Here is a 144179-nt window from a genome sequence, read left to right on the forward strand (position 1 = left end):
GAATTGCTTTACATTTCCCCACAATTCAACCTCCAAGACATTTCCATTTCCAATAAATGTTTAAGTCTCATCCTGTCCAACAGACACAATGAAAGACTGTCCATACCTTCTCACAGGACTAGGTAGGGACACCTTGATCACAGATTAATTATGGTTAGGAGAAAGTTATCAGTAAGGAAAGAGACATCACTTCCAGCCCTTGGTGTCAAACAACAATCCACCACTTTGTATGGTTTGTAGGGCTTGTTTGATTTTGGACAGTCAGCTTTGAGGATAACATGGGTATCATTTTAAATAGTGTACGCTTACAGCTATAATGTGGCTACTATAGAGCAACTACTTTTCAGAATGAGGTTAAAACAAATCAAAATATATACATTTTATCCACCAGTACACCTCACAATATTACACCTCTCCAACATCACATTCTGATTCGACTCAGGTGGATGTATTTATTTATTTTATCCTGCCAGTTCCGACTGTGGTCACATCATGAACCCTTGCAATGTTATCACCTTCATCTACAGTGTGACTTCAGTAATCTTCACAACTCCTTTCTTATCCCCTCTTTCGCTCATCTCTTTCTTCTCTTCACTCTTTAACTCCTTTTTTGTTGTTTTCTTCAGTGCTTCCTCCTCCTCTTCCTCCTCCCCTTCTTCTTCTTCATCAAATTGGAGGCTCCCAGAAGAAAATCTCATCCTGGCCAGTCCAGTGGATCGTACCACCTTACCCAGCTGGGGGGGCGGGCAATAATATGGAAAGAAAACCTCCGGGTCTGAGTCACTGTAGCTTCCAGTGGTGCTGCCGATCATGCATAGTGAAGTGGGGCGTTCTGGTAGAGGGGAGGAGTTTAGTGGGAGGTAGGTGGGTCTAGAGGGACGTGTCAAATGGGGGTAGTAACCAAGGGGACGAAACTCAGAGGCAGGGTTAAAGTCAGGGTTCAAACTCCTTGAGAGGTGGAACTTGACATCTGGTTGGCTGGCCACACGGCGAGGCAGCCCTGGGAGGAAGTTGGAGTCATCACTGTAATGCCCCGGCTCTGTATGTCCAATGCCCAGGAACCTTGCCCCATTGCTTCCTGGCTGGTAGACCCTACCCGATCCTAGGCCACCTGAACCCGAGAGGCGAAGGTTGCGTCTGATTGGTGAAAGAGAATGTGAATCGTGACTCAGTGAGTGGCTCGGTCGGGATATGCCATCCGTGGTCACATAATCTGGCCTTCTTGGATGTGGAAAACGCTCTAGTGAGGAAACTGCAACGTAGTCCGTCAAGTATAGGTGTCGATTGAGTGGGGACGAACCAGCTAATGGGAATGATGGAAGGACAGGGCGATACTGGTAGGCAGGGCTGTTTGGGTAGAGAAGAACCAATTGCTGTGCAGCATCTGGATGCAGCTTGGGGTTGGGGCGACGTCGTGACCGGTTTCCGTACACCCCAGCTAACCTTTGGGCTTGCCGCTGCACCCCAATCCGCCCCCACCTCATGTCATCCATCAAAGAGGTTGAAGCAGATCTTAACTTTGGTGAGGTGGTTGATTGGTTTGGTAATGGAGAAAAGGGAGTGACTTGAGAGAGGGGGCAGGACCTATGGTTGATCTCAACAGATGATTGGCTGCGTTTAGTACCTCTGTCACTGACTTCTATGTCGTTCGCCCCTCGGTGATGTGGGTTCAACTCGTCCTGACTGTGGACCCCCAGAGCACGACTTGACTGAGGGAACATGTGGGAGTGTTCATACTGCTGAGGAGGTAAGACACACACAGTTATCCTAATTTAGAAGTTAATCATAATTAAGATGCCAGTTACTCTTCCCAGTGAAAAATGCAAAAATTGTAAAATGTTTTGAAATCCAAAAATATTCAGTTTTTCTTTTTTGAAAGCTAACCAAAAGATTAGCAAAGAAGTTGCTGATTCATTTTCAGTCAATAGACTAATCCACGTCTTTTGAATATACACTGTATTTGCAGCAATGGTTCTGAATTCTGAGTTGTAGTTTTCATTACTTGTTTAGAAACGTCACCGAGGAGATCAGGAGAAGATCGACACTGCCTGGGGTCATAGTCCGACTGACAATAAGTCCTGGATATACAGACAGAGGAATAAAAGAACAGATGATGCAGACAGTCTATAATAAAAAAAAAGACAAAATGTTCTGTCCTAAGTGTCATGACCTTGTGTCTTTATATTTTCAACATTTCTTTGATGAATGATAATTTGATCAAATATCATATTTGACTTATTCATACAAGGTTGCTAAATAAAGTGTTGAACTCCATTGTACTTTAGATTGCTGTAAAATAAAAAATTCTGTAAAACTGGATAGTAATTCTTGAAAAAATTAGACATTTAGCATGGTATTGGTCAATACTACGTTTATACTCATCATGGCTTTATATATTTTTTTTCATTTTCAATGGAAACGTCTTCCGTTTTGAGAGAAATATTATTCAGTATCTGTTTTTGTTCACTGTGTCATCTAAAATAACTGAATGTGTAATTTGTTTTGACCTCTCAAAGTGTGAATGCTTCCTCTCCCCTGATTCCATGCACTCTAGGAGTTGTTTCTGGGTACGCCCACTGTCACATGAGAAATGAACAACAGTCAGTAGCCATAATCATCATGTATGTATGTAGATATAATACAGTACAACATGGGAAACATTGGAATTCAATGAGAAAGAGTCACGAGGTTAGTGATCAGAAGACCACAGGGTAAAGGTGTAAACTCTGTAATCGTTTTAAAGCTTAACTTTACATATATCAAAAACCTTACCCCTCAAAAGATGAAAACAACTAGAGACAACAAAATTGTCCAAATGCAGCATGTGTTTTACCTGTATCTAAATCTGGAGCCTTTACAGGACATCAGCGTTTTGTGTATAGCCTTTGGCTCCTCAGCCAGCCTGAAGAAAGCGTGGTATTCCACACACGTCTTCCAGAATGATTTACACACATCACGACTGGCCATAGCGAACTCTAGTGTGTCCTTACATGATGGCTGGACAGACATCAGAAGACATTTTAAATAATACATAATAAACCTCATGAACCAAAACACGATCATCTCTTATTGATGTCCTGTTCTTTGAATATCAAGAACACAGCTTAATTTATCTAAGGTATGGATTCAATGAGATGCCTGAATTTGCCCCCTGGCGCTTTGAGCCTTTAACTGAGCTCCTGTGTACAAGACTTGGTGTAGCATATCGCACAACACCCTGTTGCTGGGTCAAGAAACAACCGTGCACATTCCATCTAATATATGCCAAACCTTCACTTGTGCTCTTGTTACAAACAATCAGTGTTATTCTGTAAGTGGCCATATTGTTTTGGCACAGAGTTGATTTCAAGATTACTGTCAAATACTGTGTGGTCCTTTAAACTGGGTCAGGTTCTCACCCCAACTTTATCGTGTAGTTTGATGAGAAAATGCTTGCGCTTGAAGCTTATCTTACGAATCTTCGCCCAGCTAAATGTGTTGATTTTAGTGTTTCCCTGGAAAATAGAACAATAAATTAATAATTATGTCCTTCAGTGCATAGCAACAGTCTATTACGATATAACATGCAGGTGTTTAATTGTGTTTTAGCTTATTCTTAGTATTTCATGTATCATAAGTTTTCCTACATGAATTTGGTCAATGGTTTTAGATGTATGTATGTGGACATTTAGAACTATTGGTGGCACCATATAAACAAATCATGGGATCACCAAACTCGAACCTTCGTATTCATCTCTTGGATACTTTCAAATCCACATTTAAACCAATCCTTTCAATATTTGTTGAGATATATTGCATATTTACAATCCAGCTTCTGCAACTGGTGACTTTTCCGAGATTTATGGAAGGATAATTACAGTTCACGTGAGAATGTCTAGTGTGCATGTATGTGTTAAACCAGTAAATCCATACCTGAAAGACCAGTACTCCAGAATGTGTGACAGCCAGGTTGATCCTCATTCCCTCTCCATCATGGGCGGGATGAGGCCTAATGCCATACATGTCCAGCTTCCTCGCTACCTCCAGTAGGTGGATGTCGGATTCTACTGGAGAGACACCTCTACAAGAAGAGAGAAAGAATCGCAGACAAATTATCCCAAATTCCTGGCTGTATTTAAAAGACCCAGATACGACATGTTGCTTGTTTGTCCTGGTGGTCAGTAGTGGTATTGCAACAATAAATCTCCTTCCTACAACCATCACAAAAGAATTACAGCATCTAAACCATCAACTTGTCTTTGAGATCCCATCCCAACTAAATTGCTCAAGGAGGTTTTCCATTAATGAACACCTCCATATTAAACCAGATAAATTTATCTTTATTTTTTGAGGTTTAAGTAGGAAACTTCTGCTGAAACTTGCTTGTTTGTGTAAACAATCAGAAACTGGTGCAGCTAATTTACATAAACGGTTAGGTACTTACCTGTCGTTAGGGGGGAGGGCTGTTTGTCCCTGTCCTCTTTCCCTATGAATCATGCTCTAATGACCCTTGTCTGTCAGAGGCTCCAGTCCAGGTGTGAAAGGGGTTGAAACTTCATGGGGACAGAAGTTAAAACTGCATTGTAAATAGATGGCAGATTCAATCTCACTCCACCTCCTCTGTTTAGAGAAGTTTTTTCCAGTCTGACATCCTTTACTCTAAGATTTGGACACTGTTATCTTCAAAGGAGTGTCATTTGTCCCTCAGGTGTAGGTGGACCACTGAATCATTTCCTGATGAGCTGGCTCTCCTGCGTTGGTGCATGTGTTTGTGGATGGGCTGTTTGGTTTCCCCAGTGCACAAATCTGTATACTCCTCACTGCACTGAACAGCGTAAACCCACATTACTCTGTTTCTCCCTGGGTGTTTTGTCTTTCGGGTAGACCTGTTTTTGTTGTATTCCTTCTCTCTGTCCTTTTTGGGATATCTTTTTGAGCCTTTGACAAAGGCCCAGTTGGGATATCTACATATGTTGAGTGTTTGTTTGATGCGTTTCTGCTCCTTCTCCTTGCTATCCATTCTTGTGGGTACAGTCTTCTCGGTGCTGAAGAGTTCTGATGACCAGTGGTTTGTGTTTCAGGGGGTGGTGTGAATCAAATAATAAATGCTGATCAGTCTGAGTTGATTTCCTATACACTCCAATGTTGAGGCTTTGGTCTTCTTCCATGTGCACCAGACAGTCCAGGAAGGCTAAACTATCTCCACTGATGTCCTCCCAAGTGAACTTGATGTTGATGTTGCATGTCAACTTTTCTACTTATACAAAAGTAAGTTATGGAGTTTCTCAAGGTTCTGTGCTACACTGTAAACCTTTGATGTAAATTTACAGTGAAATCTTAACAGTATTTTACTGTATTACTGTCATACAGTATCATACTGTAAACTGCAATGCAATCTGGGAGAAAAAAAGTGATTACAGCAAATTACAGCACATTAAGAGAATGACATTTTTTACAGGATTATACTGTAAACTTTACTGTAAACAGCTGAGCATCATGGGAAGGTGAAAGGAAAGTGCGGGAACTAAAATTTGAACATCTACCGACATAGCAAGACATTTTTATTAAATGGCAAAAGTTTGTTTTTGCTGCTTGCATTTTATTTTTGTTGATTTTAACTTTGGTGCCAGCCAGTCTCTGTCACCACAAAGGCAGTCACAGGACAACGTGCTTAGCCTTTTGTCACAGATGTCCGGAGCCATCTGATGTCCTCCACTGAGTAAGTTAACATTAATTCACCAGTCGTGTGTACATGCTCTTGAATACGACCCATGGGAGCGTTTCATAAAATAGCGCTCCTACCGGTAACAGGAGAGTATTGCGGATTGCGGGGATTAATCCACTACATCGGTGTCATAGTTGGACGAATTAAGGTAAGTACAGCATGTGTTTAATTGACATTTGAGAACAATATAACATGTCAGCTCGTTTTAATGTTGTTTCGCTGTCTAGTACACTATCTAGAATTACTACGGGGGATAAAATTACCGTTATAAGAGCTAACGTTGCATTAAAACAACGCTTGCCAAACGTTAGCTAGCTATCATTATAACAGCTATGTAGAAAATACTCTCACTTGCACAGGCCCAGGTGGGCGGAACTTATACTCATCAACCAAACAGACTTCACCTGAGGTGTTAAGTAACCTCAGCCAGGCTCTGCTCGGCCCTTCCTTTCCTTTGTCTGCCAGAGCATGCTGCCTGGCTATGGAGCTGTATCCTTCCAGTTGATTGTTAACTTTGGATGCATTATCTGAGTGAGTTCATGTTGGTTCTTCATGCATTGAAATAATTTACATTCTAATAGATTTATTCCTGTACCTTTGGTAATTTCATATCATTGTCATTTATTCTTAGCAAATGAATCATCTGTACAACGATCAACTCTGGCAAGAGAATAAAAGGTTGAATGGCTCTCATCTGGTCCTCATATTTTGACTGATATGCCAATGTAGAAGCTATATATATATAATCCAGTCACCAGCAGAACAAGTTCTTACATGGTCCTTCGAGCCGGATAGCTTAGGCATTGGACATGGATCAGAGAGAGCAGCATGGTGGGGAAAGACTCGGGAGGGGAGAGCGACAGAGGACCGCACCTTCATATCTCCAAGATTATGATTATCAAGCTTCTCTTCCTCCCCCATCAAGTCATGCACTTCCTCATGTTGCTGAACCTAAGAATGAAGGTCAGTCTACCCCAGTCCCCATACATGACCAAGTTAAGCAGATAAGAGATATGGTCATGCAACTTCTCAGCAGGCAGGATGCATTAGAGAGACAGCAAGACTCATGCAGGTCTTCTCCCTCAAGCTATGGTGAGGGTGAATCTGAGATAGACCAAGAAGCTTATGAGCCAAACTCGCCAACAAGTAAGCACACTCAAACCCGTGCTCATAGTGCATGTCTATTACCAGCACACCAACATGATGATTACATGCCTGACCCCCCCGCAAGAGCAAGCTCTGAGTCTGCACTCCCAGTGCCTCCTCATCATTGGTGCCCCCAGCACCTTCCTTCCACCCAGTCCATCCTCCATCACTGGTGCCCCCAGCACCTCCCTCCCACCTAGTGCCCCCTCTATCGCTGGTGCCCCCAGCACCTCCCTCCCACCTAGTGCCCCCTCCATCGCTGGTGCCCCCAGCACCTTCCCTCCACCCAGTGCCTCCTCCATCGCTGGTGCCCCCAGCACCTCCGCCCCCCCAAGTGCCCCCTCCATCTCTGGTGCCCCCAGCGCCTCCCCCCCACCAAGTGCCTCATCCAGTGCTGGTAACCCCAGGGCCTCCCCCACATCAAGCACCTCTTCATCAGTGGCCCCCAGTGCCACCATATCATCAGTGGCCCCCAGTGTTTCCCCCTATTCCGTGGGCTCTGGCACCTAATACCCAGCAGCTGCTTCCAGCACCTCAAGACTCCTTAGTAACCCACCCTCCTCAGGTGCCTTTTGCTCCTTCAGGAAGGCCAACCCCTGATATGCAGCCCCAGTACCCCAACCAAGCATATCAATATTACAGTAATCTTCCCCACTCATTATGGCCCCCGGCCCCAGTACATAGCCCACAACTGTATGCACCGGGGTACAGGTCACGTGTCGAGGGACCCACTTTTCCCAGTTTTGATAAAGAAGATCCTCATGAATACACAATGCTTAAGATGGCCCTTAGAAATCTCTTACCCCCATGGGAGACAGAAATTTATAAGTATCATGTTTTGCTAGACCATCTCAAGCTACCCTCAGCACGGCATATTGCATTAGCCTACGCCCATGACCCACAGCCTTATACCAAGTCTTTAGCCGCTTTAGATCAGCAGTATGGGCAACCCCACCATTTAGCACTCAAAGAAATAACCACGATAATACATCTTCCAAAAGTCCAACCTGGTGACGCTAAAGCATTCCATAATTTTGCAGTCAGAGTCCAGTCTCTAGTGGGGATGTTACAGGCTATGGGGCAGAATGAGGGAGCAGCAGAGCTAGCATGTTCCTCACATGTGCAACATCTCCTCAGTAAGCTGCCGTCTGATTCAGTTGCTAACTTTATACGCTATATCCGTTCAGCCCGACCAGGAGTTTCCTACACCCTAGTAGATTTTGCTACGTGGCTCCAGAGTGAAGCAGAGTGTCAGTCCGTAGCTGCCCAAGTCAGACATCTAACCACAGAAAACCCTATGCAAATGAGGAGGCCTATGCTAAAGTCTGCTCCTACAGCTGCTACCATATTACATGGCACCAACTCCAACCCCCATTTCCCGTCTCCTACAGAAAAGCTGGGAACTAGAACACGAACATGCCAATACTGCAACTCAACTAATCATTCAATAATAAGATGTAAAGGACTGAAGGATCAGAGGACGGAGGACATAATCACCTGGATTAAGAAGGAAAGGAGATGTTGGAGGTGTGCCGGCCCACATATGGCAATGAACTGTAATCTAAAAAAGCCATGTCCCCTTTGCAATAGGAAACATCTGGGCATTCTCCATCGAGTGAACCAAATGGAGACAGACTCGAAAGTCCTGTACCTAAATCCTCAGTCTGGCTCCCCTAAAGTCCTTTTGAAAGTGGTCAAAGTAATCCTACGGCATAAACGCCGCACCTTAGACACCTATGCCATCCTGGATGACGGCTCCCAGCGTACAATGCTCCTCCCAGCAGCCTGTAAACAGCTAGGACTTGAAGGGCCCATGGAACGCCTCGTTGTGCGTACCATTAGACAAAGAACAGAAGGTTTAGACGGTGCCTCAGTCAGTTTCCAGATATCCCCGGCATTGAATCCACAAAAAACATTTAACATTAAAGACGCATTCACATCTGATAAGCTGTCACTGGTAGACCAGAGTTATCCAGTAGAGAAGCTCCAAAAGCGCTACCGCCACCTACAGGGCCTTCCCCTTCACTCTTTCTCGAAAGTCCAGCCTCTTCTCCTGATAGGAGCAGATAACTCTCATCTGATAACTCCAACCAAGAGAGTCTGCTCCGGTCCACCAGGGACACCAGCAGCTGTCCACACCCAGCTAGGTTGGACACTGCAGGGACCGACCTTCCTGCATGAACAATCAGATGCCACCCAAGCCCTCTTCACCACCTCATCTGTTACCCCTTATGCAGATCTCATTCGTCATGTGGAGAAATTATGGCAGGTAGATGTACTCCCCTTTAAAAATGAGAAACTAATCACAAGATCAAAACAAGATCAAGAGGCTATGAAACTGCTGGAGGCCAAAACAGTCAAGGTCAAGATGGATGGCATCAAACGCTATGCAACGCCACTACTTCGTACCCATAATGCTCCCACCCTACAAGCATCCAAGGAGTCTGTTATGCCCCTCCTGCGCCATACTGAACGCCACTTAGTAAAAAACCCAGAACTGGCCCAAATCTACAGTAAAGAGATTGACAAGTTAGTGCAGGAAGGTTATGTATCCAAACTAACTTCTGATCAAATATCCAAATCACTAGAGTCTTGGTATATCCCTCACCACATAGTAGAGCACAATGGAAAACCCCGTATAGTTTTTAATTGCTCATTCTCCTACCAAGGCCAAGTTTTGAATAACCAACTTCTCCCAGGACCAATACTAGGTCCATCACTGCTAGGTGTGCTGCTTCGCTTCCGACAGCACAGAGTGGCAATCAGTGGAGATATTAAATCAATGTTCCACCAAATCAGACTCCTCCCAGAAGACAGACCACTGTTAAGATTCCTGTGGCGTGACCTTAAAAAAGAAGACCCTCCTGATGTTTACGAGTGGCAAGTACTTCCGTTTGGCACCACCTGCAGCCCCTGCTGTGCCATCTATGCAGTTCAAAAACATGCACAGGAATATCAAGAGCACAACCCCAATGTTACAGCCATAGTACTCCAGTCCTTTTACGTCGACAACTGTCTGCATTCCCTTTCTTGCCCTCACGAGGCAGAGAAACTGGTGATTGAGTTAAGAAATGTGTTGAGCACTGGAGGCTTCGACATCAGGCAGTGGGCCAGCAACATTCGGTCTGTTGTACACCAGTTACCCCCCGAGGCCAAGTCTGACAGCACAGAACACTGGCTGAGCCATGACAAAATCGAACCAACAGAGGGCACTTTGGGGTTAAGCTGGCACTTTGCATCTGACACTCTCGGTTACAAGCATAGGCCAGTAGTGTATAATGAGTTAACCATGAGGAACATATACAAAGTACTTGCCACTCAGTATGATCCCCTTGGATATATAATACCCTACACCACTAGAGCTAAAGTTCTCCTCCAACAATTCTGGATGAAAAAAAGAGAATGGGATGACCCCATACCTTATGGCGAACTTCAACAAGCATGGATGGAGTGGGAAAAGGAGCTCCCTGACCTAGCCAAAATCCAGTACCCAAGATGGTATGAATTTAGTGTACCTTATCCGGTAAGGCAAAGACAACTACATATTTTTTGTGATGCCTCTGAAAGAGCCTATGGCTCTGTAGCTTATCTGAGGGTGGAGGATGAGCAGGGAGGCACTCATGTTTCATTTATCATGGCTAGATCAAGGGTAGCTCCCAAAAAACAGCTTACCATCCCGCGCCTTGAGCTGTCAGCTGCACTGACAGGAGCTCAACTGGCTCAGTTGTTTAAGAGTGAGTTAACCATCCCTGTCGACCAAACAGTGCTTTGGTCAGATTCCACTGTAGTCTTGACCTGGCTACAGTCTGAGTCATGTAGATATAAAGTGTTCGTTGCAAACCGCATCACAGAAATTCTAGATCTAACCTCCCCTGATCAGTGGCGTTATGTCGATACATGCAGAAACCCTGCTGATGATATTACTAGAGGCAAAACCTTGATGGAGTTGACAGAACCGTGTAGATGGAACAGAGGCCCAGCATTCCTTGCTATGCCTTCCGATCAATGGCCCGTTCGGCCACCACACATTCAGGATCCAATCCCAGATCTAATGAAACCTTTGTTTTGTGGCCTCACTCAGCTTAATCAGAACTCAGATCTACCTGACCCCAGTCACTTTGCTACCTGGCAAGATCTTGTTGAGGCAACCCATCAAAGCCTTCACGATACTGCCAAATACAACCCCACTGGAACCCCATCTTTCACCCGAGCTGAGGTGGAGACACTTCTTCTCTCAAAAGCTCAATCAGACAGCTTCCCAGACGATGTCCAAGCCCTTAAGTCTAGTAGAGAACTCCCCACAAATAGTCGCCTCTCTTCCCTTTCTCCGCAGTTCGACCACAATCTAAATCTAATTAGAGTAGGAGGTAGACTACGATTAGCAGCTGAACTTGAACCAGGAGCAATGTACCCCATTGTCCTAGACCCCAACCATCCAATAACCAGCCTAATAATAAAGGACTACGACATCCGCCTTCTCCATCCTGGTCCTGAGAGGGTTTTTGGAGAGATCAGACGTTCCTACTGGATTCTCAGAGGCCGACAAGCCATTAAGCGACATCAATGGACCTGTACAGACTGCAGGAAATGGAGAGCTAAACCCATTATCCCGAAAATGGCAGACCTGCCCCCTTCCCGAGTCCGTTTAACCCAGCCTCCGTTCTGGTCCACAGGTATGGACTGTTTTGGTCCATTGGTCATAAAGGTGGGGCGAAAAACAGAGAAAAGATGGGGCCTCCTGTTCAAATGCCTTACAACCCACTGCCTCCATGTAGAAATTCTAACAGGCCTGGACACCGACAGCTTTCTTATGGCCTTACGACGTTTCACAGCACGCCGAGGTCAACCCTTTGAACTCTTGTCAGACTGTGGGACAAACTTTAAAGGGGGAGCAAAGGAACTCAGCAATGCTTTTGAGGCCTTGAACCCAGAATTAAAGGAGGAGTTGGGTAAAAGGAAAATCCAGTTCAAGTTTAACCCTCCAAATGCTCCCCATTTTGGAGGAACGTGGGAGAGGGAGGTAAGATCTATCAAAACAGCCTTACGAGTGACACTGGGAGCACAAACTGTTACGGAGGAGGTACTCAACACAGTTTTGATAGAAATCGAAGGTATCCTCAACTCAAAACCACTGGGGTACGTGTCATCAGACCTGGCTGATCCTGACCCCGTGACCCCAAATTTGCTTCTTATGGGGCGGCGGGATGCCTCCCTTCCCCAGGCAGTGTATGGTGACTTAGACCTCATCGGCAGAAGAAGGTGGAGACACAGCCAAATCCTAGCGGACCACTTTTGGAAACGCTTTATTAAAGACTATTTACCCAGCCTTCAAACCCGCCAGAAGTGGCAAAGGGACAAAATCAACCTAACGGTGTCAGACGTAGTAATGGTGATGGACCCACAGCTGCCTAGAGGATTCTGGCCTATTGGGAAGGTAACCCGCCTTTTTCCCAGTGATGACGGGCGTATTCGGAAAGTGGAGGTAAACATCAGTGGGAAATCATACATCAGACCTGTTGCAAGGCTAATAACCCTCCCTTCAATAGTGGATCCTGAGCCCACAGAGTCTGGTAAAATTTAGCGTAATTATCAAATATGTCGCCATATTTGAGGGGCGGCTGTAGAAAATACTCTCACTTGCACAGGCCCAGGTGGGCGGAACTTATACTCATCAACCAAACAGACTTCACCTGAGGTGTTAAGTAACCTCAGCCAGGCTCTGCTCGGCCCTTCCTTTCCTTTGTCTGCCAGAGCATGCTGCCTGGCTATGGAGCTGTATCCTTCCAGTTGATTGTTAACTTTGGATGCATTATCTGAGTGAGTTCATGTTGGTTCTTCATGCATTGAAATAATTTACATTCTAATAGATTTATTCCTGTACCTTTGGTAATTTCATATCATTGTCATTTATTCTTAGCAAATGAATCATCTGTACAACGATCAACTCTGGCAAGAGAATAAAAGGTTGAATGGCTCTCATCTGGTCCTCATATTTTGACTGATATGCCAATGTAGAAGCTATATATATATAATCCAGTCACCAGCAGAACAAGTTCTTACAAGCTATGTAAATATGACTTCCAGAAGACGTCAGGACATGCACAGGTGAAAGCCTGGAATGGAAAAGGACAGACAGATAAGACAGGTGTCCATTGGTGTCTGTAAGCCGACTTTAAATGCTATTATCATACTTTACATACTTAATTTACCAATCACAGTATCTATTGTTCTGAAGCGAAAGCGTGTATTGAAATAGTTAAGTAATATATTAATTTATAACTGCTCTATGTCTGAAATCAGGCATGGTCCCTGAGAACCTGAGGCCCTCTTGACAGGTCAGAGTGATCACTGGATCATTTAAAAGTGTGTCATCAGTAATTTTATTTTCACTATATGAATACCTGTCAAACTGTTTCAGTGAGAACAGTCTCATTCTAGCCTTCTCTTAACCTATAGCCTGCATCATTGTTTGATTGGCCATGATTTCTACAAAGGAACATAACATGCATATAATAGTAAGATATTCACTGGAAAATAAGGGGTAAACATGAAGTTAAACAGACAGGTAGCTCCTTGATTAGACAGTTTTGCTGTTGTCATCCAGCATCAAAAGGACTTAAAGTCAAATCTAATTTTATTTATATAGCCCGAAATCAAATCAATTCAGTTTGTCCCAGGGGGTTTACAATCTATACAGTATGTGACATCCTCTGTCCTTAGACCCTCAATTTCACTAAGGAACAACTACTATGATTTGTGTTGGGAAACCAAATTCTGACATAAGTTTCTGCAGTACATTATATTTCTGATGTTAGAAGCATTATGAGTAATGTTATACTGCAAATTAAGAACATGACATGTTTGTATCTTGTACGTGCCTGACTACATAGTATGTACGTTGTGTACTACATGCATACTGTGTTACATAATGCACTTTTTTATCTAACTTGGCTACACTAATTTATCGCGTTATCTTCAAATATAGGCTGTTGCATACATATACAGAATGTGGATCATTTTACCAGGTATTCTGATTACAAAATGCCTGCATAACTGAGGAATCAATGTGTCATTGGAAATTGTACATTTGTCCAATAATTTCCAAACAATTTAACAGTAATACTTAATGCTGTCTATCTATCTGTCTTGCAGTGGGACATAGTGGAAAAACTCCTGGGAGCCAAAAGACAACATTCAAAGCTAACATCCTGAAATAGACTGTTACTGTGTCATATTGATTTTGTTGTTGTTGCTGTGTTGTATTGTTTGTTATTTTTGCTGTGTTGTATTGTTTGTTATTGTTGTTGTGTTGTATGGCAGTTATGGAGACTGACAGGGGATTATGCCATACTGTGGTAATCAAAAATGTTCAAGTATAGACATGTTTCTTTTTTAATAATTAATTTTTAATGTTTGATTCAGACTGGTATTTAATTGATGACAAGAGTGAAAATCAGTTATTATATTCTTTGATATAAATGCTTTATGATCCGTTTTGCTTGATCTTTGAGGAGGCAGGCTACATGAATGATAAATGTTAATGTCTGGTAATGTTTTAAAATAAAATACCTGCCACCTGTCTCTGTCTGTGTTCATTTCCATTCAATTCAGTTTCATGATCGTTTACAGTTTTTAAATTAGCAGCCTGAATAGGTTTGTTTTCACTAAAAAAGGGTGAGGGGTTAACAGACAACTTCATCCAATCACACCCATTACAGTAGCTTAGCCAGCATAAAAGATGAGCCCATGTCATCGAGAAGTACACTCTTACCCATCAGCTGAATTTTTGTGCTTATATTGCTTGTTAATTACTCAGAATTGATTTAGTTTTGATTAACATTTATTGTTAAAGGCATAAGCCATGAATCTGTGGTTACACTATAGATGAGGATAGAAGTTACAATATTCTGAAATCAAGGAATGCCTCTGTCGCATATCCTCATTAGTGTTTTGTTGAGATGCTGTTTTTTCATTGAAACACACAGATGTCAGAAAGTACCTATTGGACATCATAACAACGGTATGTGTAACTGATTTACTCAAAGTCCCTTGACAAATAGCTGTTGTGATGTTAGTTTTCACATGGGTTCAAGATGTCTGGTGGAATTAATTTGGCAAAAACTGGCAAAAACAAATGAGCAGATACAATATAAATTACTAATTCAGTTGTAAATCTGTCAGATATGATTACCTTACATGGTTTCTCTCATTGTTATTTATTTTTATTTTTTTTAAAATCCTTATTTCATGGGCTGAGCCCTCAAAAGGCTCTCTGAATCTAAGCCTGTGCACAGCTGTGTCCATGAAATGTGAAAATCCATACTTTGTTGTAGGACTATAATAAAGATATCATTGGAAAGGTCTCAACCTGGGGAATAACATATGTCAGTTAGGAGATTGTAAATGGCTCCTTCTTTGAACTATTGACCTTTGAACCCTGACTTCTGAGAAGTTCTGAAGGGCTCTAATTCTGCATCAAAAGGGGCTATAGACATGGGACAAAGTGTTCTAGAAAGCTTATGAACTCAGCTGTGTGACTATACCTAGTGAATATTGACAGAAAGTGGGGGTGCTGTTCAAAATGGTAAACATATCTTTTCACCCACTTTACAATTATATACTTAAATTCTGGTCACAGAAATGTGTTTCCCACACCCTTAAACCCCCGGCTATGTATTCATTTTATTATTTATAACCTCCTATTCTAGGAAATCACTAATCATTGTAGAAACTACAAATCCCTTGAGCTGCGACATGTTGCTTGATACCAAGTCACGTGATATTTGTAGTTTTTCGGTTTACAAACACGTATGTTAAAATAGGGTTGTAAAAAAGATATATATACTGATTACATTGAATATCTAGTATTGCCGAACTAGTGATGACATTACTTTAAGTTGATATATGTTAAGAAAAAGTAAAGATAGTTTATTTAAGATGTGTTTAGAACCGCCCAATATAGATTTACGCCAAAAAGCAATGCAGTTTGGTTCTCCGGCTTTATAGAACAGTAGATAGGGTTAGGATTGGTTTATCTGCTTAACACATGAAATATTTACTACAGCCGAACTTGTAATGGCAGTGATTATAGTTGCTTTCAGTTAAGAAATGACACACAACACTGCATTTGAGTCGTTTATTTGAAAATATTATGAAGCTTTGCTGTAGCTTGGTTGAGCGGCAGAAACCGAACACAGCCAATCCACGGCGGACAGCTCTAGACAGGAATCGAATGAGTCCAACTACGTCACTACGGTTTCTGCCGATCTCATAAGCCTTCTTTTAATAATACAGTTCAAAATGTACCAGGTTTAACGAATGCATTGAGTAACACGGCATTAGTAGCATTCACTTTGAGGGTGTGGGTAGTATTTTCACACTAATCGGCTCGTTTTCTACCCCGGGATGACGACGGAGGTTGACCGGCCATCACCTCAGGAGGCCTCTGAGATGACCCGCTGCTACTGCTCGGCTGGTTCCACAGGTGGCGCTTCACTTCTCCGAAAACGTCCGAGCAGACTTCCAAACAGGCGTTATTTGAATAAACTGATCACATATTCGGGATCTACACGGTTTCTCGCATGAAAAAATATTAAAACTTAATTAAGTGACGTATTAACAGCTCTAGAGCTACTCACCCTCAAACATAACAGTGAGTCGTAATTTGGGTGCATGCAAAACGACAACTGTGACCGGAGTGTCGATATTTACTCGACCGTTAGGGGTCGCTTAACTTTGAGACGTAACATGAGGTCGTAATTCGCGGTTGTACACACGACTCATGTGGTCGTTTTTTCGAGGAGGACAGTCTGGGATTTGAGGATTTCTCCAGTTGAATTTTCTGCCATTTAGAACAGTGTTAGAACAAAGCTGTTGAAAAGTTTTGTTTTTGCAAGCTAGCTAAAATTAGAACATGTCAGCATTTTGTCTTGATTTATATCAACATTAAAACAAGACTGTTGCTTTTGCTGGAAGATAACGTAGTAACGTAGCGAGTTTAACCTATAGTGCTTTTTGTGCTTGTTTCCACATGGATGAAAAGAGCCATGAAAAGTTTCTATTTGCAGTGTTCTAGCTAAAATTTGCAAATTTCAGCATTGTGTATCGGTTTACATTAACAACAACAAACACTGATGCTTTTGCTGGTAGATATTTTAACTACTAATTTAGAAAGGTAGTAAGTCCAACTTAGTCCTTCGTGTTTTATTTACAGTTCTGACTGTTATATCCTATCTTATAGTACAACTGTTGTATTGTCCTGGTCAAACATCAGAAGAGATTGATTCCATTATTTTGTGATTTCTGTTAACTGTTTCTAACTTGTAATCTTTTTCTTAGGTCCAATGACACAGACAAACCAACGCTGGATGTTAAGCAGAGGAGGAACGTCCTTTGTGCTTGAGCTTGCTGTAGTCTTCTCCTCCTACAACAACTTCAACCGTCGGTACCAACATGAAGCAGCGTGCATGCTGGAATTAATTCAGAGGTAGCTTCTTTTTCACATACATTGTACCACATAGCTTGACTTGATTAACTTTTCTTCACAAAACACCATTGTCCAATAACCTGTAGTGATAGCCGATGGTGCCTCTGACACAAGAACAGCAACTACAAACATAACTACTGCCTCTAGTAATATTGTTAAGGCCGATACTCCTTTTTAACGTGGTTCAACGTTCTGCATCACTACATTGTACTGAACATGCTCTTATTTGATATGTCACATTCATAGACCAATATCACCTGAAAGAAAAATATTTTTGTCTTTCTATATTGTTTTTCAGAAGCTGCATTGACATCAGTCCTGAAAGGGGCACAAAAGCAAGCCGTGAGAAGGTATAAGGCAAGAAGAGCGGCAAGATGGTCCAAAAGAAGCCAACATCAGTGAATCAGTCAGCACAGTTAGTTTTACTTGTGTTGCATTGTTTTCATTTTGATAAATATTTGAAAAGGAACATAATGAATATTGTCCTACTGTCATGTCTTTATCATTATTATTATTATTATTATTAGTAGTAGTTGTAGTAGTAGTAGTAGTATTACAGTAACATTCTATAATTATCATTAAATACAGGATACATACCGTGGATTCAAATACAGTTCAAATACTGTAAATATAGGCTACAGTAATTTACTGAAAAAATATCATCAGTATCATATTGTAAATTTACAACAGTGAACTGTAGATTTATTTCCAGTCATATACTGTAATTCTAAAATACAGGGAGATACTGTAAAAAATACAGTAGTTTGCTGGCGAAGCTGCTACCAGTAAATTACTGTAAATTTGTGATGAAAAGTTTAACAGTGTAGGACCAATACTCTTCACATTATACATGTTTCCCTTCGGCAATATTATTAGAAAACACGGCATAAACTCCCAATGCAGATGACACCCAGCTATATTTATCCATGAAACCAGAGGAAACACAGCAGCTGGTTAAACTCCAAGCGTGCCTTGAAATCATAAAGGCTTGGATGACCTGCAATTTACTACTCTTAAACTCAGACAAAACAGACAACATTGTATTTGGCCCTAAACATCCCAGACATTCATTATCTAATCACTTTGTTTCTTTGGATGGCATTATCTTGGCCTCCAGTACTACTGTGAAAAGTAGTAGTTGTCAAGTCCACCTTTATGCTGATGACACTATTTTGTATTGTATTGCTGACTCTGTTCAACTTGCCATTGATAATCTTCAGGTTTCATTTAATGTTCTTCAAGAAGCTCTCATTAATCTTAAATTAGTACTAAATGAAAAGAAAACTAAATATATGCTATTTACTAGAGCAAGGAATATTGAGGTTAATGATGTGCAAATAACCACTGTAACTGGTTCCAGCATTGATAGAGTTTCTGAGTACAAATATCTTGGTATATGGCTGGATGACAAACTCACATTTAATTACCATATAGCCATCCTAGTAAAAAAACTGAGACAAAAAATTGGTTTCTTCTACAGAAACAAAGCCAATATAAATATTTTATTACTTTACTATTAATATTTTCCGTATCTTTATTTTTCCCTTCCTTCCTCCTTTATAATGTTATGTAGGTTATCTTATTATTTGTTTTATTTTGTTTTATTTTCCACAATTATTATACTATATCTATTGTTATCCCATTGTTACTGTGTAATCTCGGCTTCACTGAAAATGAGGACTACCCTCAATGAACCTCCGAAAATAAATAAAGATTGAATGAATATTCCATGAAGATATGTCCTTTAATTCGCACATAAAGTAAGTAACGCAGCCTTCTTTCAACTGTGTAATATTGTCAAAATTAGGAACATCCTGTGTGTGCTGCTGAAAAACTATTTCATGCATTTGTGTCATCCAGGCTGGATTACTGTAATTCATTACTGTTTGGCTGTCCAAATAGTTCTTTAAAAAGCACTTTGTCCCGTACTACCGTGAGAATCAAAAGTAGTGTGTTAAATGTCAATGGAATTAATGAATAACAGGGCGCTTTATATGAACATTTACGGTAAACTTATTCCCAGGCCGTCTCCTGCTCTGTGACCCATCAGCTGACAGCGGGAACCCCGCTCATCTCATTGGTCGAGGTACTGTGCCAGAGAAGAAGATACCAGAAGACAACAAAGCAAACAACTTGTCCTCAAACTTTCTGTTTGCACTTTTCTTATTGCATTATTACAAGAGGAATGTTCTGCTTTCTGTTGTTTTATATTAATTTATACAGTTTTAAGTTAAGCAGGACAGGTTTCTGTTTAAGAAAGATATTTATTTTATTCTGTTAATTTTAATATTTTTTTAATACAGGGTTTATTTTATCTCTGAAAGGTGTACATGTTTCAATTCTTCCAGAGCAGTACTCTCCCTCACCCAGACCACAGCAGGACCCTCACACTGACATATAACATACTGCACAGCTCATGAACAACAAGATTTTTGTCCTTTTCATGTTAAGTGGGCCAAATCACTCATATTAAAAGGAAATTACTGCTATAATGTGATTCTTTTAATAACATTGAATACATGGTGTCAATAGCAGTGGTGGAGAGTAACGAAGTAAATTTACTTGAGTACTGTACTTAAGTACAGTTTTTGAGTATCTGTACTTTACTTGAGTATTATTTTTGGGGGATACTTTTACTTTCACTCCACTACATTTGAAGGACAAATATTGTACTTTTTACTCCACTACATTTCTGTTGATGCTCTCGTTACTCGCTACTTTTGAGCTTACGTCAGCTGATTATTTTTTTAAATTTTATTTACAAAATTCTGTTCGGTCTACAGGGCCACTCCACTGGCACAAACTGCAACAGCAACAAACATTCAACCACTGCACTCAAACCCTGCCACCTCTTCAACCTGGTCAGCAGGTGTGGATCAGACCCACACACGCTACTGGGACAGTTGTTGGTTCTGCAACAACACCACGCTCACACTAAGTGGAGACCCAGGAAGGGGGGCAGGACCTCAGGGTAGTACCAGTGCCCCCAACCACATGTCCTGTTCACTCATAATATGACAATTACTAGGTCAGGGAGACTGTCTAAGGCTCCAGATAAACTGGACCTACGAATAAATATTGGACACACGCAGTTCATACCACGGAGAATAAGCAAAATGTTACAAGAGAGTTAAAAAAAGGAGGACAATTGAAAAATGATGATTGTCTGTTTAAAAGTAAAATGTTCTAGTGAAGTGTTACACTCTTGTTTAGTGAACAGAGTAAAAGCTACAAAAGGGCTACAGTGAAGTAAAATGTCTTCTGTTAGTTTCTGTGATTATTCTTTAATTTTGAAAAGGATCTCAGGAAATCCATTAAGTTATGTTATGGATATATGAGCAGAAGTAGCCATACTGTTGAATGCAATTCATTTTCATAAAGGTTGTGCTAAACAGTTAAACTTTCATCTAAAAGGGGGAGATGTAATGGCCGGCTCGGGCCACAGGTGGCGCACTGTATAAAATAAGGAGGGTTATCTAAAAGAAGAATAATAATAAAAGTTGTCTTGCAGAATTCTGATCGTTGTGTCCATTAATACGGAGAGTATAGAGGAACAATACAGGAACCAAATTCCAGTTTGGGTTCGGGAGGCAGACACCTCCTTTTTGATCAATAGATAGATAGTTTCTTTATTAATCCCAAACTGGGAAATTTCTCAAGGTCATAGGAGGAAAAGGGGGGGAAAAAAACACGAGGAGAGGGGAGGAGAAAAAAAGCAGCTCCCAGACTACACTCCTCTGGGGGAGTACAGTGTGGGACCAGGAAAAAAACCTCAGCAACATAAGCACATATGAGCACACTTTACAACATAAGAACTCAAAACAACTTGCACCGAGGGAGGGGGGGAAAAGGGGGTGGAGGTGTTCCAGCGCAGACGGGCAGTCAGCCGCTGCACACATAAAGTCTGCCAAAACTATTCAGTTGCCCCCTGCAGATTTTGGAAAATCAGTTCCCAAATAGATAGGACCCTGGCCGACTTTCAGGCCAAGACAACACTAAAGCAGGGAGATGCCCACCACAAAGGCAAACCTGAAAGTTAGACAACTTTATTGTTTTATGGACTAGGGAACCCAGAGCAATTTTCATTCAAGTGATTTGGCACCATCTTTGAGTCAGTGCTCCTTAATACATCCATGACACATCCTTGAACACAACTGCTACATGGAGGCATTCTTTAAGGATTTTCCATTAATGTTTTCCATTAGTTTTGCAAACTTCAAGAAGCGTGTGGTGGGTATTTTAGGGTTGAAAAATGATACATATACTGTGGAAGCTTTTAGTGTTTCAGAAAAAGCAGTATTCTACCTGTGCTTCTTATGAAACTTGATGATCTTGTGGTCCAGATATTCCTGGTTGGGGACGTAGTGCTTAATTTCCAAATGCTGACAGTCCAGCTCCTCGTCATAGTCCCCTAGCTCTGCTATAACACACATACACACAAAGAGTACATACCAATTTATATATAATTTAATTTTTCACCTTTACCCTAAATCTGTGGCGTCAAACTCAATCAGACAGGGGACCAAAATTAAGAACTGACTCCAAATAAATATGCTGTTGTTATTTGGCTGACTATAAAAAACTATTTCTGTCAGGATCTATGTTTCTGTGTGGATTTGTTCTGCCTGTCTCTCTCTGGAGGCTGGTCTGGAGCTGGGCGGAGCTGGAGCGACCTGCTAACACACCTGCAAGCAATGGAGCCTCATCAGCCACCTACTCACCTCGTCAATATAATCCTGGTTCAGTCCTCCACTCGTCGCCAGATCGTCTGCTTACCATAGTGGTACAGTGCCTTGGTTTTTGCTCTAGTAATCCCGTCTAGCGTTGTGTACTCATTTCTTGTCTCTTTGTCTTCAGCTCCCGGACCAATCCACTCATCAGTTCTTTTGTCGTCTCCTTGGGATCTTCACCAGCTCCACCAGTCTGCCAGCCTTCCTTCCTGCACCTCCTCCCCTGTTCTCCCCGGAAAACCTCACAACCTGCTTCTGACCAGCCTGCTTTTTGTTTCCTCAATAAACCGTTTTTTTACAACTACAACTGGCTGTGGGTTTGTGTTTGAGACTTGTGTCCGAATTATATCGGCAGTCGCGACAATTTCATAACACAAGGGATTGTAACATCTAATCCTGTATATTAATGAATACATGGATTTATCACTTTATAACAACTATGTACATGTTTATATACATATTTTCATGCTTACACTGCAGTATGTGAGACACCAAAAGGGCAGCGCTATGGTCATTGCAGGTCAGACTGCCGTTAGACAAATCCTGCTTTATCTGTAAGGCAAAAAGATACCTGCACATACACAAAACAAAACCGTACAGTTACCTAAATATGTATATACAGGATTAATATGAAAGCTTGTGAGATATAGTGAAACTGACAAAGACTGTGGTCTTTACCTGGTGAGGCGTCTCTTAAGTTGGCCAGGATCTGGTGGGAAGAATTTGACTATAAACCTGAAGAATAAATCATTTGTGTCTGATGGAAAAAAACAGGAAAAAACATTATACAAATATACAGTAAACCAGTCGATGGCAATGCTGAGAGATGCTCCGTAAGAAAAGCGCAAATCCTGAATACTGATATTAACAAACTATAACATCTAGCTTGAGAGGTTAAGCAAGTTAATAAGTATATGTGCATGACTAAATTACCTCTAAATTTAACATGTTAGCTTGTTTATATTTACAAGTAAACATGCTAAACTTTTGACTTGTGTTTTGCTCAAGGACACTTCAGCAAGCAGTGGGGACTGAACCACTAACCCATCCGGTTTGTGTCAACAACCTGCTCTACCTACTGAGCCACAGCTGTTAAGATGTGAATTAAGATCAGACATAAAATGTTAGTGAGTTAGTTAGTTTGTCAGTTACTTTGCTAATTTACAGAAATAAACTTGTTCGATTAAGATACTAACTTCCAGAAGAAATAAACTGTTAAGATAGATAGATAGATAGATAGATAGATAGATGACTTTATTAATCACTTTGGAAGGTTCCCGCAGGGAAATTGACATATCCATCACACACAGCACTGTTGGACATATACAAAATATAAACAAGAATACCCCAAGTACCCAACACCCAAATAAAGAGTAAAGATAACATGCTAACTCTCAACAGAAATAAACTTGTTTATTTAGAGTGCTAACTTACAGGAGAAATTAATGTGTTAAGTCATTGTGCTGACTGTAGAATTAAAGTTGTTCCGTTAACAGGCTAACTCATAGCAGAATTAAAGTTGTTCAGCTAATTTACAAGAAAAATAAGAAGTTTAATGTCAGCATACTGTAATTTACAGCAGAAAAAAAAGTTTTGTTAGGGTGGTAACTTAATGTTAAATATTTAGTTTGTAAAATTAAGCAAATTCATCATTAATTTACATGAACATGTAAGAATCATTACATTAGCATGTCTGCATACTGATATCTAGTCATGTTATCATTTGAGAAATTTTACTACGTTATCATGAGCATGATAAACTTTTAGCCTGTAACATTTGAACATGTGAAAACAACATATTTACACACCTCTTTTCAGTAATTGTTTTTAAATAGCTGAGTTAATAAAATTTGAAGAGAAATTTTGCTCACATTTGATCTGTTTGATTAGCGGCTTCAGTAGTTCCAACCAAACCTGCAACAGAAAACTTGTCAAGACATTTAAATATTGAATAAATAAAAATTCTGTGTGTGATTTTTCTTACATAATTTCCACTGTGGTGCCTGAACTCCAGCCCAAAGTACTCCTTTTCTAGCAGTTTCAGATGGCCACACACTTTGTTGAAGAATTCTCCGCCTAAAACCTTTTGCTGGAAGAAGGAGAGAGGGAATTAATGTTGGGGTTAATGAGAGGGATAATTGGAGTTTTTAAATCAGATGTTCTTAAAACCTTGGTGAGGGGATACTTACTGGGCCTCTGCAACAGCTCAGTGACTTTTCTCATCAGAACTTTGAATAATACGTCAATCATGAGTTTATTGGTAATAGGTTATTTAACTGGATGTACATTGTTTATGTTTAAGATGAAAACTGTTAAGTGCTAAAATAGGGCAAATGTTTTTAAGGTTTTAAGAAACAAAAAGAAATCATACTGAAAAAATAGCATGAGCAGTTTGTTTGGTATTTGTTGTAAGACAAAACAGACACATTTTGGCAGAAAGTTTATCTGAAGTCTCACTGTTGGGAACTGATTTTACTCCACCAGAGATCTGCCAGGTCAATCAAATCGATTGGGCAGGCTTTAGGTGGTAATGGACAAAAGAGTAACAGCAACATAGTCGTACATGTCCCCTGACTGTGGAATTTAATATACTGCACGCCTTATACTGTCGCCATGTTTAAGTCCAACGTAAACATGACATAATGTTCCTTCCTTTCTCCTCCTTTCTTCTCCCTTTTTCTCCATGCCTCTTCCTCTGTCATTTAATTACCAAGATGTTGTTTGTGCATTGTTCACTTACTACAGTAAGTTTTTTATGTTTGCTGTCAGTGTTTAGCACTCTGGATGAGGTCACCGGACATCCCTTATTAACTTGTCATGAGGGACAGGGAGGGAGGAAGAGGAGCGACCAAGCAGCTGTAAGTGATTATATAAAGAACCCAAGCCTAACTCATAATTACTGGAAACAAATGGCCACCCCCAGAACGACAGCTTCAGCAGTACAACTGAGTAGAATGCAGCTTTACATGCGGATGGAAATCCTTCTCTGAAGTGGGTTTAAAAACAACAAGTTTTGAACAGAAATAAATTCATATATTTGTGCCTATATGATTCTAAGCTATGTAGCGTATGCATGCAAGCCACACTTAGATACAGGTCTGAAAAGAGAAGGAAGCCACATCTGCATCACTGCTGTTACCTTGCAAATACCTGAAAACAAGGGAACAATTGCATATCAAAGTGGATTTCAACCTATCATGTTTTCAATCTGGTTATTACAGCTGTTCAAATAAATAAATAAATTTAGCACCTGCATAACAACAGTGCCAAAATGTTTCTTCTCAAATGCTAAATCAAACTCGAAAAGAAGGGACAGAGAAAGAAATGTAAATGTAATATACTGCACAGTTACAGTCTTATTCCGGTGCCATTTAGTTCAATAAATTATTACGAGTTAACATAGCATAAACATGACTAGAGATATAACGATATGAAAATTTGATATCACGGTTATTGTGACCAAAATTATCACGGTTATCAATATTATCACGGTATTGTTAGATGTCTTCAAAAAGTACTGAACACACACTGAAATCTTTTAACCAAGTTTTATTTTAAAAAAAGAATACTTTTCTTTACATTCACTGCTCAAGACTAGATCTAGTCTTACAGATTCAAGAATTGGTACAGAAAAGAAAACTCACTGTTTTATGTAGTTGAAATCAAATATGCATATGAAAGCAACACTACCATTTTAAACAAAGTAATGTGAGGGTAGCTATTGGCTGTCCTAAAAGTCGCTAGACGTCATCGGCTAATTTGCATAATTTGTCATTTGGATGTAATTGTGATGGATGCTGTAGGAGAGAGGAATAACGTGAATAACAAAGAGTAAAAAAAACCTAAATATGTTTAGAACTAATGAACATTCGTCTGTTGATTCTTGGTTGTTTTTTTGTTTTTGTTTTTTTATTTTGCCATTGAAATAGGCCATCACCTCTCAAAATAATTTCATGACTAATGCTTTGCCAAGCCACACAAAATTAATTTTGTCCTGTATTATTAACGCTCCTCCTTTTTCCGCGCTTGGTATTGGCAAAGTGACTCTAAAGAGACACTCTGGCAGAGTTACTTAAGTTTTTTTTTTTATTTTGTTTTTAGTTTCCTTAAGTTTGGTTTAGTTTCTAACCTTATGCTCCACTTAGGAGCCTACAACAAGTCACAGTAAAACATGAGCATTTTTTTTTTGCCATAGCTAGAACATTTTTAACATTTTTTGTATAAACGGTTTTAACTTGAGAAAATTAACAATCTAAATGGATTATTATTTTATTATTTATTTTAGTGTGACAGTGAAGAAACATTTACATCCCGCTCTGTAAACGAGGGCGCGATCAGCGGCAGCTTTGCGCATGCGCCATTCGTTCGCAGTGCCGTGGGTCTCCTCTCAGCTCTGACTGCTGCTGCGCGGGGCTACTGTGAGACTGACCGCCTGTGAGTGCTTTGGCACGGGGGAGGGGCTCACCCGCTGCTTGTTGATGACAGTAACTGAACCGATATGTGCTTTCACATCAGAGTCTCCAACAGGGGCGGACTGGGGGAGGGAAGTGGCCCGGGAGTCATTGACAGACCGGCCAACTTCATGCGCAGCGTGGTGAGCCAGCCAGCCAGCCGGCAACTCAAGTTTCATGTACCTTGATGAAAAAAACTGCATTTGATGTTGTTTTGGACCATAATCATATAGTAATCATTAACCTGAACCCTTAAGTAGCCTACACTAAAATAATTACAGCAGTAGCCTATAGTGATTTTACAGCATGTAGTGATTTTAATGCAAACAGGTCATTGATACAATCAAATTTGACCAAGCAATTTGCCATGCTGTTAGAACTGAATGACACTGACTGTCTACCGGGGTGGGCAATTATTTTTCTCAAGGGGCCACATGAGAAACCGTAAATATCTTGGAGGGCCATGCCAATAGGCTGAACTCAATTCTGTGCCCGCAGCATTGGTATGTTTTATTTTGTGCTAGTGTTTTTAGTAAAGGGATGATCAAGAAAGCAATTAGTCATACTTGAAGCTTGAAATGCTTTATTAACAATGAACACATTCTCTTATAAAGTGCAGTTAATTAAATCTTAAATGAAATCTGCATCAATGAACTTTTAAAACATAAACAAGTTTATTTATTTATTAACTGTTAATCTGTTAGTATGATTTGTTTTTTTAAATGACCATATATCATATTAATATTGGCTAATACTTATTGTATATTTAATAAATGATCATTCATAAACCACACATGTCAAACTCAAGGCCCATAACTGTATCAGGCGAGATAATATTTTATATCTATCACTACTGACCCGCAGGTGTTTTGCGTGCATCAGGCAGGTATGTCAATTAGCTCCTCCACCCAACTTTATTGACAAACTTGTCAGTCTCACTGTTGCCTTGGCAACCGCTCAGCATATTGTTACAGCAGCGCGGCGCCCTGAAGTTCATACGGTTGACCAATAAAAGCTCAAGACACAAGTATTAGAGCATTAAATACTAAAATATGTTAACGGAGACTCTGACACACAGACGTAACTGTACCAGTTAGCAGCGTTACTACGTCTTTGTAACCAGTTAGCAGACCAGTTAACAGACAACGGGCTAAATCTGTTAGCCTACTGTTCCACGGTAGCACACACGGCTAGTAAGTTTTGTGTTGATCACCTGTACCTGTACAGAGTGTTGTCATTTATATATAAATGACAACACTGCAGCTAAACATCAGTCTGTTAGCATACATGCTAACATACAGACACACTGAAAGTGACCGTTAGCCAAATAACAGCAGCACGTTTAACACGGCATTAGCATGCTAACTTAGGACAGTGGGACACCACGCAAAAACAAAACAAAAATTCTGTCCCCCCCCCAGCGGACCACAACGCTGTTGGCTGTTGCGATAGACTTTTTTCCCCCTTTATTTTTCTTTTTCTCATGGCCCGGCCCACCGGCCCACAGGCCCACCGGGGAAATCCCCGGTGTCCCCGTACGCCAGTCCGCCCTTGGTCTCCAAGAACCAGAAAAGTCTCCAATAACACCAGAAAAAGTCGCAAGATTTGTCGCTAGTCGCTTTTGAAAAAAAAAATAAAATAAAATAAGTCGCCAAGAGGATTTGAAAGTCGCTGGATTTAGCAAGAAAGTCGCCGTTGGCAACGCTGCAGACAGTGCAAACTGCGCATGCGCGCCTGCTTCTGAGAGAGTGCCGTTCAGGTGCTGCTGCTTCAGGAAATGAGCAGTATCACTGAGTTTTTCGGTAATCAGTTGCGGTAATCAATCACGGTTTTAACGATAATTAAAATTTGAAACGGTAGTACTAACCGTCGGGAATTTTACCTCGGTTTATCGTCATACCGGTAATCGTTACATCCCTAAACATGACTTAAGTTTCCTTTCAGTGCCAAAACATCATGTGTTCCAGCTTCTCAAACGTCAATGATTTGATGGCTTTTCTTTTTCGTTATGTGACTCAGAATGAAATATTTATCATAGATAAAGGTTAAAATTTCAACACATCATTGTGGGTTTTAGAAAACTGCCATGGGTGTTTTGTGTTCTCATGAGTGACGCAGGGTTAGTACTCGGAACCTGGTTTATTAACCAACATGATGAGGATGCAATAAGGCAACATACAGGTAGCTGGCATCCAACACTATAACAACCCTGGCCCCCACCCGGTAACCTGTATAACTGAGTGTTCTTCAGTATGGTGTCTGCAGTGGCTCAATAAACATAGAAATAACACAGTGACTGATCTACATTCCCCTTTCTTAGCTCTTGCGCATACATAACAAAACTACACTGCCTGGCAAAAAAAAAAAAAAAGTCACCACTTGGATTTAACTAAGCGAATAGGTACGAGCCTCCTATTGGATAATTACTGCATGGGTGATTTTTCAGCTGGCAACAAGTTTTTTAACACCAACTGATGTAATGAGTAGCTTCTCATTTCTTAAACAACCATGTCAAAAGACACATCCCGTGGTCATGCCACAGAGGTGGACAGAGTACACACCTTCACTACTTGAGTAAAAGTACAGATACTCCTTGTCAAATATTACTCCAATACAAGTAAAAGTAGCTTAGTCAAAATATTACTTAAGTAAAGTACTATTTGCTTAAAAAAATAGGTAATAATAAAATAATACATTTTATTTAAAAAAGCGCTTTTCAAGATACTCAAAGACACTTTACATAAAAAGAACATCAAATCAGTAAAACAATGTGAAATAGAACACTAAAAACCAGAGGTGGGACCAAGTCACTGTTTGGCAAGTCCCAAGTAAGTCCCAAGTCTTAGCAGTCAAGTCCAAGTCGAGTCCCAAGTAAAGACAGAGAAGGGCAAGTCGAGTCCAAGTCCAAGTAACACCAAAGCCAAGTCGAGTCCAAGTCCAAGTCCCAAGCTTCTTCGAGTCCTGAACAAGTCATCATGTACTCTTCACTTAATAATGCCATTATTAGACTACCCACATAGCAAAACTGGTGTGGCCCACCTCTGGGCCACACCTCCCACTTACACTCGGCCCACATGCCTGATAGAATTCCGGCCCTTATGTGGGCCACATCCGGCATCCAACATGTGTGCCAGATAAGGCCCACATCTCAGCCACACTTCAACCAGAGCTGGCCCTAATGTGGCCCTAAGGTGGGCCAAACCATTTTCAGAAGTGGTTCCTGATGTCAGCCTTAACTCAGCCACTATATTTATGTGCCATATTTATTTATATATATATATATATATATATATATATATAAAAACAAGTACAGTATTATAAGCAAATGTTTATTTTTTTTAGTCATGTCAACACAGTACATTTAACAAACATTTAACAAATTTAAAAACTGTACATTTATGATTCTAGACATGTCCATAAAGGTTTAAGATTGTATTTGTCACATACACAGTTATATATAGTACAATGCACAGTGAAATGTATTCTTGTACCTGCAGCCAGTAGTAAAAAAAAATGAGTACTACAGTAAAACAGTAGTAATTGTAAATTCCTTAACACACAAGGTCAACAATACAAGTGTAAATGTTCACCGATAAAAATAGAATAAAATATAGACTGTAATACAGAATAAAATATAGACTGTAATACAGAATAAAATATAGATGGTAAAACTCAAGTGTAAACTTAGAGGGGGGGGTAGTTTGTATATATACACACACATTTACGGTATTGAGCAGCTATGTGAGTAAAGTGCAGTGGTATAAGTGGTTAAGGTTCAGAGTTGAGCAGGCGGATGGCATGTGGATAAAAACTGTTCTTCAGCCTTTCAGTCTTTGTCCTCAGGCATCGGAAACACCGACCTGATGGCAGTAGAGAGAAAACTGGATTCTCCCCACTCTCAGCACGAGTTTTAGATATGGTGCTGTCCATTTCCTGCTTTCTCTTCATCCTCTTCAGTCTGCCACCATCTCTACCTGGAGAGAGATGTAAACATCTTTTGATGGTCCAGTCTATTTCCTGGTCTGTGGCCCCAGATGTTAGTCAGTTACGCCAACAGCAGCTGAAACATACACACAAAGCACAAATGATTGGAAATTAACATTTATGTATCATTAGGTAATATGGCTACAGTAATTATATTAAAACTGATCCTGATGACAATATTCAGATAAGTGTTTTCCCGACATCTACTTGGTTTAATTTATGTACAAAACAGGGACTTACAGTTTACACAAACTGTGAGTAGTCAGTATCAGTATGTAATCAATAAAAATAACTCTAAGATTCTTGAAAATAGAGTCTGTAGGTTTGTAAACACAACATTCAAACCGACCCGTTTTATGGTTGTTTACAAACAATAGTTTTAGTATAAGTTCCTAAACCTCAAACTTCCCACCAGTCCCCTAGAACTGAAGAAGCTACTCGGATGAGTTGTGAAGCGTCTTCTCAAAAAAATAAAATAAAAACACATAACACATACATAAATAAAACTCTACAAGTCCACAGTTGACTTTTTAAACGCTATTTTTGTATTGAAGCACGATATATCTGCAATTGCCAGCGGAAAAAACACGCCAACGGTCAGCTAGCAGAAGCTATGGTAGTAGCACTAATGTTTAACTAGCCGGAAAAAACGTGAAAAAAAAAAAGAAAACGACCCCTTCGGCAAAACATCTGCTGTTTTAAGTTCGTCTATATAATTTATTCAAAACGAATATGATAGTTTAACAGCAAAACAGTGCAGTCCATCCTTTCCTGAGCCGCATTTTAGGCTAACGGTAATCGTTAGCTAACGCTAACCACGCGTTAGACACATAGCTAAACGTTAGCGCCCCTTGTTAACATTCAGGCTAGACTCTAGACATTGTCTTTGTATACCAACGGCTAGCGCATTGTCTCAAAAACAAATGTTATCGTAAACATAAAACTGATGTATTTCACTCACCACGTCTTTGTTGTCCGTCTCACCGGAGTGCACGAGCAGCCATCAGCTCCGGTCACAGTGACGTCGGTCGCGTCAGTCACCTGGACGGTTACGTCACTTCCGTTGAGTGGCTGATGAATTTAAAAAGTGGATAGCTGGCTGACCGTTGAAAGGCCGCTGTTGCAAACTTTAAATTTTCAGATCAACTGAGACATCTGTCCTGTTTCGACAAGAACGATATTATGATAGTTGACATTGATTGACATCGACAATATATCATAATAATATTTAATTTACTTATTTATTTTTATTAAATCTGTGATGTTAAACAACAACTCACTCAAAAATATCGAAAAATAACTTTAAGGGTGGCATGAGTCCGGCCTCACATATGTGGCCCAGAGGTCTAATCTGATATGTGGGCCGAATTCGGCACTCCACAAGTGGCCCACATCTGTCTGCCGGAGTCAAGACAGTGCCGCCTTTGCCGCATCTGGGCCATGTCCGGCTCACATGCCGTATGCCAGTGCCGAGTGAACGCCACCTGTGCCGGCTTCAAGACAGATCTGGCCCACATGTCTCTGCTATGTGGGTAACTATCATAATTTCAACATATCAACCTAATCTACAGTATTTTATTTTTATTATAAACACAAATTAAAATATGCATATATTTTATTTATCTGTATATACACATGCGCCCAAAGACCTTCAAAGTATTGTGTGTGAATGGTGGGTTGGAAATGTATTAGCACGGAAGGCCCCACTGTCATCCTAAAGTTGGTAAAGCGCCTTGACTAGTGAGGCATGAACTGTGTGGATGCATGTAACTGGCATCTACTGGATGCTTCAGTGGATGCCAGTTATAGTAGGTCAACATTTTCCTTAAATCACAATGAAACTTAATATTTCAATAAAACAATGTTTAATCTGCATAACAAAAACAGCAGACTTGAGAGAGAGAGCGAGAGAGAGAGAGAGAGAGAGAGAGAGAGAGAGAGAGAGAGAAATAGTAAAAATAAGCTGCAACCAAAGGCACTGGTTATCAATGAAAATAAATAAAACCATAAAGCCCTAAAACAATTAAGGTCTAAATTGTTTGTACATTGTACATTTAGATAATTTACTATGTTGACTGTGTAGCCTACGTGTATTTTTTACCCGTGACTGAAAAACGATCATTGATCCGTGATCCGTTCGGATCAATGTCTTCGGTTCGGAACACACGTGATCCGCGGATTGATTTATAAAATAAATAAATAAATAAATAAAATTGTGCGCACGTTCAGTCCACACACAGCGTAGTCATGGCGAGCGGAGGAACGCTCGCCACGGGATACAATAATGAACTTGTTGTAGAGGCTGGCGCAAGTGATGAGGAGATTACAGGGAGAGATGAAGAGGAGGAGGAAACTGAGGAGGACGAGGATTAAATTGAATTGGAGGATTTTTTTTATTTATTTTTTTGCTTCAAACCAAACGAGACAGGGATGGTTAAACTTTGGAGTGGTAAGGTGTCTGTTGCTTTCTGTTACGATAACCTACCGGTAATTATCACCGTGTATGGTTAAGTGTTTACAATGCACTACCGGTATGTTTGCTACGTTTTTGTTACCATATTTCTACACTGGAATTTAGCCTGAATTACCGGTATTTGTTGTTAATGTTCTGTAAGCATACCATGTTATGGTAACTGTACGTTTTCAATAAATGAACCTGGTGTTTTATAGGTTCAAATAGACACAAAATCTTGTTTTTATTCATTCTACTGGTAGTTCGTTTTGCTCAAATAGAAATAGAGGCCTGCCTCTAATTCTGGCCTCCTTCCAATAAAGGCCGGGGCCGCGATGCGCTTGAGTCAAATAAAGGCCCGGGCCTCTATTAGAGGATTTACGGTATTTTGTTTGTCATGCAGACCGGACGCTCGGCTGCATGTCTCTGTATCGGCCAGCAGGCTCTGCCCGTTCGTCTCGCATGTTTTTGTTTTTTTTTTCCTCGCGGAAGTGTGAATGAGTGTCTGGGGTGTCTTGGTCCACGATCAGGAAATGTAGTTTTTGACTCGAGACATGTCAAGTCATTACAAGTCAAAGAGGCCAAGTCCGATTCAAGTCTCGAGTGAATAGCATTCAAGTCCAAGTCGAGTCGCAAGTTATGGCGAATTTTATCAAGTCCAGTCTGAAGTCATTAAAATCATGACTCGAGTCTGACTCGAGTCCAAGCCATGTGACTCGAGTCCACATGTCTGCTAAAAACACAATAGACTGAGCTAAACATTAAAAGCAATTTTAAAAAGGTGTGTTTTTGTCAGAGATTTGAAGGTAGGAAGGTCGGTACAGTCGCGGATGTATTTGGGGAGAGAGTTGCAGAGAAGGCTCTGTCGCCCCAGGTTCGGTGCTTGGTCCTGAGTGGTGGAGTAAGGAGGTTTGCGTCAGATGAACGGAGGCTGCGGGATGAATTGTGGCGATGGAGCAGGTCAGTGAGATGGGAAGGGGCCTGGTTATGGACGGCTTTGTGTGTGAGGAGGAGGATTTTGAACTGAATACGCTGTGGAACTGGGAGCCAGTGGAGTTTCTGGAGGACAGGAGTGATGTGATCACGGATGCGGGTGTGGGTGAGCAGACGTGCAGCAGAATTTTGGATGTAGGCTACTGTAGTTTATTTGAAGTTTTGGATGGTGTGCCAAAGAGGATGCTGTTGCAGTAGTCAATTCTCTTAAGTAAAAGTATTTAAAAAGTATCTCAGGAAATACAGGAAAGGAAAGTAGCTTTATTGTCATTATACAATCCACTGATGCGATTCTAACGCACGCGCACATCCACCCACACTCCCAGACTCTCTCTCTTTCTCTCTCTCTCTCTCTCACACTCTCTCTACCGCGACGTCCTTTCTCAGGTTGGAAGACGAGTTCTTGTAGGCCGTGATATAATTTGTTCGCGGTAAGCACAACAAACATTTAAACTGAAACGAATCAGTTTTTGTGGCAAAAATCCAGGCCACGGGTGCTCGGTGGGAGTTTCTCCAGGTGTTTCTCCAGTTTCGTCCTCCATTGTATGGATTGTATGGCATACGTATACGACTAAGACAAACCATATGCGAATCAGGAGACAGTTTTTGTCAGAATTTTGAAAAAATAAAAAAATAATCAGCTGACGTAGCTCAAAAGTAGCGAGTAACGAGAGCATCAACAGAACTGTAGTGGAGTAAAAAGTACAATATTTGTCCTTCAAATGTATTGGAGTGAAAGTAAAAGTATCCCCCAAAAATAATACTCAAGTAAAGTACAGATACTCAAAAACTGTACTTAAGTACAGTACTCAAGTAAATTTACTTCGTTACTGTCCACCACTGGTCATGGACAAGATGTTTGAGAAGGGTCAGATCATTGGTATGCCTCAAGCAGAGAAAACATCTAAGGAGATTGTAGAAACTACTAAAATTGGGTTAAGAACTGTCCAACGCATTATTAAAAACTGGAAGGATAGTGGGGAACCATCGCATCAGGAGAGAGAAGAAGAGAGGCCAGTGCCCCCGTAACACTGAGTCTGGACCCCCCCGAACGAAGATTATATAGTTTATTTAAAATTGTGATATTGCGCCGACGCAAAAAGAGGAACTAATGCGCGTGGCTCAACATTGTAGTCGGATCCTTTAGTGCGTTACACCGAGGAAAACGGCGGCCAGTTTTGATACCATCAGGCCGACGAGAAACGATTACAATTTTGTATTGTTATATGGTAAGACTTCTGGTCAAGAAATGTTGCTGGCTAACTTTATGAATTATAATAGCAGCGTGCCAGACCAGGCGTTAATGTCAGCTTGAGTTGATTGCATGCTTATAGGTAACGTTAGTTAAACCTTACCGCAACAAAAAAACAAGCCCGCAACCAAGGACGAAATTTTGATTTCAGAAGTCGGGGGGACACAAGTATTTTTAATAAAACTCTAATCTCTTAGTTCACTGTGTTTTCTAGTAGTTCTTCTAGTTTTCTATTGCTACTTTTAGATAGATAGCTATTTTTTTAATTAATCCCAAACTGGGAAATTTCTCTGTTGCAGCAGCAATGTACAGGCATTCAACACCATACATAAATATAACAAAAAGCTAAAAATCAACAATAAAAAATAGAGAACTAAAAAAACAAAAATCTATACACAATATTTACAAAAAAATAAGTTTAATGTTCCCTTTTTTGGTTTGAGTGGTTGTAAAGCATGTAGCAAAACATTATCACCCAATTCTGTCTTTCACCTTGTTAGTTAACCTCACTCCAACTCAGTAGCCTACCACCAATTTTACACTTATTTATGGGATTTATGGTAAACAGAGCTCATTTACAAAGCACCACCCAGTGGTGGGCAGGTCAAACTGACATCACAGGTGGAGAGAAATTGAATAAAATGTCAGCACGCACATTCGCACATGGACACCGATTCAAACGTTAATGCAAATGAAACCTCTGATATTACAATCCTTCAGCTGACGTGACCCAGGCAGGACAAACGCCCAACTTACAGTAGCAGGTTAACAAGGACTCCTGACCGCAGACTAGTAGACCTGCGTGCAAGCAAGGTGGAGTGACAGCGGGGACGGCCAATCACACAAGAAACGGCAGAGCCAATGGAGGAGCTTGTGGGCGGGTCTAAACTAAGGGAAATAGGCTTCAGTTTGAGCGGCCGTTTTCCGCTTGGTCCTAGTGCTTGACGTTTCTCTGTTTACTAAAACGCAGCGGTTCCCAAACTTTTTTGGCCGCACACCCCCTTCTATGTCCCAACTGGGTTGACGCACCCCCAATCTCCCACACCTATATCACCTTCGCAGTGATATAGAGCTGCCGGCGACGAAGATAGGTAGCCGGAGGTGAACGGAAGTAGACAGGAACAGCCAGGCCAGGAGACTGGACTGGAGGAAGGACGGAGTAGGAAGTAATGGAGGTTGAGGGCGCGAGTGTGTATGTGAGGAGGAGGAGGGGGAAAACATTTCACAGCCCTGGACAGTGGGTAGTCTTATGGGTCGGCTTGGGGTGGGAGGTAAGGGTCTCTCAGCTGAACAAATGGATGCTGCAAAGCAGTTACTGCTTAGAAATCTTCCCGTCTTTAGCCAAGGTGAGAGTGACTTAGGTAGGACCTATTTGACGATGCATGAAATTGATACAAGTGATGCTAGGCCCATTAAATTACCTCCACGAAGAGTCCCCCTCCACTTGCAACAGGAGGTAGCAGATAACCTGAAACAAATGTTAGACAGTGGCATCATTAGGCCCTCATACAGTCCATGGGCGGCCCCCGTAGTCTTGGTGCGTAAAAAAGGGGGTGGGCTGCGTTTTTGTGTTGATTATCAGAAAATGAATGATGTCACTTGTCAGGATAGACGATGCTCTCGACAGCTTGAGCCATGCCTGCTGGTTCTCCACTCTTGACTTAGCTAGTGGGTACTTGCAGGTGGAGGTTGATCCTAAGGATCGCCATAAAACTGCCTTCATAACACGCCAGGGGCTGTTTGAATTCAATGTTTTGAGCTTTGGTCTCTGTAATGCACCTAGCACATTTCAAAGACTCATGGATTTAATCCTAGCAGACTTACAGTGGACAACTTCTCTGGTATATTTGGACGACATCATTGTATTTGGGCGGACATTTCCGGAACATTTAGCTCGTCTTGATGAGGTGCTTGTAAGACTTCAGGAGGCTAATTTGAAAATTAAACCTTCCAAATGCAATCTGTTCTCTACTCAGGTCCACTACTTGGGGCATATCATTTCTGCTGAGGGGGTGATGGCGGACCCTTCCAAGGTGGTTGCAGTAAGAGAGTGGCCTGTCCCAAGAAATCAGACTGAGGTTCAGAGTTTTGTAGGTTTGGCCTCCTATTATAGGCGTTTTGTGAGAGGCTTTGCAGATATAGCCCGCCCGTTGCATCGGCTCGCGGAACAATTTAAGCATTTTCAGTGGACTGAAGATTGTCAGCGAGCATTTGAACAACTTAAAGCCTGTCTTATTACTGCCCCTGTGTTGGCCTATCCAGATCCCAGCAAAACATTTATTTTAGACACCGACGCCAGTGATGTGGGGATTGGGGCTGTCCTGTCACAAGAAGACGAGGGTCATGAACGAGTTGTTGCATATGCCAGTAGGGCGCTTACCAAACCAGAGCGCCAATACGCTACCACTAAGAAGGAGCTTTTGAGCATGGTCACTTTTACGAAACATTTCAAACATTACCTGCTAGGTAAAGAGTTCGTTCTTCGTACTGATCATAATTCTTTACAGTGGTTGCATAATTTCCAAGGGCTGGAGGGGCAGTTGGCTCGCTGGGTTGAGCAGTTTGCCAACTTCCAGTACAAAATTGTACATCGGCCAGGCAAGCTCCATGGAAATGCTGACGCTGAGTCAGGAGGTCCCAGACAGTAAGGGTGTTTCAAGGGTGTGTGCTGTGCAGGAAACTCCTAAGGTCCCCCCTAGTGAAATCTGGGACATTGATGAGCTAGGTCAGGCCCAAAGAGATGACGATGACTTGCGGCAGATTATTGCCTGTAAAAAACAGGGAGATTGTCATATGCCAGAGGACCCCAAATTACGGAAGTACGCCCTTGTGTGGGATCAGTTGTACATACGAGACTCTAGGCTAGTGAGGATTCCCCCTTCATATACTGATGCTGCATCCCAGGTACAGGTGGTTCTCCCTCGCGCTTTGGTATCAAAGGTGTTGGCACAGCTACACGGGGGTACCACTGGGGGCAACTTAGGAGTGCAGAAATTGCAGGGGAAGGTAAAAGACCGTTTTTACTGGCCAGGATGGTTTGGGGATGTGAAGCAGAGGGTAAAGGAGTGTGTAGATTGCTCCTCTCGTAAGACCCAGGGTAAACCCCTGTGTGCCCCTTTGCAGCCGTCAATCACAACCAGCTCCCAGTTTGGGTTCGGGAGGCAGACACTCTCTCTATTTTTAAGGTCAGGCTTAAGACTTTCCTTTTTGATCAAGCTTATAGTTAGGGCTGGACTAAACCATCCCTTAGTTATGCTGCTTTAGGCCTAGGCTGCTGGGGGACGATGCACCAAACACATGTCCTCCTTCTTTCTTCTCTCTCCTCTCTCGCATCCTCCACTTTCTTTTCTCTGGCACAGAGCTCTTGCACTCTAATTTCCTATCTACTACTAGTCATGCAATTCTGTGCTATTACTATGTAGAATGTTTACTGCTGTGTGTGTCCCCCCCCCCCCCCCCCCCCCTTCCCCCCTCTTCTTGTGAGTATCTCTGGCCTGGAGTTGTGCGTTTCCTGTAGAGCTCCATACTACATCTGTTGTCGTGGTCTCATCAGCCTGCCCAGTCTTCATGGAATCCTGCAGTTATCCACTCCTACCTGAATGAACAATTCTCCAACCTGCCTATGATTCCTCTTACATTTTCAAACTGTCATGTAACATCATCAGTTTGTATCATAAGATTCCACATGTACGCTTTAGTCAGATATGTGTATCTATGACAGATGTATGTTTATCTTGCTGTTCTCTTCTCTCTTTGCTGTTCTCTTCTCTCTTTCTTCTGTCTGTACCCGGCTGGCCTTAGGCAGATGGGTCCCTCCATATGAGCTGGGTTCTGCTCGAGGTTTCTTCCTGTTAAAAGGGAGTTTTTCCTTGCCACCGTTGCCTTCAGGCTTGCTCTGGGGGTTTCAGGCCGGGTTTTTGTAAAGCGTCTTGAGACGATTTGTATTGTTATTGACGCTATATAAATAAAATTGAATTGAATTGAATTGAAGCCAGACCCTTCGAGCGGGTGGCGTTAGACATATTGGGCCCCCTCCCAGAAACCCCTAGAAAAATTAGGTATGTCCTAGTGGTGGGGGATTATTTTTCCAAATGGACTGAGGCTTTTCCCCTTCCTAATCAGGAAGCGAGCAGTATTGTTAAGGTGCAGACAGAAGAATGGGTTTGTCGTTTTGGGGTTCCTCGGAGCATCTATTCCGACCAAGGTTGGAACTTTGAGTCCACATTATTTAGTGAATTGTGCAGGCTCCTACAAATTCACAAAAACCCGTACATCTCCCTATCATGCTCAGTCTGATGGTCTGATAGAGCGTTTTAACCGCACGCTGTTATCTATGCTGTCACTGTTTGTGGAGGATAATCAGTTAAACTGGGACACTTTGTTGCCTTATGTGATGCTGGCATACAGGAGTAGTGTTCATGCTAGCACGACATTTACCCCCTACAAAGTTTTGTTTGGGCGGGAAATTGTATTGCCTATCGACATGATGCTAAACTTGGACTCTCAGGAACAGTTTTCCTCAGTTAATGATTATGTGTCCAGGCTTTCTGACAGATTATCTACAGTTGTGGCAGCAGTCAGAAGACACCAGGCCAGGGCCTCAGAGAGACAGAAAAACTCCTATGATTTCAGGGCCAACTTTCAGTATTATTCAGAAGGGGAGTTAGTCTGGGTGCAGAATAAGGCTAGGAAGCGAGGACTGTGCCCCAAATTACAGAGAAAGTATAAGGGCCCTTTTCGGGTGATCGAAAGGGTGACAGATGTACTCTATAGGCTAGTGCTAGTGGGGGGAGGTCCTGAGTGCGTGGTGCATTTCAACAGACTTAAGCCCTGTGTTTCTCCGTTGACAGAGACGAGTGCTCCAGAGTCCCGGAGGGCTGGCCGATCCGACTTTCAGCCGGCCGTACCTTTGAGACGAAGGCGCCCAGAAGTCCAACTTGGTGCTAGTTGGGTCCCTCATCGCCATCCCAGTCAGAACGTCCCAACTGGAGTGAGGGGATCAGTAGGAGGACAGGAAGCCTTGAATCCCGCCTCAAAGGATGTTGGGAGCACACAGAGGGGGTCAGCAGGGGTCCCATTGGCGTCTGGATTAGATTCTCCCTCCAGTGTGACTGTGTCCTGTCCAGGGATGCAGGAACAACTATTTCCAGGAGGCGTGTCATCAGGTGGAGGGGGACGCCCAGCACGCCAGCGGAGACCACCTGTTTGGTCCAGTGATTATCAGATGTCACCATAGGGACTCAGGGATGAGTCCTTTTTGCCAAGAGGGGGGAAAGTGTGGTGACATTAGGAGAGACCCGGTGGGTCCTTAATTACTGATGTGGTGCAGCTGTGAGGGATGATGTGGGGAGAGACAGGCTGATAAGTGCGGGAGATGTGGCGTGGGTGGAGAGGAGCAACACATTCGGCGACACGGTACTCTACTAGCGGGGGGGGGTGTCGTTCACAGTGATATAGAGCTGCCGGCGACGAAGATAGGTAGCCAGGGGGAGTTCGTGATCCACATGTTAGGAGGGGAGGCTGGTTGCCTCCTGTAGCTAGATCAGGGCCCTTTGTAGAGAGTGCCGTGTGATCATCGCTCCCTGTGCGGCCGCCACAGCGTCTTCCTGGCCGCCAGCCAGTTCCTGTCTCGCCGTCCAGTGAAGCCGTTGCCCCGGGGAGTTGGACGGTGGTACAAGCTCAGACCCCGGGGGAGGGTCTCGCTGAGCGGGCGAGCTAAGTACAATCCTTTGCTTAACTTTGTATGTACTTGTTATTTAGTGTGTGTGTGTGTGTGTGTGTGTGTGTGTGTGTGTGTGTGTGTGTGTGTGTATAGGCCGGCCTATTTTTATATTTTATATGAAGTGGTGGGTTTGCCGGGGCAGGAGTGACGGGCTTGCGGGTGGGCGGTCTAGGGGAGCCATATACTGCAGGTTAGCCGTGTGTGGGGTGTTGCATGGACTCTGTGTGCTGTGTTAAAGCGTGCCTTAAAAGCTAGTGATACTAGCCTGATGTGCAGTGGGTTCTCATTCCGCATGCTGTGTTAAAGCGTGCCTTAGAAGCTAGGAAGCTAGCCGATATGTAGTGGATTGTCACTGATTGGTATTAGAGGCGAGCCTGTCGTTGTTGTGACCCTCCAGAAGGAAGCCTGCACCCCTGACCGGCATCTCCCTGTCAGATCGGAGCCCCCACGTGTTTTATGAACTCTTGCCATTTATTAATAAAGTTTGTTCCCTATTATACACCATCCTTGTCTGTGTGTTTGTTCAGAGGTTCTGACATCCTTAGCTTTTATAGCTAAAAGTGAAAACCCGCAATTATTACAGAAACAAAGTTACGCACGCTTCCACTTTTAAGAGCAAAGAGGATGGATGACAGGATCAGAAGCAGAGAGCAGATAAGTTGAGGGACATGTTTTAATATTTTCAGCCGCGTTAAACAAAAATTGCTTTAAATGACCGTGGAGCTAACACGACCCCGTTATCTTAACACAGCGGTTAAGGAAATAAAATGACAATGCCAGTAATTTGAATTAAATTGCAATAAAGTTACACACGACCCACAACATCGATAACAAACAGCATCTAAGCTCAGGAACAGATACAAAAAAGAGGATCCATCTGAGGATTTTAAAGAGCAGCGCAGATGGCTCATCTCGGTGATTTTTGAATTAAATTGCAATAAAGTTACACACGACCCACAACATCAATAACAAACAGCATCTAAGCTCAGGAACAGATACAAAAAAGAGGATCCATCTGAGGATTTTAAAGAGCAGCGCAGATGGCTCATCTCGGTGCGCACCAGTGACGTGCGGTGAGGTTCGTGGCACAGATTTACAATTATGAACTCAATGGAATAGCTTAAATTCGCCATTCAATTGGCTGCTTTCACATTAACTGGTTACGTTTCATTTCTCAAATGAGTATTCTTTACACAGGTCTAAGTGTTTGGCCAAAGGACCAATGTCAGAGAGAGAATAAGAAAGAGAGCGCGTTTGCCGTCGCAATTCCACAGTTCATTCTTACTCATTCAACATGAGAGTAGCCAGTGAGGAAAAAATACACAAATGGAAATATGGATTGGAATTTAAAACCAAATCGTCACCTTAATCAAATTATAATATTTAGTTGTTAAATCTTCTGATGATCTGATCCATTTTAATACAGACTGTAAAACAAAATATCACATTTACCACTTCCTGTTTTGACTGAAGGTTTAGAAATTTTCGATTTTTGGCTTTCACACAGAGGAAAAAACCCAATAAACTGACCGCGACAGTACAGTTCACTCAGCGTAGAAGAACAACAGCATGAACCAGTGGCTCACTAGCGCCCTCTTCCATGAAGCAGAAGTACTGTCTGCCCCATCTCGTTGTTTTTCAATGCGGTTTAAAGGGGAACTCTGGCGCAAAATGAACCTGGGGTTAATAACACATGTGTACCGAGTTCGACCGTTCTCTGGTATTTGTTTTCATGCATTTGTTTTGTTAGTCAAATGTGACCAATTTTCTTGCAAACCGCTATTTAGCGTATAACGCTAGCCTTCGGGGCACACCTACACATAAAAAGAAATCGCTATTTGTATACCACTAACAAGGCTCACAATATCACCACACTTACACGGTAGCATAACTAGGGTCTCTACATGTAAACCGAAGCATTGAGAACTTTGCAAGTATACAGGCAGTTTATTAAAAAAGGAATACAGTACCGTTCGCGTCCGGCTCGCATATCCAGGCGGGCGCCATCTTGGGGAAACTGAACTGTCTGTTGCCGGAAGAAAGCACTGAGAGCACTGAACGAAGAGAGTTCAGTTTCCCCAAGATGGCGCCCGCCTGGATATGCGAGCCGGACGCGAACGGTACTGTGGTGATATCGTGAGCCTTGTTAGTGGTATAGAAATAGCGATTCTTTTTATGTGTAGGTGTGCCCCGAAGGCTAGCGTTATACGCTAAATAGCGGTTTGCAAGAAAACTGGTCACATTTGACTAACAAAACAAATGCATGGAAACAAATAGAAGAGAAAGGTCGAACTCGGTACACATGTGTTATTAACCCCAGGTTCATTGTGCGCCGGAGTTCCCCTTTAATGTCAGATAAACAAGACTGAATATGTTACACTCATACATGAAATACAGGCTATGGAAGATTAGGACACATGATAAAAATGTGCAAAACAAATATACTGATGGCATACAGAGAGTTAGCCACAGGCACGCGCCAAGGACACGAGCCCAGTTTGTGCGAGACTGCGCAACCCGAGGTGAGGCTCGGCTGGCTGCTGCCTCAACTCGCGTCGCTCCATATATGGTTGCTCCCTGTATTCACACGGAATACGTAAATTCAGCGATTCTGACAATAAAAATGATCGAAATGACTGGAATCATACAGAAATTGCATTTATATCACAGACCAATGGAAAAATTGTATAAGTTATTTTACTGTCATTAATTTTCATGATGCTAGAATTTAACTTCTCCGCCATTATGGTTGTCATCTTGCGCACCCCCTAGAGGCAGCTTGCGCACCACACTTTGGGAATCCCTGCTATAGCGTAACATTGTTTTTGGACGGTAAAAAAAAATGCAGGGGACCAAAACGGCCTTTTGAAAAAGTGCAGGGGACATGTCCCCTGTGTGCCCCCCCCCCCCCCATTAACTTGTCATGAGGGACAGGGAGGGAGGAAGAGGAGAGACCAAGCAGCTGTAAGTGATTAGCTATATGTAGAACCCAAGCCTAACTCATAATTACTGGAAGCAAATGGCCACCCCCAGAACGGCAGCTTCAGCAGTACAACTGAGTAGAATGCAGCTTTACATGCGGATGGAAATCCTTCTCTGAAGTGGGTTTAAAAACAACAAGTTTTGAACAGAAATAAATTCATATATTTGTGCCTATATGATGCTAAGCTATGTAGCGTATGCATGCAAGCCACACTTAGACACAGGTCTGAAAAGAGAAGGAAGCCACATCTGCATCACTGCTGTTACCTTGCAAATACTTGAAAACAAGGGAACAATTGCATATCAAAGTGGATTTCAGCCAATCATGTTTTCAATCTGGTTATTACAGCTGTTCAAATAAATAAATAAATTTAGCACCTGCATACCAACAGTGCCAAAAGGTTTCTTCTCAAACGCTAAATCAAACTCGAAAAGAAGGGACAGAGAAAGAAATGTAAATGTAATATACTGCACAGTTACAGTCTTATTCCGGTGCCATTTAGTTCAATAAATTATTACGAGTTAACATAGCATAAACATGACTTAAGTTTCCTTTCAGTGCCAAAACATCATGTGTTCCAGCTTCTCAAACGTCAATGATTTGATGGCTTTTCTTTTTCGTTATGTGACTCAGAATGAAATATCTATCATAGATAAAGGTTAAAATTTCAACACATCATTGTGGGTTTTAGAAAACTGCCATGGGTGTTTTGTGTTTTCATGAGTGACGCAGGGTTAGTACTCGGAACCTGGTTTATTAACCAACATGATGAGGATGCAATAAGGCAACATACAGGTAGCTGGCATCCAACACTATAACAACCCTGACCCCCACCCGGTAACCTGTATAACTGAGTGTTCTTCAGTATGGTGTCTGCAGTGGCTCAATAAATATAGAAATAACACAGTGACTGATCTACATTCCCCTTTCTTAGCTCTGGCATGAGCAAGAGACTTTTTTTTTTTTTTTTTTTGCCAGGCAGTGTAGTTTAACATAACAAAACTACACTGCCTGGCAAAAAAAAGAAAAAAAAGTCACCACTTGGACTTAACTAAGCGAATAGGTACGAGCCTCCTATTGGATAATTACTGCATGGGTGATTTTTCAGCTGGCAACAAGTTTTTTAACACCAACTGATGTAATGAGTAGCTTCTCATTTCTTAAACAACCATGTCAAAAGACACATCCCATGGTCATGGACAAGATGTTTGAGAAGGGTCAGATCATTGGTATGCCTCAAGCAGAGAAAACATCTAAGGAGATTGTAGAAACTACTAAAATTGGGTTAAGAACTGTCCAACGCATTATTAAAAACTGGAAGGATAGTGGGGAACCATCGCATCAGGAGAGAGAAGAAGAGAGGCCAGTGCTCCCGTAACACTGAGTCTGGACCCCCCTGAATATTTTTAGCCCTTATTTATGTGTGTGAGACGATTTTTATTTTATTTTTTTAACTATTTGACTCAAACCTGAATTGAATTAATCATGAAAAACAAACTCAACAGTTTATTTTTAATACAAAATAACAAAATTAACAGAATAAAATAAACATCTATAACCTGTCCTGCTTAACTTAAAACTGTATAAATTAATATAAAACAATAGAAAGCAGAACATTCTTCTTGTAATAGTGCAATAAGAAAAGTGCAAACAGAAAGTGTGGGGAAAAGTTGTTTGTCTTCAGGTATCTTCTTCGCAAGCGACAGTACCGAGTATTCCCGCTGTCAGCTCATTGGAGATGGACTGGGAATACGTTAACCCTAAATGTTAATATAAAGCGCCCTGTTATTTATTACTTCCACTGACATTTTACTCACTATTTTTGATTCTCACGGTAATGCGGGACAAAGTGTGTCCCGTTTCAGCTCAATACTGGACGCGTGCTTTTGTTTCTAAATACGGAACGATTCCGTTTTTTCAAGGGACGGTTGGCAACCCTAGTTGTGTATTTCTCTCCATTGCTTTTTGTCTATAGTTTTTTTTATGTATATATAATTGATAATTGCATATAATTGATTATAATTAACTGAGAAACTGAACCAAGAACCAAGGCTGCACCTAACAGTTATTTTCATTATCAATTCATCTGCTGATTATTTTCTCCAGTCAGTCAATACATTCTATGAAATGTTTTTTTTATCATTTTTTAATATAATTGTGTCTCAAATGTTATGTTTTGAATTATTCTATTGGAACTATTGGTTACAATGGTTTATCACTAGTTTTATAAAAATCAAATAAGATTTCGAATCTTTGTCCTTTTTTGCCCGGGTTGAATGTGCCCCTCTGACAAAACCCTTGGCCCCAGCCAGGCCCCCTCAGTGAAACTGGTCTAGACCCGCCACTGCTTAAACCGCCTATAACTACGCGACGCGGCGACACAGAGCGCAAGAGATTGGTCCGCTTGGTAGTAGGCTACCGCATTTCCGCTTTAGTATTTCCGGCTGCTTCTCCACCGTGGACTAAAAAAAAAATGAGACTGTCCACCTCGAAAAAACGACCACATGAGTCGTGTGTACAACTGCGAATTACGACCTCATGTTACGTCTCAAAGTTAAGCGACCCCTAGCGGTCGAGTAAATATCGACACTCCGGTCACAGTTGTCGTTTTGCATGCACCCAAATTACGACTCACTGTTACGTTTGAGGGTGAGTAGCTCTAGAGCTGTTAATACGTCACTTAATTAAGTTTTAATATTTTTTCATGCGAGAAAGTAACGGTGTAGATCCCGAATATGTGATCAGTTTATTCAAATAACGCCTGTTTGGAAGTCTGCTCGGACATTTTCGGAGAAGTGAAGCGCCACCTGTGGAACCAGCCGAGCGGGAGCAGCGGGTCATCTCAGAGACGAGCCGCCGGCCTCCTGAGGTGATGGCCGGTCAACCTCCGTCGTCATCCCGGGGTAGAAAACGAGCCGATTAGTGTGAAAATACTACCCACACCTTCAAAGTGAATGCTACTAATGCCGTGTTACTCAATGCATTCGTTAAACCTGGTACATTTTGAACTGTATTATTAAAAGAAGGCTTATGAGATCGGCAGAAACCGTAGTGACGTAGTTGGACTCATTCGATTCCTGTCTAGAGCTGTCCGCCGTGGATTGGCTGCGTTCGGTTTCTGCCACTCAACCAAGCTACAGCAAAGCTTCATAATATTTTCAAATAAACGACTCAAATGCAGTGTTGTGTGTCATTTCTTAACTTAAAGCAACTATAATCACTGTCATTACAAGTTCGGCTGTAGTAAATATTTCATGTGTTAAGCAGATAAACCAATCCTAACCCTATCTACTGTTCTATAAAGCCGGAGAACCAAACTGCATTGCTTTTTGGCGTAAATCTATATTGGGTGGTTCTAAACACATCTTAAATAAACTATCTTTACTTTTTCTTAACATATATCAACTTAAAGTAATGTCATCACTAGTTCGGCAATACTAGATATTCAATGTAATCAGTATATATATATTTTTTACAACCCTATTTTAACATACGTGTTTGAAAACCGAAAAACTACAAATATCACATGACTTAGTATCAAGCAACATGTCGCAGCTCAAGGGATTTGTAGTTTCTACAACGATTAGTGATTTCCTAGAATAGGAGGTTATAAATAATAAAATTAATACATAGCCGGGGGTTTAAGGGTGTGGGAAACACATTTCTGTGACCAGAATTTAAGTATATAATTGTAAAGTGGGTGAAAAGATATGTTTACCATTTTGAACAGCGCCCCCACTTTCTGTCTATATTCACTAGGTATAGTCACACAGCTGAGTTCATAAGCTTTCTAGAACACTTTGTCCCATGTCTATAGCCCCTTTTGATGCAGAATTACAGCCCTTCAGAACTTCTCAGAAGTCAGGGTTCAAAGGTCAATAGTTCAAAGAAGGAGCCATTTACAATCTCCTAACTGACATATGTTATTCCCCAGGTCGAGACCTTTCCAATGATATCTTTATTATAGTCCTACAACAAAGTATGGATTTTCACATTTCATGGACACAGCTGTGCACAGGCTTAGATTCAGAGAGCCTTTTGAGGGCTCAGCCCATGAAATAAGGATTTAAAAAAAAATAAAAATAAATAACAATGAGAGAAACCATGTAAGGTTATCATATCTGACAGATTTACAACTGAATTAGTATTTTATATTGTATCTGCTCATTTGTTTTTGCCAATTTTTGCCAAATTAATTCCACCAGACACCTTGAACCCGTGTGAAAACTAACATCACAACAGCTATTTGTCAAGGGACTTTGAGTAAATCAGTTACACATACCGTTGTTATGATGTCCAATAGGTACTTTCTGACATCTGTGTGTTTCAATGAAAAAACAGCATCTCAACAAAACACTAATGAGGATATGCGACAGAGGCATTCCTTGATTTCAGAATATTGTAACTTCTATCCTCATCTATAGTGTAACTACAGATTCACGACTTATGCCTGTTAATCAAAACTAAATCAATTCTGAGTAATTAACAAGTAAGATAAGCACAAAAATTCAGCTGATGGGTAAGAGTGTACTTCTCGATGACATGGGCTCGTCTTTTATGCTGGCTAAGCTACTGTAATGGGTGTGATTGGATGAAGTTGTCTGTTAACCCCTCACCCTTTTTTAGTGAAAACAAACCTATTCAGGCTGCTAATTTATAAACTGTAAACAATCATGAAACTGAATTGAATGGAAATGAACACAGACAGAGACAGGTGGCAGGTATTTTATTTTAAAACATTACCAGACATTAACATTTATCATTCATGTAGCCTGCCTCCTCAAAGATCAAGCAAAACAGATCATAAAGCAGTTATATCAAAGAATATAATAACTGATTTTCACTCTTGTCATCAATTAAACACCAGTCTGAACAGTCAAACATTAAAAATTAATTATTAAAAAAGAAACATGTCTATACTTGACTCCATAACTGCCATACAACACAACAACAGTAACAAACAATACAACACAGCAACAACAACAAAATCAATATGACACAGTAACAGTCTATTTCAGGATGTTAGCTTTGAATGTTGTCTTTTGGCTCCCAGGAGTTTTTCCACTTTGTCCCACTGCAAGACAGATAGATAGACAGCATTAAGTATTACTGTTAAATTGTTTGGAAATTATTGGACAAATGTACAATTTCCAATGACACATTGATTCCTCAGTTATGCAGGCATTTTGTAATCAGAATACCTGGTAAAATGATCCACATTCTGTATATGTATGCAACAGCCTATATTTGAAGATGACGCGATAAATTAGTGTAGCCAAGTTAGATAAAAAAGTGCATTATGTAACACAGTATGCATGTAGTACACAACGTACATACTATGTAGTCAGGCACGTACAAGATACAAACATGTCATGTTCTTAATTTGCAGTATAACATTATTCATAATGCTTCTAACATCAGAAATATAATGTACTGCAGAAACTTATGTCAGAATTTGGTTTCCCAACACAAATCATAGTAGTTGTTCCTCAGCGACATTGAGGGTCTAAGGACAGAGGATGTCACATACTGTATAGATTGTAAACCCCCTGGGACAAATTTAATTGATTTGATTTCGGGCTATATAAATAAAATTAGATTTGACTTTAAGTCCTTTTGATGCTGGATGACATCAGCAAAACTGTCTAATCAATGAGCTATCTGTCTGTTTAACTTCATGTTTACCCCTTATTTTCCAGTCAGTATCTTACTATTATATGCATGTTATGTACTTTGTAGAAATCATGGCCAATCAAACAGTGATGCAGGCTATGGGTTAAGAGAAGGCTAGAATGAGACTGTTCTCACTGAAACAGTTTGACAGGTATTCGTATAGTGATAATAAAATTAGTGATGACACACTTTTAAATGATCCAGTGATCACTCTGACCTGTCAAGAGGGCCCTAGGTTCTCAGTGACCATGCCTGATTTCAGACATAGAGCAGTTATAAATTAATATATTACTTAACGACTTCAATACACGCTTTCGCTTCAGAGCAATAGATACTGTGATTGGTAAATTAAGTATGTAAAGTATGATAATAGCATTTAAAGTCGGCTGCAGACACCAGTGGACACCTGTCTTATCTGTCTGTCCTTTTCCATTCCAGGCTTTCACCTGTGCATGTCCTGACGTCTTCTGGAAGTCATATTTACATAGCTGTTATAATGCTAGCTAGCGTTTGGCAAGCGTTGTTTTAATGCAACGTTAGCTCTTATAACGGTAATTTTTTCCCCCGTAGTAATTCTAGATAGTATAAGCTCAGACATTATCACACACGCCCCTGCACTAAGAAATGCTGAATTAAATAAATATTTTCATTTGTGCGAATTTATGTGTCATTTATCAGATCTAAGCCCCGTCCCCACCCCAACCAAACTCCTGCCGTCGCCGCCAAAATCTCACTCTGAACTCGGTTCAAAACTTGAGAGCCCTGGTATACTAGACAGCGAAACAACATTAAAACGAGCTGACAACATGTTATATTGTTCTCAAATGTCAATTAAACACATGCTGTACTTACCTTAATTCGTCCAACTATGACACCGATGTAGTAGATTAATCCCCGCAATCCGCAATACTCTCGGTAGGAGCGCTATTTTAAGAAACGCTCCCATGGGTCGTATTCAAGAGCATGTACACACGACCTATATGGTCGTATAAGTTGGAGGACTTGTTGGAAAAAATAGTGTAGTAATGGCACTAGTTTTATTCTAAATTCTTTATTATAGCCTGGACTTGGAAAAGGTTAAATTCGTATTTCTATATGAATGATTTCTGGTGATACATCTGAAAAAAAACTACTATCTACTATCCGGGTCAGAAAAAAAAAAAAAAAAAAAAAAATGTGTTTTCAACATGGTGGCATCCCCTGTTAGCCTGGCTCCGCCTGCCTACGTACTTCCGCTCATTTGCATTCCCTACAGTACTCCGTCTGGAATAGCTTGATCCGCTAACGTTTACTCCGGCCAACTGGTTGGCGGACCAATCAGCGAACAGAGGGCGGGTCTGAGAGCGATTACGTTTCAGTTGCGCACCGAGTTTGAAATGTTTACACGAACGGAGACGGATATACTCGAAGCCATTCGCTCCGTTGTGGATATGCTTCCTGGCATTACAGCACTTTTATTCCAATTTCGCGTCCTTAATTGCAATGGGGGATGGTAGAGTAGCGATTTGTTTACTTGTTGCGTTCTTGAAAGCGGAAGTACGAGGCAGCAGAGCCTGAAGGCTCCGGCGCATAACATACGTCATTACCAAACGTTAGTGATTGGTTAAAGGAACTCCGATGATTTTAAACCTCAAACCGTGCCCTCCCACCAGGAAATAAACGTTTGCCAATGGAGCTAGGCCAGACTCTCTGCGAAGTCAGAGAGTCTGGCACTGAGAAGAAACTGAGCATGCGTTCATGGCTGTTGGCACCATAGATATATATAGAATGACTAGATGTGTTACGTCGGAGTCTAGAGCGTCCGCACAGGTCGGCCATCTTACCACAGGCTGGCTTTCTGGGGGGATCAGTCGAACCTGAGGTAAAAAATCCATCAAATGTCTCTAACACCTCTGTCCAAACATTGATTTTAATAAATCTTCAAAAATCTTTGAAAAGTGCCTTTATAATGTCTAAACAAACTGGTTTACTACCATTTTATGTGTGAAAACATTTTTATTACAAATTTGGAAATATGGACTTTGGTTCTTCGTGCTGTGTTATTGTCATCTCTGTACAGGGTGGGGATTTCAACATGAAGCGTTTTTTGATGTATATTTGTTAAGGGAAATCTTGTAGGCCTAGTACCTATTCTAGAAAATTATGCTATTTTTTAGATCATAAGATAATTATTCAAAAGTATCCAGTGTTGTAACTACATCTTTGACGTTTATAATAAACCAAATTGTTTGAAAATCGGTTGAAAATTGAGCAAGTTATGGCTATTTAAAAATGACATGTTTTACTATCAACACAATGTTTTGGGTGAGCGAGCTGCCTGTGGCAAGATGGCCGCCGTATGCGGACGTTTGACTCCGTTGGCCAGCAACGCGGACGAGACATCTAGTCATTAAATATACTAGTGCAGTGCCCGTCGGAAGTATGTATTCCTATAGTGGGAGCCTACAGGTGCTGTGTATGAGGATTAGTGGAAATATTAGAGCGGAGAAAACCTATTTTACCGATATATTTTACATTTCTTATCCAAACAACTTCAAACTTAGCAATGCACATCTCCGTGCCCGTAGCGAGACACCTGCCCAGTTTCAAATCAATCGGGCCAACGGTTCGCGAGATATGCGTGCCACAGACAGACAGACAGACACACAGACGCTTCTTGATTTATAGATAGATATCTATGGTTGGCACTGTAGCAAAGTAGCTCCATTTTCTAGGCCATGGTTTCTACACTGTCGCTTTCCCAGCATCCTCCGGGATACGAATAGCATCTTTTCACAAGAGGAGGTGAGAGAGGGAACACACCGTGAGGAAAAAGAAAGAAAGAAAATGCTGGAGGCAAAAATAAACTGATTAAATATAGACTATCTGCTGAGGGGTAATCAGTTACAGACCATATATAAAGTTCAGATTTAAATGATGGTTAATCTAATTTGAGGACAATTTAGGCATCAATGCCTTTGATAAAATACCCTTTATTTTATAATTTTCTGTCATGTACTTAAGAAAACCATGTAATAAACCATCAAATAATTTGATTCGTCCAGCTCAAGCATCAAAGGTACACTTTTTATTAGATGGTTTATTTGTTGTGGGCTATGTTTAGTGCAACCCTGTTCCAAATACTCAGGAATCTGAAAAAGAATATAATTAAATCCTTCACGGGCGGCACAGTAGCTAGGTGGTTAGCACTGATGCCTCACAGCGAGAAGGTCCCGGGTTCGCCCTGTGATAGACTGGCGACCTGTCCAGGGTGTACCCCGCCTCTCACCCGATAACAGCTGGGATAGGCTCCAGCAGACCCCGCGACCCTTAACAGGGACAAGGGGTTACAGAAGATGAATGAATGAATGAATAAATCCTTCACTATTAAGTAAAGAAAGTTACATTCACATTGAATAATCATTTAATTTCAGATAAAACTTGACTTAGGGACGGCACAGTGGCAAGGTGTTTAGCACTGATGCCTCACAGCGAGAAGCTCCTGGGTTTGAATTCATGGACCGACTGGGCCTTTCTGTGTGGTGTTTGCATGTTCTCCCTGTGTCTGCGTGGACATGCTCGTTAGGTTAAGTGGTCATTCTAAATTGGCCGTAGGTGTGAGTGTGAATGGTTGTCTGTCTCTCTGTGTTAGCCCTGCGATAGACTGGTGACCTGTCCAGGGTGTACCCCGCCTCTCGCCCGATGACAGCTGGGATGGGCTCCAGCCCCCCGCAACCCTTAACAGGAACAAGCGGTTACAGAAGATGAATGAATGAATGAACTTGACTTACATTAATTTAAGCAACTTTTAGATTACCCAACTTTTCACTATTCATGTTTTTTTTTTTTAAATTTATTTCAGTATTGATTTTCAAATATTTGCTCAAAATCATTATGCATCAAATCATTCAAACCACTAAAAGGTCGAGAGGTCAAATACTCATAAGTTTATAAATCATTTAGATTATTTTTTGTAATTACAGTAACAGTTGCGCTGAGTAACAGGGTTGAACTCCGGACTCAATGGGGAATAGCACTAGCGTATCATAACAAAATATTGGTGAAATGAATGAGTTTTGTGGCAGATAATGCTTTATTTAGAGGCTGCGTTTCGGTGCCCCAGTCACTCCCGCTATATGGATAAAGGCGCCACTCCACTGGAGCTAAAAATCTTCCGAAGGACTCCAAATAACACCAAAGTTATATGGGTGAGTAGACTATGGTATTTTATGCAAGAAATAAGCTCCAGGTTGTAAAAAACGGTGGTTCCCCTTTAAGAACTGACTCCAAAACAACGGCCAACCAGAATGGATATTTATTTATAATGAGACACAATTTGTCTTTTCATATGTATCATCATCTTGAAGATGGCTGTGTCAACAATATTGTCCGCCAAAGGGTACAGCGTTATTATGTCTTTGTGTAAGAATATCCGTTAATATATTGTATTTTAGTATTTAGTGCAAAAATGCTTGTGGCCTGAGATTTTATGGGTCCACCGTATGGACTGATGTAGCATTCTGAGTGGTGCGCTGCCGTCCTCTACCAATATGCTGGATGGTTTCCGAGGCAACCATGAGACTGATGAGTTTTGGGTCCTCTGACGAAACTCGAAACAGTGCATCCGCCGACTTCTCCCGGAGCTGAAATGGGCTTTCAAAGGGGCCCTGGCTGTGACAAACTTGTTATCCGATAAGGTGAGCGTGGCGAAGATTCGCTGTCCCTCCTGCCCGAGACAATGGCGTAGGAGCGCGCACTTCCTCACCTCTGCCAGGTCCGTGTGTCCCAAAGCCAGCAAATAATCCTCAAACGAAGTCAGCCAGCGATCCCAGGGAACAGCAGGATCGCCGGGAGCAGGTAAGAAAGGTGGTGGTAGTGGTAATACGAGTTCAGACATCCTCGTTCGCCAAATATTATGTTTGCGTAGGACTCAATAACCACACCGTGTCGGTCTGTTCAAGTTGCCTTTACTCAACCTTACACTTTACTCAACCTTACAACCTTACACTAACCTTACACTTTTCAACCTTACCGTAAATCACTGCTGTAAACCTTAAAGACACAGTAACCTGTCACTTACAGTGCATAACATAACAGAATCCAACTGGACACAATAAGAACACAAAACTAAACGTTATTCAGACATAACACTTCCTTTAACCTGGCACCTCATAAAACTCTTATCACATTCCACATATACACTAGCCAGCACATGGTCTGAGGCCACGTCCACGAAAACGTTCTTTTCCCTCTTCGTTTTCGAGGGCATTGTTTCAAGAAATATCCGCGTCCACACAGGTCCGTTTCAGCACGACCGAAAACGCTACTTCATATTCCAGGCCTATAGGTGGCGCTGTTTCAGTTTAAGAAATTCACCAAAAACGGAGAGGAAGAGGCGGAGCATGCGCACAAATCTTGAGCGCTGTTTACAAATCGCCTTTTTTGCTCAGCGTGGTGGCACAGGAGCATGATATTTTGCCCTAGTAACCCTAATAGGCTCAATATCTTCTCCAGCAGGAAAACTAGCATGTAGTCCGCCATTGTTGTTGATGTTGTTATGAGACGTCTTGCGGGAGGTAGAAGGCTGCTCGGGGGTGTGGCGATGACATCATCGTTTTCGCCGTTTTCGCCGTCCACACAGAAACGCAAGAGTTGTGTTTGCGAATTTCTCCACCCTGGGACCCGTTTTCAGAAAAGTGCGTTTTAGGGCTATGCGTTTACAGGATACGTGTGGACGATCGGCCAAAACGATGCAAAACTTCTGCGTTTCTGCATTTTTGCGGTTCCGTGTCGACGCCCCCTAAGTGTCCCCACTCAGCAGCCATCTTGTTTTCTCTTTGTTCAAAGCCTCAAGGCCCCAGCGGCCATTTTGACACATCCACACACACCACTGTATAAATTACACTGTAGATCGTATGTTTTTACTGTTATTCTTGTTAATAAATGTCTTTTAAACATACCGGTTGTCTGTTTAATATTGCACAAGAGTGAAAATTGCCAACCTCTACACTGTCAAGAACTCCAAATTCCTTCACCTTAACTAGTTGTTAATGTGGTAATTTTGGTTATAGTTATTAAGTTAATTATTAATCAGAAATCCAAATTGGGGGTCAGGTGACTATGGCTGGATGAGGATGTGTTTTCGCTGAGCTCCCGCTCCAACGCAATATTAACTATATTATTTGCAATTTAATGCACCCTTTTCAGCTAAGCTACTGGCAAGAAAACAGTGATCTTTACTGGTGATAAACAAAAAACAGACGAAGATTCAGTCGTGGAAACTGACAGCTGCTTCAGCTGCTAACGCTAGCTTAGTACTGACTCTCCATCGCAGAGTGACAAGCCTCCACCAACTATGGACACCACAGCTTTGATTGGCGAGGTGACTCAAAGTTTTAGCGACGCCATGGATGAAAAGCTCTCTTAAATTTCAGAGACTTTGGAAAAGATCTCCTCAACTTTAGAAAGCCAGACCAAACGCATCACCGCAGCGGAGCAGCGGATATCGGAGGACATAGTGACGAGTCTGGAGGTGAGACTCACCGAAGCAGTGAAGAAAATTGAGGCAATGTCTGATAGCATGGATGATATGGAGAACCGGAGCAGACGGGACAATATCCGTATCCTCAGTCTGGAAGAGGGCACGGAGGGGAAACGTCCTATTCAGTTCTTCTTGGCTACCGACTGTACTCGGCTTAGAGGTAAGCCCCGGTACTAAAAGCCGCAGCAAAATCGACCGGGTACACCGCAGCCTGGGTACGCGGGGAGCGCGCCCTCGACCTGTGATCAGGGCCGATTTTTGCTATGGGAAATGTGGGCAACCACCCAGGGCGCAATCTATGTGAGGGCGCCCTCAAAAAAAAAAAAAAAAAAAAAAAAAAACTCAAAACAAAACTCTCCAGATCTGTTTCGACCTCACTCTGACCGTCACTACGGTCTAAAAAGGAATGATCACCTTCGTTCTGCCTATCACCGAGACCATATGTCAAAATAGTCATGTCCATGACCTCCGGAAGCGGAACGGCTTGCGCTATAAATAGCAGAGAATGCTTCCGGTTCAGCCTCTTTTCCCTTCTCGCCTCAGAGACCTGTTGGTAAGAGCCGGCTCAAGGTAAGAGCTTGTTGATTCGATCCAGCTTCCACTTAACGTAATTCGTTACCTGCGTGGTACGGGTGCATTTTTGCCCCCGAGGATTGGAGTGGATAGCGTGTGTCATAAGCTAAGCTAACTTTTGTTTGCAGCTTAGGTCTATTCTAGTTATATTTGCGCTAGATTCAAATTGTTTTGTGATTGATTATACAGTGCCTTTACGGCTGTTCGCAGCCGTGGGCTTCGTGCGAGCCCACTAGGTGCGTTCGCGCGCTGGTGTGGGCCGCCGTGCTGTCTTCTGTGTGTTACTGTTGCAGCCGAAGTTTTTTTCGTAAGTCTGCCGGCTATCTTTGTGTTTACTGCATTGTGCAGCGGGAAATTTTGTTAGCCTGTCAGTCTGTTGCTGCAGGCCATCTAGCGCTGGTGGTGTAGTGGTTAGGATCCGGCGCTCTCACCGCCGCAGCCCGGGTTCGATTCCCGGTCCGGAATTACTTTCTAAAAAAAAAAAAAAAAAAATATTATTTCCGTTGCTGAAATCTGTTGTGTTCCTCTAACCTGCTTGTGGCAGTGACTGATTTATTGTTTGTTATATTGTTACACGGTAAGTACTTCCGTTACTGACATTTTTTGTGTTTCTCTAGCCTGGTTGTGCGGTGAGGGATTTATTGTTTGTTGTATTATTGCACGGTAAGTAATTCCATTACTGTAATCTTTTGTGTTTCTCTAGCCTGCTGTGGCAGTGAGAGGTTTATTGTTTGGTTGTTACTTAGCTTCATTTCTGAAGTGCATTTGTGCTGTTGTAGGCGCTGCGGTGCTCCTCTGTGTCGCCTCTCCCGCCACGCCCTATACCCCTGTCCGCAGCTGGTGGGGCTAGTGTGCGCCTGCTAGGTGCATTAATGCGCTGGTGCGGGCCACCTCCGTGGATCTGTGGCACCCTAGACCGCTGTTCGCAGTCGGTGGGGCTAGTGTGCGCCTGTTAGGTGCATTCGTGCGCTGGTGCGGGCCACCGTAATACCTTAGTGGACAAGTCGAGGAGGGCTCCAGGCCTCAACGCCACCTAGGCTTCTTGGGCCTGTGATGGCTTCCCACTACTGCAGGATCTGCAGCGCCTCCATGAGTGCCAGTGATGGGCACAGAGAGTGCCCCATGTGTCTTGGGGCTGCACACGTCCTGGAGGACGTCGACAACCCCTGCAGCGCTGCCTGTGACCTCTCCAGGGGTGAAAGACAACGCCGGGCCGCCCTGATACGCGGCCACGTACATGAGGGCCGGAGAGAGAGGCGACATTCCCCTGTCCAGCCACCCCCCTCCTGTGGGCATGGCCGTAAGCGGAGTCACAAGCGGGGCCGGCAACGTGAGTCCCCCCACAGGCCGTCCCATGGAGCGGCAAACAGTCCGGCTAAGCGTCCGGCTGAGCGTCTGGTGGCACCTGCTGTGACCGAGGAGGGTAGCGCGGAGTCACTCCAGATCCTCTCGGTTCTCCAGGCTCTGGCACAGAAGATGGACAGACTGGTAGATCACCAGGGCTCTTCTACAGACACCCTGCCACCTGGCCAGGAGGGTGCCCCCTCATCCAGGCCTGAGAGCCATGGTGAGGAGGAGGAAAGGGGCGATGCGGATGTGCTATCCCTCTACGCTTCCCAATCAGAGGCAGACCACACAGGAGGCGGGGACGACCTCATGGGAGATCTGCAGACAGGCTCTGCAGTGCCAGCTGACGGCTCCATGGGGGCTGAAGAGGTCCCCGTCAGCTCCCTGATGTCACGGGTGCTGAGCGCTGCCAACATCCTGGGCCTTGAGGCACCTACACCTGCTCCGGCTCCCATGGGGGGTATCTGGGAGGGCATCCCGTGTGCTGCCCCACCACCCCCTGTGCCGGTACCGCCTGACTACACGGCAATGCTGAGGTCATCTTGGGGTAAGATGACGCAGCGCCCACAGTTCAATGCAGGCTGCCGCCAGCTAGCAACAGCTACTTACCCCGTGGAGACTGGACTCGGAGACATGCCACCGGTCGAGCCATCAATGGCCGCACTGACGTCTCTGGGCCTTACCGGTGTGTCACCCAACCCACGCTGCCCCCGTAAGGAGTGCGCTAAGACAGACCGCCTGGCCACTCGTGCTTTTAATGCAGCAGCACGAGCAGCCCGGATGGGGAACGCTCTGGCCATTACTCTGGCGTCGCTTCGCAGGACGCTGAGTCGGGACGACCAGGACGCCAGGGCCCTGCTGGATGCAGCTCTGTCATCCCACGCCCAGCTGACACGAGATGTAGGAGACGCTATGGGTTCCGCGGTGTTGTGCCGCAGACAGGTTTGGCTGGCACAGACCTCCTTGCCAGAAAACATCAAGCAGGAGCTGCTGAATCTACCGGTAGCCCCGGGGCATGTTTTCCACCCCGGATCCCAGGATGTGCTCGACCGCGCTGAGCGTGCTGCAGTGTCGAGGGACGCTGTCCAGCGGGTCTGCCGTCAGCCTGCCTCCACGGCCAGCAGGACGCCTGTAGGCAGATATAGGCAGCGGCTGCCGACCCGGCCTCCGCCGAGGGGGAACATCCCACAGGCCTCTGGTGACCGGTGATTTCGTCCGCCCGACCAGAGATCAGCCCCACTCTCCCGCTCCAGGGGTAGAGGGGGTCGACAGCGGGGCACAGGCAGGGGTGCGGGCCGCGGTAGCGGTCACGCATAGCGATCTGGGGGCGCCCGTCGATTGTCCTTCCCAGCTGTCACGGACCTCCTGGGAAGGGATTGTCCCAGACCCTTGGGTCGTGGCCACGGTGGCTCGTGGCTACCGCTTGCAATTTCGACGGCGGCCCCCTCCATTTTCAGGGGTCAACGTAACGTCTGTACAAGACCCGGTTTTAATGTCCGTACTTGCAAAAGAGGTTCAAGAGTTGCTTCTGAAAGGGGCCATCTCAGAAGTACCGCCCAGCGCACAGCTCGCTGGGTTCTACAGCAAGTATTTTATAGTTCCCAAGAAGGACGGCGGTCTTCGGCCCATTCTCGACCTCAGGCCCTTGAATCGGTTTATCAAGGTGCTGCCCTTCAAGATGGTCCACACAGGGGTGGTGATGCAGTCCATCCGGCAGGGGGAGTGGTTCACATCTTTGGATGTTAAAGGACGCCTATTTCCACGTCCCGATTTGCCCAGAACACAGGCCCTTCCTTCGCTTTGCCTTCCAGGGCAGGGCGTTCCAGTTCCAGGTCCTCCCTTTCGGCCTTTCACTCTCCCCCAGGGTTTTTACTCGCGTGGTGTCAGCCGCTTTGTCCCCCCTCCAGGCTCGCGGTCTGAAGATACTACCGTATTTGGACGACTGGCTCATTTGCGCCCCCTCCCGACAGCAGGTTGTACGCGACACGGACACAGTTCTGGCTCACATTCAATTCTTGGGCTTTACGGTCAACCACCAGAAGAGCAACCTACAACCCCGCCAACAGGCGGAATTCCTCGGTGTCCTCCTCGACTCAGTCGGCATGACCGCGTCGCTCACTCCACGGAGAGCGGACAGCTTGCTCGGCATGCTGGGTCATTTCCGCATGGGCGGTCTCTTGACCGCTCACAGAGTCCAGAAGCTGCTGGGTTTGATGTCTGCAGCGGCAGCGGTAGTTCCTCTTGGCCTGCTGAGGGCACGCCCCCTGCAGTGCTGGTTCAACGCCTTCTGTCTTCACCCGAAGAGCGACAGGCTGGTGAGGCTGCGTGTGTCCCGGGCTTGCATCCGAGCCCTGCGCCCTTGGAGGGACCGGGAGTTCCTGCTCCGAGGTGTCCCACTGGGGGGCCTTCCCCACAGGAGACGGGTCATTTCGATGGACGCGTCCCTGACAGGCTGGGGAGCTGTCTGGGAAGGACGGACCGCGAGGGGCATGTGGCAACCCCCGTGGACGTTGGAGCACATAAACGTCCTCGAACTGAAGGCCATCCACCTTGCCTTGCGGAGATTCCTGCCGATGTTGCAACACCAACACGTTCTCGTGAGGACGGACAGTACTGTGGCAATGTACTATGTCAATCACCAAGGGGGAACAAGGTCCCAGCGGTGCCTCCAGGTGGCGGAGGGGTTACTGACTTGGGCTTGGCCGCGGCTGTCTTCGCTGAGGGCGGTGCACATCCCGAGCGAGGAGAACAGTGCAGCCGACATTCTCTCCAGGACGGGGCCACTCCCGGGAGAATGGAGATTGAGCGTGGAGGTCGTCAGCCAGATCTGGATGCGGTACGGGGTCGCACAAGTAGACCTCTTTGCGTCGGCAGAGACGACGCACTGCCCGGAGTGGTACTCTCTCACAGGGCAGGGGGGCAGTTTGGGCCTGGATGCTCTGTCACAAGAATGGCCGACAGGCTTGTTGTATGCTTTTCCTCCACTCCCGCTCATAGCGCAGGTTCTCCGGAGGATCCAGGAGAGCCACCACTCAGTCCTGCTGGTGGCTCCACATTGGCCAGCGAGGCCTTGGTTCCCGGACCTGCTCCAGCTGCTGCAGGGTCATCCATGGCAGTTGCCGGGCAGAGCAGATCTTCTGTCACAGGCAGACGGACGGATCTGGCATCCGAACCCAGGGGCCCTCCGTTTGTGGGTCTAGCCCCTGCAGGGCCCGTTGCTGAGCAGTTAGACGTGTCTGTTCGGGACACGCTGGATAACGCCAGGGCTCCATCCACTAGAGCTTGCTACGCACTCCGGTGGAGGATCTTTTCAGTTTGGTGTGCCAACATAGGCCTCGAGCCAGCAGCTTGCCCTGTGCCACACGTGTTGCGTTTCTTGCAGTCCGAATTGGATCAAGGCAAGGCGGCCAGTACCGTGAAGGTCTATGCTTCAGCCATTTCAGCTTTTCACCAGGGTGTGGACAATCGTCCCCTTGGTAGGCACCCCTTGGTTTGCCAGTTCTTGAAGGGAGCCCACCGGTTGCGTCCAGGTCGCACCTTGCGGGCACCGGGCTGGGATCTGCCCACAGTTTTAACGTCACTCACTGAAGGCCCGTATGAGCCTATTTTAGGCGCAGATTTGCGTTCCTTGTCGCTTAAGACTGCTTTTCTCTTGGCACTCTGTTCTGCGAAACGTGTCAGTGAGCTGTGTGCTCTCTCCGTTAGCGAGGACTGCCTTAGGTGGCAGGCAGGAGGTGCTAGCGTGTCACTTTGGCCAAATCCAGCTTTCCTGCCAAAGGTTCTTCATCCGCAGTCCCTTAACCAGGTTCTGGAGGTGACTCAATTCCAGCCTTCTTCCACCTTAAAGGCGGAGCAAGACAAGTTGCTGACCCTGTGCCCGGTCAGGGCCTTGAGGGCCTATCTGGCCCGTACACAGTCTTTGAGGAAAGCACACTCTCAGCTTTTCATCTGTTATGGGGCAGCAAGGCAGGGGCTTCCGCTCTCCAAGCAGAGACTCTCGCAGTGGCTAGTGGAGGTCATTTCCCATGCTTACAGGGCGCAGGGAATACCGGCTCCTTCAGGTACGAGGGCTCACTCTACTAGAAGTGTAGCTACGTCTTGGGCTGCCCTTAGGGGTGTAGCAGCAGACGACATCTGTGCAGCGGCTTCATGGTCGACGCCATGCACTTTTACCCGTTTTTACAGGGTGGATGTAACTCGCCCACCTCCAGTCGGTGACGCCGCCCTCATGTCCGTGACCGAGCGAGGTTTTATCAGTTGATTCTGGGTTCCTCGCGACCCTTTTGGTATGTGTCATCCCTTTTTAGACCATAGTGACGGTCAGAGTGAGGTCGAAACAGATCGTAGGTTACGAATGTAACCATGGATCTGTGAGACCGAGGGATGACCGTCACTATCCTTGTCGCTCGGACCTTCCTGAGGCGTTCAGGGATAGGAGGCTGAACCGGAAGCATTCTCTGCTATTTATAGCGCAAGCCGTTCCGCTTCCGGAGGTCATGGACATGACTATTTTGACATATGGTCTCGGTGATAGGCAGAACGAAGGTGATCATTCCTTTTTAGACCGTAGTGACGGTCATCCCTCGGTCTCACAGATCCATGGTTACATTCGTAACCTACGTTTTCTAGACTACTGCTCATTTCCATGTCAAGTTAGTGGCGTGTCATTGTCTCATTGTCACGTCAACTTGCTGCTGAGAGTCATACAGGTTGTGTGTGTGTGTCAGAAGAGGCAAGGGGGGGCCGAGGGATAGACTGATCCCAGGCCACACAACACAAACTGCTTCCAAATAAATTGTATTTCATTCCTAAAATTAACATAGACCCATATAGCTACATGTAATTAATTGGGTTATGTGAAAAATGAAAAAAATAAAAAAAATCTGTTCAGTCATCTACGTGACTCACGTAACTCCGGTTGATTGACAGGCGAACGGACGGTGTTGGCAAAAGGTAATGCAAAAGTTAATGATGTCGAGTCTTCATCTTCATCATGGATCAAAGTAAAAGACCAAAGAAGCCATCAGGTGCCCAGTTCAGAAAAAGAAGAAAAGAAGAAGAGGAGAAACAGGCAAAAGATGCAGATTTCTGTGAGTGACGTGAGTGACAGTAGGCTATAGGCTATCACAGGAGCGTCTCTCTGGACTTGCCATCATCAGCATCGATTATACAGTTGCACAATAGATTTCGTATGATGATGTAATTGATGATTTTGCATCAAAGAAGGCTAGAAAAGTCAAGTTTTAGATTTCACTTCACACCTGTTGTTAATGTTAATGCCAGTTGTAAACAGGGTGAAAAACCCAGGTTGAAAAATCTGCTAGTCTGAGCACTGAATTCAGATTATGTTAATTATCTGCTGTTTCTCTAAGTACAAAACTGGTATGTTATCATAACTGGAACTGTTCAGATGGTATTAGGATGATGCAAAACAAAACTCGTATGTAAAATACGAAATAGTTTACTGCAGGAATCTTTTTTTTATATAGTTTTTTATTATTTTTATTTTTAGCTTTCTTCAGGGATTTTTCAAGCATTATTAGATCCTGTGATGAAGGATTTGTTCAATTTACATTGGTGTTTATATACTGTATTTCATTTATTTACCTTGTTTTTTTCTCTGTTCTTGTTACCTTTTTGTATTTAAGATTATATATAATAAAATAATACAAATATTATAATATATTGTTGTGTTGGTGGTGGGGTTTGGGCCTCTGCCTGTGATTATTAAACTCCACAACTCCAGGAAAAAAACAACGATAATGGCAGCGATGAGGGCGAGGCCTAACATGGAATACGAAGGCAAGCGGGTCGTTATTCATCAGGACCTGTCTGCTGCAGTTCGAGAGAGGCGTCGCACCTTCAACGCGTGTCGCGCCCTGATTGACAAAGGTATTGATTGACAACATGCGCTTCCGCCATACTCACCGTGAACCATAACAGTAAGGAGCACAAGTTTGAAACACGGGGAGGTGCAGAAAAAACTTTCTCAACACGCTGGAAGAGAGTCAGAAGATGACTCCAATCTGTGACTTTCATCTATTGATCGGTAATATGGCCATGGATAAACTAAGGACTGAGTAAGTTTCATTATATATATGCTGAAGCTACTCAGCAAGTTCAAACAGTTTGCATAAGACTTTAAATGGACTCAGTGCTGAGTTGGCTTATTTGTGTTTTGTCTCTTTTAAGATATGAGGGACTTGTTATTATTGATAATATTTTAGCTACAGGAGCTTTATGTTGATCGGGCAGATCAGAATAGTAACATGTTTGTTAACTTTATGTTGTGGGGGTGGGAGTGTGATATGGAAACTGTTTTGTTTTCCAGAAGCGATTATTTCTTTCAGCAGCACGTGCTCCTGCAACACTGCCCATTGGGTAGCCTTTTGTTTTTGTTTTACTTGGTTTTCTCTGAGTTTTTATGCTCTGTTATTTTTAGTTTTGTGTTGTATTTAGGGCATGAAAAGGTCCTTGTTGTTCCCCCATCTGTTGGAGATGGGCATGTTTATCCCAGCACAGTTTATTTGCCAAGTAATTGTGAATTGCACAACGTTTTTGTTTTTTCTTCTGTTGGGCTATCTCTGCTTGAAATGGATCATTTTCACTTGCTACCTGATAAGTAGTCTACATCATGAGTAACAAAAATGATTACACTGAATGTCAAAGGTATCAATCACGTGGTGAAGAGGCGGAAAATACTCTCCATGCTTAAAAAGGATAAGGTGCAAGTGGCATTGTTACAAGAGACCCATCTCACTGATCTGGAACACTTAAAATTAAAGCGTGATTGGGTCGGCCAAATTTATTATTCTTCATTTAATTCAAAAAGTAGGGGGGTAGCAATACTTATCCATAAACATCTTACATTTACACTTGATAAGATCATACAAGATACTGAAGGAAGGTATGTTGTTATTACTGGGTGTCTGTATGGGGAACGTGTTCTCATAGCTTATGCCCCCAATGCATTTGATAGCTCATTATACTAAATTATTGGCTGATATCTCTTCAATTTGCCCTTCATATGTAATACTTGGTGGGGATTTTAATTGTTCTTTGGTCCCAGGAATGGATCACAGCCCACTAAAAATCTACCTCCCACCAAAAAGGCTCAAGCCACTAAGCATGGAGGGTAATCAATCCACGGGATAAGGACTTTACATTTTTTTCTCTCCCTCATCACTCTTTTTCTTATATTTTTGTTTCAAGGTTAACTCTAGACAAGATTACAGCCTGTTCCATTAACCCATGTGCCCTTTCAGACCATTCATTGGTCTCTATTGAACTCCTTACTATGACCCCCTATCTAGACACTGGCGTTTAAATCCTTCTTTTCTTAGTGATCCTACATTTTTAACATATTTAGAAACACAATGGGAAATTTTTATTTCTACAAATAATATGCCTGAGGTCTCTGCGTCTACTTTATGGGAAACAGGCAAAGCCTTTCTGAGGGGAGCCATAAGCTCCTATATAGCTGCAAAGAGAAAAAGTACGCTAGCAAAACAACTAGAACTTGAGCAACAAATTGTAATTCTTGATAGGGACTTTAAGGCCACCTCCTCAGTATCTGTGTTAAAAATTAGAAGCAGCCCGATCTGCCCTAGACCAACTGTTAACACAAAAAGCAGAATCAGCAATATTTTTTGCCAAGCATAGATTATTCGAATCAGGTAATAAACCTGGTAGGCTTCTTGCTCGACTGGCCAAGGGCCGGACAGGGCCCCATGTAATACCATCGCTCAGGGATAACGCAGGCAAAGAACATTTTGAAACTAAAACTATATGCAAAATATTGAAGGACCTTTATCAAGAACTATACTCATCAGAGTGTCAAAACACTATAGAGCAGAGAAAAAGTTTTTTTGATGGAATACGCCTTCCTACCCTGTCTGAAGAATGTAGAAATGATTTGTGTAGACCAGTTACAGCACAGGAAGTTATAGAGACCATTAAATCACTACAGAGTGGGAAGGTTCCTGGCCCTGATGGGTCAGGCCTGAATTTTATAAAACAATGACGAAGCTGGTGGTTGGACTTCTAACTAACATGTTTACTGAGTCTTTTGAAATGGGCACGCTTCCACCAACTTTAAATCTGACCCACATCTCTGTGATTTTAAAAAAAGATAAGCCTTCTGATTGCTGTGCATTTTATAGACCAATAAGTTTGCTTGGTGTTGATTGCAAGATATTATCAAAACTCCTTGCTAGAAGAGGGTTAGGGTTAGGAGGTGCTGCATTTAGATGGTCAATTACTGGCTTCATTTACCTGGGCATCAGAGTATCTGCGAATGTTAAAGAGTTGTATAAATTAAATTTTACGCCAGCTTTGAAAGCAGTTAAACGTGATCTTAACAGGTGGTCTGATCTCCCTCTGTCATGGCTGGGCAGGATCAGCCTGATAAAGATGAACGTGCTCGCTAGAATATTATATCTAATGCAAATGCTACCAATTAGGATCAATAGAAGGGCTATTTTAGATATTGAAAGATCTATTTCAAATTTTATATGGAATGGAAAGAGACCTAGATTGAAGATGAAGACTCTACAATTACCTATTGACAGGGGAGGTCAAGCCCTTCCCAACTTTCTGTATTATAATTGGGCTTGTCATGCACGGCTAATATCGGGCTGGCTCAAACATTTTCTTCATCAAGGGGAAACCCCTGTAGATGATTGGTGTTGTGCCCCTTCTCCCCTATCAGCCTCATCTCAACTGACAAAGGTGAAATCCCGGCTGAGGTTAGAAATAATCCCATCATGCTTAGCACACTTAAGATATGGCGTGATATTACTAAACATATTGGCCGGAGAGTTTTTCATTAGCACTACAACCTATAATTCAAAATAAAGCATTTCCTCCTGGTATGGGAAAAAATATTTTCAATGACTGGTACTCAAGGGAACTAAGATTTGTAGCTGATTTATTTGAAAATAGTAATTTTATGTCATTTACACAACTTCAGACTAAATATCAAATACCACACAACCACTTTTTTGGTTTTCTTCAGGTCAGACATTTTGTAGAATCCAATCGTATATCTCCAACAGACCAAGCAATAGACAGTCCAATTGATAGCTTCCTCCTTAACTTTAATTTAACTGCTTTTAACAACAGAAAATTTGTTTCACTTTTTATGAAAAACTCTATTCTTTCAATTGTGCTAGTGTCAATAGAAATAGGGAATCATGGGAAAAGGATTTGGAGGTTGAACTTGATGCCAATATGTGGTCAGATGCATTTGAATCTGCTAAGAAAATGTTTACATGTAATAGACTCAGAGAGAGTCAGTACAGAATATTACACAGATTGCAGCACACTCCTTATTTTCTAAACAAAATTAACCCCCAAATCTCTCTCCTCTGTGGGAAGTGTAAAAAAGAAGTAGGGACCTACTACCATTGTATTTGGCAATGTCTCTTAATATCCAGGTATTGGAGGAATATTTCTCAGGAGCTTAGTTCAATTTTTCATAAAATGATAAAGTCAGAACCAGTCTTGTTCCTTCTGAATTTATCTCTGGGGCAGATCTCTTTATCTGCAAGACAGCTGATGTTAATGGGTAAACTTTTACTTTGAGCAAGGCGATGTGTTCTGTTCCAGCGGACTGAAGAAAAACCTCCTTCGGTTACACAGTGGTACAGAGAAATATTCAAGGTTTTTCCTTTGGAACAGCTCAGTGCTACATTAAAGGGCAATACCAATTTGTTTTATAATATCTGGCAACCTTTTCTTGACTACCTGTGATCTTGCTGGCCTGTTGCAGAAAGGGCGACCACACTTTGTTTTCACTAATAAGTCATAATACTTTTTATTTTATTTGTTCATTTACTTCTCTTTTTTGGACATGCCACTAATGTAAACATATGTAGGCTACGGGATGCAACTCATGTATGTGCAATTTGTGTGTGGATTAGTTTACTTATGCTTTATATGTTGGCAATATCTGTGCTTGTTGGTTTGTTTTTTGTAAAATGAATAAAATATATTACAAAAAAAAGAAAAAAAAAGAAATCCAAATTGACAATTTAGTAAATATTATGAGACTGATTTGATGAATTGGCTATCTTTTCCCTTCTCAGAAGGGTGGTGCCCCAAGGTGATCTAGTAATTCAGATCCAGTTATTTAATAATAAATAATTATTTTTGATAATTATTAATTATTTATGATAGCCAAACCCCAATCTATGTGAATATTATCGCCTGATCTCTATACTAAACGTAGATTATAAAATATTCACATCCATAATTTCTAGAAGGCTGGAACATCTGTCACGGGGCAGAAGTGTGGGTTTTAGCATGATTTGAATTGTTTGTCTTACTGAATTTTAACATTGCATGCTTTTACTTGTGTTGGTTTAACCATTTTATTTATTATGTTTTTAATGCATGCGTGTGGTTTTTTACTTACTTCTGCCTGTGAACACACCGCTGTGCACCTGGGAGGCTCCGCCCTCTCCCCTTACCACTGAACCAATCGGCAGCGGGGGAGAGTGGCGGAGGGATATAAAGAAAGGTACGACCGGAAAAGACAAGGGAGCAAGATGGGAAAGAGACGCGAGAGAAATGGTAACATGTAGGAACAAAAGGGAACCACGGATGGAGTGAGGACTGATCAAGGACTGATCAAGGACTAAGAACCAGAGTCATCATGTGAGAGGCCGTCAGTAACGCTCTTGTGTGTGGTTGTGCGGCGGCACCGGAACCCGTGCGTTGTGTGGGCACCCGTACTGGCCGTGTCTTTTTATCTTCCAGGTGTCAGCCGGGCAGCCCGCTGTCAAGAGAGAAGAAGAGGCGCCTGCGGCACCTGGAGCGGTGGATGGCCTCCGTCATCTTCCCCTCTGAGCCGCCTCGTCCCCGGTCTGGCAACCATGATGGACTCTTTTTAATTTTATTTTAGTAACGGACAGTTTTTAATGTTTATTTGCATCTTTTTAACTTTTGGTTTTAAAACCTTTTAAGGTTTTACTGTTTTAAGTTCTTTTAATAAACCTTTTGTTTTTAGTACACCGGCTGTTGGTCTTCCGCCTCTCTCTCCTCTGGTCGCTGTCAGCGTGCTCTCCCCCGATAAAATCACCAGTACCTGTGCTTCCCCCTTCCCCTATAATAACAATAACTTTTTCATTCATCATTATTTCATCTCCACTTCTCATCTCCCCTTCCCTCCCCTCGGTTACACATCTCCTTCCTGACTTAATAAATGAAGACCAAACTAGGTTCATAAAGGGCAGACAAGTGCAGGACAATATCAGACGCACACTACATATTATAGAGCAAATTAATAAAAGACAACTCAGCGGAGCCTTGATTAGCCTTAATGCCGAGAAGGCATTTGATAGAGTTAGATGGCCTTTTTCTTTATAAAGTAATGGAGAGATTTGGCTTTATTAATCAATGTATTAATTGCACAAAAGCTAATTACTGTAACCCTACTACCAGGATGAGGACAGGCAACTTTAACTTTAATAGAGGAACAAGGCAGGGATTGTTGCCTCAGCCCCTCCCTCTTTGCGTTATTTATTGAGCCTTTAGCTCAGGATATCAGACAGAATAATGGACTGGAAGGGATTTACATAGCATAAATGATAAATTATCTAGGAGTACAAAGGAGTTAAAAATGAATGTACTGCCCAGGCTATCGTATGTCTTCCTCTCACTCCCTGTTAAGATCCCAGAATCACAGTTCTCCGCGTGGAGCAAATTAATATTTAGATTTATTTGGGCAGACACTAAACTAAGAATAAAACTCAGAACACTCCAGATAGATAAAGAACGAGGTGGTCTCGCCCTGCCTGACGTTAAACAATATTATTGTGCAGCTCAACTGTGATATACTGTTTATTGGTGTTCTCCTGCATATCAAGCAGGGTGGAAACATACTGAATTCAATTTAATTAAGTGCCACCTGTTGCTAAATTAGGGGGGAAAGAATGTACAGACCATATAATACTATCTTGGGAGACACTTTGAAAACAGAACGCCAGTCTTCATTTCTCTGTAAAAACCTTTAAGTTTGATAGACATAGTTGTCTATCGAAATTGTAATAACATGGTAAGTCATATATTGTTTTTCAGGAAGTGCTTAGGATCGCAATGAGACGATTTTGAATCAAAAATTTTGATCCTTGTACGATGGAATTTACACGATCTAGCTAAATTCTACGGTGGGCGAGAGAGCTTAACGAAATGCAATTTAAGAAAACACGTGCTAATAGACTCAACACCAGCAAACACAGAACACCCTGCAAGTACAAAAACCCGCTGCAAGTACAGAAACGCGCTGCAAATACAGAGACGCGCTGCAAGTACAGGAACGCGATGCAAATACAGAAACGTGATGCAAATACACAAACGCGATGGACGGTGTTTGCTCAAAACCATGGATTGCTCAAAACAAACTCATCTGCTAGCGGCCAGCCACCGCGGTGGCCTCGCTACCTGCTCCTGGTATGATGCTGCTAGTACCACCTCACGTTACTCGAGGTAAATTAACCTAATCTATACCACACTCTATATGATAATTTGTTCGATTGAAATTGTACTACACAAATTCGTTTGTTTTTTTTTTTAAAAAAATGGTATTGTCGTAACTTGTGTTCAATTTAAACTGTTGCAGAGCTTTGGCTGGTTCTCCACAGCAGCAAAACATTTATTAGGCTACATGTCTAAAAATAGTGAAACTGAATGTAGATCTTTAGTCTTTAGTTGAGCAGAGTAGTTGGATCACTTGATTATACTTTTATTAAGTGGTTTGTTACATTCGATGGTTCCTATAGTTCCTACTATAAACTAGTTATTGATACTGGTTTATTTACATAACTGCTCCTATTAAAGTTACTGAAGCAAATAGAGCACACATTGCTGATTTTGACTCTAAATCTACGTTAACTCTTTATTTTGGATATGAGTGAAAGGTGCATTTATGTTTATTACAAGATGATTCTCTTTCAGTAACTGGTTCAGCTCATACCCACCTGTGATGCCTCCTCCACGTCTGCCACACTGTCTGTACCAGTACCTGCTTCAACCATAGATGGCTGTGTTTATGTCATCTTAATTATATTTGAAAAATGTCACCTGTATTTTAAGGTCTGGTTTTCTTTTATCCCACAGATGTGACAGTATTGTCTCTATATTTTTCATTACTGTAAGTATTTATACTTTTATTTTCCTCCATATATACCGTGTGGATCATTGGTGACATGTTCGTCCAGTGTGGGGCCTGGAGAGCTACAGAGAACTTCAGAAGAAGCCTCTGCAGGCTGGACATGTATGGCTGATGTTTTGTCTGTAAATGACTGACTGTAAATGTTACATTTTACTTTAAAATATCACTGTCAAATGAAAGTACAAGCAAATCATAATAACTGATCATTAATAATAATAATTTATTTATTAATAACAAAAATGATTAGGCTACTGCTATTCAAGCAATAGTTTAGGAATTTATGCTATAATCTTACATTTAGAAAAACATCAATACTAAAGTTAACACATCCGGGCTGTAACAAGGAATCAGTGATGAAGTGAAAACTTTCAAATTGTTCTCTGCACTGAAGAGATGTCCTAGTCCAGCTCTTCATATGTTGAACGTCACTGCAGCCTGTCTGGATCGCTTTACACAAACAGACATGTAAATAATTATACTTAATATAACTCTTATCACTGTGCAACAGGGCATCATTTATTTAAGGAAAAAAATTATATTACTATATATTAATATTTTATTGTAACAGAACACAGCTCAACACTTTATATCAAACCGAACCAATTGTCATTGACTTTGTTACCGTACATTGATGGTATGGAAAAAGTAACGTCAAATAAACGTTTCCCACTTTACTTGGTGGAATAATATTTTCCAATTTCACACAGATGCGTTTTATTTAAAAGTATCATCCCTCTAAATTCTAAAACTTGAATATTGCGTTTTAACTTCGGTGCCGGTTTGATAACCGTGACAAGCTCCCGCTAGCCTCCGGTTAACCTCGCTAACACACCAGAGCTATGCCTAAAGGCTACCCTAAGGCTAATTCATTAGCCGGCTAATTATCTAATTAAGTTCTGCTACCAGGCTAGCTATGTTGGGCACAAACACCTAACATATTATACTCGAAATTCACTTACCGAATAAATGTTCTGGTTGGAGTTGCAGCAAAGCAGCCAGGTATTATTTGTATTTAAAAACACTACCGAGAAGTAGGCCTACTCATTAACTCCTCGGAGGATCAGGGTTTGAGCAAACGAGGTCCATGGCTTTTTAGGGTCCTCTGGAAAATTTTCCGCTGTGTGAGTTTGCAGCGCCTTTCTGTATTTGCAGCGCGTTTTTCAGTTTGCAGCACGTTTCTGTACTTGCATTTCTGTATTTGCATCGCGTTTCTGTATTGCAGCGCATTTTTGACTTTGCAGCGCGCTTCTGTACTTGCTGCGCGTTTTTGAGTTTGCAGCGCGTTTCTGAGTTTGCAGCTTTTTTTTTATTTGCTGGTGTTGTAAGTCTATTTGCACGTGTTTTCTGAAGTTGCAGTTCAGATAAATTTTCCAAGTAAGATGGATCAACAGGCCCTGCGATGGACTGGCGACCTGTCCAGGGTGTAGGCCTACCCCTGCCTCTCGCCTGATGACAGCTGGGATAGGCTCCAGCAGACCCCCGCGACCTTTAACAGGAATAACCGGGTATAGAAAATGAATGAATGAATGAAAGATGGATCAACAGTGACCTCAAGCGGCTATCCTTAAAACATTTTATTTCTTTTAAACCATTGTTAAAGTTCCTGAGAAACTTTAAGAATTAAAGTTTATTTTAATTAAAGTAAACTTTAATTCTTAAAGTTTATTAATTTTTCTATTCTACACGCCGAAGTACTAATTAAGAAAGCCAACCTCGTTTATCAGTTAGCCAGCGTAGTCAGCTGGGATATCAGAGGAAGACCCAGTCTCTTCCACGGATCAAGAAAGCAAGAGGCTGTGGCCACAGCAAGCCGCGACGGCTTCCTTTTCGAATACAAAGACATCGTAAAATTGCAATCTACTGCCTTCGGCTGAACACCTACAACGCTCTCAAGCGAAGCTGGTTGTTGGAGTTGCAGACCACGCAACAAGTAGGCTACCTGTCTGCCTTTCCCAGAAAGACCTGCATCAGCTGCGCCGTTTCTTCACCACCTCGACACACCGGAGCACGCCGACGCTTTGCCGTCACCGTGCCGATGTTAGTTTAGGTTATGCAACACACAGTCTCAGGGTCTCTTGCATGCTAAACTAACCATTCTAAACTAACCATTCTTTCTTTAACCTGGCACCTCATAAAACTCTTATCACATTCCACATATACACTAGATAGCACATGGTCTGAGTGTATGAAGAAGTACCCTAGGCTCAATCGTTCCTACTGTTACCCGCTTAAGATAAAGAGTTGGTGTCATTACTTTGAAACTCCCCATTAACATCTTTTAGAGAAGCTAGATTCTATTTGATTACACAAACATATGTATATATTCTACGGCAGAGAATTCATTCATTCATTCATTTTCCGTACCCGCTTATTCCTGTTAAGGGTTGCGGGGGTCTGCTTGAGCCTATCCCAGCTGTCATCGGGCAAGAGGCGATGGTACATCCTGAACAGGTCTAGAGTCTAACACAGAGAGACAGACAACCATTCACACTCACACGCACACCTACGGCCAATTTAAAATCACCAATTAACCTAATGAGCATGTTTTTGGATGGTGGGAGGAAGCCGGAGTACCCGGAGAGAACCCACGCAGACACAGGGAGAACATGCAAACTCCACACAGAAAAGGCCCAGTTCTAAACATGGATTCGAATCCGGGACCTTCTCGCTGTGAGGCATCAGTGCTAACCACCTCGCCACTGTGCCGCCCGCGGCAGAGAATTAATGGCAGAAAGAATTAATTCCTTCAGATATGACTGATAAATTCATTTAAACCGTGTACTTCCTATGATAAAAGAAGGTGGTGCCCTAACGAGACATTTAAAAGGTGTAACAAACCCTACAATTGTATTTCTAACAGGTGCAAAAGAACTCCCTCAAAGACTGTATCGAAATTGTATAGCAGTCTCCAAAAAGAAATTCATTATATGAAAAAATGGGAACAAGAATTCAATGTCACTTTGTCTGAGAGTGATTGGTTTACCATGTGCAACACATAACAATCTTCAACTAGCTCTAACACGCAACTAATCTCATACGCTTTTTTATCACCCCACACATAAAGACTAAACCAATACAATTTCAACAGAAATGTTGGAGAGGCGGTGGACACGTAGACCCCAATCACTCCCATATCTTTTGATCATGGATAAGGATACAGTTATTTTGGAACAATGTCATTCAAATAATTTTAAAATAATTTAAAATTTCAGGAAATTTTAAACCTAAAAGTGGTATTAAAAAGAAGGTCACTTACCTTTTTAAAATATTGACAATTGCTACCAAAAAGACCTCGACAAGGAACTGGCTGAAAAGCGACCCAAGGCAAGACAATGGCTGGAAATTGTTGAGGAAATATATACCGTGGAAAAATAGACTTTTCGCTTGAGAGTTAGAGAAGGGAATTTTGAACATAAATTAAATGGACCGCATTCAAGGGCAAATACCAGGCACAAAGGACTTAAAAATGAATAAGAACGTGGAATACCTCCCCCAGTATGTTACTGTTTTTATTTTAATTTTGTGTTGTCGCTGTTGTTGTTTTTTGTAACTGTTACTTGAAAATGGCAAAATAAGAGATTGCAAAGAGACTGCAAAAGACGCTCCGTGCCCACCATTAAAAGCAGATAAACGCGTTTTTTTTTTTTTTATCATCTCCTAAAACTCACCTCCACCTCGAACGTGCGCTCGCTGTCATCCAGGAAGATAACGCGCAGCCGGAGCTTGGTCTCCTTGGAGACCCGGGACTTGGTAGTAACGAGTCTCCGGGTACGCCGGTGTCGTTCTTCCATTTCTCTCTGTGCGTCTTTCTCAGGAGGAGTAACAACGTTTATCCATGAAATCCATCTTCCTGCGAGCGAATCCCTTAAGAAAATGGGCTCCTCGTCACCATCATCACCACCACCACCGTGATGAACATCTTCCTCATCTCCCTCTCCGACGCAGCGGCTGCGCGCTCTCTGGTGCGTAATGGCACGACACTGAGACCAGGACTGATCCAGCTTCTCTACTGTAGAATCAATAAATGCTCTATAAAAAATTATGATTGCAACAAAAAATACGTTTATTTTTGTTGTTTAACATTTTACTTTTAACTGAATATTTTTTTGTGTCAAACAAAACTATAATTGTGAAAGTGTTACTTGTCAGTTGTTGTGATGAGCCTATATCATTATTTTCTTACATTATTACATTATGTAAATAACCACGAGATTATTAGTCCAGAATGTAAATGATTATCTGATTAAAAACATCCATGAGATACATAAAAAAAATCAAAATCATATTATTAATCCAAAATGAAAATAACCATCATATTATTAATCCAGAATGAAAATAACCATGAGATTATTAATCCAGAATTAAAAGCCATCTGATTATTACCTATCTGGTGGTTATTTTTATTTAACTGGTAAAACATAAGAACGTACCACATTAAACTGTTGTATATTTAAAACTTCCTTAATCTCAATTTGTAAAATAACATAAAGTATCAAGATTAACGTGTCTAACCCCAGGTTCTCTCTCTCAGACACACACACAAATAAAGTGCTCAGTCCATGCTGGAGGCAAGTCAAGGCATTGCACTACTAGCCTACTTTAAGACAGGTCACTACTCTAAAAGCATCCAGCGACCGTGAGATTCATATTATTCCCATGTAGGACACAAGCAGGCACACATAGTGGCATCACATACTACTCCCCCCCCCCCCCCCCCCCCCCCCCACACACACACACACACATTAGCCAACATGCCTATATGGATTTAAGAACAACATTATATTATGGAATTCATGTTATTGTATTATTAGTTGACCAAATAGAGCAGACTTTACTTTCGCCCTGTCCCCCTCCTGGGGCAACAGCCTGTGATCTTGGCACTGTCAGATTCCACCCAACTCCCAACTAATTCAGAGGTGGGCAAATGGGGGGAGTTTGACTGGAGCGGAGGCAGACAGCAAGCTAACAGTGAGGACGTCACTCAAAGGAGGCCATGTCTAAAATTAAGAATAGCCAGTCGCCCTCTTTTTCTGTGACTGACTACTCCACAATCTGACTATATTGTGCTACACTGTTCACACACAGTAGTGTTTACAGTCAGAGCAGTGTGCTGCAGCCTCTAAGGACCGCGCCCGGGGAGCATCTCTAACCACTACTCCACAGCTCCCAGTTGTGTACAGGTTTTCCCAAGGCTGTTCGCAACAAGACCAAAACTGTTTCTTTTTTTTGTTGTTGTTTTTTTTTTTTTTTTTAGCAGGCTATAACCATGTTTATTTCTGCTGTAAAGATGGACCATTTACAGTTTTTTCCAATTGCTGAAACACAATTTTGCAAACTAGGTTGGTTTTATCAAAATACTAACGCAATTCACCAAACCACACACCCTAAACTGCAAAATACCTCATATATCCCGCAAAATGAAGCACTGCAACCAAAATCAAACTTTTCCACCAGATGGCACACACTTCATTCGTATTACAGTCTTTTTTTTGTCTTTTTTTTTGTCTAACCAACTACACACTGTTGGGCATAATGCAAAGGACTCTCATCTTTAGAATGTTTTGCCATAATGCTAACATAGTTCAAACTGTAGAGAATTCTTCAGATTGTTCACATGCACAGAAATATTTGCAGATACACACACGTGCTATTGAAATATTTATTTTTTTATTTTTCACCAAACAAGTCAGTGCAACATATGCACAGCAGATATATTTACATTGGAGTGAACTAAAATATGCTCACAGAACAGTAAGCTAAAAAACACAATTGGAGAAAAAATGTGCAGAAAAATTAATAAAAAAAAAAAGAGGAAAGCAAAATAATTAGACAATTAGGTCTGGCCACAACGCCCCGTCAACATCGCACTCTCACCCTCCCTCTTCCTCTTCCTCTCTCAGCAATGTCTTCCATTGTTGTTGTAAAAGAAAAAAAGATGCTCACCTGTGGTCTTTTATTGCTTACTTCCTGACTGAAGTGTTAACAATTACATAACACCTATTTGGCCAGGTAGCACATATAGTGACCAATGAGCTTATGTAGTGTGTCATTTTAAATGGCAGTGTTTTGAAATCACAAACATGTGACTTTATGTCAGATTGTTGTGTCTTATGCAGAGAATCGCGTTCAGTAAACTTTAAAAGTGCCATTTCGAATTGCAAAATGTGTGTAAAGCAGAAAATGTGTTTAAAGTTCTGGAGATTTGAGATGAGGTTTTGCTCCCTATGTGTCAGTTTAAATATTTGTGCTATCCATTTTAGTGTGTTAGCAACTGGAAAAAACTGTAACATGGAGGTCTATGGGGGGAATGACTCACTTTCAGAGTCAGCCTCTAGTGGACATGAGAGGAACTGTTTTTTTTGTTTGTTTTTTGCAGCTTGCGAGTTAGCTTTCTTATTGAGCCTGGGGGTTCCGACTTGATGACATGCTAACAAAAATCAATAACAATGCTTTAATATTACTGCTCTGGCTTGGTTTTAGCTAGTTTCAAAATGTATATCTAATGTAGCTGTCTACCACTGTGTATTGTAGACAATTATTATTCATGCTTAGGCGAATAGCACTCTTGAAGTTGGCTCTTGAAGTTTAGTCTGACATACTTTATACAAGAAAACTATGAAAATGACTCATAACAACAACTGACAAGTAACACCTTCACAATTCTAATTTTGTTTGACACATATTATGCAGTTTACTGTGATTTAAGATGGTAAAATGCAAAACTAAATCAAAATTTATCTAAAGTAAAAGCAATGATCAAATTATTTATCCGTAATGAAAAGAGCCATCAGATTATTAATCCAGAGTGAAATGAGGCATCAGTCTATTTCTCTAGAATTAATACAGAATGAAAACCAGGAAGGAGCAATCATCAATTCATTATTCGAGAGTGAAAATAGATAGATAGATAGATAGATAGATAGATAGATACTTTATTGATCCTGAGGGAAATTCAAGCATCCAGTAGCAGTAACACACATCACTATATTATTATTCCAGAATGAAAAGAGCCTTCATATTATTAATCCAGTGTTGGGACCTGAACCTGGTGGTGAGCTATGGAAGCTCACCATGCATAACTAAATTAACCACATGTCTTGGAAACAAAGGGAAGGACTGGAAACCCACAATCCTCCAGGTGTGAAAACTGACACAGCAGTTCACTGGCTGACAGTAGCATGTGACCTCTGAGGTCATCAGGTCATATAAAATGCGCTGTTTGGCCTGTGTTCTCTCTCTTACCCTCTTACTCTCTACTCTTCCACCTCTCCAACTCCACACCTCCACGTGGAGACCCCCAGCTGCCGGGCTGCAGCTGGCTGCCAGGTAGCATGCTAACAAAGAGCGACTACCCCAGGCCTGTTCCTTACAGCAGCAAAGCGAGATCCTGCTTGAGGAATCTGCACCAGCTCTTTTAGCCAACAAACAGAAGGTTTGCAGGCTAAAACCCCAACCAACATTAGCCATGGCTAGTTAGCACCGAGCTGCTAACAAGCCACTTCAAAGGACTCAAGGAGCTGCCACTCCAACATCTGCCATCAGGAATACACAGCGAGGACTTCAACTTTTCCCAGCTCGGCCTTTCCATCAGGAACCGCCAGCAACAGGAGCAACACACCAGAAATTGACTTTTCCACCATATCTGGTAGTATGACCTGGGCCTAGTCAAGCTAAGCTAAGCACAGAGTTAGAAACGTTGATTTGATGTGATATTTGTGTTTATTGAGTTGTTTATAGTATAGTGGTTTGATGTTAGTTTAGGTTATGTAACACAGACTCAGGGTCTCTTGCATGCTAAACTAACCACTCTTCCTCTAACCTGGCACCTCATAAAACCCTTATCACATTCCACATATCTACGAGCCAGCACATGGCACATGAGTGTCCCTACTCAGCAGCCATTGTTTCCTTTGTGTTCAAGACCTCAAGGCCCCAGTGGCCATCTTGACACACCCACAACCAGTGGCCATTTTCACCCCCCCCCCCCCCCCCCACACACACACACACACACACACCTGTATAGAGTACACTGTAGTTAGATTGTATGTTTACTTTTATTCTTGTTAATAAATGTCTTTTAAACATACCTGTCTGTTTAATATTACACAAGAGTGAATATTGCCAACCTGTACACTGTCAAGAACTCCAAATTCCTTCAACTTTAACTAGTTGTTAACGTGTTGATTTTGGTTATAGTTATTACGTTAATTATTAATCAGAAATCCAAATTGACAATTTAGTATAATTTATGAGACTGATTTGATTGATTGGCTATCTTTTCCCTTTATAGAAGGGTGGTGCCCTGAGGTGATCTAGTCATTCAGATCCAATTATTTAATAATAATTATTTGATAATTATTCATTATTCATCATAGCCAAACCCCAATATTGAGTGCCTTAGTATCCAGGCCCAACATCCAGTATGAGAGTAAATGTTCAATTATTAATCCAGGATAAAATAATCATCACATTGTCGACCAGAATGAAAACAACTGTCAGTTTGTAATGAAATAATAATCAGATTATTCATCCAGAACGCAATAATCATCAGACTGCTGATCCTAAATGAAAAAAATTGCAGCCATAATTTATTTCCTCGTACCCTTTATCAGTGTCACACACAATCCACTAGGTGGCGATAAAGAGCTGAGGATAAACCTTCAGTGCAGTAAATACGCATTTGTTCTGACTGGCATCGTAAGTCTCCTGAGCAATCACTGTGAGTAGAGATTTAGACTTTAGAGATGAAATCAAATGATCTGATCAGATATATGTGTTCACATCAACACATTAATCACTATAGAACTTTACTGACAGAGTGGTTCTGCTGCTCTGAGGCATAAAATCTACTGGAAACAGAATAGAAGAAGGAGGAGTAGGTGGAGGGTGAGAAGAAGAATAAGAATCATCTTCGAGATGATCGAAGGAGATGGAGAATAAGATTTTGATTTTTACAACCACAATTTATTCAAATGTTTGACAAAAATTTTCACAAACCGAGATATTTCTTATTTATATTAATGTGTATATAAAGAATATATATGAACAATAAATAAACAACAAACAAAATAAAATAAAATCAAAGAAAGGAAAGAAAAAAAAACACTTAATCTCTCAGCATATTTCCATAAATTAATTTGTCATCAGAACAAGTACACAATATATTTCTGTGACACCACACATCTCGGCAGCTTTTGATGTCTTTCATTGATTTATAAAAGTTAAACTCCAGCCTCAGTCTGCAGCGCAAGTTACAGCGCCACACTGAGGCTGCATCACTATTTGACAGGCCTTCTATTTTGTTTTTTCTCGATATATAAATGGCCATTTTCGCTTCTCCAATGATGAAGTTTAAAAGCTGCCACATTTTCTTGTCTTTTTTCCCGTGGCTTGTTCCATAAATAAATAGGGTGGCGGTAAAAACTACATTAAATAAAACAAAAACCTCCATTAAAAGAATAAAAAACGCTGTGAGCCTTCGACATTCATTAAACATATGAAACGTTGTTTCCCTTAAACCACATAAAGGGCACTGGTTGGACACAGAGGGATTGATGATAGCAGCAGACATATGATAGTTGTCATTCAGTGCTGCTCTGTGCATTTAGTGCCACTGGGGGGCCAGTATAAAAGCCACCACCCTTCACTGGCTATTCCTCTTGCGCCTCTGTCGTCACTGGTGCGTCACTTCCAGCTTGTAGGTAGGTCTGACAGGTATGGTTGCCCGCTGCTTCACCACACTGGTTGCTCGGTCCTTTCTGTGTGCTCACGGCGTTTGTGTTCATTTGTAGGGCAGCTGCTCGGCGTGGTTTGTACGTGGTAAGTGTCCTCCTTTTCTCGTCAGTGTTGATGCTGTCTGAGGGCTAACACTAGTGTGGTCACAGGTAAATGCCAGTAGTGCCGGTCTTCTTCTCCCTCCCTCCTCCTGTGCGAATGGGTGTATCATCAAACGGGTATGTGTGTTAGTATAGCAACTAACCGCAATAATTACCGTTAAACGTAGGGACGCTAATGTTTTCTGTTATTAGGTGTAACGTGCAATCAGCTGATTGGGGACGCTGCTGCTTTGTCCTGCGCTGAACTTTTGAGACTCTGCTGCTTGGCTCTGTTCTGCCTGGATTTTTAATTGTTTTACTGTGCTTGGTCTCGACGCTGCTTGTGCGGGACGGTCTCCACACTGCTTGGTTGCGTGGCTGCTCCGCTCTGCTCGGCCTCACCTGGCGGTCACCGCGGCCTGGCGTCTGCGGCCCCCGCCCCAGAACAACTTTGTCCGACTCAACCCTGGGTGTTTTTAGCTAGGGCCTGGCCCCCATGTGTGCGTGTGTGTTTAAGTGTTGGGTTATTTAAGTAATTTGGTTATTTTGAATTGATTACTTATTTAAAGTGGTTTTGTTCTCTTTAGTTTATTTTTCATTTCTTAAAGTAGGCACTGTTGATATTGGTTAAGATTATTTGCCCTTTTGTTTTGTGATTGGTTTATTAATCTGTTTATTTCTCTTTTTAGTTGCTGGAGACTGGTGGGGGCGGTGCTGGTGCCCGGGTGGTGGTATCCCTGTCTGCTGTGTCTGGGGAAGCGGGCTTCACTTCACTGAGTGTGTGTCACGAATGTCGGGTGTTTTTGAGTTGCTTTTTCCTTTTGTTGATTTTACCCCCCTGCACCAAGCCCCTGTCCATACACTCAGCTCCAGCCCCTTTTTGTTTGATTTCCTTATTTTGATTTCCTTTGGTATGAATGAAACTGAAATATTTTAAACAAGTCCTTTAACAATAAAGTTGTACGGTTTTCTATAAATACCTGAACCACGTCTCATGCCTTACTGAGTGAACTTACCTGTGTGCTTTCCAAACTAATTCTCTGGGCGAAATTCCCAGGGTGACGTCGGTTCCTTTCTCTAATTTGGTTATCGGTTTAATTTCTTTTTTTGTTTTCACCTTATCCTCGCCACAATTGCAATAAAAGAGTTTGATGCAATGGCACCATGGAGGATTTGCCACTGTAGGTCTCCAGTTTTCTTTTTTAAAGGTTTCTTGTAGAGTGTCCTCCAATTTGGCACAGCACCTCTGAATCTGTCTGCCCACGCACAGATTGGCCTGGAACTCAGGGTCCTTTCATTGAGGGCTTTCACACACATTTTGTACAGGAGCTTTTTGTCCGCACTGTTCAGGTTCACTGTGTTCTCTCTCGTCAGCGATGCTCCTTGGTCAGATCGGGGGCTTATCCACACCCCCGGGAAAGGGTCTGTGGGGTCTGGCTCTGCTCCCGATCCAAACTGGGTGAGGAGCATCCTCTCTCTCACCGTCAGTTTGTCCCTCCAGAGTTCTGTCAGCCTCTTAATTATTCTGCTGGACCGGAGACCCAGGACACACCTCACGGCTTGGATATTTGATAGGTCTGGTCCCGCTAAGTGGACCAGACGCTCCAGGTCCAGGACTCCGGCCCGGAGCAGAGCTGCCGTGAGCCCAGGCGTGGCTCCACTGGACACGTCCAGCCTCCCTCCATGGATCAGAGGTTCTTTTAAAAGCCAGAACAGAGAGTTGGAGCTTCTTGTTTCTCTGCTGCTTTTAAAAAGAGACAATACTTTAAATACACTTTTATAAAAAGGAGGCACCCCACTTAAATTTAAGGAATTAAAAACAGAGCAGTATCCAGTCCCAGATGACTCACCTATCTGAAGATACGACTGGCCACACCTCTCCACATCAAGTCTGCTGGACCAGCTAAGAACTTTTGCAGGAACTGCAGCCTAAAAGCTGCAGTCCTGCTGGCCAGGTGGATGAGCCCCCCCCCCCCCCCCCCCTCTTGGTAAAAACAGCACCCCCTGTGGCACCCAATGTTGTCCATCCCAACAAAAATTGACTATTTTTTCTTGAACTTTCATTAACAAGTCTGTGGGAGGATCCAGACAGGACAGTTTGTGCCACAGGAGCGATGCTATTAAATTATTTAAAACCAGGACTCTGCCTCTATACGACATTTGAGGCAGTAGCCACTTCCACCTCTTAATTCTACCCACTACCTTGTCCTCAATCCCATCCCAGTTTTTGTTTTCCATGGCCTTGCTTCCCAGGAAGACTCCAAGGCATTTTAATCCCTGAGTCTTCCAGGCCAGGTTCTGGGGGAGGGCTGGGAGGCCGCTGGGCCAATTCCCAAAAGCAAAGGCTTCGCTTTTATTCCAGTTTATTTTTGCTGAGGACAAGGTTTTATATTTTTCAGTTAAAATGTTTAAAATGTCAACATCGTCTTGATTTTTAACTAAAATGATGACATCATCTGCATATGCAGATAAAACAATGTTGCTATTAAAAGTGGGTAGAATCAGTCCATTAATACTAAAACGTATCTTAGAGAGGAGAGGTTCTAGGGAGAGTGCATAGAGCATCCCGGACAAGGCACAGCCCTGCCGGACGCCCCTCTTCACCCTGAAAGGAGCACACAGACTGCCGTTAAACTTCAGTAGACTCTCAATGTCACTGTACAACACACGGATCATGGCGATGAAACTGGAGCTGAACCCAAACCTCCTCATCACGTTCCAGAGGAAGTTGTGTTCAACCCGGTCAAAAGCCTTTTCCTGGTCCAGTGAAATCAGACCAGTGCCACTGTCCAATGAGCTGGAGAGCTCCAAAACGTCACAAATCAGGTAGACGTTGTCTACCATGGACCTGCCAAGCACACAGTAGGGCTGGTCCCGGTGGATGACCTGCTCCATGGCCCCTCTCAGCCTGGAAGCCAAAGTCTTGGACAGGATCTTGTAGTCCACGCACAGCAGAGACACAGGCCGCCAGTTCTTCACCTCCTGCAGGTTTCCTTTCTTTGGTAGCAGAGCCAGGACGGCTCTGCGGCAGGATAGAGGGAGGGAACCAACGGCCAAGCTCTCATTTAGGACCAGGAGCAGGTCCGGACCCAGAATGTCCCAGTACTCCTTGAAGAAGTCTACAGTGAGGCCATCAATACCAGGAGATTTTCTTCCCTGCATGCCTTGCATGGCGGCCGTGAACTCCTCCAGCTGGAGCGGTCGGCTCAGCTGTGTGTTGGTGTCAGCCGACACCTGAGGAAGTTCCCTGCAGAACTCCTCCTCCAGTTCTTTGTTCTCCTCATACTCTGCAGAGTAGAGGGCAGAGAAGAAGGCCACTGCTCTCCTCCTAATTTGGGCTGGGTCCGTAAGCTCCTGGCCCGTCTCTGACATTAGTGCGTGGATTTGTCTACTTTGGCCACGTTTCTTCTCCAGGCCGAAGAACAAACCAGAGGGAGCATCCATCTCATTAATGTTCTGAACCCGGGACCGGACCAATGCCCCCTGTACCCTGGTATCTAGCAGGGTGGCAAGGGCCATCTTTTTGGAGTTGAGGACTTCAATATGTCCTCGATTTCCTGTGGAGTAGCCAAGTGCTTCTAACTCCACTATTTCACTCTCCAGGTCTTTAATTGATCTATGCGTGTACTGAGTGACATTGAGAGTGTACTGCTGACAAAGAAGTTTTATTTGCACTTTTCCATGGTCCCACCACTGTCTAAGGCTAGCAAACTAATTTTGTCTCTCTCTAAAAATACACCAAAAATGCCAAGTTAAAATGCCAGTATGCACTCCTCGGTACAACATTTTTCAAATATACATCACATAAAACTACAGCGTGATCACTAAAACCAGAGGGTACAATACGACAATCTTTAAAAACATTAAAATGATGTTTAAAACAATAAAACCTGTCTAGCCTGGCAAATGAAACCCTATCTTCTGTTAGGTGGGACCAGGTGTACTGACGACAGTCTGCATGCATCCTCCTCCACACATCCACCAGGCCGTGGGAGTAGACCAGTCGCTTCAGAGCGTGCTGGGAAGCTGGATGTGGCTCTGCATGGTTTCTGTCTAAAAACTCATTTTCTGTACAATTAAAATCCCCCCCCAAAATCACATAGTCCTCCATACTGCAGCAGTTCAGTCTTGTATTTATACGTTCTAAAAAGCTCCTCCTCTCTGCTCCATTATTAGGCGCATAAATATTAATAAAAACCAGAGTAAAAGGGTCAAACTTAGCTCTCACTAGGAGGCACCTCCCCTCCACCACCTGCTCCACCTCCAGAGAGGATGGAGTAAACCTCCTGGAGAGGAGGATACCTACCCCACCACTCAGCGTGGTGTTGTGGCTTAAAACCACCTGTCCCTCCCACTCTTTGTCCCAGTCCCCCTCATTCCTCTGGTCACTATGAACCTCTTGCAGAAATAAAACATCAATCCTTTTAGTCCTGGCTGTGTCCAACACCAGTGCCCTTTTCCTAATGTCTCTTGCTCCGTTAACGTTCAGCGTTCCTATCTTAAAAACATCCATATCAAAAATAAAATAAATAAAAACACAAACGTTAATAAATAAATGCACAGACTTCATCATATTTACAAGTTAATTTGTTTTCTGACATTACCGAGATGTTTCCTTAGTCTAAAAATCTCCTGGTCAGTTAAATCTGATGAAGCTCTGTGCTTTATCACGTGTTTTGCGGACAGGTAAAAGTTCAGCTTGTCAGAAAAATGCAGATCAAAGTTAAGTTTCTTTACACCTTTAGTTTTCTGGAGGAAAGTTTTTATCATTTCAGCTGGGTACAAATCACTGTCTTGACTTTTTATTTTTATTTTGGAAAGGTTTGTCTGTGTGAGAGGGAGAGAGAGTTCGCTGCTGTCCGACATGGCTTCAAAGTCGCTGCTGTCTCCAGCAGCTGCTTCCACCTCCAGTCGGCCAGCCTTCCTCTCTCCCTCCACCTGCACTACGCTTTTGCGTTTCGTACGTCTCTGTGAGACACCAGGTGTCCAGCCTGATGCCTCACCCACACCAGCACACCCTTCACCAGCCGTCGCAGTCACACCACCCAGTGTTTCACACACACGCTGATCCTCCATCACCTCCTCTAGCTCTGCATTTTCTGTTTCTCTAACTTTACCTGTCTCATACATCTCACCTGTCTCTTTCCCCTCACCTGTCTCTTGCACCTCACCTGTCTCTTGCACCTCACCTGTCTCTCCCCCCTCACCTGTCTCTCTCCCCTCACCTGTTTCCCTCACCTCACCAGTCTCCTGCACCTCACCTGTTTCCTGCACCTCACCTGTTTCCCTCACCTCACCAGTCTCCTGCACCTCACCTGTTTCCCTCACCTCACCTGTTTCCCTCACCTCACCTGTCTCTCCTACCTCACCTGTCTCCCTTACCTGACCTGGCTCCATCTCTACAGCTCCATCTCCTTGTTTTTCTGTTCTCTCTTCCCCATCCGATCCGCTGATTCGCCCCACATCTCCAGAGCTCCTCCGTCTCGGAGCAGGTAGGCTACCGGTCTCTGTTCCAAAGTCGGCTCCGCGGCCGCCGCTGCCACCGGCGCTGCCACTGCCGCCGGCGCCGCAGCTCTGGACGGTCCCGGCGGGGCCGACTCGGCCCGGCTTGGACAAGCCCTGGCTAGGTGTCCCTCTTGGCCACAGACAAAGCATTTTAGTTCCCCCGATGTAGCAAACAGAGTATAATCGTAATCATCCACTTTCACGATGAAACGATAATTAAACTCTTCCGCCTTGTTGTTTAATATCATGTATACTTGTCTCCGATGCGACACCACATGGCGAAGCAGCGGAGACTTACATCCAGAGGGCAGTTTTCTAATGGGGGACACTACTTTGCCGTGTCAGGACAACTCTCTAATGAGAAAATCATCGCTGATGAAGGGGGGCACGTTGGACAGGATGATCCGGGCTGCAGGTTGTGTGAGCGGCTGCACCGCTTCAAACAGCCCGTTCACCGTCAGCCCCTCCTCCACCAGCAACCTCACCTGCTCCACTTTCTCCAGGAACAGGACCACGGCTCGGTTCATTCGGGCAGCCGACTTCACCGAGCCGTGGCCGATCCTCTCCCCCACGGCCAGGGCTACGTCCTCCACCGTGCAGGGCGAACCAGCAGCCAGTCTGATCCCATGCTTCCTGGATAAGGGAGAGAGACTGGAGGCCGCCATGATGGGCCCACCTGGCCTCATCCGCCGACTAAACGGCGTTTAGCCGCAAAAAAACACCCAAACCAAACCCCAAACTCACTAAACTAATACTAAACTAACAAACACAAATATTTAACAAAACACCAAGTGAAAAAGATAGTAAATAAAGAAAACAGAACCAAAAGTTCCCAATCACTCTTCTCCTCGTTCCTCTCACACTCCTCACACGAAGAATAAGAAGAAAGAGAAGGTAGAGGAGGAGGGGGTATTGAAGGAGAGAAGAAAGGAGAAGAACAAGAGAAAGTAGAAGAAAAGTAAAAGAATGACAAATGTGGGAAGATAGGAGGAGGAGGAAGAGGAGGGTGAGAAAAAGATAGGGTGAGGAGAAGATGAAGACAGGAGGAGGAAGAGAAGGAAAAGAAGATGGAGGAGAAAGGAGAAGAAGAAAATGGAGAAAAGCAGAAGGAGGTGAAAGAAGGTGAAAATAGGAAGAGATGGAGAAAATCAGGTAGGATGATGAGAAGAAGAATATGGAAGGATGAGATGACGATGGAGAAGGGAGCAAAAAAAGGAGAAGATGAGACGAGGGAGGAGGAGGAGTAAAAGAAAAGAAAGAAGGAAAAGAAGAAAGGGGAGACATTATGAGGAGAAGAGAGGAAGGGGAAGATAGGAGAAAGAGGAAGATGGGAGAGGAGAAGAAAGGGAAGAGAATGAGAAGGGAAAGATTGGAGGAAGAGGAGAAGAAGAAGTAGATAGGAGGAGGAAAAGATGAAGAAGAGAGAGGAGGAGCAGAAGATGGAAGACAAAGGAGAAGAAAGGGAAGGTTGGGGGAGGTGAAAATGAAGAAAATGAGAAGAAAAAGGGGAAAATAGGAAGACGGGGTGGAGAAGAAAAGGGTGGAGAGTGGGAAAAGAGAATAAGATAGGAGAATAAGCTTTCTCTCCAGTAATGTATTGATTCAGCAGAAGAAGATAATCAATATGTCTCCACGTTTCCAGTGTTGTTGTCCACATGAATTCTAGCTTTGTTCATCTTTTCAACATGAACGGGTTGTTTTACTACCTCCATGTTCCTGTCCTCTCTTGAAAACTTGTCACCATGATGTTTACCCCACGGGGAGCAAACATATTTAGAAAGAATGGATTTAGTCCAACTGGGTGCCCAAAATGAGTTTGTTTAGACCAGGGGTCTCCAAATTTTTTTTCGGTGAGGGCCACATCAACTTTCCTTTCTGTGATGGGGGGCCGGGGTCAGTCTGTAACAGGAAATGATATGGGCCAAAGTGACAACCAGTATTATTGTGGAGATTTTAACAGTAGCGGGTTTAGGCACGGGCGAACCGGGCAGCCGCCTGGGGTGGCATTTTTTCATGACACAAGGGGGGCAGCACGAGCACAAAAGAAATAAACAAATAAATCTGTTCCGCTACATGGTTTTCTATTATCTGTCATATCTGTGTAATTCAATGTAGAACCGCCACTGGATTTTAATGATCATTTGTTGCAGCTGCCCTTCACTTGGCCTTGGCACCACCTTGCACAAAATGTCATAGATAGAAAGTCTTCACATGTCTATTTGAAGTACCACAGGTACTCCTTTTATTTTACAGAAAATAAAAAACACAAATTGATGCCAGGTAACAGTGAGGTGATGTGATTTTGTAACAGATACAGGTGAGTTGACAATTCATTGGTATTTACAGGTAGTTAATAATATTAATACATAATAATAATAAAAATGAGGTTAAGTATTCTTATCTTGGTGAGCTGACTTTACACGTACATATAACCCACATGGGTTTCTAGTGCAGTTCCCAGCCCAACCAGAGGGTGGCGCGTGCGCTATGAGGAAAATTCTCAGCCTGTGTTCATTCTCTTTTCGGGTGAAGACGTTGCCCAAGAGCACACAGCTCACCCACTGAGAACTCCCGGGTGAAACATTGTGTGAAGATTCTAGTGGAATGAGACGCCTCTGTTAGCGGGCCTTAGTTCCGATTGGTTTTTTACCCAGACCGAGTCGATCGGGACCTGAACTTGGTGTTCAGTGGCGAGCCAGTTTAAAGTGAAGGTTTGACTGTGGAGGAACCAGCAACGCGGTGTGGCCAGACACAGGATCCATCTGCATCTGGCCACACATCTAATGGAGCCAATACATGTCAGCAACCCTCTTTTAAAAAAAAAAAAAAAAAAAAAAAAATCATGTCAATGATATAAAGTCCATTTCATGTAATGTCCATCTTCAACACATGAATAAATAGTCCATGGGTGCTGTGAGTGTGTGTGTGTGTGTGTGTAAAAAAAAAAAAAGGGGGGGGGAGCAATGTTACAGTCCATTTTTGGCCTCCAACAGCAGAACAAGCTTTGTTATGGGTCGACACAGTGTGCTGGTTTTGGTCCGAACCTGCACTTGTCGTACAAATCCTCTTGAATCTGGCGTGACTCCAATGACTTGTCCCATAATCCAAGAGTTTCTTGGTGCAGTGTCGTCAATGATGAGGACAATGTCTCCTTTAATGAAGTTCCGCCTTTTCTTGGTCCATTTTTGTCGTTCTTGGAGGTCAGGTAAATATTCTTTTGTCCATCGTTTCCAAAACAAATCTGCCATGTATTGTACGTGACGCCACCTTCTTCGTCCGTAACAATCATTTGGGTCAAATATGACTGGTGGTAGGAAAGGCTTTGTTTCGTGTAACAAAAGATGGTTTGGTGTAAGTGGCTCCAAATCTCCAGGGTCATTAGACACTTTAGTGATAGGCCTGTCATTTATGATTGCCTCCACTTCACAGAACAGGGTGGTGAGCCCTTCCTCATCAAGCGTTTGTTGCTGCATTAAGGCATTGAGAATGCGTCGAATGGTTCTAATCTGTCTTTCCCAGATTCCTCCATGATGTGAACCTGACGGTGGGTTAAATATCCACCTTATGCCTTTGTCCAGAAGTTTGTTTTGAATTTGTGTGTGATTTAAACTTTGTATTGATTCTTTCAGTTCACGCTCAGCTCTAACCAGATTGGTCCCGTTGTCTGATCTCATTACTTTAATAGGGCCTCTTCTTGCAACAAACCTCCTGATGGCGTTAATACATGAGTCAGTGTTGAGACTGTGTGCAAGCTCTAGGTGAACTGCTCTGATGTTCAGACAGGTAAAAATCACACCATGACGCTTGATTGTGACTCTTCCCCGTTTCAATTCAAATGGGCCAAAAAAGTCCACACCCACATTTGTAAAGGGTGGGTCATCTGGTGTGACTCTTTCTTCTGGCAAGTCTGCCATGAATTGCTCTCCTCTCACTCCACTTAGTTTCCTGCAGGTGACACATTTTGAGATGACCTTCCGGATAGCCGAATTTCCACCAGGAATCCAATATTTCTGCCTCAAATGTGAGAGCGTGTTACTCCTTCCACTATGTCCGATGTTCTCATGAACATGTCTGATGAGAAGTTGAGTCACATGGTGGTTTGTGGGTAGAATGATTGGATTTTTGGCCTCAGATGGCATTGCGGACCTCATCAGCCTACCACCAACTCTGATCAGGTTATCCTGCATAATGGGTGAGAGTTTGTGAAGGTGACTGCTCTTTTTCACTCCAAATCCTTTCTTCAGTGCATTCATCTCATCCATAAATGACGTGGATTGACAAAACTCAATGCTTGCAGCTTCTGCCCTTTGCAAATTTTCAACAGAGAGGGGTTCTTTTTCATAGCTGTTATTCTTTAGGCGGGCTCTCAGTATAGCTTTAATACGTAGGACCCACGCAACAGCTTTCTTGAGGCGATGCCATTGTGAGTAATGCATGAGCAACTTATTGACTGTATCACTGCAGTCTTCAGGGGTGCTAACACTTACCTTCAGCGACCCAGAAGTGAAGGTACTTGCAGTGAGGGTCAACTCTGGACTTTTCGGCCAATGGGACTCTGGCTGAAGCAGAAACTCTGGTCCTGACACCCAGACTTGATTTCTCAGAAAGTTACTTGCAGAGACACCTCTTGACACACAGTCCGCTGGGTTCATACAACCATTCACATATCTCCATTGGGAGGCCTTTGTGGTGGTTCGAATAACTGCAGCTATGTTGGCAACAAATGTTTGGAATCTTGATGTTTCATTTTGTATGTATTTTAGGATGGATGTGCTGTCAGTCCAAAATGCAGAGGGTTTGAGTTGAAGTTCAAGTTCATCTTGCATCATCCTGTCAATCCGTACAGCAAAAGTGGCAGCAGTTCGTTCCATTCTTGGAATAGTAATAGGTTTGAGTGGAACTACCCTGGCCTTAGCCATGATGAAAGAGCAATGAACTGTGTGGGCTTTGTTCATTAATCGAAGGTAAGAGACTGTACTATAACCACTTTCACTAGCATCCCCAAAGTGGTGAAGCTGTGCTGTGACTGGTTGTCCAAAGCCATATGGCTTAATACATCTTTTCACCTTGTAGTCTTTTAGCAATTGGAAGTCATGTAACCACCTGAACCACTGTTCTTCAAATTCTTTTGGGATTCTTTCATCCCATCCAAGTCTCAGTCCAGTTAATTTTTGCAGAATTTGCTTAGCAGGAAGGATGACAGGGGCCAACATACCGAGAGGGTCGTAAATGGAGCTCACCATGGACAAAATACCTCTTCTGGTAAGTGTTTTTTCCTGTATATTGATCTTAAATTCAAATGAATCAGTTTCAGTACACCACTGCACTCCTAAGGCTCTTTCTACAGGCAGGATGTCTTGATCAAAGTCCAGGTCTTTCATTTCCTTTGATCAACTATCCTCTGGTATTGAAAGAAGCAGGGTTCTGTTGTTGCTAACCCATTTGTTCAGCTTGAAACCACCTTTACTGCACAAAGCCAAGAGCTCATGAGCGATTTTTAATGCCTCTTTGTCATTTTCCACTGATTTTAAACAGTCATCCACATAAAAGTTCCTTAGCACAGTAGAGATTGTTTCAGTGCTAAATCCATCCATATTGTCCCTTGCACACTGTTGCAAGGCAAAGTTTGCACAGCTAGGCGAGGATGTTGCACCAAAGATGTGCACAACCATCTTGTACTCGTTACTGAGGTTTCCATCAGGCCACCACAAGAACCGGAGTAGATCAGTATCATCCTCTGAATGCAATGTTTTTTTTGCCGAAATCTTGTGAGAACACCAACCAGACTATTTGTTAAGTCCGGACCTTGCAAAAGATGTGCATTCAGAGATGTGCCTTGATAGGATGCTCCACAATCAAACACGACTCACAGTTTGTGCTTTTTTGGATGGTAGATGTTAGAGAATAATTTCTCTTCCCTAAGGATGGTTTGTGTAGTTAATGTTAGATTACTGCTGGTGTCAATTATCTGCCCTATTTTCTCTTTGAGGAACATACCAAGACCAAGGTCCCTCTTATTGGCGTCTCCAATCTCACTGTCCGGCTGTCAACAGACACAGCTGTAGAGTTAGATGATAATGTCCTCCGTTCCTGGAAGACACTTTGTATTTCCTAGTTGGTGTAATTCCTTATCTTCATGTTTATGTACAAAGACCAATGGGATGCTACCACATCTCCCCTTTGCTGCCTCGGCCCACCTTTCTAGTATAAGAATCTGAGTTCACTGTTTGTCCCTTAGAATTGAGGTGGACTCATGCACTTATGTTGTGATGACGAAGTTTCTGTTCTCCTCGATCGAGCCTAAATAAACTCCTTCAGCATAAGACATACAGGACTCTGGAACTTCTTCTTCTTCATCGGCATCACCACAAATTCCTCCCTAACAATTGGCGTCACGAACAGGATCTCAATAGAACAACGACTCGGTAAGTGCAAATGTATAATGTCTTGTTATATATTGTGCCTTGCCTGTCTGCGTAGGAAAGGGATTTTTGGGGTAGATAGATAGAGATCTGCTTCACCGGAGATCAAGATCGGGGACCACCCATCTGTGTCCATCGGGAACAAAGTTAAATGTGTATACACTGAGACTAAACGTCTACCTTCACACGTACAACACTGAAAATTTATGTAAGACCAGAAGACCTGTATGCTGCTGAAGTTGTTTTTGTATGTTTATTGAGTGTCCTGTTTGTTTGAATTTATACAATGGGTGCTCATCAGTCCAAAACAGGGGGTGAAACAAATTCACACACAAAATTGACACACACATCAAATAAACAAAACGACACACCACACTCTAAATGACCTGATGCAGAGATACACGGTGCAGGCGATTTGCAGCCACAATATCTACAGAGCATGTTCTCCTCGAGAACACCAGCTGGCGTAGTTGGTCGTCTAAAAGGTTGGAAATATGTGTATCCATTCACCACTCTTATGCAAGATTGGACACACGGAGAATGGCCTATGGTTGGGTCATTTGAAACAGATAAACTGAGAGTGGCTAAAACAAACATGGACCCCGCCGTGGGTAATGCCGTGTGGAGTTATCTATATGTGAAAGAATGTGTACAGATGTGGATGAGTGTGGCAAATCAGAGAAATGGAACAGATGTGTGTAAGGAAGAGAAAATTTCAGATGAACTGAGAGTTGCAATTGAGGAAGTAGCTGATCGTGTGAATGCATCTCTGATGCCTGGACTAGAAGTGAGTTTACAAACAAGAGTGGCCGAAATGACACGAATAAAACAAAAACATGTTGATGATGTGAAAGCGTGTGCGAAAGCAATGTTCTATGGATGGGTGAAAAGACAGTCTAAACAACCAGTGTAGGAGCCATAATTTGATTTAGGCTACTTATTGATTATTCTGGGTTTGATTTGTTTGGTCTGGTTGCCACGGTGATGTGTGGGTTGTTTGGTCACGTGGGTGCTGTGAGTGGCAGCTTTAGGCTATATATGGGTTGGATAACAGGTACTCGGGTGGAGAGAAGTGAGTTTAGGTAGCCGTAATTTTTGTTGACCGCTTTTTGTTTGATCGTTTTGTTACACATCCACAAACAGTGCACGTTTTCCATCTTATGTGTGTGTAACCGAGAAGCCGTTTGATTAGCCGTTCATTTCATTTTTTTTGCTTATTAAAGGAACCGTATGTAGGATTGTGGCCAAAACTGGCCAAAACTGGTACTGCAATCACTTTCAAAATACTGTAGAACGGTGTATCCCCTCAGCCTCCCCCCTGACTTGAGGTTGCCAGCTAAGCTGCAGGATCCAGCAGGAACGTAGGCTGCTACAAGGAGCTTCCAATGGCAAGTGACGAGTCCTACACAGTAAGTTTTTTTTTCTGTTAATAAAGTTTATGCTTCATGAGAGATGTTTTGCGAAGTAATTATGTATCGCAAAAATTTACTAATGGCGATTAGCCAAATATTTCGTAAAGATGTACTGTAATACCACATTTCAGTCGGAACATAGATTGTTTTCATACCCTGCTAGTGGTGCGATATAAAGCTTTTTATGAACGCATTTAGCACGGGCGACCATGGAAAATCCACTGTCTATATGTATGGAAGCATGGGGCTTTTAGCCTATACCAACAAACATGGTAGAATATAGCATCCAAAAGTCGAGGGTCAATTCCATGCCATTCCAGACTTTGTCACGACGTATTTCGGATTCATAACGAGGTCTTTTAGGTTTAGTAACGTTATACATGTTTTATCCGACATGTTCGTAGCTGCAGCTGTGGTAACTAGAGCAGAGCTGGCAACCCGGAAGACGAAACTCTACTGACTTCGTGATTAGTAGATAGCTTGAGGGTGGCGCCTCAGGCCAAAACACAACATGACAACATCAACATCAGTTGAGGGCTGCAAATTTCACTTTTAAATGACAACATCCTGGCCGGACCACTGTTGTCAGTGATATAAGTATTTGAAATGAACATGATTTCTTCATGTCTAGTGACATATCAGGGCCATTTTATGATTAATTGAAATACATTTCTTACATACGGTTCCTTTAAATAGTTGGAAACTTACTTGGGACTCAGCATGCTTTGTTTGACAAGCAGCAGCGCGTCGCACATACCTATCTACCTCTCAAGCGACTTCAAAAGGACAGGAAAGTCACTATATTTTGTCAACAAAAAAGGCATTGAGAAAGCGATCGCTGACAGCGCAACGAGACGCACACCGAATGCAGCGGTATCAAGCAGAGTAAGACAAAGCGCCACGCCATACATCTGTCATGGAGGACAGGTAAGATTACCTGTACATGTATGTGTGTGGAGAAGGAATCCGGAATCAGTATTGAAGTATCTTCGTTTGGAAATTTGAAGTCAAGAATGCTGGTCAGATATGGATTGTCTTCTAAACATTATGTTTGCTCCGTGCTCGGAATGACGTCTGCACTTGATCGCTTATAGAGCTTTATGTTTGAAGAAATGCCGATGCTGCCTTGTTGAAATGAGAATGTTCTGATTGTGTGAATGGATTTAAATGCCACGGTTCACCGAAAGAAAAAAAAAGGGAAGAAGAGGTTAAAATGAGTCAAACAAAGGACACTGCCACATGCTCTGACATGGAGTCTGGGAAAAGGAACAGGAAGCCCACTGAGAAAGCTCTGGTGAATAAAATTGAAAAATTGCAAAAGGAACGCAAACATGCTGTTGATAAAATTAAAAGTTTGATACCAGAAATGAAAGAGCTCATGAAACAAAGGGAAAATGTGTCTCAGGTGAAACAATGTTTGGGGAATATAAATGCACTATGTGAAAATGCCACAACTACACAAATGAACTGTTGCCTTTACTCCCTGAGGATGAACTCAATAAACAAAAGGAATGGTTTTCAAGCATTATGAGTTACTGCAATACATTTCAAAAGGACACTCAAAAGTGGATTTTTGAAAATGAACAAAAAATCTCTCAGGAGCAACAGGATTCTCCAGAAATTCCATCCCACTCTGTGGAAATGAATAATGTATATCAAACGGAGGATGATATAAACCCAAATGACAGTGTTTCAAACGTTGGAAGTCACAAAACATCAAAGTCACAATGCTCTTCAGCTTCTTCTGCACGTGTAAAGGCGGAAGCTGAGTTGGCAGCCTTAAACATGAGGCACAAATTATTAAAGGAAAGGCATGCTTTGGAAGAAGAGGAACGGCGCCTGCGCGAAAAGAGAGAGGAGCTTCAACTGAACACCGAAATTGCAGAAAAGATGGCAAAACTTTAAGTTCTCAAGACAAAAAGTACAACAAGTGGAAAAAAGACATCAAAGGTCTCAGATGGAATGAAATCATATTTGGAAAAGGCACAATCTAAACCATTCCTCAACGTCAATGCAGATGAATTTATTCCAACCCTTAGCAAAAAGAAGTTTATTCAAGTGTACTACAAGTATACTTATTTTATACTAAAATTGAGGTAGTATACTTGAAGTTTACTTTTTATATACTATATTTCATATACTTAAGAATAGTATAGAGAAGTATACTTGGCTTATACTGAAAAGTATAAAGAAAAGTCCAAGACTAAGTATATATATACTAAGACTTACACTTATACTTTAAGACTAAAGCTTATACTTGTACTTTGATATACTTTTTACTTCTTTCTGCCACAAAGTACTAATACTTAGTATATCGTCCCTTCGCAAAAAGAAGTTTATTCAAGTGTACTACAAGTATACTTAGTTCATACTAAAATTGAGGTAGTACTGTATACTAGTAGTTTACTTTTCATATACTATATTTCATATACTTAAGAATAGTATAGTGAAGTATACTTAGCTTATACTGAAAAGTATAAAGAAAAGACTAAGACTAAGTATATATATATACTTAGAATAAAAATGTTTTTTCACTACATAATTTGTTTTGAGGTATTACCCCTGTTAGAAACTTACATGTTCAAGATCATATAGTGCTGAACTTTAAAAGTTTACAGTAAATGGTATGTGTGTTCACTAGCATTATCTTTATATACCTTTAAAACATACACAACAACAGAAACATTGACTTGACATTATTGATCAAGTTCTAGTCCCTTTCACAAGAGTTTGGCAATGGTGTTATGTACACAGCATCATCTATTTCAACAAGAACACATTTAGTTTTAATCATGTCAGGCCACACAGCATTAATAGTTTCGTTTAGTTTTATTCTCATATATAAAGTACTTTGTACTGTGAATCTATACATACAGGCCTGTCTGATTCAGTAAGTACCTCAACTAAAACACAACTTAGTTTGGCACATGAACAAAAAGCAGAAATTTGATGTCAACACGTTTGTTTAAAAATAACCAAGTCATTAATTAAACTAAATGTATTATCTTTCAAGCATACAGCACTGTTGTACCTCTTCTTTAGTCTGAAATGTCCACATCCAGTTTACTTGTGGTAGGGTTCCCAGTGTTGACTTCATCATCATCTTCTTCACTGTTGGAAGTGTTACTCCAGTGTTCTTCTGTGTTGATTAGGTTATCTTTATTATCATTCTACATGTGAACCAAGGAAAGAGAATGAAAAATGTAGTTCATAAAACGATGACTGAAATTGTGCAGGTGGTTTGCTGTAGCTTTTGCCTTGTGCTGACAATGTTGTCATTCGTCTACACTTGGGTTGGACTAGAGGATAGGTCAAAGTGTACCACAATTAAGATAAATTGTCTGTTAGATGGTATGAATGCACTCAACTATTACAGCAAACCTCTAACTACATGTACAGTAAACTACATGTGTGCACTGTTGACACTTTTTGAGGGTGTCACTGGAAGCCCTCTGATGAGTATTATATAAATCAGATTCTTAAAATTCAATCAAGCAGGATAAGAAAGTTACCAAGATACATGGGGCAATGTATCCTGGCAACAGAATATGTCCTGACATATTTCAAGATTGGATGTCTGTAATAACTTGGACAAACTGTGTCATTGTGTATTTACCTGTTGAAAGGCAGTATCCAAAAGCCTAAGAGTGGAGGAGCTCCTACTGTTGAATCATCTCTAACTTCTCTGTGGGAAACAATATATACATTCAAAACTAGGATACAAATTGATGAATTCAATCAATGTTGCTCAACTAAATGTATTACAAATTAATGCAACTAGTAATTTATATAGTCCCCAAATAAACTAAAATAAAACATTACATTTCAGTCTGACCTTTTCAACTGATGATGATTTTTCTTACATATCAAACCAGTTCAACATAAATATGCAACTCGAAACGGTCATTTAATATAAAATTAGTCACATGATAATCTTGGAGCTAACCTCACATCACCAGCAGCCTGTGGAAAGTAATGGAATGGAATATTCTACCAACTCTGTAGAACATAAAGCTCTGCTGCACTGTAAGCAGCAAGCTAGCTGCTGTGTTCTGATCTTAGACATCATGATCATTATCTGTTACTTACTTTTACTTTCCATCTGTACTTGGTAGTCCTTGGAATCTCTGCTGTGTAATCCTCCAAATGTATTTTATAAGGTCTACGACGTTTCGCGATGTTAGCTCTAATGAGCTAATTCAGAAGCTTCTCCAGCTCTCGCTGTCACAGGGTCGCGCTTTGCACTTCCGGTCCATGTTCCTGCCTCCCTACCTGGCAGCCAATGGGAACCTAGTTTCAAACTGGCGTCCACCGCTGCAGGTAACTATCTTGTTCTCCAAAGAAAAACCAACGGTCCCGTTCTCAACAAGGAAAGAAGGAGAAAACGACATGGAGGCGAAGTGGGACATTAAAGGCAGAGAAAAGTCAGATGGTCCAGCCTTTTTCCCAGCAAAGGTCTTAATGTTTGGTGGTAAGTTGTTGCATTATATTTCTTCCCAGTTACCTTGATAGCATTGATTTAATCTGTCACTTTGTCATAGCCCAGTTGTTTGCACGTGACGTCACCGCCGGCATGCTGCCCATTGTTTTCCATCAGGTGCACTCTGTCATATTCAGTAGCCTATAGATCAGGGATGAGCAACTGGCGACCCGGGGACACACACGGCCCGCGACCTCACTCGAAGTGGCCTTTAGATTAATTTTTGATAATTATAAAAATGTGTCCTCTGCGGCACTGAATCAGTTGTAATGACACAGTTGGCCACTAGATGGCCTCTAATGCAGACGCCGCCTCATACACGCTTCCACCGGGTCTTCTCTACCAGTGAAGAAGAGACGTTGAGCCGTGGCTAAGAGCGGAGGAGAGAGAAAACTTGATCGAGAAAATAGTGTGTGTGTTTCAGGTGAAATGGGAAGAAGATTATCTGTTCACAGAATTTAAAAGCAAACCTATGTACTTAGTCTGCTTAGAGATGTTATCTGCCTTGAAAGATTTCAATTTAAGTCGCCGCTACAACACGTTTCACAAAGATAAATACGAGAAGTATACTGAAGCTGCAAGGGCTGCTATCGTAGCAGACCTTAAATCAAAAGTACACAAACAACAGCGACTTTTTACCAGTGGCCACTGCTGGTAGTGGTGAGGTAGAGACCATATATACAGGTTAATGAGCAGGATATACATAATGATTGAATGAGGTACTATGAACATATAATACTGATGGATTTGTTCGTTAAATGTGAGTAGACTATAAACAGGAACTATAACATAACATAATTTACAGTTGAGGAGATGTGCAGATGATAAATTAGGCGATACAAAAACAGATAAAGTGAGCAATTTACAGTGCATAAACAATAAGCAGTAGCTATCTAAAGTTACTAAACTAGTGCAATATTCGGTACATAGTACTGTGCAAACAGATTATTTAAAGTGTGCATGTGCAGAGTAGTCCAATAGTGCAGTGGTGATGGTGTGAAAGTCTTTGCTCAGTGAGGGAATGAGGAGTTGACGTGTATTGGTGTGTAGGGATCAGCAGGGGGGTGTGGGGGGCAGGGGTCAGCGGGGGTCCGAGTTTAATAAGGTCACAGCTCTGGGGAAAAAGCTATTCCTCAGTATGTTGGTCCTTGTCCGGAGGCTTCTGAAACGCCTGCCTGAGGGCAGGAGGGAAAATAGTCCATGTGCCGGGTGGGAGGAGTCCTTCAGAATGCTGCGGGCACGACGCAGACAGCGCCTCTTCTGTACGTCCTCAATGGCAGGGAGTGGAGTTCCTGTGATGCGCTGGGCAGTTTTCACTACGCGCTGCAGGTGTTTGCGCTCCGCAGCAGAGCAGCTTCTGTACCAGACTGTGACACAGTTGGTTAGGATGCTCTCAATATACTCTCACATATATAGGTGTCTCATCATATATAAGTAGCTGGTTCAATTTATTTTTACATAATAATGTGCACCATAATAGTTACCATCCCAACTCTTCCATGTTGCTCTAACTGTGTCCATGTAATGGAGCATTTCAAACGGGCCAATTCTAATTACACTGTGAACACTAAATTGTCTTACCACCCCTAGTGGTGGATGAGGCTGTGAGGGTGGAACTTTGTTTTGATAATTATCTTTGTTTGACCACCATCTGACCCAGCTAACAGATGAGTGGGGTGGACTTGGTAGCCAATTATGTTCTCGATGTAACAACTGGTGATGTTTTGTCCAGTCTCCCGAGGTCACCTCAGGCAAATGTATCATGTATCTTGTTTCAGCCCTTGTCTTATATGCTCCAGGGTCCTGGTTGGCTCAGGAGCTGCCGCACACTGCGTCCAGTGATACCACGTATCTCCTTTTGATGACCTTCAGTCGGACCCACTGTGCTGTCGTTGGCGGATCTTGACAGCCCTCTGCAAGACCTCCTGTTACCTGTTTGGAAAAGGCTGAGACAAGAGAGCTTACTTGATTGTAGTAAAGATTATAGGCCATGTTTTCTTTCCAGTCCCCCTTTAGTTCCAGTGGGGCCCCTGATTCTGGGAACTGATGGCCAGTGTTAAGTTCAAATGGGGTGAATCCTGTAACGGAGTTCACCGAGCTCCTAATAGCCATCAAAGCAATAGGTATGGCATTCAGCCAATTCATTTTTGTATCAGCACAGACTTTTGCTATTTTCCTTTCAGCTGCTGATTCATTCTTTCCACCTTTCCCTGTGACTGAGGACGATACACTGTTCCAAACTTGTGTCTCAGTCCCAAGGCCTTCTCTACTTCCTACTTAAAATGAGTACCATTATCAGACCTGATAGTCCGGGGGAAACCATGTGTGGGAATGTACTGATTTATTAAAAATTTAACCACTGACTTCGCATATTTACATCAATCTTTGGCAACAGATCATACACAGTTGTCTGGGCCTGCAGTACCAAAAACTGTCCTGTATAGCCTGCCGCCTGTTTTGCAGCCACATCCGCTGCCTCATTTCCCTTAGCCTCCAGTGATGTTTCTGTCTGATATCCTTTACACTTTACAACAGCTATTATCCGTGGCTTCAGTAGAGTTTCTGCTAATTTCTTCATCTCATCTCCGTGTTTAATGGGTGTTCCTGTTGCTGTTAAAAATCCTGCTCTCAACCAGGCTGCCACTTCATAATGGATAGCATTATAAATATACGAAGAATCAGTGTAAACCGTCACTCGCTTTCCTTCCCCCCTTTCCGCCTGTAGCTCCGCCTTCTGAGCTCAAACCTGTCCTGTCAGCTGTTCTTGTTGCACCACCTGAAACTGTCCTTCCTGGTACTGCACCACTGCAAAGCCTGCCTTCAATCCTTCTGTAGGATGTCTAAAGCAGCATCCATCTGTAAAATACACTTCTTCTGCGTCTTCTAATGGTACTGCCGATAAATCTGACCTCACCTTCAGTTCTTGTTTAGCTACTTCCTCACAGACATGTGGTTCCCCCCTTGCCTATGGCATTAGCCATGTTAATTCCCTCATGTGTGTATGTGATGTGTGGCTTAGTTAGTTCCTGTTCGATCTTTTTTCTCCTTGCTGAGGAGAGTGTAAATGCTGTGGAGGTAATGTATGCCATTGTCGTCAGCACCATCAGTGGGTGGCACATTACGATGTGAGCGATTTTTTGTTGCGAATCCAGCCGCATATTGACTACATGCCGGCTGTCTGTTTTCAATCGGAACCAGTATTATGCTCACATGTGTTAGTATCTTCCTACCACCCCCTTTTTTCTGAAAGAGAACACCATACATCGAGTGTGATCTTTCAGAAACATCAAGAAAAAAATGGCTGTGAGTAATCAGGAATCACAAGGGCCTCTTCCTGTGAGAGGGTGGATTTCAGTTCAATGAACGCACGCTCTGCATCTGCAGTCCACCACAGGGAGGCTGTGAGATGTCGCACACCTTGTTCGTTGACCAAAGCTCTAAGGGGGCGGTGAGTCTGGCATAATTAGATACAAAGTGACAGCTGTAGCCCATAAGCCCAAGAAAGGATAGCATGTCTTTCACCGGGAGTGGTTTAGTGTGGCGAAGGATGGGAAACTTACACTACTCACAATAAGTTAGGGATATTGTTATTTACATGAGTGCTTTTCCTATTTGGTCTGAATTTTAATGAAATAAGTAAAAGTTCCCTTTGATATTACTAATAATGAATAGAAGAAACACCATTTTCATTAGTTTAATATTTATTACCCCAAACATTTAGACAATAACAAGGATAGACCCAAATAACAAAAACTGACAATGTCAGTAGCGGGTGTTTCCACCATTTGCCGCAATGACAGCTTGACAGCGACGTCTCGTGCTCCTCACTAGCCTCATGATGTTGTTCTGAGGCGATGCGTTCCACTCTTCCACAAGTGCTACACACAGTTCTGCCAGGTCACGTGGGGGTGGGGTACGATCATTCAGTCTCTGCTTCAGCTGGTCCCAGACGTGCTCTATGGGGTTCAGGTCAGGGGACATTGCTGGCCATACCATATGAGGCACTCCGACTTCCTGAAGTTGAGCTGTGACAATTGTGGCACGATGTGGTGGAGCATTATCATCCATGAACAGAAAGTTGGGGGTGTGCTGGCGGAATTGGGGGATGATGATGGGTTCTATGATGTCTCTGAGGTAAGAATGTGCAGTGACTGAGCCATCTACAATAACCAAACCTGTTTTGCGCTGACTGGTGATGCCTGCCCAGACTGTTGCACCTCCTCCACTAAAGCGAACCCTGGGGACCATGCTGACCTCGGCGTATCGCTCACCTCGCCTTCTCCTGCAACGCTGACGACCATCATTTCTGTGCAAGGTGACCCGACACTCATCAGTGAACAGGACGGTAGACCACTGCTGCATTGTCCAGGTCACATGATGTTGTGCCCACTGCAAACGTTCACAGCGGTGTCTTGGTGTCATCTGGCATTCAAGCCAAAGCGGTGGAGTTGGTTGTGAATGGTTTGTCTGGAAACCCTAGTACCCCTCACATCTCGTAAACAGACCTGCAGCTGTGTGGCAGTTGCATATCGATGTCTGAGTGCATCGGTCCTTAGGTACTGGTCATCGTTGTGGTCACTCGTGGGGCTCCACTCCTCGGTCTGTCACAAACTCTGCCAGTAGTTCTGTGTCTTGATGCAAGTCTGCTGATGACACTTTGAGACACACCAAGTTCACGAGCAACATCTGACTGCCTGCCACCGACCCAAAGGCGCGCTATGGCCAGGTGGCGCTGCTCGTCCGTTAAGTGATGTTGTATGTTCATGGCTGTTTGAATGATGAACTTGGAATGACTTACTGACAATACCAGCTTTTTATACCCACAGAATGTTGAAATTGATGCCACATTGAAAAGGGTTGTCTTTTAATATTTTTTGGTATTGGCCCCAATATGTAAGGCACACTGTACACAGTGAGACCATTACGTGGAAAACAAAAAATGAGGTGTGTCTATCACCCCAATACAATTGCCTCCCTATCCCAAAAATCTCTGAAGTGAAACAAACACCGTATGTATGACATCCACTGAGTCTCTCACAATATCCCTAACTTATTGTGAGTAGTGTATGTGTCTGAGAAATGTTATGACCCCGAACAGAGACCAGTCTTCCCAAAAAGGAGACGACGGGTCTGCAGCATTACAATTTGGATTTCGAAACTTTAAAGCCTGCAGTATGGAGAGTGGTCAAAACTGTATGTGTTGCCGTTAGGCAGGTCTGTGCACTTTTAGATGCAATGAGTATGTCATCCACATATTGGATCACCACAGTGCCATCTGGCAACTGTATGTCGCGGAGGAAATCTGCAGTGCCTGAAGAAATTTGGAGGCAAGGTATTTGTGTCGGGGACCAATCAGTTGCCTGGGAAAGTCGTTTGACCATAGGGCCTAAATTTTTAGCCTAATGATTAGCATGTATGCCTAAGGTAATATGACGACAGGTTGTGTCTGCTATCTGATACCATTCCAACTGCTCCTCTGTAAGATTAATCATTGCAGCTACTCCCTCCTCCCCCACCATAATATACGGTGACTCAATGGGCCACATGACTCCCTCCATCTCATCCTGAAACCTTTCTTGATACAGGAAGTCTTGATCTCTATCATAATACAGGGTGACAAGGAAAGGGCCAACGGCCTCGGTATAGGGTTGGAGAAGGATTAGCCATGGCTTCCATTGTTGATAAAGTGCATATAAGCCGGTCTGTGCAGGTGTGTCAGGTTCTAAAAGTCCCCAGTATATGTCTGCGTATTGATTAAGATTTAGTTCAGGACCTGACCGTCTGGGAAGTGGACCTGGATGCCGTCAGGGGAGCATTTCATGGTCGCTCCGCAGCGGACAAGGATGTGACAGCCCATCAGGTTTGGTAAGTGGCATATTGTCAGTCTTCCCAGAGAACCCACAGGAACCACAGGCTCTGGAGTTCCCGGGCCCTGTCAGTGTCTCTGTGGGTATTTCCCCGAATGCTGAGGTACAGCCGCTGGATTAGGAGCTTGATGTGGGGCTGGACAGTGTGAGGTGGGGAACGGTGGTGAGTCTGGATACAGCCCATGAGGCGGTCCGTATGACGTCCCTCCCTCGTCCCCCGGGAGCCCAACGCTGGAGCTTGATGCCAGTTTGGAGGAGGGAGTGGCGATGGGGCAGGCTGCAATGGCTGGGGGAGGGTGTTGAGCTGGCTGTTGTACTAACTGCTGGAACCTTACTTCCTTTCTTATTTTCATTAACTTTATTTCTAGCTTCTTACAGCTGCAGTTTAGTAAGCTGTTGTTTCACATCCTCTATCTCCTCCTGTTTCTCATTTTCCTCTTTCTGGTGTCTTTTTAGATAGTGAGTGAGGTGACTCCCCCACTTGGAGAAGTCTGCCATGGGAAGGTCAGGATTATCTTCCATTTGTTCTCTCACTCGTTTTGGGAGTCCCTCCATTAGTGCTCTGCGGAACAAAAGCCGCAGACTTCTCCAAGTGGACCCTAGCCATTCCTCCTTACACTTGTCTAAAAACTGAGTAGGTGACTCTCCTGGTTTTATTTTACAAGACATCTGCGGGCCAGCAGGGCCCTAAGATCCCCCATGGCCAAAGTGTGTCCCGAGGTCAACTGACATAATTTTCTTAGCCAATTACCTCCACCGTCTGTCATGGGTGGCAAGCTTTCGATTAACATATTCATGTCTGCAAATCCCAATGGCTTGTAACGAGCTCTCCCGGGACCTTGAATCAATGGGAGCTGGTGACACGGGGCTGGTCTGCGCGAGCAGGTGGAATATCTATGCTGGTGGGGTCCTGAGTGGCGCGTCCTCCTCCACTGTGGACCTAGCTTTCTGCGATCTAAACGGGTCTGCGCGACAATTGTCACAACTGCAGGAAGCACTGTGCTGTGATACCTGGCCCTTTACCTCTACCTTCCCCGGTGCGTTCATATGTGGTGTTGAGTGTGATGGAGAGGGACGGGCGGTCTGGAGTGGTTTAAAAGATGGCGGGTGGACCTTTCTGCTTCATGTGCCTGCTGGACCTGCTCCTGTGCTTGTGTTAATACATCTATGAATCTATTTTGTGCTTCGCTAATTCTACGCCAAGTCTAGCCTGTTCCCAGTACTCTTCAGTGCTTAAATCTGTCTTATCCTGCAGCTCTAAAATTCCTCCTTTTGCTTCCATAACAGGCATCTGAGTCAGCGGTGGGTGAGGGTACGGAGGGGGCAAGGCGGGATAAGTCAGGGCCGACTGAATCGAAACTGGCATTGGGACTTCACTCAAACTCTGCTTTCTCACTCTCTTTTCTTCCTCTCCCTTCTGCCTCTGTCTGCTCCGTTGCAAACGCACCATATTGGACTCCACTACAGCTGCAGCCGCAGCCAGCACATGTAACGTTGCTCTCCTATTCAATATCTCTTCCACCTCTCTCTTCCATTTCCTTCTTACTTAAAATTTTCTCCGGGGGTTTTTCACGTAATTCATCCCACTTTTCTTTTGCTTCTCGTTCTAATTTTGCCAATACAGATACAAGTCGAACCTTTTCAGTGCCTCCAGGGATCTTTCCCTGCTGTTGGAGGCAAACTCCTTTTACCTTTTTCATCTTTTCCTTTCTCTCCTCCCTCATTCCACTACTCACTTGGGCAAGGACCTTTCCATCCCACCAGTCCACTGAACGTCCATTATCATTATCAACATTCGATGGACAACCTCCATATCCCTCACATTCCCTATAAAATTCACCTTCCATTGTTACTATGTTTCCACAAAAATTGTTATACACGCGCACCTGACCAGTGAATGCCTCCATCGGGCAAATCAGGAGATCGTTATGACAAGCTTCTAGACCAAACTAATTTGGTCCGGTCACAACCTAGGGGTTATTTCCCGACCTCCGTAATTATTTTAATTCACCAGTCACAGTGTCACCCAAACCTCCCTGTACAGAACCGAGACCGGCAGGATAATCACAGATATCCTTCAATCAGCCCTTGCCTCGGGACCCTCCCTCACATATAACCCCGAAAACAGAGTCAAATCTCACATATAGCCCTTTAAACAGAGCAAAGACACACACTCTTACGGTGCTCCATACCGTAGGGCCTCGAACCCGGTCTTTAGGGACTTTAACCCAGGGCCTCTAACCCGGAGTGTTTTACACAACACTTAAGGTGTCACACGTACATGAGAAGCTTCTATGGGATGTCTAAATCCCAAGGCTCTTTAAACCCGCACGTGTCTGATCCCAATTCTAAATTTATGTGGAGACGTAAGGTCTCCGGGTGTGCATGCGCAGCTTTTACGCAATGTCTAAATTACGAGGGTCTTTAAACCCGCACACCTGACCAATTCCAGACCGTATCTGGGGTCTCCTAACCCACGGTCCTAAATGTGAGTTCGGAGGACTCTAACCCCTGGGGCCTTTCACCCCTTCGTGCACAATTTTAAGCTTATTTCTTTGGTTCAAACTACAGATGTCGTATTGATCAGATAGACTACTTTTTAGATTTCACCAGTCGCAGAACTTTGATCAAACAGGCGTCTGCTTACCTTATTTTAGCGGCGCCGCGTTGTCGTCTGGTTCAACAGGACCTCTGGAGGATTTCTGAAAACGTCAGAGTTCCTATCCTTACCAATTGTTGACCATCACGTCGGGGTCACCAAATTGTTGGAGAAGACCGTTTACAATCCCTTTTTGACCTCGTTCCTCTTCTCCGCGCGTTTGTTTAATGGACAACACTGCACACTTCTATTTCTCAGTTTGAGTAATTTATTAAAAGCAACACAAAGAAATAAACTTACAGAGCTCTGGGCCAAATCTTCCTGTCCCTGACAAACAACAAAGTCGTGTCAGTTCATGAAGTCTGACTACCAATCTTTCCCTGACCCAGTTCTAATATACTACTACAGGAAGTTGTGTAGGATGCAGGCGAACTTGGGTGCTCGTAATCTGACTCCATCACTCCTCTTCACCTGCCGCTCACGCCCATAACATCTGACTCCATCCTCGCTCCGTCTCCTCGAGTGAGTGCCTGCACACAACAACCTTAACAAAGAACACATTCTCTTCCCTGATATGGACGTGCGGTTAATCTGGCGTTGGGTCATCTCGACCTGCTACATCCCCTTCCTTTATCTGTTGTTGACATTCTTCTGTTCCTGCACGGCCTGGAATATTCTGTGGTTAGCAAGATACATTAAGCAGAACAAACTCTTAACTACTATACATTATGTAACAGTAATTATCACACCATGTTGTTAAACTATGATTAACTCCTCAGGTATTTTCATCAATTATATCTACTGGACAAAGATATGAGGAGCATAGTAGTTAAGTGCACTTTATGTGTGAAACCAAAAGATCTATCTACGTCGCGAAATAGCATGAGTAATCCAACGAAACATTTAGAGCTGTGCCACGCTAACATTAAGTTAGTGAAAAGAAAGCAAACTGAGGACGAAAGCGGAGACAAAGCGAAGAAAGTATGTGGTTTAAAAATAATATTTTTAACCCCCCCCCCAGTGGTATGATCCACCTCTCTCGTTTACCCCTCCCTCCCCCACGCAGCGCGCACACACCTTAGGTTTGGCTGACCACCTGAGGTGTGTGGCTCCTATAAATTACCAAACGATCTATTTACTTCAACACCAACACATTCCAGCCATTAGCATCAACCACTGTCCACAGTTTATATTAAGCTTTTGGTTTCTGCATATGTGCTGATGTTAAAGCCAAGGTTTAAGACTAATACTGCCTGTCAGCTTTTGCAATGATAATAAATGTAAAGGCTTTGGTACCTTTCTCTTTCTCGTTAAGGAAAATGTTGTCCATCAGTGATATGAAATCTTAAAAATAAAAAGTTACTTAAATTTTTTTTTCAGCATTCTAATTACCTTACAAAAATTGGGGAATTAAAAAAAAAATGTGATTGGATAATATCTTTTTCCTGGTAGTCAGGGGGTTAGCTTGCTAGGGGTTGCTTTTTTGACGTTTCTTGAGCTTAAGTTTGTTTTGCACTTATTGTTCATACTTCATCTTCTCATTTAAATGCAATTTCTTTTCTTTATTTTTTTAAACTGTGCCTATTACATTCTTCTGTTGTTAGCCTTAAGCCCAGGAGTATAATAAGATACATTTAAAATAAGTATATATATTTCCAGTTATTTTGGTGAAAGTAACTTAAAAGTAATGCAGTAGTAGTGTAATGCATTACAATTCAGAGACAGTAATATTATAATGTAACGAATTACTTTGAAGTGACAGTAACAAGTAATACATAATGTATTACGTTTTTGAAGTAACTTGCCCAACACTGCTCATCGTTGTTGGTGATGAGACCAATCACGGTCGTGTCGTCTGCGAAAATGATGATGGAGTTGGATCCATGCACAGGTCTGCAGTCGTGGGTGAAGAGGGAGTACAAAAAGGGGCTCAGCACACAGCCTTGTGGCACACCGGTGTTGAGTGTGACAGTGGTGGAGCAGATGTGGCCTGACCTCACGTGTTGTGGTCTGTTGGTCAGAAAGTCCATGATCCAGTTGCAGAGGGAGGTGTTGGTGCCCAGGGCTCCAAGTTTGGTGATTAACTTGTAGGGGATGACAGTGCTGAATGCTGAGCTGAAGTCAGCAAACAGCAATCGTGCATAGGTGTAGTTATTGTCCAGGTGTGAGAGTACAGAGTGCAGTGCTGTAGAGACTGCATCGTCTATGCTCCTGTTGCTGCGGTAGGCAAACTGGTGTGGGTCCAGTGTGGGAGGGAGGGAGTCCTTCAGGTCTGCCAGGACCAGTCGCTCGAAGCACTTCATGATGATGGGTGTGAGTGCTACGGGGCGGTAGTCGTTGAGCACGTCGGGTTGTTTTGGCACTGGCACGATGGATGTCGCTTTGAAACATGTTGGCACAGCTGCTTGGGCGAGGGACAGGTTGAAAATGTCCGTGAAGATCCCGGTGAGCTGCTCAGCACATGCTCTGAGCACACGTCCTGGGATGCCGTCTGGTCCAGCAGCTTTGCGTGCGTTGATCCCGCTCAGTGCCGTGTGGACATCAGTGGAGGAGAGTGAGAGGGGCTGGTGGTCTGCAGGGAGTGTTGTCTTGCTGGAGGTGTCTCCATTGTTCCTCTCAAAGTGAGCGTAGAAGTTGTTTAGCTTGTTCAGGAAGTAGACGTCACATGCGTCTGGGGTCGGAGTTGGAGAAGTGACCCTCTATCCTCAGCTTGTAGCAGTGCTTGGCCTTTTTGATGCCCCTCCTCAGGTTTGCCCTGGATGTGCTGTAGGCCTGTGCATCCCCTGATCTGAAGGCACTGTTACGGGCCTTCAGCAGGAGCCGCACCTGCTTGTTCATCCATGGCTTCTGGTTGGGGTACGTGGTGATCTGCTTCTCTGTCGTGACGTCATCGATGATGGTGGTGATTTAGTCCATAACAGAGGAGGCATAATTGTTAATGTCCAAGTGTGAGCCACAGGTGGTCTGAGAAGCAAACATACTCCAGTCCGTGTGTTGAAACCTGTCCTGGAGTACAGAGTCTGTCCCTGCTGGCCACACCTTGATGGTCCTCACTGTTGGCCTGACACAGTTGATGAGGGGTGAATATTTGGGAGTGAGGAACAAAGAAAGGTGATCTGACTGTCCGGTGTGGGGGAGGGGGTCGCGGTGTAAGCGGCAGCCATGTTTGTGTAAACATGGTCCAAAGTCTTATTTCCTCTGGTGTGGCAGGAAACATGCTGGTGGAATTTGGGGAATACAGTGTTTAAGTTTGAGTGATTAAAATCACCCGCAACAATAAAAGCATCCTCCGGGTGATCAGTCTGTTGTTTACTAATGGCCGCATAAAGTTCGTTCATTGCGAGCTTAGCTTTAGCATCCGGTGGAATATAAGCAGCAGTGATGATGGTGGATGTGAATTCCCGTGGCAGATAGAAAGGTCTACACTTAACCATGAGAAACTCCAGGTTAGCTGAACAGTGGCTTCCAAGACATGCACAAACCTCCGCCTCTGGTCTTGCCGGAGTCATCAGCTGATCTATCCGCCCGGTGTGTGTGGCGTCCATCTCGATAGCACTGTCCGGTACACCACCGTGTAGCCATGTTTCGGTGAGAATCATGACATTACAGTCCAAAAGCCTCTTACTGTGGGTGAGGCATAGTTGTATCTCGTCCATCTTGTTTGCCAAAGACCGCACATTAGCGAGGAAGATGCTGGGCAAGGGGAACCGGTGTGGTGTTAGTCTTAGCTTAGCTTTTAGCCCTCCGCGTTTCCCTCACCTTTGTTTACGATCTCTGCGCCACCTGCGAGCACTTCCGCCCGGCCGGGTAGAGTGCGAAGCCACCAGTGTTCTGGCAATCTCAGGGATAGATGGGAGATCGTGATAAAAATGTCCGAGAAGCGTAATCCGATGTCCAAAAGTTCATGTCAGGTGTAGGATGTAAAGGCTGCTGTTTTGACCAAACAGACCCGAGATGAGCAGGAATAATACTGCAAAATTGCAAAAACTGGGGAGACGCTGAGCCGTGCGATGTTCTCGCGCCGCCATCTTGGTCTAGATACAATATAAATTACTAATTCAGTTGTAAATCTGTTAGATATGATTACCTTACATGATTTTTCTCATTGTTATTTAAAATTAAAAAATCCTTATTTCATGGGCACAGCTGTGTCCATGAAATGTGAAAATCCATACTTTGTTGTAGGACTAGGGAATAGCATATGTCAGTTTGGGGATTGTAAATGGCTCCTTCTTTGAACTATTGACCTTTGAACCCTGACTTCTGAGAATTTTTTAAGGGCTGTAATTCTGCATCAAAAGGGGCTATAACGTGTTCTAGAAAGCTTATGAACTCAGCTGTGTGACTATACCTAGTGGATATACAAAGTCACATGATATTTGTAGTTTTTCGGTTTTCAAACACATATGTTAAAATAGGGTTGTAAAAAGACATATACTGATTACATCGAATATCTAGTATTGCCAAACTATTGATGACATTGCTTTAAGTTGATATACGTGATATATAGGTAAAGAAAAGGAATCCAGTTTGGTTCTCCCGCTTTATAGAACAGTAAATAGGGTTAGGATTGGTTTATCGGCTGAACACATGAAATATTTACTACAGCCGAACTTGTAATGGCAGTGATTATAGTTGCTTTAAGTTAAGAAATTACACACAACACTGCATTTGAGTTGTTTATTTGAAAATATTATCTTGCTTTGCCGTTGATTGGTTGAGCGGCAGAAACCGAACGCAGCCAATCCACAGCGGACAGCTATAGACAGGAATCGAATGAGTCCAACTACGTCACTAGGCTTTCTGCTGATCTCATAAGCCTTCTTTTAATAATACAGTTCAAAATGCACGTGTGTACCAGTTTTAACGAATGCATTGAGTAATACGGCATTAGTAGCATTCACTTTGAGGATGTGAGTAGTATTTTCATGCTAATCGGCTCATTTTCTACCCTGGGATGACGACGGAGGTTGACCGGCCGATCACCTCAGGAGGCCGGCTGCTCGCCTCTGAGATGACCCGCTGCTCCCGGTCGGCTGGTTCCACAGGTGGCGCTTCACTTCTCTGAAAACGTCCGAGCAAACTTCCAATCAGGCATTATTTGAATAAACTGATCACATATTCGGGATCCACAAGGTTTTTCTCGCATGAAAAAATATTAAAAATTAAGTGACGTATTAACAGCTCTAGAGCGTGAATTAAAACAGCTTTTAGCCTGCTTATTATGATGCCGCTAGAGGTCACTAGCGTGGCTAATCACCATCAAATGTAACACTGAATCGTAATTTGAGTGCATGCAAAACGACAACTGTGACCAGAGTGTCAATATTTACTCAACGGCTAGAGGTCGCTTAACTTTGAAACGTAACATGCGGTCGTAATACGCCGCTTGTACAAAAGACCTATGTGGTCGTTTTTTCGAGGAGGACAGTCTCGAAACAAAGGTCACTGGGTCTGGCTTGCCATTCTGTGTTGCCTGCACACCACAGATGAATCTCCGCTCTGACCGAGCTTCCAACCGGAGCAAAAAACCTGACCAAAACTGCTGTGGCATATTTTTAGTATGCTTTTCATCAATTCCCAACCATTTAGGTGTCATTTTACAGGTCATTTTACAATCAACTTTTTTAACAGTATTTTACTCGTTAATCTCCGTTTGTCCTCTCTGCTTTTCCTCGTCTGCTTTCTTCTTTTCGTCTTTTTTCTTTTACATCTTTTCTCTGCAGCATCACTTCAGTGCTGCAGCTAGTGTCTCAAAGAGGCAGTAACTGTTTTCTACATGCATACTTTTAATTGTCTGCATTAAATTGCTGTTTAACATTTTAACTGACCTGACACAACAAACAGCTGTTTATGGTATTATTATACAGTGGAAGATAGAAATCCTTTAAAGACAGCAGATGTTATAATATTCTACTGCGCCGCACATGTTCTTGACTTTTATTTGCATACTGAGATTGGATGTCAAATGGTGTCTGGGGACGTATTTTAATGTTAGACATGAACATCCATACACAGAGCTGACCACTTGTGACCAGATCACCCAAGATGCATGTTAATATCAGATCAGAAATTATAAATGAATCAATTATAAATTATCCTTTTATTTTCGGTTTCCCTTATCTTTCGTAGCTTTGCATATTTATATCCCGAGAAGTTAATTGGGCTAATTTCATTAACAACTAAGAAACAACATTTTGAGATGTTGATGGTAAATGGCCTTGTTTTTATATGGCGCTTTTCTACCTATTGGTACTCAAAGAGCTTTACAGTCACCGACACATCTACCCATTCGCTCACACAAGCACTCACACATTCACACTCAAACTGGGGGTTCAGTGTCTTGCTCAAGGACACTTCGGCATGTGGCACATTCCAGGGATTGAACCGCTAACCCTCTGGTTTGTGGACAACCCGCTCTACCTACTGAGCCACAGTATGTCTGCTTGATGGGACACAAGCAGACATAAAACAACAAGATTAACCTTGGCTTTAAAAGAGAAGCCTCACTTTCTTGGGTCAAATTAATCCAAAATAAATGAGTTTGGATCTGATGGAGTGTCGCAGGTTTAGCAAGGAACTAACCTGGATATTGACCCTGTTATGTGGATATGAGGCAGCATGAGTGCTGTGACAGGGGAATCCAAATGCCGAAAGAAAAGACATGCATACTGCAAATGCAGGCACATCCCTGTCAAATCACTATGTGCTGCACAACGTTTTCACTAAATACTTACACAGGAAACAACACAAAGACCCAGTGATGGAAAATGCACAATTAATACACAGGTCAACCAACAAGTGGCAATATTCTTCAGAGTAGTTTGTGTGAAATCTGACATGGTTCTGCACATCAAAGCTAAACGCCTGAAGAAAGTCCCATTTCCTGAGTGTGAAATCATTCATTTGATTCCTCTAACTGGCTTATGACTTGTCCACAGATTGGGCTTTTTCTTGTCAGCTTCATGTGGCAGAAAGGGAGAACAATGTCTGTGCCAATATGTGAATTAAATCAAGTGTTATACAGACATAATTAGGGATTCTTCTTATTTTTATCTTCATGTTCTGTGGTGAATGTGACTCCATTTTATTCAGTGTGAAATAGGCTGCTCTTAATTACTAATTGGCTTAAAGCTGCTTTCTGTGCTGTCAAAGGTAAATCCTGTTTTCTGCCTGCAAAGAGAATGAAAAACCTCAACCTCTTAAACTGAATCTGTCCTTTCTCCTTCTGGCTTCAAGTGATTTCTGTCCATCCAGCACTGCTGCTATCTTTGATTTGACCCCAAGTTTCCTAACTTGTTTGGCTAAACTAAAAGGTGAAGCCCAGATTATTATATTATGTTCCCATTTTGCTGCGGTATTCTGGGTCAAAACTAAAAAACAATTCTAAAGCCTTAATTTTGTAAGTTTATGTTGTGTTTGGTACTTAATCCTTACAAGGACCCTGATTATTCTGTTATTTTAAATCTCCATTTTGTTGAGGTGGCCAGGGGCCTCATGTACAAAGACTTGCGTGGATTTGCTACTAAAACGTGGCGCACGCTCAGATCCAGAAGCACATTTCCTTTGTATTTCAGTTGTTAATATTTAAATTGACCCTGCACCTGAGATTCCCCTCTCTGCACGATCAAAAAAACGAAAAAGAATGAGTAAGACGGGAAAAAATAAGAACTTCACAGAAAGCGAATTGTAGACGCTATTCACTGGAGTGGAGGTGCACAAAAATGTCCTCTTTGGCAGCTGTCTTCGTCACAATGTTGGTTAATTGCATTTACGCATCACATATGATCTGTACATTGATCGAATGAAAATGTTTCATCATGTGATAGCGCTTTTATAGCAATGTGTGTGCAGTCAAGAGCTCCGATTGCATTCAGGAAACCATCTCTCGCTGCAAATTGCGCTTTAATGTTGACCTGTTCAGATGCATTGTATGGAAATTTGATACACCTGGCTGACATGTGGATAATTTCGTCCCACACGGCTGGCATGGCTCTGCTCAGGGTCGACCGGCACAGTCACGATCGGTTGGACTAATTGTTTTCACATTTATGACAGTTTCCCAGTATCACCTCTAAGTGTCGCCAAAAGATCGACAGCTGTAGAAGCCAGCGTACGCCAGCCATGTTGTTGGCGTGAGGCACGTGCAAGTTCACGGTTATTTCACTCTTGATACATCTGAACTTTTCCGTGAACGAGTACGTACGGAACATTGCATGCAGCCTTCGTACATGAGGCCCCTGGTCTTTTTAAAGTCTTAATTATATCAGTTTATCTTGTGTTTAGTGCTTATTCAAAGTAATGGTCCCAAAGGAGGTTTACCTCTGCTGCCACAAAACAAAAAGATCATTTTATGAATAAGCAGGTGTCTAGGAGTTCCTAATGAAATAGTCAGTGTTTGTAACTTTCAGTCTTTTGCCCGAAGATACAAACAAAATATAATAGAGATTAAATGTAAACAGTGAGTCCTGTTCAGTTTTGTTGATGTCATATTTGTGTCCATTTTATAATTGTTGAGGTGCAGTAGAATCACCAAACCAAGGCACAACCAGAGGAGGCCCTTGCTTGATGATGAGCTAAACTGCAGTTCCACAAATGGCCACTGGTTCCAAAAGCAAGGCAATCTAAAATAGACATGATGCGGGCAAAAAAAAAAAAAACTATTTTTGATCTTTATAGCCTATTTCTCCACACATGACAACTGTGTGTAGGAGAACTTTAAATATAACTCACCTATTTAAATTATATGAAGGCCTAAAAGTTATGCATGACTAAGGACGTGGCCACTTTTAATGACAGGTGGCTGCCTTCATAGGCTGCTAGCTCTTTGCCTCAGCTCCACTCATGCTCCACCTCAGGGAAGCATGCGATTAATCACAATTCGATATTTTAATCTTTCAACAGCCCGAGTGTTTTGCAAAGTGTGTTGCATTTAAAAAACATTTCTGATCTCTCTTAATCTGAAAGGTTTGAACACTTGTAGTTTCCTGCCTTTCCCTCTTTTTGTGAAGGAAAGTTGATTTGGAGTCTCTGTTGGCAACTGATTCTGATCCAGCGATGATCTGACAAGCCAGTCCAATTGCTTGGAGGGGGGCTTATGCGGTGATGAACATAGGCGTGGCCAGACATGTCATCTGAGCGCAGTGGAAGTGAATGTTTGGCTCTGATTGATTGTAGAACTATCCAGTTGCATGCAGAGGATACTATTTTCCTCTGTATCAGTTGACACACGCCATATAAAATGGGAAGTTACCGGTTACTCATATTCTGACAAGAACTGAGTCTGAGGCTTCAACCAAAACCTCTTTTTGGTTAATATTTTTTAGATGGGCGGCGCAGTGGAAAGGTGGTTAGCACTGATGCCTCGCAGCAAGAAGGTCCCGGGTTCAAATCCATGGAGCATGTTCTCCCTGTGTCTGTGTGGGTTCTCTCTGGGTACGCCAGCTTCCTCCCACTGTCCAAAGACATGCTCTTTTGGTTAATTGGTAATTCTAAATTGGCACATAGGTATGGAGAACCATCTCTGTCAAAATGAAATAAATAAATAAAAACGGAAATAAATAAATATACCTCTGAAATAAATAAATATACCCCTGAAATAAATAAATAAAATAATTTTTTAATGACACTTTTATTTTTTTAAAGACACTTTTTTTTTTATTTCAGGACACTTTTATTTCCAAACGCCACATTTATTTATTTCAGGGCACTTTTATTTCCAAGCGCCACATTTATTTATTTCCAGAGACCTTTATTTTGTTAGGCCACATTTATTTATTTCCGGAGACTTTTAATTTGAAACGCCACATTTATTTCCGATCGCCACATTTATTTCCGAAGGCCACATTTATTTCCAGGCTCTTTTTATTTCCAATCCTTGTATGTAAATGAGGGGGCGTGGCTAACCATAGAGCCAGACCGAAGCAACAGAAGCTAACCTGTCGATTACGAACGCTAGCTGCTTCTCAAGGTAAACAGCTACAGTACCAGTACTTTCCCAGACTTGTACGGGTATTTTGTCTGTGTTGTGAGTGCTTACACCGGCGAGCAGTTTCTCTCTTATAAGTTGTTGGAAGTCCACGTTCAATTTATCAATGGATGGGTTCAAGACTTGGAGATTTATAAACTGGCGAACTGCGGGAACATCGTCAGTGATGAAAGGTATGTAAATAGCCTTAACTTATTACCTTTCCTTTAGCATGCTAAGCTAGTTAGTGTTCAATGAGAATACATCACTTGTTCATTCTGTGCTCATTCTTTTCATTTCCTGTTGTTATTTATGTACTTAGGTATTGAAGTCGCAGCGCCTCGGCGATCCGCCCTCAAAGCCACTGCACCTGTTCGGCCGGAGCTGCGGAGACCTGCTCTCATGTTAATGCTCTGTTCCAGTTCAAAATACAACTTCAGTAATCACCATGTAGTCTAATATTCTCTGCCCATGTCAATCAAAAACTGAACATTATCTTTGCAAAGGCAAAACGTATGGCACAGCTGTTGTATTGGATCACATTATATTGTACAAATGGTCACAATGTAATAGCTGATCGGTGTATTTACTTATGTCAACTTTTGCACATTTTTTTTAATGCAAGTAGTAGTTTGTGAATTGTTTACCTGAAAGGGCTTCACTTTTTGATTGCATTGCATTATTCTTTAGCACAATTCTTTGCATTATTTGTTCTGTAATACTTGTTATACATGCACCCAAACAATTGCACAATTACAATGGCATTTCTAATAAAAGACAGTCAGACCATCAAAATCAGAATTACATTTATTGTCAAGGAATTACACCACTTATATACACTTATACAGCTAAGAAACATTTGTTTTGTATTAGGTGTAAATAACACAATGGTATAACAGCAACAATTACAAAAACTAAGTACACAAAGATATACAGATGTGTTGCATACAGGTAAGGGCCTCTGCGTTGTCTCCATCTTGCTCATTTTCTGCCATATGTGTGTTTGCCTGGTCTTTTCTTCCTTTAAGTCGCTCTTATCTGCATGAGTACCGGTCCGACTGAGTAACATCAGAGTAACCCCAGAATTCCACTGGATGCTGTGCATGGTGGAACGGCTGCGCTGCGTGTCCGCTCCGTGCACCGCCGTCCGTCAACACCCACCGGCTGCGCTTGCGGTGCGGCTCCGCCGGACAGCAGGAATCATGAGGACCCACGAGATCTCGCGAAATCAGTTATAGCAGGATATAGTTCCTATAACGAGAACCACAAAAACCTCTGACCTGTTGAATTCAGGCCTGCCTCCGCTCATTATGTTTTCAAGGTGTAGTGCAGCGAAATATGGTCCGCCGTGAACACGGCGTATTTTATTTTGAAAATTAACCGGATGTTTTATTGTTATGTTAGTTTCTGCGCACGACTCCCTGTTCCGCACGATCTGCTCTGTGCTGAATTGCTGCGTTGTGGTACGGCGTCCAGCAAAAATCCAAGTTATGCGTATCTGCTGTGGAGGCTCCGGAGCGCCTGGAAGCGCGATGGAAGCACACACATTGACTAGAATTGAAACTTATCGGCTCCGCTGCCGTTCCGGAGCGCAGACACAACGCACACACATTCTGTAGAATTCCGGGGTAACCCAGGCGCAGGGATGGAGCCCTGTCGGGGTGTGACTCATTCATTTCATATGCTGGGTTACCTGTGGTAAAACGACATATATCAAAACTCAAAATATCCGCAAATAACAGAAAAGTGAATGTCTATCGATCTACTCATCTACCAGCTGGCTAACTAGCCAACTACAGACAGCCAGTTAGCCAGCTAGTTAGCTGGTTATCTCAGTTAGTTAGTTAGCCAGCTGGCTAACTGGCTGTCTTGGTAGCAATGATTATGAAGTAAAATCGCATTTTGCGCTAATACATGACCAATAGTAAACAATCAAAACACTCACCCAAATGAAAAGGTCTGGAACATACCTTCATATCTCTCGAACATACATATACCGCGAACGCGGTCCCTCAGTGAGCGCGATCGACAGGTTAGCTTCTGTACTTCGGTCTGGGTCTATGGTTAGCAACGCCCCCTCATTTACATACAAGGATTGGAAATAAAAAGAGCATGGAAATAAATGTGGCCTTCGGAAATAAATGTGGCGATCGGAAATAAATGTGGCGTTTCAAATTAAAAGTCTCCGGAAATAAATAAATGTGGCCTAACAAAATAAAGGTCTCTGGAAATAAATAAATGTGGCGCTTGGAAATAAAAGTGCCCTGAAATAAATAAATGTGGCGTTTGGAAATAAAAGTGTCCTGAAATAAAAAAAAGTGTCTTTAAAAAAATAAAAGTGTCATTAAAAAATAATTTTATTTATTTATTTCAGGGGTATATTTATTTATTTCAGAGGTATATTTATTTATTTCAGTTTTTATTTATTTATTTCAGTTTTTATTTATTTATTTCCGTTTTTATTTATTTATTTCATTTTGACAGAGATGGCTCTCCATACATAGGTGTGCATGTGAGTGTGAATGGTTGTCTGCAATAGACTGGCGACCTGTCCTGTCCTGTCCACTTTGATACTGAGAAAAGCATAAAAACATTTGGATTCTCAGCCAAGTTCTAAGCAGGTTTATGGCTGTTTATTGATTATGGATATCAGACATAATTATATCCCCTGAAAGTGTCAGTCATACTGAATCTAAATATGTCTCTGTGTTGAATTTATTTATTTTTTTACAGAAACTGAGTATGAAAGGATTTAAGTAGGTGGAATCCACCCAAATGATGAGAAATCATTGGTACCCACACTGTTGAAGAGAAACTAGGCCATTTGGACTGAAAACTGCTCAATCTGTCATCGCTGGTTGGACTGTATGAGGCATGCTGACACAAAGACAACAGAAAGTTGGCCTCTCCTACATGAAACTCAGCCATGTCTTTGAATGTTTGACAATCACCCAAGAATTAAAAGGCTCTCTGCCACTGTTAGCACCAAAACACCAAACCAGTTTTTTTACACATCACACTCTGCTGGGTTAAAAATCTGTATAAATCTGGGGCTGTTAATCTCGAAACCCTTTGAAAAAACATTTCACACCGATTTCCATATCCTCAGTGTGAAATAGGCTCTCCAGTTTTCTTAACTGGCTTACAGCCATAACCTTCTGTTTCAAACACAAATCCTATTTTCAGCTCTCATCAGTCAAGAACAGACGCAAGGACATTTCTGTTTCAATAACTCGTATAGACACACACGTAAAAAGACACACACATACACACACGCTGCCTGTTGCTACAGCTGCATTGTTCAGACTGGACACAAAACTAAAGACACTAAAAACAGGTGAGCAAAGCCACGTGGACACAACTTCAATTCAATTCAGTTCAGTTCAATTTTATTTATATAGCGTCAATGACAATACAAATTGTCTCAAGATGCTTTACAACATCTGGTCTGAAACCCGGTCTGAAACCTCCAGAACAAGCCAGAAAGCCACGGTGGCAAGGAAAAACTCCCTTTTAACAGGAAGAAACCTTGAGCAGAACCCAGCTCATATGGAGGGATCCATCTGCCTAAAGCAGGCCGGGTAGAGACAGAAAAGAGAGAGAAGAAAAAGGATAGGAGGAACGAGATAAACATACATCTGTCACAGATACATACATCTGACTTAAGAGAATTTGATGATGATACAAATACAACATATAGCTGATGATGGTACATGACAGTTTGAGAATATAAGAGGAATCATAGGCAGGTTGGAGAATTGTTCATTCAGGCAAGAGTGCAGGAGGCCAAGAAGACTGGGCAGGTTGATGAGACCATGACAACAGCCTAGAGACTCACAATAAGATGGAGGAGGAGGGGAGCGGGAGGTGGGGGGCACACATCAGTTAACATGCTATACAGTAATAGCACAGAATTGGATGACTAGTAATGAATAAGAAATTAGAGAAGAAATTAGAGAACAACAGCTTGGTTCCAGAGAAAAGAAAGTGGAGGATAGGAGCTTAGTGCAAGAGAGAAGAGAGTTGAAGACATGTGCTCAGTGCATCGTCTCCCCAGCAGCCTAGGCCTATAGCAGCATAACTACGGGATTGTTCAGTCCAGTCCTAATTATAAGCTCGGTCAAAAAGGAAAGTCTTATGCCTGACCTTGATGATATGGTACAATGAGATATTTCAGAAACAATGGAGCTAGGCCTTTAAGGGCTTTGCATGTAAGGAGGAGGATTTTAAATTCCATTCTAGAGTTTAAAGGGAGCCAATGAAGAGAAGGTAAAACTGAAGTACTATGATCTCTCTTGCTAGTCCCTGTCAATGTTCTTGCTGCAGCATTTTGAATCAATTGTAGGCTTTTTAAAGAAGACATTACTGTCTGGCTGTCCAAATAGGACAGCCAGACAGTAATGAATTACAGTAATGCAGCCTGGAAGACACAAATGCTTGGACTAGTTTTTCAGCATCACTCTGAGACAGGATGTTCCTAATTTTCATGATATTACACAGGTTAAAGAAGGCAGTCCTGGTCACATGCTTTTTGTGCGAATTAAAGGACATATCCTCGTCAAATATAACACCAAGGTTTTTCACAGTAGTACTGGGGGCCAAGGTAATGCTATCCAAAGAAAGTGCATTTTCTTATGTTCATGCCGTTGGTTTCCGTTTTCCAACTGTTGATTTTGATGGCCTACACAGCAAAGTGCAAACGTGATTAGATAATGAATCTCTGAGATGTTCAGGGCCAAATACAATGACTTGTTTTGTCTGAGTTTAAAAGTAGAAAATTACAGGTCTTCTAAGCCTTTTTGTCTTCAAGGCATGCTTGGAGTTTAACCAGCTCACTTGTTTCATCTGGTTTCATGGATAAATATAGCTGGGTGTCATCTGCATAGCAATGGAAGTTGATGCCTTGTTTTCTAATAATACTGAAAACTGATCAAAGGTGTGATTAAAACGATTGATCTGTTTACATTCTACACTGTAACAAATTGCTGTAAAAATACTGGATATTTTGCACAGTAGTGTACCGTTTTCCATTAATACAGTTGAATACTGTAAATTATGATGTCTTTGAGGAACTATATATTAACGGCAAGCTCCTGTAAAATCTTACGGTAAAAAGCAGTATTTATTTATTTTTTTACACCAAGCTACCTATAATCTTACGGTATACTATAGTATTTTTTTTCTTTTTCATTTAACTTTCAATCAGACTTGATCTTTGGTCCGTTTAATAGTTCATCTGAGCAAAATAAAAAATTTAATGAATTTAAAAATAGGCCTACACGTCAGTGTTTTTATTTGAGATTGAGGACACAATAACAAGAAGAAGAATTCGTTTTCATCCGGACTCTTAAACTGAAACCACCCAACTGGACGGAGCACTTGATGCATCACCTGCTGCTTTCCTCACCGTTCGCTCGTCAACTGCGCAGCGCACCCTCATCCATCCTGTCCCCGTGGCTTTCTTAAGAAGGTAAATATAATCTTGTAAAAGTCTGCATAATGCAATGCATAGGATTAACATTTTATTGACTGTTTTTTGCCGACAAGATTGAGTCAAAAGTATGTGCCGCACGCTAGCATACGTTGCTCTCATTTAGCAACTATGTGGACAAAAGTTTAGCTTTCTGTTGAAGCACATTACTTAAATTAGCATAAGTTGGCTTGGGCATTTGATTTGCCAGGCATTTGTTGTTTTACTTTTTCAAGTAAAACGGTTTATGGGAGTTTATAGGGAGAAGCTTGTTATGCAGGTTGATGCAAAAAGCTAAAAAGTAGCTTCAAATATGCACTAATGTAATATGCAGTAGCTAAAAGTTAGTTTACTAGTTGTTGATGTAATGATTTTTTTTTCTTGATTGAGTGTTTTAAAGATTATTTTGCTGTGAAGGCCTGTAGTGAAAACATGATAACTTGCAACATATGTGGTAAAACCTGCAGGAATACATTTGCACATGTCAGGCACATGCGAACTCATAGTTGTCTGCCTAATGCATCTTTCAAGTGTGGTTTCCCTGAATGCACAAGAGCTTTTTCTAAGTTTTCGGCCTTTCGTTCTCACACTCATCGCCATAAATATGTAAAGAATGTAAATAAAATGTATAATGCAGGAGATTTAACATGTCAAATGAACTTCTGTAGTACAAAATGTGAGGATATCCGGGGTCTTCTCTTGCACCTGAAAAGTCATATAACTGATGGCAAGACAGTCTCGTGCCCTTTCAGACAATGTGACAAAAAATTTACAGTTAAGTCAACATTCACATCGCATGTGTCCAGAAAGCATAAAGATTACTCTGAAGGAAGTCTAGTTGAGTCCATAGCAAGTACAAGCAGCACCAGTGATCGAAATGATGAGGGCTGCGATACACAGCTTGAGAATCCCAGTCAGTCCAGTGATGAAGACATGGAGGTCTACCCAGAAAGAGCAGATAAAGGGGAATTTGTCAGACATTTGGCCTTGTTTTATTTGAAATTACAAGCTAAATTGCTCCTTCCATCCTCCACCATTCAAACAATAATTGAACATTATCAGGAAATACACGACATCAATCAGTCTCACCTACTTTCCAAGCTTAATGAGAAGTTGACATCACTTGGACTTTCTGAAGCTGTCATAGATACACTGAAAAATGAGGATCTCCACAGGGCTAGCAATACCCACACACTGAAAACTGACCATAAAAGAAAAACTTTTTTTAAAAGTAACTTTAATTATATTTAATTAAAAACCAGAGTACAACCTGATAATGTTTTACAGGATGTGTGGGATGGTACAATTATTGAAAATAACTTGCTGCTCAACCAAACAGACCCTTCATTAGGTCTAATCCTGTATCAGGATTCCTTTGAAGTCGTCAACCCCCTAGGGTCCGGGAGGAAAAAGCACAAGATTTTGGCTGTGTATCTGACCCTTGCAAATATTTTGCCCTACAACAGATCAAGTATTGATCACATGCAACTTGTGCTGCTTTCTCGAGAGCAAGACTATAAATATTTTGGACAGGATCTAGTGTTTGGCCCTCTTCTGAAAGATTTGAAGGAACTTGAGCTGAATGGAGTAACTCTGCCGGATGGCCAGCTCTACAAGGGAACCCTGTGTGCCATAGCAGGAGACAATTTGGGTTCACACAACATTGGGGGCTTCACTGAAAATTTTAACAAGAGCTCACATTTTTGCAGATATTGTGAGATTAATCGGGAAGCATTTCAGGCAGATCCTCTGGCTAAGGGCCCTGACCGCACACTACAATCGTATCATAAAAACACAGAGGCTGCGAGTCAAAATGTGGAAGCAAGGGGCTGTTGTGGTGTTAAATTTGACTCCATTTTCAATCAACTGGCATATTTTTATGTATGTCAGCCTGGATTGCCTCCTTGTCTCGGCCATGACTTTTTTGAGGGCATTGTCTCTACAGATTTGGCATTGTACCTCAACCACCTTGTTTTAAAAGAAAAAGAGTTTACTTACATTGAACTGAATCGGCGCATTAACCAGTTTAAATATCTTGGCAATGACGCCAACAACAAACCATGTGAGGTGAACCCAGGGGCTGGAAAACTCTCTGGACATGCAGTTCAAAATTGGTGTTTTCTGAGAATGTTGCATTATTAATTGGTGATAAAATAAAAAGCCCTGGAGAGAGTGAGGTGTGGCAGCTTATCTTACAGCTGAGAGAGATTGTGGAGCTGGTATGTGCTCAAACCATTTCCACAGGCCAGGTAGCATATTTAAGAGTCCTGATAGATGAGTATTTGTACATCAGAAAGCAGACTTTAAAGCCCTCTCTTCTGTTATCTTTAGATGCAGAGAAGGCTTTTGACAGGGTTGAGTGGAGCTTTCTCTTTTCTATTCTGGAGAAATTTAAAATGGGTGGTAACTTTATTGATTGGATTAGGAGTATTTATAACAGCCCTAAAGCTGCAGTCATAACAAACGGCTACTGCTCAAACTTCTTTGCTTTAACTAGAGGGACCAGGCAGGGGTGCCCTTTGTCACCTTTACTTTTTGCCATGGTGATTGAACCACTGGCTGTATTTGTAAGAGACAACACCAATATCCAAGGTTTCAAGTTTGACGCTAATGAACATAAAATGTCCTTATATGCTGACGACATTCTCTTATATATCACTGATTTGGACAATTCCATTTCTCACCTCCTAAATACAATTAAAGAATTTGGTAACTATTCAGGATATAAGATAAATTTTAACAAGTCCAATGCCCTTTTCCTACACACGATACCAACTGAAGAATTGCTATCTTCTAGTCGGTTTAACGCTACACCAAAAGGCTTTAAGTACTTGGGTATATTCATTACTCCAGATTTGGATAACTTAATTAAAGAAAATTACACTCCCCTTTCACTTAAGGTTAAGCTAGAGTTATCAAAGTGGGCCTCTCTGCCATTATCACTCTTGGGCAGAATAAATGTAATTAAAATGAATGTTCTCCCAAGATTTATTTTTCTTTTCCAGATGCTTCCATGCTTTTTATCTATAGAGTTCTTTAATTCAATTAATAACTGTCTCTCGAGATTCATTTGGAGGAATAAAAAACCTCGGATTAGTCTATTGACTTTAATGAAGCCTGAAATTTTGGGAGGTCTGGGCTTACCCAACCTCCAATATTATTTTTGGGCAGCCCAAATAAGGAACCTGATCTCATGGTCAATGGAGAGACATGAATCCATGTGGGTTCAGATGGAATCAAAACCATTCGAACCGCTGCCTCTCATCTCCCTCCTATTTATAAACCACTTTGAAAAGATAAAAAATATGAATAAATGTTTCTCCGTAACCAATACTCTACAAACCTGGAAAGACTGTAGAAAGAAAATGGGCATTATCTTGTGTACCTCCATACATTCTCCGATATTTCAAAATCCAGACCTTAATACCCAAATTACTTTGGTCAATACAGGTCAATGGACAAATTCTGGCATAATACATTTTAAAGATTTGTTAAATCAGAATTTGCAGTTAAAACCATTCATGGATTTATGTTCACAATATGACATTTCCAATAAACATTTTTTTAAATATTTACAGATCCGAAGTGTTACAATCACTCTTATTAAGGGAAAAAAAATTCGGCTTGAGCTATCTGAAATGGAAGACACTTTGTTATCCTCAGACACAATAAAAGGAAAGATCAGTGTATTTTACAATATTCTGATAAGAGAAGGTCAATCCTCTTTCCAATTGTTAAAGAAAATATGGGAGAAGGACTTGGGGAGAACTTTTGAAGACAGTGTATGGTTGAATATCTGTAATAGAATTCATTTCCCATTTACAAGCAATAAAATTAAGGAAGCTAATTTCAAGTTCATCCACAAAACTTACCTAACTCCATTAAAAATGCATAAAATATCAAATGATATATCAGCAGTTTGTCAGAGATGTAATAAGGCGGAGGGGACATTCATGCATATGTTTTGGGATTGCAGTCTTTTAAAAAGCTATTTGGAGCTCAATCCACTCTTTTACTCGGTCTGTCATGGAAATACAACTTGATCTGAGCAGCAGTTTATTTTTATTAAACGACACAAATAACTTACAGTTAGATCAAAAAAAATGCAGGATACTTTTTTTGATCATTTATTTTGCAAAGAAATGCATACTTTTATTCTGGAAGAATGATACCCCTCCTTCTTTCAAGATCTTCCTTGAACAACTGTCTTCATTCTTGCCTTTAGAAAAACTGACTCTGGAGAAATACAATCGTGGACATCTTTTTCAAGAATTTTGGTGCCCTATACTATTGGGTATGGCAAAAGCATGAACTGGTATATCAAGGGCTGTGTACATGCTGCTCTTTTATTGTTACTTAGGCTACCACATCGATATGCTGACATTACTGCTGCCCCAAATACTTTTAATTTCTTATTTTTCGTTTGCTTTTTCTTTTATATATATATATATATATATATATATATTTTTTTTTTTATTATTATTATGATTATTTTTTTCTTTTTATCCTTCTTCCATTCTTATTTCCAGTAATATTTGTACTTTTACGTTTGTGTGTTTTGTTGGGTTATCCCTCTAAGGGTGGGGGGTGGGAATAATGCTCAAAGGAAAATTGTAAACTGTATGACCGAGGAGCAGTATTTCTGTATGTTATTTGAATGACTTTCTTTTGAGAAATAAAAAGATATTACAAAAAAAAAAAAAAAAGAAAGCAGACTTTTGTGGATCATCCACTCAAACCTAAACATCACTACCTAAATCATTATCCAGAACTCATTGTTCAGTTTGGGCCACTCATCCGTCTATGGACACTGAGATTTGAAAGTAAGCACACTTTTTTCAAACGGTGTGCAAGAAGGCTGCACAATTTCAAAAACCTCTGTGGAACCCTTGCTGAAAGACATCAGCTTTTGCAGTCTTTTCTAAGTGCTGGAACACTGTTTCCACCACCTGTTGTGGTAGAGAAGGGAACTGAATTTATTGTGGGAGACTACAATGATAAGATCAGACAGTCAGTTGCTCATCTTAATTTTGATCATCTAAATACCCTCATTAGTCATGATGTGACAGTAAAAGGGACAACATATAAGAGCAACATGTTTGTTGTTGTAGGTCATAATGATCATGGCCTTGTAGTGGGAAAAATCAAAAAGGCTGTCATTCATAAGAATTCAGCCGTGTACTTCATCACTGAGGTATATCAGGCGGTTTGTCAACCAGAGATTAATGCTTACCACATTTCACCAATGCAGGAAGACTACTACTGTGTCAGTCAAGCAGAGCTCCTTGATCACTACCCACTGCCTGAGTATTCAGTTTGGGGTGTCTTTGCTAACTCTTCATCATTCTGTCCCAACATTTTAGAGTCATGTCATCCATTGGTGATGGAATAAAGGTCATCATCCTCAAGACTTTGCCCAATTTGTCTGAGGATACTCAAAAACAGATAATCACAGCACTTGAAATCTCGGGTGTGGAATCAACAGAGGACCTCAAATATGTGCAGCAGGATGACCTCAGAGATCTCTTGCCTGTTATCCAGCAACGGAAACTTCTGGAGGCATTCAAAATGGGTAAGTATTATCAATATAGTGTTTTCCTGTCCAGTTAAAGCTGCAGTACTTGGTCAAAAACAAGACAGTTCACACTCAGCTGACATATGGAATGAACGCAGAATGAAGTAATGATTTGGGCTGGCCACAGACTACAATTTCTATTATTGTACTGTAGCTTTAAGTCTGTTCAAAACAATAAATGGTATTGCCATACAAATTCACAATCTCTATGATACAAGTTTGCATGCATATGTGGTATATTGTGAAATAGTGATAATAATAATAATATATTTTATTTCCATGTGTTCTAGAATCTACTACAGTCACACTTGATCTACAAACCTTGCCAGATGACTCAACACATACAGTCCCTGACAAAAGTCTTGTCACTTATCCATTTTGTAGAAACAACAGTTTATAACCTGACTTTTAATTAATCCATTGGTTTTAGAAATGGCTCATATGAAAGCTAAAACCCTCCCAAATTATGTTTGATATACTAAAATAAATTTGCTTCACTGAAGAAAGATTGATCATTTAATGAACACAGAAAGGTCAGATTTTGGCAAGACAAAAGTTTGCTGCTTTCTTTGCTATTCCTGATGACTTCATCAATAAATTGTATGAATCATTGTCGAACCGCATGGATGCAGTCCTTCAAGCTCATGGAAGTCATACAAGATATTAAATATGGATCTCACAGCACCAGTACTTAATTCACTGATGTTATGCATCATATTTTTGTATTTGAAGTAAATGATTTGTTCAATTTTCACATTACTTTCTGTAGGCGACAAAACTTTTGTCTTGCCAAAATCTGACCTTTCTGTGTTCATTAAATGATCAATCTTTCTTCAGTGAAGCAAATTTATTTTAGTATATCAAACATAATTTGGGAGGGTTTTAGCTTTCATATGAGCCATTTCTAAAACCAATGGATTAATTAAAAGTCAGGTTATAAACTGTTGTTTCTACAAAATGGATAAGTGACAAGACTTTTGTCAGGGACTGTACAAGTCTGACTTCGCTCTCTAGTCCATTGCCTTGTTCTTCATCTTCACTGTCCAGGATTTCATCCCTGTCAAGCTCTTCAGAATCATCAACACCATGTACTTCGCACAGCCTAAGACAATCAGCCAACATATCTAGTAAGTGGCATGACACTTTTGATGTCCCATGGGATAAAATGCCAGAGGAAGTGCAGTCAGCCATTGCCAACAGCAAGAGACCTGCACCTGACAAGCGACGCCAGATGATACGAATTCTTGTTGATGAAATGAGAAGGTATGAGGTTAACCCCACACGCAGCAAATGTCTTGTCATCTGCCAAAACATTGTCGAGCAGTACCCCACTAGTTTTGCTGATATGACAGGAGTAACAGGAGGTGTCATCGTTGCTGGTGGTTTTACGTCACTCCTTTCTCAAGTCAAAACGCGAATTGAGAACATAAACCGTGCAGGGACATTAAAACGACACCGAACATCAAGACGGTCTGGACAACTGCAGAAGCCAACTGATTCTTATGGATGCACACAATTTCAGCCGGACCCTCCACCTGAAGAAACCAATGAGACAGTGGAGCAGAAGCGGCAACAATTGGTGAACATCTACAGGCAGGAAGGTATTCAAGGTAGTGAGAGGGCAGAAGTGATAAACCTCATGAAAACAACATTCTGTCTTCAGCGTAACCACATCAATCAGACTCCAGCACCTTCCATTGAAGATTTAAGAATCCAGTGGCCCTACCTTTTTATCCCAAGGGGTCTCTACTGTCACTTTGAGTTACTAACTGACATCAGCGTTCTGTGTGCCTTGGAGCTATCCATTGAAGAATGTGGACAAGGAATAGAGAAGTATTTAAGGACAAAACTGAAGAACAAAGATGTACAGTCTGAAGTTGGGGAATTGACTCTTCGCATCATCCAGTTACTGATGGCCTACTTTGATGAGAAAACAGAGGGACTGATACTCTCAGCTGATGTAAGTTTTGTTTAGCAATATTTCTTGTGTCTACAATGACTGTACATGCAATTCCATTCTTAATTTGGATACTGTTGTCCATGTTCTACAGATGGCTGCCACAGCAGCTGATGTTGAGCGCACCCTGACCCTCCCAACCAGTCCACGACTGATTCTACTGGGTAAGTGTCATAAAAGCATGACATGGAGTATAGAACAAAGTCAGTCTGTCTTTGTGTCTCCATCTGTCTAATTTTCCTTTCTGTATGTCTCCTAAGCTTAAGTTTTATTGTGGTCTGTCATGGATGCAGTTCTCTCATCATTCTTTTTGCTATCTCAGTAAGATATATTGAGTATGTGTGTTTATTTATAGCAATAAGATAATTTATGATACTTGATATAAATACAGTAGAAAATGTGTGGATAGGTGTTGCACACTTGAACAGAGACTCAGTGTAACTTTTTATGTTCTGTCTTATGTGTGTTATTCTGCAAAATGCACAGACATTGCAATGAATACATCAAACACATTTCTGTCCAGCTTTCCTCTTAGTAGGGATGGCTCGATACAACTTTTTCTTGTCCGATACCGCAACTTGGGGTATCTGCCGATACCGATATCAATCCGATACCTTCTTTTCTCCTCTGTTAAGTTGTTAATATTACATATAGTTTGTATAGATGTACTTTGCTTAATGTGGACATCTAAAAACACCATGTTCAAACTGTGCAACAAATATTCTGCTCCCCTAAAGGAAGAAATAAAATAGCCCACGATGTGCCTCAAGCCATAAGCTCTTTATTTAAACTTCAAGTGCAAACTGAACCTCTGGGGTTGAACTGTATGTAAAACACCCATATCAAACTAGATATAGAATGGACTCAATTCCAATGTTTCATTGAAGACTATAGGACATATATCTGCTTTAAGTAACTGCTAACTTTAAATAACTGTCACAAACACTTGCTTTTACCTTCCTTTCTGGCATTCATTTGGTCACTTCAACATCACAATGTTCTGTTTACACACGCTGCAGCAGCTGCTCTCTGTTTACGGCATGTTGTGCAACAGTATGCTGCCGGCTGCCGTTGCTGAGGCGATAGTGTCTCTGTTTACATCATGTCGCGCAAAGTTAAGTTGAGCATTTGGGCTTAGGTATCGGATCGGACGGGCTATAGTTGTTTTTTTCGATGTTCGATCCTGAAATTTTGACCAATATCGGACCAATACCGATCCTGAGTATCGGACTGAGCCATCCCTACCTCTTAGCACTACAGTTCAATGTGTGTGTGTATTGACCTAAAACACCAGTTAAACAACAAAAAATAGCTTTAATGCCACACAAATACATCAAGTTGCACAAAACATTACTGTTAAAAAAATAAAACAATCTATAAGGAAATCCTCATATAAGGCCCTTATACACATATTTGTTTTCCATAACTGTTGTCTGCATCGGTTGCTGGTGATGGAGTCACATTGGGACATTGGATGATCAGCATCGAAAGCCAGGTCATCTATGAAGGCATCCAAAAGACCTTCTTCACAGGGCTTGCTGCAGTTTTCGCTACGTACTATGTGTTCAACCTGGAATATCAAGAAGAAGCTGCAAGGACACTTGAGTTTGTTCAAAGGTAAATTTCTGCCAGAAATATTTTTTGAGTACGTTACCCCTCTTCCCAGCTCTGTTCAGAAATATTGAATTGTCATTTATTATAAGCCATGCTGGTATATTACCTTTTACAGTTGTTGCACCTATCTCCTGCACATCAAAGAAAGCATAGCCTGCTTCCTTTTGGCACCCATCTTAATTAAGGAATGGGGCTGTTCACTGGCCAATAGACACCATGGTTGAGGAGCCTGAAATACAGTCTTCAAAAAGTATCTATATGTTGAACTTTGCCAAAGATTAAATTTCCCAAAGATAACAATGTTTCCTAATGCCACCCTCAAATCAAAGTTTAATAGATACTGTAATAATAGATACTGTAATAATGGCAACAGCTGATCTGTCTTATCCTGAATCAAGAAAGTTTTGTTTCTCATAGTTTATCAAAATGAGATCATTCTCTCATAATTATGAGACACAGGGGTCATTATCATAAAAAGACATCTTAATTTTTTATTCAATTAATGTGATAGGGTTCCATATTAAATGCAAATGATCTTTACTTACCATACCTAATATCTTATATACTTTCTCTATTATTACATTTTAGGCGCCTCATTGGGATTAATCCTGAGAGGGGAAGAAAGACCAGCCAGGGGAAGGTGGTGTCAAAGAAGACGGGGAAGCTGGTCCACAAAAAGGCAACAATGGTGAATCCCCATGTTGCCACTCTACTAGAAAATTTGATGGACTTTGAGTGGGGCTTTATTTAGCCATTACAGTTCAGTCCATCTGTCTCAGATGTCCAGGTTCATTTTTGGACCCACCATTGTTGAGAGCCTCTTTGATATGTTTAATTGTTACTGTTAATGGAATGTGTGTAATTAAGTTAGCTTTTACTTAGTTTTCTTAGCTGCTGTGCATTTGATGTAGTTAACCCAGCTGTTGTCTTTGGGTGAAAGGAGGAAGGAGGAAGGAAAAAAACTAGCAGTAAGGTTAAATGAAGTTGAATTGGCTGATAATTTGTAATTGCAAACAGTCAAACCAGACCTGGTCAATTTTAACCCGGGGAGGAAAATACAAAGTTTAATGAATGTAATGTTAGCCATCACTTGTCATAGTTCAAGAAAAAATTCTGACAACCAAGTAGTAATGGTGTTTTTATGGATTTTGTAGATACTGAAAATGTTCAGCTTTAATAAATGCCTAATGTTGTAAGGCCATCTCTTGTCTGAGCCATTTCTGTGATAGCTATTTTCATTTATTATTATTATTATTATTATTATTTCAGGGGTTTTCATTTTTAAATGTAAAACTTTTAAATCATTAGTTTATATCACCGTGAAGATCACATTCTACAGTTTTACAGTAATAAGTTGTTAATGGAGAATTCTGTAGGAACTGTAAAATAACAGTATAATTGCAATCAAAGAGCTGACAGTATAATACTGTAATGTTTATTTTCCATACAGCACAGTACTGTAATATTTTTACAGTACTAAACTGTTGTTGTAGATCACAGTAAGTACACTGTAGAATAACAGTTTCAAGCTGGCAACTGTAGCTGCCAGTAGTTTACTGTAATTTAACAGGAAATTTTGTTACAGTGTAAGAACAACCAATTAAATCTAATAATGATGTAAATGACGAGCAAAGGCTGTCACTGACAACATCAGCATGGATGTTAAAGTCACCTACTATAATGACTTTATCTGTTCTAAGCACTGAATCACATAAAAACTCACAGAATTCTGCTACAAATTCAGAGTAAGGAGCAGGTGGGCAATACAACTCCGCAAATAGAATTGTTTTTTTTGTTTGTTTGTTTTGTTTTCCAGTCTGGATGAGCAAGACCAAGAGTAAGGCTTTCAAATGAATTACAGCTCTGCTTAGATCTAGGATGAATAGATAAATCAGAGTGGAAGACTGGGCAGATGCAGAACAGATGCAGGACAAAAATGCCGCTAATTAAGTGTGTGTGTGTTCTTGTTTTTGTTGAATTGTGGGGACCAACTTTTTGTGGAATACCAACATTATGGGTCCATTTTTCTGGACCCCACAAACTTTTGCGGGTTAAAACTATGGAATGTACAAAACAAAATGATAAACAAAATGTTAACCTGAAGATTCATATAGGCTTTTCTTATCTTCCTTTTATTCTCCTACATGTGACTACATGTATTGTGGAGAAGGTAGCTTGTGGGCTCTACACCAGAAATGTTCTGGTCGTTTTGTGGAGAAGGTAGCTTGTGGGCTCTACACCAAAAATGTTCTGGTCGTTTTCATATATTGAATAAATACATAGATATACTATATAATATATTGTTATATACTGAAATATGTCCCACATTAAATATGAGATTATACATTGGAAGACACATATATGTGTACAATTATATGAGATAATATACCTCAATGTACAAGATAATATAATTACATCTATATGGGGACATGTCTTAAATAGGTTGATAAATATATTGATTTACATTAAAAAATGTATACATAATTATATTATATATTGAAGAAATATGTAAATATGAAATAATCCCATGTGCAATGTCTGTCATATTTTAAAATATAAATAATATATTGAATAATACATCAATGTAGTTTACATATGAAGTTTTATTTCAAAAGTATTTACTTAACACATAATGCATCAGCATGAGCCTATTATAGTTACAGTCTATATATATTATTTTTTTTATGTGATTCAATAAATGAACAAAATCATGTATAAAACATTTCCAACAGTGAAACAGTCATAGTGGAAAACAGGACAAACCTAGTCCACAGTGCAGTGACACATTGTTAACAAGACCCGCTCTGGCCAGGCATCCTTCAGTTGTCCCTGGACTTTTTCTTCTCTTGGTGCCTTAACTCACAGATCCTTTTGTTCGTATGTCAACGATCTTTGCCCCTGGGTGTTGTTGAACAACTGCATCTGTAAAAGATAATAACGTAAGAAAGACATCCATCCAACGTCTATATAAAAGCCCATTGAAAAAGTCTAGAAATATCCAGTCCGTTTCCATAGGCCTGGATAGAAGGTAAATGGCACCTCTGGTGATCTGGTAAAATCTACAAAACTTCCGTATTCTGAAGAGGAGAAGCCACTGTGATTGAAGAATGCATGTTTTTTTTTTTTTTTTTACTGTTATAGCTCTGCCATCAAAAAATGTGTATGGGACAAAAATGCCCACTCAGGGTATAAGTGTGAGTAAAATTGAAAAACTGAAACTACAAAAAAATAAAATAAAATAATGCATCAAAATCAGTTCAGTTACTAATCTTTGACATATCCAAGAGTCTGATACCACCACAGATAATTTTTTATATTAAAAATCAGCCATTTTCTGACTTTTGTTTTCTTCAAAAATCTGGTGCACGCTTTATTAAATTGCCAAAAAATATTAAAAAGAACAGAGGTGGACTGAAAGATCTGTGCAAAAAAAAAAATCTGAAAGAAATATTTATCTGATATATTTTTAGAGCAGTTGTTTCGAGGGGACATTTATGTCCTTAGGGGTAAATTTTTAACTTTTAACTTTTTGAAAGGATACCAGAGGGCTAAGCAAAATATCTTAATCCATTAGACATTTTTTTTACTGTCTTACTGAGTAAAGCTGTAAGCTTCTTGGGGTCCAGAGGCTGGCGTTTCTCTGCAGATGGAGTGACCTTGTTGACCCCTCCCATCAGGTTGGACTTCAGTAGGACATCAATGCTGAACAGGCCCAGCAGAAGGATGCAGGCCTTTTGCTGTGGGTTGTGCTTTTGCAGTCTCCCAACAATGGGCAGAAACTCTGGTGGAGTCATCATTCCCTAGTTGCACCTAATTAATAGTAAGGAGAAAAGAAACACAGGAGTAAAAAAAAAAATCACCAGTGTTTTATGTTCTTAGCTGATCATTACAAAAATGTACTTACTGATGTTGGTTTGGGAGATGTGGGTTTAGGAGGTGGTGATGGTAGAGCAACACTGACCTCATGTTCGCTTTCACCTTCATAGCTTGAGCTCTCTGTGACCTTATTCGAAATGAGGGTCTTCACAGCTGCTAAGAGTGATGGGATTTCTGGAAAAGAAAGCCCACCGAATTTACCACAACAGGACTCCAAACAAGTTGTAAATACATTACATGTAAACAAAACTAAACAAAATACACCTCTGCTCATTTTTGGCATCTCAAAGTGAAACAAAATGTGTTGGTGAGGGGCTCTGCCAGACCAATTTTGCCTCAGTGGGGAGTTGAGGCAAACCTTGCTCCAATGATTAGCCCTAGGCTAAAAAAAAATCCTACAGAAAACCCTATACTACATCTGTAAATTTCCCCTACACTGTAAATTCTAACAAGTTGAGTTTACTTAAAGAAATTTAGGAAACCGGTTACCTTGGGAAAAGTAAGTAACTGAACTTAATTGTGTTAAGTAGTGTGAAATTATTATATTTAAGTAAGCTGTACTTCTTTTTGAAGTTTTAAGAACTTAATGTATTTCAGTACAGTTAAATTCAAATCAAGTTGTTGCAACTCACATACTTTGTGTCACATTAACTGAATATATTCTGCAAAAACAAGCGGACATCACTTGAAATTTGTAATATACTTCACTTGAGGTATCTTAGTGTAATCCACTTCAATATAGTTGACCGAAACTCAATAAAGATAAGTCACATTAACTTAATATACTGTGCCATAGTAAGTGAGCAGTACTTAATTTTAAATAAATGCACTTAACATACCTTAGTTTAGCTAACTTAAAAATAAGAATTCACAAAATGGCATTACAAACTTATTTTTTCTCAGTACCTGTAAACAACAATAATAATCAACATGCTGTTCATTTGGAATCTTGTCTAGAAAGAGATCATCAAAGGTCGAGTTTGGCTGAACAATTGGGGCGGATAAATAAAAGGTCAGAATATCTCTTTAGCACTGTCAGGGTCTGACTGTGTAAATTTTTCTGTTGTTAGATTTTGAGTTCTTGTTTGGTCACTTCCTGTTTTATTTTGAAGGATTGTGTGTTCCCTTGTCTCTGGTAGCTTAACTTCCCCTTGTTGATTGCACTCCCTGCCCTAATGTGTTTCACCTGTGTCTAATTATCCCCCCCTCACTCAGTATATAAGCTCCACTCCCCTTTCCTCCCGTGCCAGATCATCTTGTCCCCTGTGTGAGAGTTCTAGCCTGTATTTGTTTGTTTGATTCCCGGATATAGGACCCAGTATTGTTCCTCCGACCTCAGAGCTTTGCCTGCCGTTTTTGTACCTCTGCCTTTTTTCATGTGACTTCTGGTTTAGACCTTGGACTGTAATAAACAACGCTGATTTTGCCTGAACCTTGGATTCCTCATTTGTGTCCTCCTGGCCTACCCATGACAGAATGATCTGGCCAAAACATGGACACATTGGAGACTGCACCAACAGGACCAGCAGTTTGCTCAGCTCCGCCATGAGCTAACAGACGTCACCACTCGGACTGAAACGCACTGTGCTACAGTCTCAGCACAACTAGCACAGGTCATTGAGCAGCTTCAGAGCCCCACTCACCCTGCTACCTCCACTGCCACCGAGCCCTCTGTTTCTCCAGCTGCTGTTCCTGACCAGCCAGACCTCCCTGAGCCCTGTTCCCTCAGACTATCAAGCCCAGAGCGCTTCTCGGGAGACTCTGGTGACTGCCGCCCGTTCCTTACCCAATGTGAGCTCCATTTTGAATTTCAGGCTAAGGCCTTTCCTTCTGATCGAGCTAAGATAGCATTCATCATGTCTTACCTCTCTGGAAGGGCCAAGGCCCCGGTCAGCTGGGCAACTTCCTCCCCCAGAGGACTCAGCTGATACTACTACAACTTCGGAGCCAATGCAGATTGGGTGTGCCAGGCTGACCCCCGCCGAACGACAGCGCAGGATCTGTGAGGGACGGTGCATCTACTGTGCGCAGTTGGGCCACATGATAGCTGACTGCCCAGTCCGGGATTCCAACCCTGCCATGGCCTCCACGTCCCTGGTGAGTGCTACACTGACAACTTCTCATACTCACCGCCAGCTCACAGTCTTAACTGTCACCACAGAATCTACCACCAGATCCATGAGAGCATTAGTAGACTCTGGGGCAGACTCCAACCTAATGAACCTAGAACTGGCAGACCAGCTGGGATTAGAGACTGTTCCCCTCAAGATACCCCTCTCAGCTACTGCCCTTGATGGCAGACTTATGAACCAGGTCACACATGAAACTTCACCAGTTACACTCACCTTCCCTGACAGCCACTCTGAGAGAATGACTTTCCACCTGTTTCACTCCGCTACTCACCCCCTCATATTAGGATACCCCTGGCTGAGAAAACACAACCCTCACATGGATTGGACATCTGGAGTTGTGTTGGACTGGGGACAAAACTGTAGGACTGACTGCTTTCTCTGTCTCACCAAAGGCCCCCAGTCACCCACGTCCTCCAGCCATTACTCCGCCCCTGACATTAGTCAAGTGCCAGAGTGCTACCATGATGTTTTTAGCAAGTCTAAAGCCTTATCTCTTCCTCCCCACAGAGAAAGTGACTGCGCTATTGATCTCCTTCCCGGGGCTCCAATTCCCCGGGGCCGCCTGTACTCCCTGTCAGCTCCTGAACGTACTGCTATGGAAGAGTACCTCACCACTTCCCTGCAAGCGGGTCTGATCCGCCCATCCTCGTCACCAGCTGGTGCAGGGTTCTTTTTCGTTAGGAAGGACAAAACTCTCAGACCCTGCATTGACTACACCCAACTCAATAATATCACAATTAAGAACAGGTACCCTCTTCCACTCATCACCTCCGCCTTTGACCTACTTCAAGGCTCCAAAATTTACACCAAATTAGACCTCCGGAATGCTTATCACTTGGTCCGGATCCGAGAGGGAGACGAGTGGAAGACGGCTTTCAACACCCCCATAGGTCACTATGAATACTTAGTCATGCCCCCGCAGTTTTCCAGTCCCTGATTAACGATGTCCTCAGAGAATTCCTGAATAAAACAGTTTTTGTGTACTTGGATGATATCCTGATTTTTTTCGCGCAATATTAATGAACATGTAACCACTGTCAGACAGGTTCTTGCTCGCCTTTTGGAGAATGGGCTATACGTAAAGGCTGAGAAATGTGAGTTCCACAAGAGCCAGGTGACATTCTTAGGGTACATCATCTCTGAGGGTCAGATTAAAATGGATCCCGCGAAGGTGCAGGATGTGCTCAACTGGCCTCCTCCCACATCCCGTAAAGAGTTGCAACGTTTTCTGGGATTTGCAAATTTTTATAGAAAGTTCATTAAGGGTTTTAGCTCCGTAGCCTCCCCCCTCCACGCTCTCACCTCTTCCAAGTCCATCTTTCAGTGGTCCCCAGCTGCAGAGGAGGAAGAAGGCCTTCGCAGAAGCGCCAGTCCTCACATTACCCGACCCCGTAGAACAATTTATCGTTGAGGTGGATGCCTCGGATATGGGGATTGGGGCTATCCTGTCCCAGAGGTCGGGTAAGGACGGAAAGGTTCATCTATGTGCTTACCTCTCTAGATGACTGTCTCCTGCGGAAAGGAACTATGCTGTGGGGGACCGAGAGCTGCTAGCAGTCAAAGTGGCGTTGGAAGAATGGAGACACTGGCTGGAAGGGGCAGCCCACCCGATCCTGATCTGGACTGACCACAAGAACTTGCAATACCTCAAATCTGCCAAGAGGTTAAACCCACGTCAGGCCAGGTGGGCAATGTTCTTTACCCGGTTTAACTTTGTCCTGTCTTACAGACCCGGCTCAAAGAATAAAAAACCAGACTCCCTCTCGAGAATTTTCTCTCCAGAAGATTCCGATGAAAAAGAGACTCCCATCCTGCTGCCAGATCGGGTCCTGGGGGCCTTCACATGGGATGTGGAAACCAGAGTCATAGAAGCCAGTCGCGACATCCCTGCCCCTGCTTCTCTCCCACCAAACCGGCTGTTTGTGCAATCTCTCTCCATACCTCGTCTAGAACTATCTGCAGCCCTAACAGGAGCCCAGTTGTCAAAGTTGATTCTAACAGAGTTGAAGCTTCCTGTCCAGCAGACAGTTCTGTGGACAGACTCTACTGTAGTTCTTAATTGGTTGCAGTCAGAGTCATGTCGATACAAAGTCTTTGTGGCCAACAGAATTGTAGAAATACTTGAACTTACTTCAGCTAGCCAATGGAGGTATGTCAACTCTAACTTAAATCCAGCAGATGATATTACAAGAGGTAAAACTATTAAAGAACTTATCACTCAAGACAGATGGCACAAGGGCCCATCATTCCTTTACCTGCCTATTACCCATTGGCCTACAACACCAGCTCCAGCCCAGGAGATTCCCTCCGAACTGCGTAAACCTATGTTTTGTGGCCTCACACAACCTAACACGTGCCCCACCTTGCCAGTCCCTTGCGAATATGATACATGGAAGGATATGGTGGAATCCACATATGAGAAACTTAAACAATCCCCTCAGATGACCAATATGGACCCCTCAACTTTGACTCTAGTGAGAACCGAGGCCGCATTACTTTTACAGGCCCAACGTGAGAGTTTCCCTGACGAATTCAAGGCCTTGAAGACTGGTAAAGAGATTTCCCCTCAGAGTCGTCTTCTACCCCTCTCCCCCCAATTTGATAGTGTTTTAGAGCTCATTAGAGTAGGTGGTAGACTTCGACAGTTAGAAACATTAGATCCTGACGTTATTCATCCCATAGTTCTCGACCCCAAACACCCTACAACCTGTCTCCTAATAAAACATTATGACGAACAACTCCTCCATCCTGGACCAGAAAGGGTCTTTGCAGCTATCCGCCGTACTTACTGGATTCTCCGTGGTAGGCAAGCTGTGAAAAAACACCAGTGGACATGTAATGAATGTAGGAAATGGCGTGCAAAACCTGATTATCCTAAGATGGCCGACTTACCCCCCTGTAGGCTGAGACTATGGAAGCCTCCCTTCTGGTCAACAGGTGTTGACTGTTTTGGCCCATTTAACATTAAAATAGGGAGAAGACAAGAGAAAAGGTGGGGAATATTGTTCAAATGCCTAACCACTCACTGTACTCACATAGAAATACTCACCAGTCTTGATACAGACAGTTTTCTCATGTCCCTTCGCTGTTTCATTGCTCGCAGAGGATGCCCTTATGAGTTATTATCTGACTGCAGTACCAACTTTAAAGGGGGAGAAAGGGAACTTAAAGAGGCATTCTCCACCCTCAATCCAACTTTAAAGGAACATTTGGAGAAACAACAAATACATTTCCGCTTCAATCCACCAAATGCTCCTCATTTTGGTGGTATGTGGGAGAGAGAAGTGAGATCGATCAAGTCTGCCTTAAGAGTCGTTCTACAGTCTCAGACAGTATCTGAAGAAGTCCTTGCTACAGTTTTGACAGAAATAGAAGGGATTTTAAACTCCAAACCCATTGGTTATGTTTCTGCAGACGTAGCCGATCCAGACCCTGTAACCCCAAATCTCCTCCTCATGGGAAGAAAGGATGCCTCCCTCCCTCAAGCTGTATATGCAGGTACTGAATTCATTGGTAAAAGACGATGGAGACACAGCCAGATATTAGCTGATCTGTTTTGGTCCCGATTCATCAGAGACTATCTTCCTAATCTGCAAATTCGTCATAAATGGCAGAAAGACAGCCGTAAAATGGAAGAAGGAACAGTGGTTCTAATTGTGGACCCTCAACTGCCAAGGGGTTTGTGGCCTGTGGGAAAAGTAATCCATACTCTGCCCAGCAAGGATGGTAGAGTTCGGACTGCAGAAGTTGCTATTAATGGGAAGAAATATATCAGACCTGTGACCAGACTAGTATCCCTTGAACCTATGGAGAACACGCCCTCTAAAGAGACATGATCCTCAATTAGCTTAAGATTTAATTTAGATTCATATATTTCATATTTGAGGGGCGGCTGTTAAAACTCTTAAGCTTTTTTATCAATTTTGTGGGTGGAGATTATTTATGTCTGAGGAGGGGAGGAGTTTAGCTCAGGGGAAGTGATATAAGGACCAGGGTGTGTCCTGTTCAGGTCCTCTTTCCTTTGTTCCTGTCTGCCATGCTGCCACACCAGTCTAATGTATTGTTTCATATCGAAAAACTTGATGTCTTAACCTAGAGCGGATGCATTAATAATGTAAGCTCACTAAATACTTTATTTCTGTTTATAATTTTAGTTTATGGTATGTGTGGCAGTTTTCTAATTTGTGTTTTGATGTACAGATAAACATCCTCCCTCCTATTTGACCACCATCTTCAAATTAATCAAATAAACGGTTAAATGGCTTCCTTGGAACCTGAGTGTTTGAATGTGCACCCCAGTTAGAGATTCTATGGTTCAGTCACCTCCATCACCTTCATCTCCCACCACATGCAACCTCCAAACTATACAGCCCTTTCACAATTATTATTCGTCATCATATTTTATATTTAAATCCAGTGATATAAATAAAAACAAGTGTAAATGTATTATATTAAGACTGTTTAGTCACCTATATTGTACAGTCTTTAAATCTTTTTGTACATGATCATGATAACATGATATTTTAGAAAAGTAGGTACTACGGCAGCGCTCGACGTCCGTGCTTACTGCGCGTGGACTGGCCCGCTGCTCCAGCGTTACACTCGAACTGTATTACCTTTCTCTACTGGGTCAGTTATGTAAAACACGGATTTTTTGAGGGATTCGGATCGGTCTGAGTCACTCACTTGTATGAGCCGGGTTTTGCGAGTCACTTGAGTCACTTGAGTCACTTGACCCAAAATGGCCCCATTGCGAAAGAAAGTGTTTCCAGTACATTCACTCGAGACATAATAAAGCATATAAACACCTAACAGGATTATTACAGTTACCTGTTATTGCCATTTATCAGTTGTGATACACTGAAAATCATATCAAGTATCTTACATAAGCCTAAACTTAAAGCTCAAATTAAACTGTGCAAAAAAAAAAAAATGAATGAGGACAGGGTCACTACTACGAAAGAATATTTTATTTTCTTATGGTCTAAAATGTACGTGGAGTGGATGCAGAGGCTATTAATTCAGGTGCACGGCTTTGACCTCTTGCGTTTGAAAGAATTTGGGCGCTAACCGATGGACATGCGCACTGGGCTGCACAGCGCTGTAACTTAAGTCTCATACCACAAACCATGCTACACAATCAGAAAAACCAAGTTCATATAACTTAATGAAACAAGTATGCGGGTAAAAAGTGCAGAAAACTCAGTGAGAGAAAGTAAACTTAAAAAACTAGTATGAATTAAGTTAAATACACTATTTCATCATAAGTCAGGACATTGTTTGCATTTACAGTGTAAAATGTAGACAGTTTTATCTTTAGGAATAACACCAAAAAGGATTTACTCAATCTAAAAGAATCCCTATTTTAATCTAAAAGAGATAGCTGCCTTTAACTGCCATGTTGCGCAGCCTGGTGTTCTCCTTATGTAAAGCCCTGACTTGGGTCTCAAGATCTTTCCTGGCTGCAGAATATCCTACACTCTGCTGGTCTCGCAGTCTTTTATTCTCTTCCCTGAGGGCCCTGATCTTCTCCTCAAGTGCCTCTGAAGCAGTCTCCACTGGGCTGAGGTTAGGTTATTCTTGGGAAAGAAGCTCCAATTCAGACCGTCTTGCAGCTATGAGTCTGTAGTTTTTCTGTTGGGTAAAAATGATCAAATCAAGTATGTATGAAACAATACACACAAAAGTTAGGAAAATGAAACTAAGAGTACCCAGAGAGAATAGGAAACTCCACACAAAAAGGCCCCAGCAAGCCAGCAGGTTCAAACTCAGAACCCTCTTGCTGTGAGGTGACAGTGCTAACAACTGCCCCACCATGCCGCTTGTCCCAAAACAATAACAGCAGCGGCGGCTCGCCCATAGAGGGCGCTGGGGCGCCGACCTCCTGCCGACCTGCCTGCCTGTTTTTTTTTTTTTGTTTTTTTTTAATTATTATTAGGGTTCAAGCAGCGAAGCTGCTGGAAACCTATTGTTTTTGTATGTTTTCTTCTTCTTATTATTATTATTATTATTATTATTCCTAAATCTTCCGCCATGGGAGTCTATGGCAGCCCATAGAACCGTATGGTGGAAAGTTGTAAAACTTTGGCACATAGCTTAAGGGCAGTCTCAATATTACTTTGACTGAGTTACATGTAAGCACTAAGCACGGTCTAGCGCCACCAACTGTTCAAAGTTTGAAGCACATTTGTGCATGTAACTTTTGAACCGTGTGTCCGATTTTTGAAAACAAGGTATGGTTGGAATCCTTGGATCATGACGATGTCAACGCACCCTATGACGTCATAATGCGTCGTGA

At 42.2% G+C, this 144179-nt stretch overlaps 1 protein-coding gene across 1 annotated transcript; it reads right to left on the reverse strand.

Moving 5' to 3' along the window:
* Positions 1–521: 521 nt before the first annotated feature.
* Positions 522–75076, reverse strand: LOC311488282 (FERM domain-containing protein 7; the record flags this gene model as incomplete). Its single annotated transcript, XM_084544898.1, has 12 exons — positions 74859–75076; positions 24051–24155; positions 23938–23980; positions 22745–22823; positions 22540–22637; positions 21642–21756; positions 3913–4060; positions 3399–3494; positions 2834–2997; positions 2508–2576; positions 2003–2078; positions 522–1739 (listed from the first exon to the last, which is right to left on the reverse strand). Exons 1-12 carry the CDS (start codon positions 74979–74981, stop codon positions 522–524), a joined length of 2334 nt encoding a protein of 777 aa, XP_084401024.1. The 5' UTR covers positions 74982–75076.
* Positions 75077–144179: the final 69103 nt, after the last annotated feature.

Source organism: Chelon labrosus (genome assembly GCF_963514085.1).
Source record: "Chelon labrosus genome assembly, chromosome: 1".
Classification (NCBI taxonomy): Eukaryota; Metazoa; Chordata; class Actinopteri; order Mugiliformes; family Mugilidae; genus Chelon; species Chelon labrosus.